At 35.7% G+C, this 144,179-nt stretch overlaps 1 protein-coding gene across 1 annotated transcript; it reads right to left on the reverse strand.

Moving 5' to 3' along the window:
- Positions 1–7,079: 7,079 nt before the first annotated feature.
- Positions 7,080–97,470, reverse strand: prkd1 (protein kinase D1). Its single transcript, XM_056477622.1, has 19 exons — positions 97,043–97,470; positions 55,650–55,788; positions 45,463–45,594; positions 45,229–45,389; positions 43,175–43,198; positions 37,503–37,710; positions 34,304–34,381; positions 31,559–31,757; positions 29,357–29,480; positions 27,589–27,666; positions 27,180–27,465; positions 21,566–21,618; positions 21,085–21,157; positions 20,017–20,123; positions 17,526–17,687; positions 17,278–17,376; positions 16,340–16,607; positions 11,594–11,679; positions 7,080–7,504 (listed from the first exon to the last, which is right to left on the reverse strand). The coding sequence occupies exons 1-19, from the start codon at positions 97,205–97,207 to the stop codon at positions 7,286–7,288; spliced, it is 2,661 nt and encodes an 886-aa protein (XP_056333597.1). The 5' UTR covers positions 97,208–97,470; the 3' UTR covers positions 7,080–7,285.
- Between the last annotated feature and the right edge of the window lie 46,709 nt (positions 97,471–144,179).

Here is a 144,179-nt window from a genome sequence, read left to right on the forward strand (position 1 = left end):
TTCAATAAAAAAACAGTTAAATCGCAAAAGGTTATTAAAATATTAAATAACGTCGGCACCAATAGCCGAATGGTATTGTGCGCCGACATATAGCACCGACGTGCTCACGGCGACCCGAGTTCGATTCCCGGCTCGAGGTCCTTTGCTGATCCTTCCTCTCTCTCTGCTCCCAATGCTTTTCTGTCTGAAATCTCTACTGTCCTATTATAATGAAAAACCCCAAATAATAATAAATTAAATAACTAAAAATAGTAAATATTATATTTAAATTTCTTTCTGAAGTGTATTCAATGAATCTGGAATCTGATCCTACAGTAGTATTGGACTTTTAGGAGCAGAGTACAGTTCTTGCATTAGAAACCAAACATAAGCAATTTTAAGCTGTCCCCACCTTAAAAATGTGGGCTTGAGAACTTGGAAATATGTTACATTTAAAAGAACTGAGATTCACATTAAATGACAGATTGTCCAGTTTTAACAAGATTTGGGAACCATTCATACTATTTTTGCAGATAGACTGTACTGATATAGACTTTTACAAGACTGTTGTATGTTAATTAATTAATTTATTTTACTTCATTTTTTATTTCAGAATTATCTTATAATTATTTTATAATGTCTTTTGGTCTCATTGTTCATGTACACCTTGCTTCAAGTTTAAATTTTAGTCCCAGCCAGTTCCAATTTATGTTTGTAAATGTTATTCATGTATAATATGCCTTCCAATGAACCTTCCGCAAACATTTTGATCAATGTTAGATGGGTGGGATGGGAGGTAGGGTTTTCAGTTCATTTTTGTAGTAAGCTAAATTCACTGTGATGGAGTACTCCCAATAGAACTTTGATGTATGGTCCATCTCTTTCTTGTACGGATTTAGGTGGTACTGAATGTGTGTAGGTTTTTTCAATGAAGATAAAGAGGTACAAATAATAAGTATGTAATATAATTCTTTAAATATTCTAGTATCACGATCTGCTCATGAAGAAACTGTATTTTTATTGTTGTTGGTTGTCAGTTTTGGGAATCTGATACCATTCAAGTACCGTTATAAATGTTCATTCATTAATTTTTTTGGGGGGGCATAGTCCCTTTATTAATCAGGAGTCGCCACAGCGGAATGAACCGATAACTTATCCAGCATCTGTTTTACACAGCCATGCCTTCCAGCTGCAACCCATCTCTGAGAAACTCCCATACACACTTATTCACACACATGCACTACAGACAATTTAGCTTGCTCAATTCACCTAGCGCATGTCTTTGGATTGTGAGGGAAACCGGAGCACCCAGAGGGAACCACACAAACATGGGGAGAACATGCAAACTCCACACAGAAATGCAAAAATTCTGGGGGGGGGGGGGGGGGGGGGGTTGAAATTAATTGTTTTATGTTAAATCTACTTAAATTTGTAAAAACCATTAAGTTAACTTAATTGATTTGTGTTGGACAACATGGAGGAATTGTGTGGAACCCAACATTTCTAATTTCTGAAGGATCATGTGACTGGAATAATGATTTGAATAATCAATTCAGCTTTAAATCACAGGAATAAATGACATTTGTAACTACATTGAATAATTCAAATCATCTTTATTTCTATAGCGCTTTTACAGTGTAGGTTGTGTCAAAGCAGCTTAACATAGACGTTTTAGTACATTGAAACTGTGTCAGTGTAGTTTTTACAGTTGAATAAGAACACAGTGATTGCAAATTATAATAATAATTGACAGTTTAACAGGTTTTACTGTATTTTTGCTCAAATAAATGCAGCCTTGATGAGCAGAATTTACTTCTTTTAAAATTTAGTTGACAGCTAGTGTATATAACATTTAAGGGACATTGAGTAGATCTAAAAAGTGGCGATGTAAGGAATTTGGAGTTAACATTGGGGTCTCTCCCACCTCCTCCCCCAAAAAACACAACGTTCCCCTTCACTAGCTCCCTGACATTTCTCTGAACCATGCACTTGAAATGTTGCACTGTAATTGATGTTGATCCTAGCATGTGTGCAGGCTTCACTACAAATTAGGATGGAAAAGGTTATCATAATATTTAGCTAGTCTAATTTGTCAGCTGAACAACTTCCCAATGGAGAAATTCAGAACAGGAGGATGTATTTTAAGTGAAAAGGGAAGTTTTGAAGGGTGCGCTGTGAGGTAATGTGGTTTCAACAAGCAGTCTGGTTCTCTGACAAAACTTTTGTGATTCGGAGTGCTCGGCTTAGTTCTGCTTTGAATATTTAAAATAACCAGTTCATATCTTGCTCGGTTTGATAACCAGATACAAAGTGGATTGTGTAATACGGCCGTACAGTATTAAAAAATAATTATTATGTTTAATTGCTACCTACATTTTAAGTAAAATTAAAGTGGTGTCAAAGTGACAGCCTGCAGTGATGAGTTCATTACACTTTTTAAACACTTTGAATTTAATTACTAAGGAAGAAAATCGTGCTAAATCCAGAGAGATGAAAACTTTGCATGGGTGGCTACAAAAATGTTTTTAGAAGCATACAACTATTGCAAAAATAATTAATGAACGATTATTATTAATATATATATATATATATATATATATATATATATATATATATATATATATATATATATATATATATATATATATATATATATATATATATATATATAAACACGAATATAAAGGTTCTGTAGATATTTACTTGTTTGTCAAATATCTGGTGTGTATCAGTTTCTGTTTTGGCGTCCCCTAGCGCCCTACCTAAACACTGCAATCCTTGTTAGAATGAGACAAAAATGCATTTAAAATGTTTTTAACTATACATTTAACTGTTTACTTTTTATTTTTTTAAATGTATGATTTTTTTTTTTACTTGATTATTAATTTTTATTTTTATTTTAAATTATAATAAAGCGCACAACCTACAATAAATTAATCAATTATTTTTCGTTTTCAAATCGACTCGCACTTGATTTCAGGTCTTTCAGGCCGAGTGTATTTTATACGTATTTTTGATTACGTAAATTATATTTTAGTATTTAACTTCTGATTTATTTCGATCCATTCTACGATAAGACCAATGTTTTTGATCTTTTGTTTATATTATCAGACCGAAATACATCTCAATAAAGCATTATTATGATTTTTTTCTCTACATTCGATATCAAATTGAATATAAAACAAAAAGCTGTTTTATTACACCCTTAATTTTAATGTCCTCTGCGTTGTTGGAGCAGATAGAAACTGGAGGCTGATGAAACTGTGGCGCGCGCATCACACAACTCTCTGCACGTGCACATTTTGCAGACCTGCGGTCACGCGCAATTCTGACCTGTTTCCTCACAATTAACTGACAGGTCATTTTTAGTTGAAGTCAGTGAAGTAACGAGACATCTATGATTCAGTGTGCATCACGCCAAATAAACTAACTGAAGCTGTTCTGACGAAATAATAAATATCTATTTTTAAATCACAGAATAATCAATAACACATGACGGTTTTTATATTTAGTCACGAATTAAATTGTATCGTTCGAAAACAATATCACAGAAATAGAGGAAGCGACCTAAGTGACTCGTGAACTGAAAAGTCATTTATTCGGCATTTTTTGCACCGTCTGGTTTCATGTTTGCTGCTCAACACAGAATCGGGGAAAATATTTGCGTGTTTTGTCTGACAGAACCAAATAATTCAGACGTGCGAAACTATTATATTTGTTTTCCTTTTGGTGAAATTGTCTGTGCCAACGCAGCCAGGATGAAGAAAAACGGAGTTACTACGGCAACAATCCTTTCAGGATATATCTCTGTCTCTCTCCCTCTCTTTTTTATTTGCAATTGCAGAACATATGGTTACTCACTGTCAAAGCTGTGATTCTTCATTTGCATACTAACTATTTTCCGAATACACATTCCCTAGAAAACATGTGCAATAGCAGATACATGGTATATGAGGAGAAAAAAAGACAAATGTGTTAATAAGAAATCTACTAGGCATAATTTAATACATTTATTGCTTTTATATTATGCTTGATTGTTGCTATGGATAGGCAGATAGGCTGTGTTAGAATATTTTAACGATCTGTTAATGTATTTGTTTCCTAATTGTTTTTAATATAACGATGCATGCTATGAGCGTGAATAGTTCTTCACTAGTTTATTTTAAAGATGGATATAAGCATTTTCCATAGTGAACACTGTTATTTTATTTATTGCCTAAATAATAATAATAATAATAATAATAATAATAATAATAATAATAATAAAAGTAATAATAATAATAATAATAATAATAATAATAATAATAATGTATTGTTCGTTTAATATAGCCTAAATCATGGCATGCTCGAGTTAATTAAGGCAAATTAAAGCATGCAGGCCTACATTTATTTTCATAATCGGGGAAAAATGTTTACCTTACAGAATGTCAGGCTTGAATTAATTAAAACAATTATTAATTAAAGTCATGTAGGCCTATTAGCCTACCCAGCAAACAATTTTGTGTTTAATAGACGTTTAAACCTATAGACAACTTCAGGACTAAACTTGTGCCGTCAGTAAATATCTAATAGACATCTAAGAATAGCCCAATACTAAATCAAATAGACACATTAGACATACTTTATATGTGCAGTCATTCGTTTCTGTTCATTTGATGACTAGTCTAGTTTTAGCCTATTCTAGACGTCTATTAGATTTTCACTGACAGCCCAAATTTAGCCTTGGTTTAGCCAAGCCGACTATGTTTAGACGTCCATTAGACATCTATAAGACAAAACATGCTTGCTGGGTACCCTGCCGCGAAAAACGCTAAATTTGTGAAACATTTTACACTGGAGTTTTATTTTAAGATTCACATGTAACTAATGCAAAAGCCTTAAGCAGATTTTTGATGTTCATACAGTTTTACCAAACATCAAATCCCAGCTTTCAATCGAATTTCTTGGTTTTCTATATTTATTTATTTGTTTTTAATGCGACATGACTCATATACAGTACATTTTTCCTTCGGTCGTGTAACACCTGCACTATTGGCTCTATTCTCCATCTATTGTGGGGAGGAGTTTGGATGAGAGAGAAAAAACAGACTCAAATCATGCGTAACTCGATAGACAGCCCATCTGTAAGATTCTTCCCTTTCTTTCAGTAGGAGCTCGTCATCTCATGTCCAGGAATAGACTGATGGCGTTGTGTAAATGATTCATAAAGACCGACTGCTGTTTCAGAATGGGAGATTTTCTAATTAAACTGGCAAAAAATTAGGAAGATTATGGGTGAGGTCAGGTTGGGGAGAAACGCGCTTTGCGTTTTCTTGATGAGATGGAAACGTGGAAGAGAAAAAGAAATGACAAATCAGAAATAAGAAATGGACAATCTTACGAAAACTATGATTGTTTTATAAAAGTGTAGTAGGTTATCTATTATATTTATTTATTTCATTGTTTTATTTTATTTTGCATCATGTATAACCACAAATTTACAACAAATATCATGTTATTGTAGCAAAACAAGGGTGAATAATCATACTTTTAAAAGTGCATTTATTGTAAAACCCTGGTTAATTATGTAAGGGCGCAAAAATATCCTAAAATAAGGCCAATATGGACTATTAATTTTCTTTATTTTTTATTTTGGGAACATGTAAATAGTGAAACTGCCAATATTTATTTTTCGTGCTTGAAAATGAGACGGTTCTAGATAATATTATATAAAATAATCTTGACAAAGCTGTCGTGGTAAACCCTGACATTAACATTTATGTAATATTATACTGTATGTCGTTTACATTCCTCTCAGTCTCGTTTCAAGCGCGAAAATAGCCTAAATATGTCGTCGTTTATGTCGAAAATGTAGCCGAGTGTAAATTAACCTACTTAGTCAGGTGTCTTTACTAAAATTACAGCTTTCTATATCAATACGACCGATGTAAAAATGATTGATCAATTTTATTACTTAATATTTAATGTTTTTTTAATCCTTATTGATACTTACAGTTTTCAAAATCTGTGTGTATTTCTGTAGCCGTCTGTAAAAGGTTGTCTCACACTCGTTTGCAGTCAAGCCTACTTGTCCCACCGATTCGCCTCACTAATGCTGTATAAGCACACAGCGCCATCTGTCGATTAGCCACCATTTTTCCAGAGGGCACAAGCAGAATAACACTTTCCAAAAAACAGCAGGCCACAGTATATATGACCCTTTCTAAGAAACAAGGCTTTATCACTCACCTTTCAAACTGCCATTCTGCGACTTACACCCATTCCAGCCCATAATTAATAAAATTAAAACCATATTTTCTTCACATTTATTTAACCTTTAGGGCTGCATCTGTACTACGCTTCACACAAAAAGAAGCACACTGAAAATTGGTTATGAGCACATAATACTTTATGCGTATACACACTTTATTATTCCAACATCTCTGAAGAAAGCAAAAGAAACACATCTTCAGTCCACAGGCAGTGTTTGTTGTCTTGCACTTGCACAGAACATTAACTTAACCAATCTCCACCACACACATACACACTCTCTCTCTCTCTCTCTCTCTCTCTCTCTCTCTCTCTCTCTCTCTCACTCTCACACACACACACACACACACACACACACACACACATACAGTACGCTACATTCATGAGCACACAAACACAAAACCACAAAAGCTATAAATGCTATACATCAGTCACGTTATCATTGATGCAACAGGTCACCACAAAATCTCTGTGGTGCTGATTTTCATAGAATAATTTATGTTCATAAAAGTGAATTCCCTAAACAGTTTTATATATATCACGACTTTCCTTAATGAGTTATACAAACAAATACTGCTGATACAGTGTTTTTTTCAACTGTGTAGCGCATGTTGATGGCACATTTAAAATAATAATAACAAGTAATACATTTTCTCAAGCTCCAAAGTCCTCAAGAACAAAACAACACGTTATTTTTGTTCATAGTATTTCTTATTCTGTAATGTGCTGTGTGTGTGTCTGTGTCTGTATATATATATATATATATATATATATATATATATATATATATATATATATATATATATATATATATATATATATATATATATATATATATATATATATATATATTTGGCCGTGATTATCTTTGTCATATATGGCTATGGTTGGCTTTTGTGGCATAGGCACTGTGTGTTTAATGTAATTTGTGCTTGATCTGAGGAGTGTACACTGTTAAACGTTAGGATTGTGCAGGAATTGTCAAGGCATTAGAGTGGACTTAAGTGTTGATTTTGGCAGTGTGCAGTTGGCTTGATTTCCACTGTTGGCATCACTTTTACAGGACACTGACTCTGTCGCTGAGTCTGCCCATCACCAGCTCGTCGGGCTCCTCCAGCTCACGGACGTCCGCGTGAGGGTTTATTAAGTGGGCTGGGTACTGAAGGCCATTTTGTTCAGCGAAATGCTCCCAGCGCAGATCGTCACTCTCGTGTGTGATATAGCGCTCCAGCATCTTACACTCCAGAGTCCGCAGGTCCAGCCACATCTGGTAGTCCTGGATTAAAGATATTAGGGTTTAAGAAATGCTTGATATCGTTCAAAATGTCAGTATTGATCATTCTGAAGTGATTTTTAAGCTGTTAATAATACTAAACTATTAAACTATTATATTAAAATGAAACAAAAATACACAAAATTATTTTTGTATAATTTTATTATAATAGTTTAATACCTGTCAGTATTAATTGACCGTTCTGAATTTATTTTAAAGCTGTTCAGGGGAGAAATATCATTTAAATTAGACCGCTTGATTGTTTTTCAAGAGTAAACTTTTTTTTTTTTTTTTTTTGTGCTACTGTGTTTATTAACACACTTTACTGCAATTACATTCATCCATTCTTGGGCTGCACAATACATCATTTCAGCATCGATATCGCAATGCGCAATAGTCACATCGCAGGATCTTAAGAGATTTCAAGTTAATTTAAACTATTTGGACACGAGATTATAGCATTTTCTGCTTTAACAATTAGATTAGATTGAATTTATTGGGTTTATAAATTTATAAAAAAATTAAAAAGTATATAATTATATAATATTGAAGATGAATATATAAATAATATATTTATATATTACACTGTTATTTTACATTTGATTATTAAATTTCTATATCTCATTAGACTCCACCAAAAAATTTTTTTTAATCTTTGTTCTATTGTTCATCAATATTATTTTGTGTATAATTTTGTATATTTTATGCAGATGCACTCCCCTACAAAATCATATCAATGTAAAATTGTGAGGTTTTTCAAAATAGTTATCTTGTGAAATTATATTCATATCACAATATATCTTTATTCATTCATTCACACTTTATTTACAGTGCTCAGCATATACAAGTACACCCCTCACAAATCTCTCTTTTAAATTCATATTTTTAATAGGAAGCTGTACAATATTATATTTGTGCATATATATTAGTTTAGTCAGTACTGAAGCCAAATCTGGAGCTTGTCTAACAAATAACTTACGATAACGGTCCAAAAACTAGTCCACCCAAATTTATATGTTATAGAAAAATATTAAATACAAATTAAAAAGAGGAAAAATCAAGAGCAAAAAATCTAGAAAATCAAGCAAAAAATGGGAAGATTAAGTTGAAATTTTGTAGGTTGTAATTTTTTTTTTTTTGCAGTATTTTGCCTGAATTTAATTGTATTATCTTTCTATTTCTAAATACGTTTGGTGACTAAAATATTATTTTAATAAATATATCTGTTCAATAAATCTGTTTTGTTTAAATGCACCAAAATATATTGTCTATATTCACTGAGAAATGGATACAAATATTAATTTTCATAATGAGGTGTGGGCTGCACGGTGGCGCAGTGGGTAGCACGATCGCCTCACAACAAGAAGGTCGCTAGTTCGAGCCTCGGCTGGGTCAGTTGGCATTTCTGTGTGGAGTTTGCATGTTCGCCCCGTGTTGGCGTGGGTTTCCTCCGGGTGCTCCGGTTTCCCCCACAGTCCAAAGATATGTGGTACAGGTGAATTGGGTAAGCTAAAGTGTCCTTAGTGTATGTGTGTGAATGAGTGTGTATAAATGTTTTGCAGTGGGGAGTTGCAGCTGGAAGGGCATCCACTGTGTAAAAACATATGCTGAATAAGTTGGTGGTTCATTCCGCTGTGGTGACCCAAGATTAATACAGGGACTAAGCCGAAAAGAAAATGAATGAATGAATGAATAATGGGGTGTACGCAATTATGCTGAGCACTGTATAAACAGACCAATATTATTGTATTGACATCACAAAACAACACTTGACTTATAAAACATACTTAAAACAAAGAAAACCAAACCACATACATAAACACTATTTAAACATATCAAATCAAGTGTCAGAGGCCAAGTATAATCTTTGTATAATCATTTTTGTATGTGCATATACAGTAGGGCTGCACAATATATGGTTTCAGCATCGATATTACAATGTGATCACTCAAATAGTCACATTGCAGTATATATGTAAGATAAGAAACTGTACTATTTGTAACCTTAACTATGATTAAACTAATTGAATTATTTTTATTTTTGTCATTCAGGTACTGTACTTAAATACTGTTAGACTCGAGAAATGATAAAACACCTAATTTCAATTGAATCTTGTTCTTGATTGTATTTACAGGTAGTTTTGCATAACAATGCTCACAACACATGCAAATACAGAAATACACTGCAAATAGCACAGACCACAACGAAAATGTGTTGGAGGACCCCCAAAAAAGTTTAGATTTTATGGAGATGCACTCCCACTGCAGAATCATCCCAATCGATCTAACATTATAAATTCTTTCCAAATAGAGATATTAAGTCATCTGGTGAAATTGTATTCATAAAGGCTTTTCATGATCATCATCATCATCATATTGCAATATATATAGCAAAATAAAAAATATCGCAATGTTAGATTTTTCCAATATTGTGCAGCCCTAATATATAGTATATCTGCCATCAGGCACATACAGAATTATACTATATTATAAGCTATAAAAATGAATTATGTATATAAAACATGATATACGTTATATTATATATAAAATGAAATAATGTAATTTTCGTTCAAGTGAGTTTCAGAAATGACATCATCTCATTATTTTTAAAGTTCATAATTTAGAACTTTCAATAATTACTAACAGGCAAATTTATTAAAATATTCAGTTTGTTATTATTTACTTTATTTATTTACAGTTGAAGTCAGAATTATTAGCCCCCCTTTGAATTTCTTTTTTAAATATTTGCCAGTATGTTTTCACAGTATGTCTGATAATATTTTTTCATCTGGAGGAAGTCTGATTTGTTTAATTTTGGCTAGAATAAAAGCAGTTTTTCATTTATTAAAAAACATTTTATGGTCAAAATTATTAGCCCCTTTAAGCTATATTTTTTTCGATAGTCTACAGAACAAACCTTCGTTATACAATAACTTTTCTAATTACCCTAACCTGTCTAGTTCACTTAATGAAGCTAGTTATGCCTTTACATGTCACTTTAAGCTGTATAGAAGTGTCTTGAAAAATATCTAGTAAAATATTGTTTACTGTCATCATGGCAAAGATAAAATAAATCAGTTATTAGAAATGAGTTATTAAAACTATTATATTTAGAGATGTGCTGAAAAAATCTCTCTGTTAAACAGAAAATGGGGGGAAAATAAAAAGGGGGCTAATAAATCTGACTTCAACTGTATCTGTTAATGCATTTGTGTATTTCAGGAGAGATTCATTAACTACATTAAAACAACAAACAAATGATTTTTAAAAAGTTGAAACTCTAAGTAGTTTTAATAGTAATTTTCCACATTGACAAAATACATGTTTTAGAATTAAATGATTTTTTTTGAATAATTATAAATAGACGTCATAGTTTCAAACCCTCATTTGCGGGTTTCTTGCTATCACATGCTCATTTACGCATGAAAAATGTAATAGTAATCGGCTTTGTATGTGTTAATAAGGCAAGACACTGCAGGTGAATAGGGTATAAAAATGAACTAATAGCTTTAACCACACTTCCTCAGTTGATTTGATGCATTAAGAATTGCAAATTGTTTTACTACAAGTGTTCTAAACTCGTGTTACGTTTAAACACGTGAATGAAACATTATGTCATTAAATATTTGCATGCATTCACATACACGGACACTCAAAAAAGTCATCGAATGAAGTCATGTTCAAAATTCTAGTTTCCTTCTGACATTTAACAAAACAAGAACTCACATTATTTTAGAATACAGTGTAATAATATACAATCTACGCAATATATCTCTGTTAAAAACCTTCAGGATATAGATATGAACAAAACTAAAGTTCTGTTGAAGTGGAGATTTAATAAAAATATTGATTGTAATTATTAAATGTGATGAAAAAAACATTAAAAAGTGTATTTGTGATGTTTCCTTTACATTAAACTGAAAACTGACACATTTTATTGGCAGCGTATGCCCATAAGACAGACATGGAGGAGTAACTGCACCTCTGTTTCAGCTGCCTAACACAACTCTAGGGGGAAACAGAAAGTTTTTGTGTGTGTGCATATCATAGCTTTTTTGTTTCACAGGGCATATAAGCATCATTATCTTCTAACCTGTAACCAGGGATGGCTGAGAGACTTGTCCACGCTGTAGCGCTTCCTCATTTTGACTTGCAGCAGGTTATTAATGAGGTCAATTGCTGTAACAACAAAACAGGTTGTCAGTGACCAGGCTGTGGTGGAAAACCTGAAGGATTTTGTGTCCAGAGGGATAATGAGCAAAACCAACATCATGTTAACATTATTTCAGGGGTCACAAATTTCAGAGACACTCCAAAGTTTCTTAACCTTGAGGCCTCGGCGCTTTAGTCTGAGGGATCGTCGGGCATTATTCACATGAATGGCTCGTAACAAAAATTGAGCACGCTCTCACCAATCTCTTTCTTTAACCCTTGCCCTCTCTTTTCTTCGTCTTTTCTTTTCCCTTTCCTTCGCTTTCACCCCTCTCTCTCCCACATTTACATTTCTTGGAAGCAGGATAGCCATGCTAACTTGGTATACTTTATCAGCTAATACAGTTAAAAATTAACATATAATTTTTAAAAAATCTTAATTTACTAGATTTATTGAGGATTTATTGGTATTAAATGTTTAGATTTGTTTTATGTTTTATAATATTTTCAAGGTAAAATATTGTCATTTAAAGATTTGTGTTCCACAGAAAATGACTATCATTCATAAAAATCAGTGATATTCCACCAAATATTGATTTATCTCTCTTTCTTTGTTATTTTATGCCAAAAATAATGATTTTAATATTAAATTTGGAAGAAATACCATCACAATATTTCACCAAATATTGATTGATCTCTATTTTGGTATTTTATGCCAAAAATAAGGATTTTTATGTTAAATTTGGAAGAAATGCCATCAGAATATTCTACCAACTATTGATTAATCTCTTCTTTTGTCATTTTATACACTAAAAAAAGGATTTTTATGTTAAATTAGGAAGAAATGCCATCAGATTTACAGATAATCCAAAGAAACTGTTTTTTTCCATGGCTATACAAATAAATTATATTAAATGCAATTATAGTGCGATTATTATCATTTTGTGAAAATAAAATCTCACAATATGGGTCAAATATTGCTCGATAAACATTCAGCAAAACAGATAGTATACATAACAGAGCATACTATTGTTTTTAATGATTTTTTAAAATTTCCAGTAAACATATTTTACAATTTGATAATGTATCATTTATAATAAAAGGTATTAATTATATATTTAATATTTATTATTATTTAATTATATATTAAATAATAATAATTTAAATTCTTTACCATAATAATGCAAAAGAGTTTACAGAATAAATTATACATGTATATGAATTCACTTTGATTAAAAAGAATCAAACCTGATTGGCTCTGTAATTCCTTCTTATGTTTTGCAACTTCTTTCACAAAGCACTTTCGAGATACTCTTTGTTATGCCACTTAATTATTTTCACTTCGCAGTAAACAGGAACAAATTCAATTAAAACAGTTTCTAAAACAGAAAGTAATTGTTAAAATTGCCATACTTGATACCAACCAAACTATATAAATAAATAAAGGTGAATAATTTGTTCCATTTGCCTGTGTTCTTAAGCAAGTGCAGTCTCTGGTTTTCTTGCTATTATAATGAGGAAGAAAGAAGGAATTAGTAAATAATCAGGGTCAAAGGTCATCCAAATCTAGTTAAGGTAATAAGATGAAGGTCAATTCTATATGCATACAGATTGCATATGACTTAAATGTAAATATTACCTATCTAAGACCTCTATTCAAGCCTTTACTTTGAATTAACGCCAACCATATGCTTCTGGATCATGAACCAGGAGCTAAAGAGAGATGATTTGGGTGAATCAGGGTCATCTAAGCGTACAGTAGGTCCAACAAATAGAGCTTTAATCTGAAATATGACTTCAGGTCTCATAGTTGGACAGAAGCAGGTTGGCTGTAAATAGCATTTAGTGTGCATTGAGGTCATGTTGGTACATTAGCTAATGGAAGTTAATTCAAAATAGGCAGTCTAATAAGGTGACTTGCATACAGTCAGCCATGTGAGGTGGGATTCGCAAAGTAGCTCTGGATTTGTGCTTACATTTTTGAGGATTAACACACGCATATTGGACTCTAAATCGTTTGCAGCTTAGAGAGGTTAATACAGCTAGCTTCTGACTTGGGTTTAAACGGTTATCTCAGTGTTTCACAACCTTTTTAAATGTATTTACTGCAAAATCTGATTTGGGGAAACAGTGTTTTCTTGTTAAAGTGCGAAACCAGTAAGACTTTTTCTTCTGTGGAACACAAAAGATTACTGGATTTCTTTTCTTGTTTTGTCTATACAATGAGAGTCAGTGGGGTTCAAAACAACATTAGATGCAGATGACCTGTTGTTTGGACAAAAATAAAAAATGAAGAAGAAAAAACGCTGAATGTGGTGCTAAAAATAGCACATTTTCATCAACTGCTATAAATTACGTTTTTAAATGCTAAATGTTTTGGAATTACAGTGCTCAGCATATATAAGTACACCCCTTACAAATATATCGTTCATATTGATATTTTTAATAGGAAGCTATACAATATTATATTTGTGCACATACTCTACATTAGTCAGTACTGAAGCCAAATCTGGAGCTTATCTAACAAAATAACTTACAATAACGGTCCAAAAACTAGTACACCCAAATTTATGCTATATAAAAATATTAAATACAAATTTTAAAAAGAGGAAAAATCAAGAGAAGCAAAAAATCATGAAAAATTTAGTTGAAATTTTGTAGGTTGTAATTGTTTTTTGCAATATTTTGCTTGAATTTATTTGTATTTTCTTTCAATTTCTAAATATGTTTGATGACTAAAATATTATTTTAATAAATATATCTGTTTAATAAATCTGTTTTGTTTAAATACACCAAAATACATCGCCTATATTCACTGAGAAATGGAGAAAAATTATGCTGAGCACTGTATGTTTATCTTGGCATTTGCGTCAATATCCTAAAATGCACCTAAAATCAATATATATTGCTCCAAAGTGATTTCCAATGTCTTTTTTCTTTTATTCAAAGACTTTTAATAAGAAATAACTGTTTTAAAAACATTTGCTATGTGCATGAGCTGCTGCAGTTCACTTAACAACCACTAGTGTCACTAATAACAAGGGTTTACTAATTCTTCAAAAAGCCCTCTTTATCTAGGGCTGGGCAATGGGGTATATTCACACAGACTTTTATTTACAGTCAGCCAGCCCCAGGGCTTCCGGTGAATTGTCATCCCATAGAAAATAGACGCATTTAAAAAACAGCGATCAGCACTGCCTGGATGTGATACGATATAAAGTGGGTCAGATCAAGAAGCACTGCATTAAATTATTTTTTTCTGCACCTTTAAAATATGGGAATTAATTGTACCCCAGTATTTACAACTGAGCTTTTGCGCTAATGATTTTGCGCTAATGATTTTGTATTTCGTTTTTTTTACGCTGTAACAACCAAATAGATGCTTAAGTCTGTTTAACTTATTATATTTGAATGACATTACAACAACGATGCTGTAAAAGGAACCGTATGAAATTGAAAATGGTCACATTAACCTTTCACCAGAAGTTCATTGTTGGCTAAAAACATTAGCTGTGCATATAGCCCATTAATCTAAGGTGATTTTTCTTGTGCATTTTGTCAGTTGGTCCTAGTAAACCTCCTGTGCATTCAGAAGCCAAGCAAAATTACAATTAAAATTGAAATCAAAATAATTGGACGATAATGAAATCGAGATAATCGTTCTGTGATAATGACAGCGGTTTGTGTCACTTCTTGGTAAACTACTGTTGTGTGTAGTAAACACTGCATGTGAAAATACTATAATTTTAAAACATCTTTTTATTCCCAACTCACTTCACTGTAAAAAAAAAATACTGGGTTCCACACAATTGATTTGTGTTGGGGCAACATTAAGGAATTAAGTTAACTTTTTAGTTTTTACAAATTTGTTTGGTGAATTGAACATAAAACAATTTAGTTGTCCCAAAAAACACTCAGGATTTGTGTTGTTTCAGCTCATTTCAAGTAACAGCAAACAGCATTTATTCAAGCTGTGTGATTATTAGTCGCACTGAATCAATGACAGCAGATATAACTTCTGTTTGTAATGCAAAGCTATGGGGATTTCTTTTCTTCATGTTTGGCGTTTCTGCACAAGAGCGCCCTCTGGCCTTTGGTGGAGATTTACTACTAAACACAATAGTGCTTTTCTGACAAGGTGTGCATGACGATCACATTTATGATCAATCGCGTTTTTGATTAATCACACCTTTAACACTGCAAGAGTGTTGCTAAAGAGGGTCGCACACCAGACAAGCACATTCGCATGTTATTTAAAATTAAACTCTTTAGATGGCACTTTGTGGCGCGGTAGAAATATGAACAGTGTTCTGAATCGTAGCTGGGCACCGCGGACAGCTGCCGACTTGTGACTATGTATAGAATTCTAAAATGCATGGTGCTGCGTGGTGCGACACGTCAGCGAGTGGCACATCCAGTGTACACCCCCCCCTAAGCCAGCTCTGAAGTAGGGTTTTATAACCCTAGGTAAACACAGTGCTAATCTTACTTTTAAAATACTTAGCAGAGATTAAAGGCAGGGTTTAAAATGACAATAGTTTGTGACTAAGAACAGTTTGAGATGTTTTTTCAGAATATTTTCTTGAGGTCTGGATTGACACGAGGGTGAATACATAATGAAAAAACTTAACTCCAAATTTATTAGTGGTTGTGCAACATGGAAGATCTTGTTCTCCCCAAAACTCACCCTCCGGGGTCACTGTTTTCCACGGGTTGGGTGGGTACATAAAGGCAGCGTTCTGGATCTGGTCGTGAATGTCTTCGTCCTCATTGAAGGGGAAGGTTCCACTGAGACTGACGTAGATGATGACACCCACCGACCACATGTCCAGCGAGCGGTTGTAACCCTTGTTTCTCAGCACCTCAGGGGCGAGATACGCCGGGGTGCCAACCACCGAACGCCTAAAAGACTTCTCCCCGATAATACGTGCAAAGCCGAAATCGCAGAGCTTAACCTGCAAGACAAACCAGCGAATAATGAGCTTTCCAATAAGCAGACGACAAGAAGAACTGGCTATTTCACTCGACTAAGACCGAGATGCACAAAAGACCCCCCCAAAAAATAACATCCCTTTGTTCTCGCGCTAGCTTTTTAACACCACAGACGCCGTAATGATCAGTTGTCACGGACTGAAGGAAAGTCAAGTGAAATTATCACCCAGTTGGATGTGGTTACAATGTATCTCCTGCTGATCTTCACTTTCCACCTTTAAAAGATTCTCTTAAGCACAGCAACAAGCACCTGAGGACCGAGCTCAGACGCTGACAGCTCGGGTTCTGCAAAATATTTGTAAATGACACGCGGTGATTTGTTTAGTATTCTTCCGAAATGTTTGCCTGCGCTCAAACAGTGAGTCATCCTTCTGCTTGAGAGCTTCCAGAGACGAGCTCGTGCGGCAGACAGAAGAAACAATGGGAGGATAATTTAGAAATCTTTCATTAGAATGTAGAGACACACACAACCCTGTGCCTCGAACACACCATGAGAACGCTATAATTACCATCTTTTATTCGCACGCATTTACAAAAACAGATCCATTTATGTTAATTTCGGTGTGGCCTCACTTCATTCAGATATTTCCTTTCTTTTGTTGTCGCTTCTCGCTCAGCTCGGGTTTTACTCACTTGTGGAAAGGAGTCAGCGGAGGCTAACAAAACATTCTCGGGTTTGAGGTCACAGTGAACAATGTTTTTGAAGTGAAGGTGCCGGAGAGCGACCAGAATCTGGGAGAGGAGCAGAACAGTGTTGTTATTACAATGCGGAATAAAACATAGGAGATGGTAAATAAAAGAATGCAAAAGCAAAAGGTCCAGCGTTACGCTTCATTCTGGCTTTAAATGTTTATATGAGTGATTCCTGCGCAGATATGTACCTGCGTTACCAGGAACTTGGTGATGCGCTCTGGAAGCCTCCCCTTCTCACTTGACAGGATCATCTCCAGCATGTCGCCATGGAGCTTTTCCATGACAACAAAGACACGCTCGGGTGTCTCAAACATGCACTCCAGGTTCACAATGCCGGGATGATAGAGGTTCTGCACAAAACAGAATATACAGTATACGTCACATATATACAGTATATTTCATTAAACCGTATAGTAATATTGCCATTTAATCTGATGTCATTTTTAATCTGTGGCTAATTAATACAAATAGATGAATCGATACATCAGTCAAATGAGTAACAATGTGATCTGATATATCAACATCAATTTTCTGATATAGCAACATCAACCTTTTTTCTACAATAATCATTTTTATTATTATTAAAATCATAAAAAATAAGTATTTTTTTATTGTTGCAAGATACACAATTCAAGGAGTTCAATTAAATGCTCACATTCTTTTTAGGCAGCATTTATTAGTAAAAAAAAGTGTAACTGGTAGTGTAAATGTTTATATATACTAAAATAGACACATAATATTGTATTGTTTATTACTTGACCCTGAATCTTAATGCAAATGTTTAATCACTGGTTAAGAGAATCACTATCAATGTGTCCGGTTTACAAATTAATAAAGTGTATAAGATTTAATATGCCTTAAATAATCATTTTATTTAAAAAAATGTATGTTTCAAAAAGTGAATATGTTTCTTTGGTTTTTAGTGTAACATTTATATTAATGTATAAAAAAAATCAATAATATAATAATAATGTAAAATAATAAAAATTAAACAACATACTTATTCTGACCTGTATTGATAATATAATAAGTACAGTTGAAGTCAGAATTATTAACCTCCCCCTGAGTTATTTTTTTCCGCAATTTCTGTTTAACAGAGAGAAGATTTTTTTCAACACATTCCTAAACATAATAGTTTTAATAATTCATTTCTAATAACTGATTTATTTTATCTTTGCCATGATGACAGTACATAATATTTTTACTAGATATTTTTCAAGACACTTCTATACAGCTTAAAGTGATATATATGGGCTTAACCAGGTTAAATAGGTTAACTAGGCAGGTTAGGGTAATTAGGCAAGTTATTGTATAATAATGTATTTTCTGTAGACTATCGAAAAAAAAAGAGCTTAAATGGGCTAATAATTTTGACCTTAAAATGTTGATAAAAAAATTCAAAACTCCTTTTATTCTAGCCAAAATAAAACAAACAAGACTTTCTCCAGAAGAAAAAATATGAATAGACATACTGTGAAAAGTACCTTCCTCTGTTAAATATCATTTTAAAAAGAAAAAAAATTCAAAGGGGGCTAATAACTTCAACTGTATATTATATACTAATAGAGAGTTGATTCTAATAGAGAGTCTGGTCACACTTTACAATAAGGTTCATTAGTTAATGTTAATTAATGCATTTACTAACATGAACAAACAATGAACAATACATTTACTACAGTATTTGTTCATTTTAGTTAACGTTAGTTAATGAAAATACAGTTGTTCATTGTTAGTTCATGTTAACTCACGGTGCATTAACTAGTGTTAACAAGCATGGACTTGGATGTTAATAATGCATTAGTAAATGTTCAGTTATGATTGATAAATGCTCTACAAGTGTTGTTCATGTTTAGTTCATGTTAGCAAAGGCATTAACTAAGGAACCTTATTGTAAAGTGTTGCCGAGAGTCTAATAGAGAATTCATTATCCCTACTGCGATAGTTTAATTCTTTTTTAAATAACTGATGTTTAACAGAGCAAAGGAATTTTCACAGTGTTTCCTATTTTATATTTTATTTTTTTCTGGAGAATTAATTATTTAGTTTGGCTGCAACAAAAGTAGTTTTTAATTTTTATTTGAATAAGTTTTAAGGTCAATATTATTAGCCCCTTTAAGAAATAACCCTTTTAATGGGCTACAGAGCAAACCACTGTGGCCCGATGACTTGTGCAATTAACCTACAGTAACTTGCCTATTTAACCAAATTAACCTAGTTAAGCTTTTTAACTGCACTTCAAGCTGAATGCTAGTATTATTCAAAATAACTTGGAAAATATTATGGACTGTCATCATGGCAAAGACAAGAAATTCGTTATTAGAAACTGGTCATTAAAACTATTACATTGTGTTAAAAATCTCTCTGTTAAACAGCAATTGGGAGAATGGCTCCCTCTGCATTCTTTATTAATTCGGCAGTGGCTATTTCAGTTTTATGATATAGTATTGTTAGAATTTTCAACAGCCAGAATGAATAAAGCTAGAGCCTCAATTCTTGATGCGTGGAAAGCGGCTGCAGACAAAGACTAGTTTTCTGGGTGGGCTGGGGGGCTTGAGGTGTGGATCTTGTTTTGTTTATTGGAAAGAAAATTTTAAAGATGCTGTGACCACTCACATGTAAAATCAATAAAAATGTCATCACAAACAAAAAACTGCAATTGGGAAATATTTGTGTATTTACCTGGAGAATGGCAACTTCATTGCGCAGTTGACTTTCCTGCTTTGTGGGAAATCGCAGTTTATCAATGATCTTGATGGCAACATCTCTGCCTGTTTTTCTGTGTTTACCTGCATTACACCAGAAAGTATGATCTACATTGTGTTTTTTTTTCTTTTGTGCGGCTATATGTATGTACAGCGCTCTTCATATATGAGTACACCCCTCATAAATCTATCTATTTATCTTTTAAATTCATATTTTGTATAGGCAGTTTTATAATATTATATTTGTGCATACACATTAGAGTAGTCAGTACTAAAGCCAAATCTGAAGCTAATCAGAGTCACAGATCACAGTCAAAAAATTTGTAATTTGTTAAAAATGTGTAACCAAATGTCACTAAAAAATATTAAATAAAGATTAAAAAAGAGAAAAAATCAAGATAAACATAAACACAAATATATACAGTTTAGTCGAAATTTTGCTATTTTCTGCTTAAATTTAATTGTATTATCTTCCTATTTCTAAAGAGAACTAGTGAATAAAATATGATGTTAATAATTTAAAAACATTAATACATTAATAATTAAATTTAATAAGCTGTTTAATAAATCTGTTTTGTTTAAATGCACCAAAATATGTTACTTATATTCACTGACAAATGGCTAAAAATATTCATTTTCGTAATGGGTTGTACTCATTTATGCTGAGCACTATATATGGATATTTACTGTAAATATGAAAATAAGTATAACCTCATTACACATTCATTGACCATTATACCACACTCCAAAACAAATGCTGGGTTATTTAAACTCAAATGTTGGTAAAAGATGAACAAACCCATCAGGTGGGTTTGATGAACTATTATTTCAATTGTACTCAAATTTGGTTAAAGAATGTGCTGGATTTTTTAAAGTGTGCATAGCATTTGTTTTGAACATTAGATAAAAATAAAATTTGATTTGTATCATACATGCAAAAATAATAAAATGTGCATCAAATGTTCTCCTAGCATATCCAGATTCCAAAGCATTTCCTCAGCGTCGGCTGTCTTCTCAACTCTCTGCAAATAGACTGGTACATTACCTCCATAGACAATGCCAAATTGCCCAGAGCCAAGTACTTCATCAGGGAAAATCTGATACACTGTGCTAATATCCTGTAAGAAGCACAGAAACAAAATGTAAACATATGTGCCAAAATGGGCTGTTCTCCACCGCTCAGAAGCAATGCTTGATACATCAGATGTCTGCAGATCTCATCTTTTTTTTTCATCTTGTACTGTAACAATGGCTGAATTCAGACCAGTAGCCTAAAGAGCTATTTCCACATCTCACTAGGACTGTGTCAGAAAGACTCGAGTAACCATGGCAACCCCATGGCCGAGCAGGTAATCAAAATAATCTCCAATAGAGGCATTGTGTGTTTATATCACACTGGAGCTCAAGGTTGCAGGTATAGGCAAGCTGACGGGAACACTGAGCTCTTGCACACAGAAACAAAGCTCGATACTGAAAATATGACATTTATGTACGTCTCCAGATATGAAAAAAGCATAAATGTTTACCACATTCTCCTGGATCTGGCAGTTGGATACAGAGATGCTGATGGAGACCTCTTCTGTGGGTTAAAAAAAGAGAAAAATATATGGCTCAATGTGTCGTCTCTTGTATTGGATGACATATATTCAGATTTACTACATTGCTAATTAAATCTAACTGAAGAGGAAATGTAAATACATGTCAAGAGTTTAAGGCTAAATGTATCACGATTACAAATAATGTTCATTGAAATGAAGCTGAAATAACATACTGTAAATAGTACATTTAAAAGGGGAATATTAGAAATGCTGCATTAGAAAAACAACTAAAACTGCATGAGCCCTATCATACACCCTACACAATAAGGCACAAGACGTGTTTGGTGCGATTTGTTACTATTTAACGACCAGCGTAACCCTAATTTTCACGTTTTGCACTACAATTCTTTAAATAGTAAATCTATTTGCGCTACTTTGTGGACTCATGGGTGTTCCGGTATAGAAAGGAGGTTACAAATCTAAACATGTTTTTATTAAAACAAATATAAATATGTATATAATAAATAAACTACTAATAATAACAATGTTATACAAAAGCAAATAGTCATGCATAAACTGAATAAAGCCCCCTGAGATGAAGAAGGCATGGAGGCAGTGGTTTTTATATTTATGTAGAAAATAATCATTTTTTCATTTGTAAAGATATTTGTGTATTGTTTGTTTGTTTGTTTGTTTGACTTTATTAATCCCCGAAGGGAAATTCACGTCACAGCAAAACTGTCCATACTAAAAATAGATCAAATAAGTTACATATGTATAAAAACAATAATAAAATAAATAATAATAATAAAATAATAATATTGTATTATTTTATATTATTTTTTATATAAAATTTATTATTATAATAAAAAATAATACAATTCATACTGCACACCTTAGTTCCAAAAACAACGGGTAAACACTTGTCCACTTGTCCATATCTAATAACTATTTCAGTTCATCTAGTATGACTTTGGTTATACAATCTGATCACTGTTGGTAAAAATGACTTCCTGTATCTTTCGCTGTAACACCGGGGTTGAATTAACCTTGCACTAAAAGAACTTGCACACGCTTGGACTGTATCAAAAAGGGGATGATTATCGTAGTTCATCATATTGACAAATTTGTCCAGCATTCGATCATCTGCAATCTCTTCTATAGTGGGTAATGCACACCCCACAGCAGAACCTGCCCTTTTTAAAAGCTTTTTTAATTTGTTTTTCTCCTCCTTAAACAGTCCCCATCCCCAGCAGGTTACAGCAAACAGGATCACAGAAGACACCACCGAATCATAAAAAGTTTTTAAAAGTGTCTGACACACACCGAAGGACCTCGGTCGTTTGATTAAATGAATGCAGCTCTGGCCCTTCTTATACACCTGAATTGTATTTTCAGATCAATCGAGCTTGTTGTTCAGACATACACCCAGGTACCTATATGATGAAACAATCTCAATTTCTGACTCCTGAATAATCACTGGCACCACTTGTGGTGGATGTCTACTGAAATCAACCATCATTTCTATACTCTTTATTGTGGCTTATTAGTGTTTATTGCTATACATCCTGTGTGTATTAAGCAATGTGTAAGCATTTAAGGTGAACAACTAACACACTCTGTGCTAGACTTTAGACCTGCTTTCAGCTGGTCAATTGCGCAATCTATTTTAGTTTCTCAAAATAGCAATGCGCCTAAAACAGACCTCCTTTCTAGACTGGAACACCCATGAGTCCACAAAGCAGCGCAAATGGATTTACTACTCAAACATCGTGGCGCAAAACGTAAAAATTAGTGTTGTGCTGGTCTGAAAATAGCAACAAATCACGCCAAACACGTCTTGCGCATTATTGCGCCAGGTGTATGATAGATTGTGTTTAAACTGAGCAACTAAAATTATTAAAATAAAAAAAATAAGTAGAAATCTGTATAAGAAAAAGATAAGCACAAAACTATATTAATAATAATAAATGTTAATACATATTTTATTATAATCAATAATATTACAATAAAACTAAAGGTGGCAAGTACTCATCAATATCATTGCAAGTACCCATTTCATTTTGTACAATTGATAATCAAAAACTTGATCAAATGTTTTTAGGATAAAATAAATAACCAAGAGTTTTTATTTATCAGTTCTGAATCAGAGACAAGAAATTTCTATATAACTGTATGTCGAAAGCACAAAAGTTATTTCCAATATGCATAAAAGAGCATGTGAAAAATTAAATGCACATGTACATTTTGCTGAAACTGTGGCGCTTAACGTCTGCATACCGGTCAAAGGTTTGGGGCTAGTTTTTTTTTTAACAAAATGAATCTGTTCATCATGGCATTTATTAAATGTGAAAAAAAAGTTTTATTATGTAACTTTTTTCTTTTTGTATGTAGTTTTAAATTAAATTATTACTCCAGTCATTATTGCTTTTATTACTATTACATTAAAAATAATAATTAATAATAATTATAATAATCATTAATATTTAAGTGATTATTTTATACACACACATTATATATATATATATATATATATATATATATATATATATATTATTGTATACAGTGGTAAATAGTATTAGAGGGACTGGAGTAATGAAGCTGAAAATTCATCTTTAAAATCACATAATAAATAACATAAATAAATTACGCAAATAACATTGTACAATTTCACAAAAGTTGTTCTGTGTTTTTTTCAAATAAATGTAGCCTTGGTGAGCAGGAGAAGCTTATTTTAAAACATTTAAAAATCCTACTGACCCCAACTTTTGACTGGTACTGTATTTATCAAATGCAATAAAAGGCAGGCTCAGATTATACAACACAACAAATTGTGTTTAGGGAAAAAGTGCATTATTCATGCTGCATTACAATTAAATTCCAAATTTTAAAAACAGTTTATGTCCCTGTAGAACTCGTAGTTCTAACGTGTAAATAGAAATTTCTGAGAGCCAAGACTTTTACCATGAGTCGGCTATACCACCTGACTGCTGCAGATTTCATCTTGAAATTACCGTAATTACAACGTGGAGCGGTTGCAGCAATATTCTGACAAAACACGTCTTTATTCTAACATGACCTATGCACTAAAACAAAAGCTCCTGTTATAATCACTGAAGATGTTAAATTAATCTCTTATGTCACATCTGCTCTTTGTTTATTATGATGATAAGATCGCCCAAAAATAAAAACCTCCTCACCATTTCCTCACACTTAAGTGGTTCTAAATGAATACAAATGAATACAAAACAAGATATTCTGAAGAATGTTGGAAAACAGACGTCACTGACATCTATAGAAGGAACAAAACATATTATGAAAAACATTTGTTTTTTGTTTTTCTTACAACATCCTTCAGTATATTTTCCTTGTGTTCAACAGAAGAAAGAAACTCAGGTTTGGAACAAGTGGAGGAAGAGTAAATGATGACAGAATTTAGATTTTTGGTAAACTACCCCTTTAAGTGCAGATTTTTTTGTTTTATCTTTTTAAAAATGTTTTGAGTAATTTGAGTCTCCATGGATCAACAACAAAAACAGACTACAAACATACTCTTGTGTGACTACAAAGATACAAATGTACTACATGTCATGGCAGTAGTTGGCGAGACCAAAAACACTACGCAGTTCTGTAGTCTGCCAGTGTTATTTTGGGTTGTTACTTCTAAACTATATACTTATCAGTGGTGTAAAGTAACAAATTGCAAACACTTAATTTACTGTAATTGAGTAGGTTTTTTTCCAAAAATTTTATTTACTAAGTCGTTTTAAAAATGTGTACTTTTACTTTCCCTTGAGTACATTTTTAGTGCTGTATTGGTACTTTTACTCCATTACTTTCCTTCAAACTGCAGTCACTACTTTATTTTTTCTTGTCTATGGGGACTGGCTGAGTAGTCTTTTGATTCCTGTCCAATCAAATCGCAGAAGGTAAATCGCATCATTACGAACAATCTCAAAACATGGGCGCTTTACAATTGTAGCAAACTGTTTGAAAGCATTAAATGTGTCCAAGAAGATGTCCAAAATCTTTACATGCATTAAAGTTTAGATACATGTTACTGATGAGAAGATGACGACTGTTTACTGTATGATGACCGAAATGGCCTTACACACCCAGGCTCAGGATTGATGTTGTACTCCAACGTCATGGGCGTTGCATTTTTTTTTTTTGGAAATGAAAATCGAGTTGACATCAGAACCCGACCTTAAGCCGACGTCAATGTCCAACGTCCAACCTAAAATCAACCAAGTATCAACACCTAATGAAGTGAGCTTGTCGTTATGTGGACATTATCACTATTACGTCTATCAGATGTTGAATTCTGGTTGCCATACCTGACGAATAAATGTCAGTATTTGGCATCAATATGACGCTGGTTTAAGATGTTGACTCGACATTGTATTTTGGTCACTTTCTAACACAACCTAAATCTTTAGACGCTGACTAGACATAAAATTTTGGTCACCTGACATCACAAACTAAATCTAACCTAATATTAACATCTTATGATGCTGTGTGCCTGCTGGGCAATAACTAAATGCACTACAGAATGTTACGTTTACATACATTGACAAATTACATGTAAATGCATCAGCTTTTTACAACGTAATACTCTTGAGTACTTTTGAAAAGTCTACTTTTTACTCATACTTGGAGTAATATTTACAACAGATACTTTAACACTACTTGCACTACATTTTTTTAAGGCAAGTAATGGTACTTTTACTTAAGGGATTTTTCAACACTCTTTCCACCACTGATACTTATACAGCCCTTGTGCATGCTTATAGACTGAATATGTGATGATGATGAGCACATATATTTTTGTAGTTAATAGATAATTAGCAAAAATTATTACTTTGAAACTCTTTTCAAGATATTTTGAGCATTGTGTAAATGAACATTGATAATGCAAAAAAACATATATTTATACTAAAGATATAAATGTATATATGTATAATATATAATATATAATGTATAATATATATTATTATATTATATTGTTATATATATATATATATATATATATTGTTTGAAAATGTAGCAAGTAAACCCGTCTTTGTGTAGGGTTTTTTTGTTTTTTTTGCTCTCATAATGAATTTGTAGGCCTTTTTTTATTTAGTTTTTACCACAATCCCTCATTAATTTTAAAGGGATAGTTCACCCAAAAATGAAAAAGTACTCATTATTTACACTCCCTCAAGTGGTTATAAACCTTTATGCATTTCTTTATTCTGTTAAACACAAAAGATGATATTTTGGAAAAAGTTGAAAAGCTGAAACCACTGACTTCCACAGTAGGACAAATGCCAATTACTACAGATTTCTAACTTAAAAATATCTTATTTAGTCTTCAATAGGAGAAAGAGACTCAAAGAGGTTTAAAGCAAATGAAAAATGAGTAAATGAAGACAGAATTAAAATTTCTGGCTTAACTATGGCTTTAATTCAGGCACAGCTATATTCCCTCAGCAAAGTGAACCATTTTAAAAGCCTAGAAAAATTTTAAATCTATATTAGAATTACTATTTTTTTTGTATTTGTTACATCTTTTTCCCCCCAGAATCATCCCATCAATGTTTCACCATGAGGTTCATACTGTGGTAGTTATGATGGCCGCCCTGTGATATGCCCTTGGCGATGACAGGCATCAGAGCATGCTGGATGGCCATCTCCCACATGTGGGCCACATCCTGCCCCACACCACTAACAAGCATGCTGCTTCCATAGCCTGAGGATCCCCCGTCGGCTCGGCTCAGGTTCTCTCCCACATAGTACACCAGAGATGTGGTGGCGATCTCAAAGCAATGTGGGTTTGCACCCTCAGGCAGAAGGTTGAATGTTTTCGCTGGTTCCAGAGACAACACCTCAGATAGAGGAATTTCCTGTTGGAGAGGGTTAAAAGGTCTTGTCTGAAAGCCGAAACCTCAGTGATGCTGCTGAGACATGCATGTGGATCTGACATTATTGAAGAAAGTGTAAAAGTGAGATATTTCTTTGTGCTTTACCTTATAGTATTTGCTGCCGGTGTCGTTCTGGAACAGGGTAATACACTTGCTGTCAAGTCGCCAGTAATGTCTTTTACGCTAGTGTGAAAAAAAAGGAAAAAAATAACAACGATTGTGTATCTTTTATAAGGTTTTCAGAATTCAAGATTCTTTTTTTATAAAATTTTTCAATAACGTGGTACTGGTAGCCCTTAACAACATGAACTGCAGTTGTTATACAGTATGTTCAAATCCATAAATATTCTTTAAACAAAAAAAAAACTGAAATAAAAAAGATTATAAACCAAAATTAGAAAGACAAAGGCTAGAGTATCCTTAAAGTTCACATGAAATTAAAACTAACATTGATTTTGTTAGCTCACATGGCTAGTTTTGTGGGGAACAATTTATCTGTGGATGTCATTAAGAAAAATAATTGTTTTGCCATGTTTCCTATTTGTTTTAGTTAAATTCTCAGATTAAGTCTGTCTGAGGGATTGGGCGTGGTTAACATACTTAACCACGCCCCTCCAACTGTCAGTTTTTTCAGCGTTATGAGAAAAAACAGAAATGGTGAAGAGGAAATGTGTGTTAGGTTGTAATAACTCATCCGAAACCATTATCCCAATCTTGATGAATGAAATGCCTACTTTACTACATCCAATCAGCTCGCAGTATAAAAAACAAGCCACGCCCACTGTTTTCTCATTTAGTCAACCCAGGCTCATTCTAAAACTGCTATATACATTTTTGGAGAGCGACAAATACGTCTCTGGAGGTACGTTTTTTTGCAGTTTTTGTTTTCACGAATCCATCAGAGGCCGCTGTGTACGCTTTTTCAGATCTTAAATTTGTGCCACTGCTCTTCTCATGTAAATCCAGCAAAAGCTGCTGTCAACTGACTGACTGATCAACTGACCCACCCTCCTCCTTCACTAAACACAACCAATAGTGTTTTCAAAAGACCAATTGACCAGCCCACCCACTTCCCTAAACCCAACCGACAGTTTTAAAAAGCAATTCAGAAAAAGAAAAGCCCTCGCCTGACTTTTACCACGTTTTCAGATTTTACCACATCCTCACCCTGTTATTTACTTGTTTGTTTTAGTTTTTGGTTTCTGTTTTTGTTTTACCCGCTTTCTGGAACCGTTCTTCGCCAGACTTAGACCCTGTCGTCGTGGTCAACTCCACTCTGAGTCTCATGTCCGCCAACGTACATGGCGAGCTACCGGACAAACTGATAACAGCTGGTAAGCCGTCCACATGGAGGTAAGCGGTCAGCTGGTAAGCGCGAAAATGAACTGCATCATACAGCCATGTAGCATTCATTTTCAAGATGAAATGCAGCCATACGTACTTCTGGCTACATAATTCGCGATCTCCAGAAATGTATATAGGGCTACGTTTTCAGAATGAGCCTGTGTTGAATTTAATATTCTCTTTTCTCCAGGAACTGCATCACAATACGTTAAAAAAAATGGTCGTAACTTCCAGTTCATGCGGACTTTAAGAAAGTTCTAGAAAGTGGACCAAATGTGCCAAAGCAACTAAGACTATCTCAACTATTTTTTTTTTCAATGGTAAAAGTGTTGTCATCTGGCTCAACCACATATTCACTGAAGCTACCTGACTAACTTAATAATTGTATACATTTTTTTGACCAAGTAATATAAACACAAATCCAACACACATTCGTTATCACAATGAAAACACAATTACACTGAATATACCCCAAACAATAGCATTGGAGACATTCATAAGGTTTATATTGGAAACGTAGAGCACTTACCAGTGTGTCTTTGCTGGTGAAATGCACAAGCCAGCCTTCTTTCATAACATTGCTGCTTTTCCTCTTGGTGTGTTTGACAGACTGAACCACCCGCATAAGTGGGATGTTGTTGCTGGTGGAAGGGCTTACAAACATGGTGACATGTCAGAACCTTCTAGCAAATGTCAGTTAGACTGTTTCATAGGCATTTCGGTGTTTAGCTGCTATTTAAATTCAGCTTTAACTCAAAAAGACAAACAACAGCAAAACAATATGCAACTTAAATTGTGGCAAATAAGAACGCACTAAGGCAACGTTTTAATGTTTGTTGTTATATTTTGTTCCTGTTTGGGAATATATTTGTTCTTGATGTGTGGCATGCATCATTATACTTTCATTTTTAGAGTCAGTGACAGTTTTAAAAAGAAACTAATGCTTTTATTCAGCAGGCATGCATGATATTGACCAATGACAGTGTAGACAATTTGATATACAATTATGTTATAAACATTTTTGTAACATCAACATGTAATAATATAAATAAATATAAATATAAATTTATATAAATAATATAAATAACATGGGGGTTTTTCTACTCGTCGGGCATCATGAAAAAATGTATTAATCAGCACTGAACTGTTTTCAATATTTTGATTATGATTTGCGAAGGACCATGAGACATGTGAAGTAATAATGCTAAAAAAAATTCTACGTTGTTATAATAATAATAATAATAATAATAATAAATATAAAATTATTATTTTATTTATTTAAAATTGTAATGATATTTCACAATATTCCCGTTTTGTTTATGTTGATTAAATCAGCCATAAAATGTTTTATTGTTTTCAAATGTTTTTAAAAACTGTACTGACCTTTTTGGAAATTTTTTTGTTTACAGTTAAAGGCAATGTTATTGGAAATGTTTTTCTTTTTAAACATTCCTTCACAGAACAAAAAGTTTTAGTTTGACTGGAATAAAATCATTTTTACAACATTTTAAAACAATATTAAGGTTAATATATTAAAAGCTTCCTAACAAGGATTTGTCTAAGTCAGTGTTTCTCAACCACATTCATGGAGGACCACCAACACTGCATGTTTTGGATGTCTCCTTTGTCTTTTACACCTATCACAGATATTTCAGTCTCTACTAATGAGCTGATGATCTGAATCAGGTGTGTTTGGTTAAGAAGACATGGGCTGCATCCGAAATCGCCTATTACTCAGTAAGTACTGCGTTTGAATTTGAAGTTACTAATCAATCATTAGAAAAGTATGTTCTATACCAGGGGTGTCTAAACTCGGTCCTAAAGGGCAGGTGTCCTGCAGATTTTAGCTCCAACTTGCCACAACACATCTGCAAGGATGTTTCTAGAAAGCCTGGTAAGAGCTTGTTTAGCTAGCCCAGGTGTGTTTAATTGGGGTTGAAACTAAACTTTGCAGGACATTGGCCCTCCAGGACCGAGTTTGGACATCTCTGTTCTATACAGTCTGAATGTGAGTAGTATGATGAACTCGGAAGTACTGCAGCCACCATTTTGGCATGGTCACGTGACCTACCCATGTCAGTTGTGTCACTTCACTCCCATTTATGAATTCTCTCGCTGTGTATCATGGGATAGCGTAGCGAGCATCGGATGCGCACTTTAGAATTTCGCCGGAAGTAGTAGATCATCCGGGTACTTCTCGCATACTGTTTTTTGAATTCTATTAATTCGCACATACAACTCTGCTCACATACTGTTTTTAGCATACTATGTAGTATGGAAGTATGCGATTTCAGACACAGCCCTGAAAAATGTGCAGAGATGGTGGTCCTCCAAGAACGTGGTTGAGAAACACTGGTCTAATCAACTTGGCAAGCCTAATAACCTATGTTAGGCCTTTAAATAGACATTTAAGCAGAATATTAATATCTTGTCATCATAGTAAAAACTAAAGAAATGAGTTATTAAAACTATTATGCTTAAAATGTGTTACTGAAAAGAGTCTTGAGCACTTGATCATTGTTTTAAAGAATATAATTTGCACCAGAGGGCTAATAGTTTTGACTTTGATTATATTTGCAGTCATTTCAAGTCAGTGTTTCTTTATTTTGCGTCCAGTACTTTAATCTACAACACACAGTCATTGACTTAAGACAAGTGAGTGATATTGTCAAATAACTGAAACTGTTTGTGATGTTGGTTTTGTTTGCTTGTAGAAGTGCAGAGGATCTACCTGATGATCCTGTTGGACTCATCCGGGTCTAGGTCTTGGAAATCTCCAAGCTCACCATGTCCAGCTTCCAAAAGAGCAGCAGAATCCCCCACCAGTGACTCTTCCATGTCATCGATAAGCGGACTGTGTCTGTCTCCATCATGGTCATCACAGCCCTCCTCCATGACCACATCTGATTCAGCACCTGGACTCAACAGGTCTGTGAGCCACCGTGAGAAGAGAACAGGAAGATAAAGTGAGTCATGTGATGTGATATATTTAATGAAAAAAAAAGCTGTCAGTTTAACACCATTAACCCTAGAACTTGAAAATGGGCAGTTTCAAATTTCCATACAGAAAAGTACAGTAATAATGTTTTATTCTAATATATTATAATAGAAACAGGCAATCGTATAATAGAGAACTCATTACAGTTATATCATTTTGTTCTTTAGCTTTTGCAAGAGATTTTATGCTTACTGTAAATGTACAAAAATACTTTTGTGTCGCTCTGATATTATAACTAATAACACAAATGACTTATAATTAAGGCCAGACAGAATCTGCGGACATTTTTTGCTATTTCTGCTGAGAATTTTGTAAAAAATCTGCGGATTTATGCGGAATGATTTTAGAAGTATCATAACTAAAAACTTTATATTCATTCATTTTCTTTTAAGCTTATTCCCTTTATTAATCTGGGGTTGCCACAGCAGAATGAAACTCCAACTTATCAAGCATATGTTTTATGCAGCAGATGCCCTTCCAGCTGCAACCCATCACCGGGAAACATCCATACACACTCATTCACACATACACTAAGGACATTTTAGCTTACCCAATTTACCTATACCACATGTTTTTGGACTTGTGGGGGAAACTGGAGCACCCGGAGGAAACCCACGCGAACGCGAAGAGAACAAGCAAACTCCACACAGAAATGCCAAATGACCCAGCTGGGGCTCAAACCAGCGACCTTCTTTCTGTGAGGCGATTGTGCTACCCACTGCCCCACCCTGCTGCCCAAAAACTTAATATATGAAATAAAAAATTATACATTTTCAACAAAATTTTTACTATGCAAATACAATTAGATCCACTTATTTGGTAAGTCTCTCATATAATATATCTACTTAAAGACAGAAAATATTACTTTACTAACTGTATTGTAAATAAATCATATCAACATTTTAATATTACTGGTATTATATCACAATAATATTAATAAAATAAATTTGAAAACTGAATAAATATAAATTTACACACATTTACACAAGTAAATACATAGACTAAATGATGGGCTAAATCTGCAGATTTCTGCGCATGCAGATTCCGTGTGGGCCTAGTCATAATGTCAATTTTAGCTTGAAAGGTTAATTTACTCCAAAATGAAGAAAGTCATGTCTTTCCAAACTATTTTTTAATGAAATCAATATTCTATTCACCAAAGAACCAAAGCTTTCTTATGAAGGTTTTACCAAATCTAATACGTATATTCAGGAAAACATGTAGAAAAGGTAGCATACAATTATATATACAAAAGCAAACTACAAATCATAAGGTCAGTGCCATTTTAACACACTCTATCAGATGTATTTAAGTTTTGAAACACATTTATGTGCATCTAATTATTATTTTTATTTTTGGCAACTTGGTGTTTTTTATCCTGAAAATAAGCAATATACAGTAAAATATACAGTATTAACTGGTATGCATGCATTGTAATGCATTAATAATACTTGTGCAACTGATTATTTATCAGAATATACAACATATAAGGTTGTTTATAAGGCATTATGCATGCATTAAGAATACTTTTTTACAGTATACAGTACATTCAAGTGTCAAAAAGTGCGCAGTGAAAGCTATTTGTTACTTTTTAAGAACATGTGTAAACCCATTGTAACTTAGAACAGTTAAGTTAATTTTAATTTAACAACTTAATTTTTTTATTATTATTTAAAAACTAGGAATGCTCCGATTGATCGGCTGGAGATCGATATTGACCGATAATCACATTTTATAATATGATCGGTACTTGCCAATCTTATGAACCGATCTCAGTTGTTTTGATTTAGATAAAACACCCCGGAAATCATAGAGATGAGTGTGAATTAGCAAGAGAACAGATTGCGAGAGGCACTGTGATGCTCTAAGCTTTACATTTGTTAGCTTAGATGAATAGCAGAGTACAGATATCTCGAGTGCACATCCTTGTCTCTCTCACCGAGCGATCGAGTTGCTGTGAGGCAGTCCGGAGTAAGGAGAGATCTCCATCTAAATGTCATACATAGAGGGAAAATGTGCTTTATGCATTATAAAGCTTGAAGCATTAGAATTACTCAGCCGATTACCGTGACAAGGAAACGGTACTCGGTACCAGCTGCAAAAATCCTGATCGGAGCATCCCTACAAAAATGTATTTATAGTTTTAAGGAAACAGATTTACTCGCATTTTAAAGTAAACTAATCACTTGCAGTGTGTTACTATCACAACTTATTATGTGGTTTGGAATCACATGAGAGTGATTTAAATGATGACATAATACATTTTTTAACCCTTAAACTGATATTAATGAAATAAACAGACAAGCTCAATTCTTACAAGCATAAAGCAGTTGTTTCTTAATCTGAGCACAATGTTTTCCACATAAAGTATGATGTTCACATGGCGGTTACAGTTCAGTGAGATAAATATTGTTGTTTTTGTGGTGAAAGTGCAGTGTTGATCATTGAATCGCATGGAGATGCTAAAGTTAGACTTGCCTCCGTTTCTTGACACCTCTCCGAGGCAGTTGTTTGGCACTTTGGGTGCACATCGTTTATGGCAGTTGAATTTGCAATCTGAGACGGTGTGAGGGAAAAGAGAGTGCAGAAGAATGACAGAGAGACAGAGAGAAAGAGTTAAAGGGGAAGCGAGAGAGGGAGAGAGTTTACTACCAATCTGGCACATAAACATATGAGTTCCTGTTGTGCTGGTGGCTGACAGGCTGAGACCTCGCACATTGAACACACGAACATTAAAGCTGTTTGTAACAGCCCAGCCAACTGCACTCTTTACTGCTTGGCACATGGCGTATATTCCTCTTACACAAACACACATCATATATACTGTAAAGGCAGCTGTTGTGTCACTGTGTATTTGTGTGCTCTGTTTGAGATGACAAAAATGGATCAACAAATTCGACGATTTGTTAAACTGATAGCTGCGGCGTTATCGGGATGTCGGATCTGTAAAGCAAGCAGCAATACATTAAATACCAGCACCTATGCGTACTCTGTTTGTAGCATCTTTTGTGTATTAGTGTGCAGAAGGCTAATTCCATTTATGGGTGGAAAACTGTATTCGAATTCATGTACCATACCAAAACTATCATACCAAATAATAAGAAATAATCTACAGTGGGCTAAAGGGTCACAGTATAGCAACTAAATAAAATAAGATGTTTACAAACATTTATTTTGGGGTGTGTTCACACACTTCCCAAATTTGATTAGATTAAAACAAAGTCTGCTGTAAAATGTGGACTTGTATACACATTTGATCATTTTTATAACATCACTCGTATGCATGCACAATGCAGTAAGTGTGTTTTAGATGTTCGGAAAGTTCTTTCGCAAAATTAAATCATTAAAACCATTTTTCTTTGTTAAGTTCACACATTAAAAATCACAGTGTGAATGCAAAATGGATCAGGACAAAAAAAATAACCAAGAGAACCAAATTATGGTGTAACAAAGCAAAGAGATGGGAAACCCCACATAAAAATAATATAGTACTTTTTTTGTAAATATTAGTGTTTTTGAACCATAAGTTTGCTATACATTCACTCATTGGACACTTTATTAGGTACACCTGTCCAACTGCTTGTTAGCGCAAATTTCTAATCAGCCAATCACATGACAGCAACTCTTGGTCAAGATGATCTGCTGCAGTTCAAACCGAGCATCAGAATGGGAAAGAAAGGTGATTTAAGTGACTTTGAATGTGGCATAGTTGTTGGTGCCAGACGTGCTGGTCTGAGAATTTCAGAAACTGCTGATCTACTGGGATTTTCATGCACAACCATCTCTAGAGTTTACAGAGAATGGTCCAAAAAAGAGAAAATATCCAGTGAGCAGCAGTTCTGTTGGCACAAATGCCTTGTTGATGCCAGAGGTCAGAGAAGAATGGCTAGACTGGTTCCAGCTGATAGAAAGGCAACAGTAACACAAATAACCACTCGTTACAACTGAGGTATGCAGAAGGGCTCTGAACACACAACACGTTCAACCTTGAGGCAGATGGGCTACAGCAGCAGAAGACCACACCGAATGCCACTCCTGTCAGCTAAGAACAGGAAACTGAGGCTACAATTCCCACAGGCTCACCAAAATTGGACAATAGAAGATTGGAAAAACGTTGCCTGGTCTGATGAGTCCCGATTTCTGCTGCAACATTCGGATGGTAGGGTCAGAATTTGGCATCAACAACATGAAAGCATGGATCCATCCTGCCTTGTATCAACGGTTCAGGCTGTTGGTGGTGTAATGGTGTGGGGGATATTTTCTTGACACACTTTGGGCCCATTAATACCAATTGAGCATTGTGTAAACGCCACAGCCTACCTGAGTATTGTTGCTGACCATGTTCAACCCCTTATGACCACAGTGTACCCATCTTCTGATGGGTACTTTCAGCAGGATAATGAGCCATGTCATAAAGCATGAATCATCTCAGACTGGTTTCTTGAACATTTACTGTAGAGTTCACTGTACTCAAATGGCCTCAACAGTAACCAGATCTCAATCCAATAGAGCACCTTTGGGATGTGATGGAACGGGAAATTCGCATTATGGATGTGCTGCCAACAACTCTGCAGCAACTCTGTGATGCTATCATGTCAATATGGACCAAAATCTCTGAGGAATATTTCCAGAACCTTGTTGATTCTATGCCACGAAGGATTAAGTCAGTTCTGAAAGCAAAAGGGGGTCCAACTCGTTACTAGTAAGGTGTACCCAATAAAGTGGCCAGTGAGTATATATGTTATAGTATTTCCAACACTTTGTTAATGAATGCTACAGCATACTGTAATATTATCTATAGTGAACTGAGAAACCGCAATAAATACTGTAGTGTATTTTACTACAGTAAACTGTGATCAATTAAGTTGTCCCCTAAAAAAACTCAAGAATTGTGTTGATGCAGCTCATTTTAATTAAGTCTGAAAAAGCAGCAACAACCTTTTAGTGTAGAAAACTACAGTTGGGTAAATTATGTATATTACTAAAGTTCTTGTATTACCATAGCAACTACAAATTTACCACGACATATTAATTAAAGTAATTTACTATAGTATGCTTCAAAAACAAATTTAAAACAAAATAAAACAAACAGACATTAAAGTGGCTTTCACCATAAAAAAAAGTCTATATTTTATCAAATTTTTTTTTTAAAAAGTATTTTTAGAGAATCTGTTCCAAATTCACCCAATATTTGTATAGTCTGTTTCATATTATAGTTTGATCATCTGTTCATTAATGGTAGGCTGTATTCAGTCATATTCTGCACATTCAGTGTTTAGCATATTAGTTTTGTATTTGGAAAACAGCCCTACTGAGCTTTATTCTAAAACAACACACCGATCACATAATGGGAAAATAATCTTCTGGAGATATTGCAGTGAATATTACCTAAAACACATTTGTGTACTTTGTATAATTAGTTTCATGGATATTTCATATAAACAGGAAAGTAATGAGTCACGAAAATGTATGATTATTCTCCAATGGAGGCTTAGATGAGTTCATATCATTTTTATTACAGAGAATTAGAATTACACAGGAACATCGAATCAGAAGGGATTTAGACGAGGCACATTATTATGCGAAGCAATAATCAAAAGAATTACTGTGACAATGAGACATAAAAGTTTCAACATGATTGTTTTCTAACTAAAGCTTGAGATATTGCGGATCCTACCTTTGCACTGCAGTCCCTGGCGGAACAGGCCCTTGAGGAGCTTCTTGCAGTGCTGGCAAACAGTGGGTCGCGTGTAGGAATGGATGACAAATGTGTGTGGCACCTTTACTTTAGACAGCAGGATCTTGTCCAGCTCTATCGGTCGACCTATATAGGACTGAGAATTGGAGCGGCCTCTTCCTGGAAAGATGTCTGATGGTGTTTTTTGCTGTGGATGAATAATGTAGAACATTGTTATGTACATCATCTGATATAGACTTTTTTTAATTATCCCCACAAAACGAAGACCTTTGTGTATACGTCACATGTTTAACTTTGTTTAACCTGGTTAACTGTCACATTTACATTGGTGAATTTATGCACAACCTCCTACATTTTGTTTTGTTTTATGATTGTTATTGTTTTGTTTAAGGTTTCATATATGACGCTGGACAGCAAAACAAGTCATAAAAGTGTCATATTTTTAAAATATAGATTAATTAATGAATTATCTCATCTGAAAGCTGAATAAATAAGATTTTCATTGATTTATACTTTAAGATCGAACAACATTTGCCACAACTATTCAAATATCTGGAATATGAGGGTTAAATAATAATAATCAAAAAATCACCTATAACGTTGTTGCCTGTAAAAGTGCTTAGCAATGCACATTACTATAGAAAATATGGACTCAGCCATATCACCCTGCAGCCCTAGACCGGTTACTTACTGAAGCTAAGCAGGGCTGAGCCTGGTCAGTACCTGGATGGGATACCACATGTGAAAACTAAGTTGCTGTTGGAAGTGGTGTTAAGCAGGTTGCACACCATAAGAATCACTCGGCGGCGTGCCACGTAGCGATACGCAGCGGCATACATTTCAGAATTCTAAACATAGGTTTCTATCAGGGTACACACACCAGCGCCGCAAGTCGGTGGCTGTCTGCAACGCCCAGCCACAACTCGGGACACTGTTCATTTCTCGGCCGCGCCACAAAGCGCCATCTGATTACTTTCATGTTAAATATCATGCTAATGTCCGCGTCTGGTGTGTGATACTTTTAACTGTCATGTGCGTGCCGTGTCGCAGCGCCGAGCGGCGCTTCCGGTGTGCGACCTGCTTTAGTGAGGCCAGCAGGGGACGCTCAACCTTTGGTCTGTGTGAGTCCTAATGCTCCAGTAAAGTGATGGGGACACTATACTGTCAGTGAGCACCATCGGATGAGATGTTAAACCGAGGTCTTGACTATGTGTGAGCAAAGCAGCGGCCGTTTAGTGTGTAAAGTGTCCCAACATTCAACATTCCTTTTAACGTTGAATAAGTGCATTATACGGGCATTTAAAGTGCACTTATTATTTTTTTAATTTTCAGTGTAAATCTAGCAGCAACCTCCCGGAAGCGGAAATACGGAAGTAACTGAAACTGCAATTCATCCAAATTCCGCTAGTCCTGGCTCCATAATAGAGCAAATTTCTATAGACCCCACTGTTAAAATGGCCAACTTTATAGCAGAAAAAAGGTGTTCACAGCCAGGTACAAGGAACGATTTTGGTTTGTATAGCTAATATTACCCTTCATGACAACTGTGAGGGGGGTTGAATTTTATTTATTACTCATCCGTTTCGTTTATATTAAGTTATATTAAGTCTCGCTGATCGCCGTCACTTCACCTCAGCTGATTCCGGCTCGGCATATACATCCTTTTTTTTTGGTTTTTGTCAATCAATCAGTCAATCAATCAATCAATTTTTTTGAATTATCTCTTACAATTATCAGATGAAAGCATACTGTGTGCACTTAACTGTGCTTACAAACCATTCACATGGCCTCCATTTCCCAGGTGAGTGAAATTATATTCTTATATACCATCTCTATATATGTATTTGTTTTATTTAGGATAATTTATCATTTTTTATATTATTCTTTAGAACTATAATGTACTCCAGAATCTGACAGATTGATTAGCTGTAGGCTACAGAACAGTCATCTGAAACGTTGTGGTACAGTGTTATGCCTGGATTTCATAAATAGCCAACACAATCTCACGGCAATTCGTAACTTTTTGATTTAGTGGCTAATTCGTACGATCTAATTTGTACAATTTAGTACAATTTGCTTATCCGCCAATGACGGTTGGGTTTAGGGGTGGGGTTAGGTGCCACGCCTCCTTTTTAAAATCGCACAATTTCGTACGACTGAACTTGTACGAATTCGTACGAATTAGCCACTAAACTGTCAAAACGTAAAATACTTAGGTTTTCTCATGAGATCAGGCTGAAATAGCCTTGCATTTACTAACACAGACTATATTTAAAGTATTTGGAAGTAATTTGCACTTTCCACCTGCAGAAAAAAACATCATAAGTACAATGCTTAGTGGCTCAATGTGTTACATCAGTGTTTTTAAAAGTCTAAATACTTTATTGATATAGTGTACAACCAAGCAAATGTGGTCAGAACACAAACGAGTCGCAGGTAATAAAGTATTAAGCATTTCTCCAAAAGAAAAGCCTGTCTAAGCAAAATACTAGCAGGCGTCTGTAGCTCACGCTCCGCCTCTTTGCCCTTGTTTGGTATTTCCCCGGTCGCTGCGATGACGCACGAACAAAATGGCGACGGTTAGCCACACCTACTGATACTTCTTTTGCGTTCTTCAGAAACCCATGGGTGACGTCACGGATACTACGAATGTACACTATTTATACTACAAAATAGTGCATAAGAATAGAATAGTGCATAAGTATGTGATTTGGGACACACCTTTTACCTGTGCAACATAAGGCAGGTTTTGTGATCCAGGGTCACACATTTGTTTTTGCTAAAAAGCTCATTATTAAAACAGATTATTTAATTGCAGAACTTACACTTACAAAATAATAAAAAATGACAAAATTAAACGCAATAAAATAACTTTAACTAAACTTAAAATGAAAATGCAAAATATAAATACATAAAAAACAAACTATTAATAAAACCTAAAGTATCCAGATCACACTAAAAAAACACCAACTAGTTTGGCGTAATTTAACAAACACTTTCAGATCAAATCAGCGAGCTGTGCCTTTTTAGCTGGTAAATGCAAAAGGAGCATTTTTCAAAAGCAAATCAGAAGGATTCATTTGTGACACGAGTTCACAGGTATTAACCCAAGTCGAGTCAGCGGCACACTGCTCTCGATTAAGTGAACAAAAACACGAGGGCTCTACGAGGGTCATGCTGAGGGAGATTGTTGTATACGCTGAGCTTTGATGAATTTGCATCAACTCAGAACAACAACTTTCTCATCAAGCTGATCTTTAATGTGCTGCTGATTGGCAAAGATGCAGATGTCTTACCACCTGTTGTGAATAGATCTGACATCACGCAGGTGCGCATAATCAACTATTCAATGTGCTCTAAAGAAAGAAAATGATCAATAGCTTCCTGTTGCCGTGTTGTACACTTCACCAAAGGGCCCTAAGTAGATCGGAGGTACGGTAAACTTCCAGCTCAATTCAGCTAAAGTACAGATGCGCTTCATTTGCTGTAACCTGTCTTAGGTGTAGAGAACAGATTAGAGAGCGGTTAACAGATGTTTGATTCTGCCGTCAACAGCCGATTAACAGTTTTCTTCAAACAAACTCTACATGTGTACCACAACATTTCTGGTGTCAGGTTAAAATGCTTTACCCTCTCGGAGAAAAGAAATGTACATCTGGCTTAAAGAAACGGGGGAAAGGGCAAACTGTTCCTCTGCAGAATGTTTCAGCTAAAGTTAAATCCTTTGTGTATATGTGTGACTCTCTCTGTAAAAAAAGCCAGATAAAGTCTTTTTTGTGATGTGCTGGTTTTGGCATAAAATCATTCTACACAATGTAAAGAATATCACGTGAGAAAATGACCTTGATATTGTTATTGTTGACTGAGTTAAGCCATGTCAAAGATTTGCTTCATCTCAGACTCTAAAAATCATCTATTTTTTTTTAGAAATCCAATTTTAAAAAGTTTATATTTAAAACTGCAATACATCTGAAGCATAATGGTCCTGATTATGTGCCATTTTAACAAATTAAATCTGTTATTCTCCCATTTTCAGTGATATACTGTATGACATTTTATTTGATTTACGTAAAATTTGCTGTTTAAAAATCTGCTTCCTGCTACTCGCGCTTCATAACAGCTGACCCGTCTGATGAAAAAAATTCAAACCATAGCATCAGTATGCTCTCTAACCTAATTATTTAGCAGTTTATCAGCTATAAAATGACCTAAAAATAAGAAAGTTGCCTTGACACAAGTTAACCATTCTTGAAATTTCAACAATGAATCTGAAAAATCTCCATATACATTCTACACTGTCAAAATTGCTGTAAATTTTACAGTATTGCTGGCAATTTTGGTTGCACTACAAATTAATAATTGCGATTGTGCTGTAAAACTAGTTTTTCAATGTATAAAATCTAAAATAAAATCCAAATTCCATCATGAACTGTATCATTTTTCCAGTTCTCCCCAAAATGAAAATGACCTCATCATTTACTCTCAGCGTGTGGTATTAAATCTTTATTCTTTCTTTATTCTGTTCTTAAAGACAAAAAAAAAAAAAAAATATATATATATATATATATATATATATATATATATATATATATATATATATATATATATATATATATATATATATATATATATAGAAGAATGCTGGTTTCTGGTACCCATCGACTTCCATAATAAGACAAAAATACTGTGCAGTCAATGAGTTCCAGCAACCAGCATTTTATATGTTTTTTTGTGTTCAACAGAAGAAAGAAACTCAATAGGTTTTAAACAAGTGAAGGGTGTGTGAACTATGACAGAATTTTCTTTTTTCAGGCGCACTATGCCTTTAGTTTAGTGTTTTCCTCTTGTATCATGTTCCTCATATTTTGATGGTGGATTTTAACTTGTAGGGTAATTAATTGTAAATATACAGTGGGGGAAATAAGTTTGCAAAGTAAAAGAAAACAGTATTAATTAGTTTACAAATTAAGTTATTAAACACATGAAAAAAGTATTGAACACATGAAGAAAGGGGGATGTAAAAAGGCAGTGAAAGCCCAGACAGAGGCTGAAATCTCTCAGTAGGTCTTCAGAAACCCTCTGCCTTTCATCATTGTATATTAATATTAGCTGCTTCAGTCCAACATCTACATTACCAGGAGGATCAAGATGAAACAAGAGTGGACATTTCAGCAAGACAGTGATTCAGAAGAGCCAATCAGAGCCAAGACTTGAATCCAAATCAAATCTTACCATTCATGACTTCATTCTCTATATGAGACGCGTCTTTAAGCTGCATCTTTTATATAAAGTATTAAATACATTTCAGTGGTTCAGTACTTTCTCCTTGTCTCGTTCCTTTGTTATTACACATAACAAAATTTTCGGATTTTTTTGTTTTGTTATATTTTTATGTTTGTATTGTTTGGGTTTTTACCAAAATCTGGTTCAATCCCATGTCAACAGCTTCTTTAGAAATATTATGCCCCCCCCTACAAAACATGACGTGTTCAATACTTTTTGAATGAACCCTGTTTGAATGAACCCTTTCTAGTAGAAATGTTTCTTTGTAAACTTTTTATCAAACATTTTCATATTGCATACAACCGGGGGTGTATGGCACACAAAATATCACAAAGTGGTTAGTTAAAGCTGAATTAGTTAGTGCCTACCTCCATGCTAGGACTGACAGGAGACTGTGCAGGAATGAAAGGATGAGTGAGGAGAGGTAGAGAAAGACAAACAGAGAATCAGTAGTGTTAATAATAAACACAACATGCATGCAGCAGTAAACAAAGGGTGAACAAACATTGGAGAGTCTGTAACATTGGACATTATTAGGGTCATGTTCCTGCTGTGTTTATAAAATTCATCTGGGGCTGAAATCACTAAATCCTTCTTAAGAAACAAGAATAAGAGAATGGGATCAATTCTGAAAAGTTTGTCAGAATTTTATTAAAGATAAAAAATCACATTTTTCTTGTCATATACTCACACCCAAGTGGTTCCTAACTTTTATGCATTTCTGTCTATTCGTAAACATAAAACAAGATATTCTGAAGAATGAGCCATTGACATCCAGAGAAACAAAAATACTAAATTAGTCAATGGATGATTTTTCCATCATTCTTGAGAATATCCTAATTTGTATTGCTTCTGCTTGTTAAATGGCTGAATGCCTCCTCAGTTTTGCACAAAAGCGTCTTCTAAATGACTAAATGTAAAAGTAAAAGAATCTCAAACAGCTCTTGAACAAGTGGAAGAGTAAAAGATGACAGAATTGATCATTTTGTTGTAAACTATACCATTAAGTGGGATTCCTAAAAAATATTAACATCTCAGATTTGTTCTTTAAGATCATCTTTAGGAACGTTTTTTCTTACAAATAAAATGAAACAAATTCATGACCAGTATATTTTAATTGTGTCACAGTTTTTTATGTAAAGTGTGTGAGAAGTGCTCCTTTAAAAACATCAATCCTCAAAAGAATTTACCTGCAAGGAAGCAATATAGAGTTTTAGTTTTAACATTATTTGTTGATAAAACATTTCTCTTTAAAAGTTAAAAGTATAAGCTAAATATAAAGTGTGATTCATTTGATTTTTGAACAAATTTTTGTGAACAATTTAACAGTTCGCTCCTGAAGCCACAAGAAAATCTTTGAAAATGACGTTCTTTTTTTACAGCCTGTAGTATTTCCATCTAGAACTCAATAATAAAAGAATCCTAGTATGCTAGTATGTTTAAATAAGTCAAATATTTTCGTAGTTACACGTTTTTTGTAAAATTTGTAAAGATGAATAATTGAAAAAAAAACACACTAATTTAATTAGAAATCTTCCCTTTTGGGCAAGTTATCTTAACTTTTGAAGGTCAAATTTTTAAGATCATTATTTTCAAAAATTTAGTTTTTTCTCATTTCTTTTGTCTTAAAGGGATCGTTTGTCAAAAAATGAAAATTCTGTTTTCATTTACTCACTCTCCACTTGTTCCCAACCTGTTTGAGTTTCTTTCTTCTGTGAAATACAAAAGAAGATATTTTGAGGAATGTTGGAAAGCAACAGCCATTGACTTCCATAGCAGTTTTTGTTCCCTCTATGGAGGTCGCTGGCTGCTGATCTCTGCCATTCTTTAGAACAGTGTTTCCCAACCCTGTTCCTGGAGGCACACCAACAGTTCGTGTTTTGGATGTCTCCCTCATCTGACCCATTAACTTCAGGTTTTGGAGTCTCTTCTAATGTTCTGATGAGTTGTTTCAGGTGTGTTTGATTAGGGAGAGGATGAAAATGTGTACTGTTGGCATGCCTTCAGGAACAGGGTTGGGAAACTCTGCATTAGAAGAGACTCCAAAACCTGAAGTTAATGGGTCAGATGAGGGAGACATCCAAAACATGAACTGTTGGTGTGCCTCCAGGAACAGGGTTGGGAAACACTGCTTTAGAATATCTTGTTTTGTGTTTAAAAGAAGAAAAACACTCAAACAAGTCTGAGGATGAGTAAATGATAACAGAATTTTTAGGTTTGGGTGAACTATCCCTTTAAGAACAATCTCAGGGGGGGAAATAAAGATGAGAAAATTCCTAAAAAGATTTTTGAGGAATATAAAAGATTTATATTTATTTCCTCCGCAAGTTAGAAAATAATTTTGAGAATCTGCCCCTGATCACTCATATTTCAATACTGTGTAGTGACAGTGAAGGGGAGGATGTGATTTTGTCAAACTCACTAGCAGTGCTTCATCAGAGGTGCTGGGGGATGGTTCAGCAGACACAGAGCGAGTGTTGGTCAGGCCCGTGAGGGACACGTTGGAGAGTCGTCGTTTTCGGATGCCACTGCAGTTGTTGGGGATTTTAAAGGCACAGCGTTTGTGGTAGTTCAGCCCGCAGCCTGACACAAAGACAGTCAGTTATTGAATCTCGCATAAAGCTAATGGAAGTTTAACAGAGAGTACAGTATTTACCTTCACACTTGAGCCCCTGCCTCACTAAACCCCACAGCATCTCTCCACAGTGATCGCAGAATGCTGGAGCTCGATATGAGTGGACGAACAGAGCGTGAGGTCGGATCTGAAAATCCTCCACTGTAGCTGAGGCTGAGGGGGTCAAACAACAAGCGAATCTGAACTTCATTCTGTATTTTGATCCAAAGTAACTTCCAGTAGACAAACATAATCCTGTTGCACTACTACACTTGATTTTGGTATTATTGTAAATAAAAAAGACAAGAAAACATGTTAAATGAGAATCTGAAATATTTTATGGCATACTTCAAAAAATAAAGATGATTTAGTATTCAAAAATAGATTATTTTGAATATATTTTAAGTCTTACACTTCATATTTTCTGATTTTCATAGTATTTGTAATAATTTAAGTACTTTTACCATAAACCAACATATCAACATTTGGTAGAGGCTGATATTTTAGAAATTATGGGATGTGTTGAAAAAAAATGCAATGATTGTGTTAACTAGCGCATTAGGAGTTAAGAAATGCGATCCAAAGCTTTTGTTTCATGATGGGGCAGTTAAAGGTTTAAAACGACAAATAGGCAACACTTTATTTTAAGTAGTAATTCTCATTAACATGTGGCTCTTTACCTGCCTATTATTAAGGTATTGGCTGTTGATTAGTGCTTATAAGGTACATTTCCTGCATGACAACATTCTACATCCCAAATACCCCCAAATACCCAATACCTAAAACTTAACTACGGCCTTATATACACTTAATAAGCAGCAAATTAGTAGTTTATTGAGCTAAAAGTTTAATGGTTGATTAATAGCGAGAATTGTACCTTAAAATAAAGTGGGCAAATTTTTATTTCAGCTTAAAAATACGTTACATTTGAAAGAGTCAAACAATGGTTGGAATGTTTTGTAAAACATAAAAATAAATAATAAAAAAATCTTCAGATTAAATTAGGTGACACCCTCATTTAAGGATACTCCAATTTTAGCTTTTTATTTCCACCCTTTAAAGCACCCAGCTAATAAGCAAATCGTCCAGCTATAATTAATAAAGTGTCTGAGCTTGACCACAGTGTGTTTCTGTGCTGTACACTTTCACAGAAATCTGCCCTTAAATTATAACACAAGCATTATCATTTTTAAAACATACCATTTAAACTGTACTGAATAATAGGAATGACCCTGTGTCTTGCCCAGAAGCACAATATCACTATAATATTATATTAAAAAATACAATTATGAAGAAAAACCATTTGTGTAAATAGAACTGCAGAAAAAAGGACTTGAGAGGGAAATTTTAAGACAAATTTAAGCAATGAGTCACTTAAACCCTAACTGCATCTCATATACCCCAAAATTCAATCATTTGAAATATTTTATTTAGCTGTTTGACATTCAACCAAACGAAATTCAGAAGTCTTTTGTCTCTAAATACATGGTAGTTTCAGGCATTCTCATTAACTGCATAAATCTGCTGATCTATGACTCACTTCACTGTAACAACCACAATTACGCATAACAATTACAAAATTAAAACTGATCAAATTACCTCAGCTTTGATCTCTTTTTATTATTCTCCTCTAACCGTCCTGATACTTGCAATTAACATGATTTGTGCACTTTATTTGAAGTTGTTTGGTAAATCTGCATCTGCTAAAAAAATAACATCAACGTAAATCCTGGCAAATTCATTAAAGCACACGCAATACCTGATGAGAGACGTCAAGTTTTGACAACCTTAAACTCTCAGACATCTGTTATTTGTGCATAATTGTGGCTGTTCAAGTGAAGTGAGTCATAGATCATCCCGAGTGCTTAATTTCCAATTCACAACTTAAAATCATAATTAAACCTGTTTTCCCATAACAACTCACATAAATAAGCACGGTTTTGTTTGCATTATATGGACTTTCGACTTCATGAGGGAATTTGCTTCGCTCTTAATCCCAGCAGCACTGAGTAAACATGTCATGATTAAAAAGGCAAACAAATGTTGCAGAGGGAGTTCTATCTTTATTTTACGATCCGTCCTCTTTCGAGCTCCCACAAGGCATGTGTATCTTTGGGGTGCAGATGGATGAGAGGGTGGGCCAAATCCAATCTATCAATGGCCAGTCTGGCACGCTTTGCCCGTCTCCACAGAAGTGCCACAAGGCCTGGGCAGCAGGCTCTCTGGCCTTGCCTAATTCTAATCAGATGGGCAGACCGTGTGTCTGTCAGGGTTAATGGGCTAGAGATGCTGGTCCCTTTAGAGGGGCCTGTGGTCAAGTACTAATTAATTGAAGATTCATTTTTGAGTGCTTTATAAAAAAGACAGAAATCTGCATGGCAGCAGGATATTTTGCTTTAACCCTTGTGTGCCAATTTCAAAAAGTTACACATGGGTCCAACATGGGACATAAAAGACTACGTTTACATGGACATCAGTAATCGAATTATTCACCTCAATCTGAATAAGACAATAACATGATTAAGGTGTTTGCAAATTTTTTAGTAAGGGATGACAAATGAAGTCATTTATTAAGGATGAATTTACATGGGTTGCTTTTTGAATGTTTCTTTCATGATCCTGTTTTACATGTCATAGCACATAATTTGATTAACGTCACTGCGTTTAACACATTTCCTTTGGAGTTTCGAGTAATTTCGGGTGTTTCGTTTTTTATTTGTAGATTTTAACCGCAGTTTGGCACTTTTACTTTCATTCAGGAACATTTCATGTATGCCCCCGTGACAAATGAGTTAAATGGAATTTGATACTGCACGCCTTATGGGGGAAAAAAAATCCGCCTTTGGCAATGTAGGTGTCTGTGGTCCTTCATTGACTCAGTAGGTGCAGAGCATAGTGTGTAGACTATCCTGTCACAAAATGCTGCAAAATTCCTACACAACGGTAATAGTTTGATTGTGGTGTTTACATGTCTGTACTGCACTTCAATAATGCGACTAAAATCGGCATACTCCTCGTCTTATATCGATTTCTGTTCAGTTAATTTATCAAAAATCGCTGTTTGCATACAGTAGTATATTCTTAATCAGAGTGTTGTCTTAATCATATTATAATCTGATTATTGGTGTCCATATAAACGTACTCACAGTATATCAAAAAGACATCATAAAGTGTTTTTATACACTTTGACTGACATAGATTTCTTCAGCAACCATCCTGAAGAACTCATTTTAACCCTTTAAAGGTCCCATTAAAAGTTAGTATCAGTATTCTTAATTTTTAAGATATCTATAAGCTAGTGTGCTCCAAAACAGTGACAAAATTCGCGTTTAGAAGATATAACAGTGAAATAAACATGTAAAGCTTGCAGTTTGTCACTTCCACCTAAATGGATCAATGATTTTTTTCACGTCACCTCATACTTCTTAACCAATCAAATGTTCTCTAATATCTGACGTGCCCCACCCCCTTCAAGGCGCTTCTCATTTGCTTTTCATTTGATGAGCTCTGCCAGTAAGAGTGATAAAATGCTATTGGCTGTTTTTTAAAGGGGAGGAGCTACATTATGTCCCACCCTCTTTTCATGTTTCGGTTGAGATTACGTCAAACATTGAATAAAAATGGGTTGTTGCTAGATCAGATGTGGTTGTGGCCGGAAGCTAACGGAATAATTATATTATTTATTAAATTTATTGTATTTTGTTAATGTCTACCCCCGATCCCAACTCTAAACCCAACTGTCACAGTAATGTCAAAACAGTAGTTCTACTGAGTATTATTTATGTTGTTTATTAAATTACCCAATGAATTGTATTTTATTAACACCTACCCCCACAGCAACCCTAAACCCAACCAGCACAGCCGCAGTGGTGCAGTGGGTAGCACATTCACCAAACAGCAAGAAGGTTGCTGGTTTGAGCCTCGGCTGAGACTGATGAGTTGGCATTTCTGTGTGGAGTTTGCATGTTTGCGTGGGTTTCCCCCGGGTGCTCCGGTTTACCCCACAAGTTCAAAGACATTTGGGAATGCTAAAATTGACCGTAGTGTGTGTGAATGAGTGTGTACGGATGTTGATTCTGCTGTGGTGACCCCAGATTAATAAAGGGACTAAGCCGAAAAAAAGAATGAATGAATAATTTTGTACTGAGTATTATTTATATTATTTTTTAAATTACCCAATAAATTGTATTTTATTAAAACCTACACAGTAATGTAAAAGCAGTAGTTGTACTGAGTATTATTTATGTTATTTATTAAATAACCCAATGAATTAGATTTTATTACCACTTACCCGCCTACCCTTACCCTAATCCCAACCGTCACAGTACAGTAAAAATGTTAATTATTGTTATACAGTGTTACAAAAATGATGCTATATTGATGTGTGTATCTGCAGCTTCATCCTATCTACACTAAAAAATATTATATATAAATATTATATATTATATAAGAACTTCACGGGACCATTGTAGTACATAATGGTATAGTACAAAGTATCATTGTAGCACATAATGTTACATAATGCCACCGCTGTTTTATAAAGATTAAAATCTATTATGTTCTATATAATAAATACATTGCAGAATTTTCTTCATTCATTCATTTATTCATCTTATTTTCAGCTTAGTCCCTTTATTAATCTGGGGTTGCCACAGCGGAATGAACCGCCAAATTATTGAGCATATGTTTTTACGCAGCAGATGCCCTTCCAGCTGCAACCCATCACTGGGAAACATCCATACACACTCATTCACACACATACACTACTGACAATTTAGCCAACCCAATTCACCTATACTGCATATTTTTGCACTGTGGGGGAAACCGGAGCACCCGGAGGAAACCCACACGAACACAGGGAGAATATGCAAACTCTACACAGAAACGCCAACTGACCCAGCAGAGGCTCGAACCAGCGACCTTCTTGCTGTGAGGCGAACGAGCTACCCACTGCACCACCGTGCAGCCCGCAAAATTTTCTTCTTTATGGATTATTTGTCTTGGACGAGTGTGTGAGTTAAACATACATCTTGATCAAGTTATTTTTTGTGCAGTGTCACAAAAGCTCACATATAAACATTTCTAGATATATACATACAAAATATATCAGTAACACCCCCAGACTATTATCATTGCAGAATTTTAATTCATTTGTCCTGGAGTCCCTTAAAAGCAGAAAACAGGAAATATATGATCTAAATGATTTATTTATTTATTTATTTAAAAGCTTTAACAAAAAAAAATAGACGCCTGTTGGGAAAAGATGTGTGACTTTTTGCTAAAATGCCGCTGGGATGAAATATTGTGCCAATATGGACATTTTTGTCTTGTATTGGTCTTGAGAGGAACTATTTTTAGTACCCTAGCATAATATATTTATAAAAGTAAATGAGGCAAAAATATCACAATTTCATTTATAATACACATTATTCCTACCAACATACGTGCTGTTTGCATTACCAGCCTATCACAGTGATCACAGAAACTGAAATGAAAAGACCAAAATCTCCATAAGGATGCACAACGCACCTCCAAAAGCAGCGCTCCCTCAAAAAGCAGCATAATCTTAACAGAACCTTCCGAATCCACCAAGCGATATGACAAATTTTAATTGCCATCCAAACTCTTCCAAACAAACCCAGCTTTATTTATATTTGCAAATTGTAGTATGAAAGGGAAGCTTTTGGGGCGGTTGGAGTGTTTTGATTGGCTCTTGTTGGCTGCATGTTGACAGGACCAATAGCGTCTGAGTGGCGAGCTCAGCGGGGGAACTGCCTGCCTCAAGGCTCGCGTGTCGCCTCCTCTCCAACATGGCTTCCCCTTGCACGCTCAAGTAGAATACATTCTGATTAGCCATTCTGCAGCTAAATTACCTCAATTCATTCAAATTATTGTTTTGCCTTTTGTTTAAAGGCCAAGATATGTTTGCAAGTTGAACTACCTGTAAACTGTCATTAAATGCTTCAGGGAAATGAGTATGATGCTGAAAAGGCATCCTGAGTTGACTTAATGCAAATACTTGTTTCTCCAGTTGTATTTTTTTTCTCCCGTTGCTGCTGGTGGAAATCGGAAGTTTTGTGCCCTACGCACTCCGGCCAGCCATTCCTCTCTAAAGGAAAAACAACGGTACAGTCAGGGCCTAAAATGAACACACTAAGTGCCAGTGTGAGTAAAGAGCAGTGCTGGTGAATGTGTGGGACAGTGTTACTCGTCAGTTTTCATTCATTCTGAGAATGCATCATGGAAGTATTTCAGTGTGTATGTTATATGATGCATAGCACTGGAGTCTTCTGACATGAGCAGCTCATACTAACAGTGACTACGTTTACATAGACATTAGTAATGGATTTATTCGCCTTAATCTGAATATGACAATTACATGATTAAGGAGTTTATATGAGTTGCTTTTTGAATGATCCTTTCATGATCCTATTTTCATCTTATAGCACATAGTGTAGTTTTAATGGAATTTGATACCACACACTGGGAAATAAAACCTCTGCGTTTCGCGGTGCAGGTGTCTGTGGTCCTTTAGCCTGCATTTAGACTGCAGATCTTGCTGGTCAATTCCGATTTTGTGACCGTATCTGATTTTTTTTGATGACCATCTTACATCATCTTTTAAAAGTGACTCGTATTCGATTGTCTGCATTTACACAGCACACGGCAAAGGCACAATGCGCAGGAAAAAAAGAGCGGGCGCTGACTGAAGCTGATCATAAAAGAGTGCTCTTTTCTCCATTCCTGGATTTAATCTGTTTGCAGGGTTTAAGTTTTTATTCTTTTTGACAAGTTGTTTCACTATAGTTTATGTCAGAAACGCTCTCATTTGGCCATCTTTTAATCTAGGCCTTGTTAAACAAGTAGGCATTTTAATGTCATGGCAAGATTTATGCACGTGATGCACGTATGCAACCGTTTTATATTAATTTATAGACCATTTCAATGTGGTTATGTCATTGGCCCATGAACATTTCCTGCTTGTTGTCGAACTATTTCATAACCGTAACAAGAGGCAGTTCAATCATAACTTAATGTTAAAACAGCTATCATAACATTATTTATCAGTATGTATTTTGGATTCTCTGAAGCTATAGAAATTAAAAATGTAAAACAGGAAATAGGTAAGGAACATTGTTATTGTTTGCTTCCCTTAAAATGGTCAATATTGGTTACGTGGGAAATATATTGCGCTCTCTTGCTCTCTCTCTCTCTCTTGTTAGCATCCTTAAATACTGGTGCTACATGACAAGATAAAAGCTTTTTAGTCCTCATGTGTGATTTTAAAGTTTGGGACTCTACTGAAGTCTGTTCTGAAATGAAACCATCAAACTTGACGTCATTTGCTATGCTTTATGATGATACACGACTCGCATTGACAGGTGAAAATTCGATCTACCTGCTTACACTGCAGACACGAGGGCACAGATCCGATTAATATCGTATAAATTTCCACATATGAACAAGGCCTGAATCTGATTTGAGTAAATTGGAATCCATGTATTTTTTTTCCTTACATGTTTCCTCCTTACACATACATGGGTCATCCGATCTGTGCCATAAGGAAGAAGAAAATCAGAATTGAGTCACTTAAACCATGCAGTGTAAATGCAGCCTTACTGACTCGGTAGGTGCAGAGAATAGTGTCAAACAGCCGTGTGTGTATAGACTATCCTGTCACAAAATGCGTCAAAAAACCTACATGACGGTAATCGTTTGATTACGGTGTTTACATATACTGCACTTCAATAATGCCACTAATATCGGCCAACTCCACATGTCCTAATCCGATTTCTGTTTAGTTCGATTATGACTTTAGTCAGATTAAATTAATCAAAAATAGCTGTTTACATTATAGACTCTTAATCAGAGTATAGTCTTAATCATATTAAAATCAGATTATTGGTGTCCATGTAAACTTACTCAGTGTTTCAGTGTCTTGGTTCGCAGTAAACTATTTTTGCAAGGGCTCTAATTTTGCGACAATTATAATGTGTATTATTATTATTAATAATTTAAATTCTTATTTGGGGCGACGCGGTGGCGCAGTGAGTAGCACGTTTGCCTCAAAGCATGAAGGTCGCTGGTTGGAGCCTGGGTCAGTTGGCATTTCTGTGTGGAGTTTGCATGCTCTCCCCATATTCGCGTGGGTTTCCTCCGGGTGCTCCGGCTTCCCCCACAGTCCGAAGACATGCGGTATAGGTGAAGTGGGTAAGCTAAATTGGCCGTAGTGTATGTGTGTCAATGAGTGTGTATGGGTGTTTCCCAGTGATGGGTTGCAGCTGGAAGGGCATTCGCTGCGTAAAACATGCTGGATAAGTGGGTGGTTCATTCTGCTGTGGCGACCCCAGATTAATAAATGGACTAAGCTGAAAAGAAAATGAATGAACAAATTCTTATTTAAAAATACTTGACAGTTCAATCATATTATAGTGTTATTCACTGATTTAATAATAATAATAATAATAATAATATTCATTTTCCTTCCGCTTAGTCCCTTATTTCTCAGGAGTCACCACAGCGGAATGAACCACCAACTATTCCAGCATATGTTTTATACAGCGGATGCCATTCCAGGTGCAACCCAGTACTAAGAAACACCCAGTCTTGCATTCACACACTCACACACACACACACACACACACACACGCACACACACGCACACACACGCACACACACACACACACACACACTACAGTTAATTTAGAATATTCAATTCACCTATAGTGCATGTGCATGTATTTGGGCTATGGGGGAAACTGGAGCACCCAGAGAGAAAACACATGAACACTGGGAGAACATGCAAACTCCACACACAAATGACAACTGGCCCAGTCGGGACTTGAATCAGCGACCGTCTTGCTGTGAAGCAACAGTGCTAACCACTGAGCCACTGTGCCGCTAATAATAATAATAATAATCATTTGTCTCATTCCAGAAAAAAATAAATATACAGCAGTACAATTTCTAATCCCCTTTGGCAGTCAAGACTACGGGAGAATCCATTTCACTTTGGCACGTTTAAGTTGATGCATACGTCTTAATCAATACGCATGGTTCATAATCCTGCATGTTCTGCATGGCGCTTGTATTTTCATGCACTTGCTCAATTATGTTGATCCAGGCACAGCCAAACATCCTGTCAGTGCGCTTCACTGGAGCCAACCCATAGTTACTCTAAATTTATCCAGCAGAAAATAGACTTGAAGCAGACTTTAAGGACCGCAACAGACTGGGTAGAGAGAGAGACCCAACAGAAAGCGTAGGTCATATTTTCGTGAAGTGCTGCTCTTTTTAATTACTGTAGGAGATATTGTCAAAGTGATAATCCGAGAGATCAACATTTATTGGCCCGCTCGTTGTGCCTTTTTTCTCAGATTCAGGCCAATTACAAAGCCCACAACTTGTGTTTAGAAAACCATATGGTTAGCAACATCAAGTTTTCTTCCGATGCTATCGAAGAATTCATTTAAGTGCTGTAAAATATTGCGTTTACCGAATTAGTGAATGAATACTCAAAGCTGGACCAATTTGCATCAGTACAGTGACGTGACAATCGCACAGGTCCCTCAGGGGGGTGTCATAATTAATAACCGTTGACCTGACTTTTGTGACAGTTGTAAAACTCCTCTGTGTTACTTTACAGTGAAAGCAGCTGTCAAGTGTTTCGTCGAGAAGTGTTACTCCGGGCTCCCAAAGGCTCGTCTATGAGAATGTGTGCATCTGGGTGTGTTAATCACCTGATTCGTCTTGTCACAGACGTGCACATGTACAGAGAGACACACCAGAGCCGGCAGAGAGGCTGGGGGGTAGAGGAGGTGTCAGTCCTCGCTTTATCTCGTCAGAACAGACTTCACTCAATTACCTGACATTGCACACGGAGACAGAGGAAGGGAGGGGAAGGCCTGCCAAGTGTTTGGAGAAACACTTTAGCAGTGTCAAATGCGATACCTCCATCGCTTCCTCAGCAAAGCAACTCCGGTTTTCACACCGGGTGCGGCATCAAAACTTGGATGCGCATCAACTATTCCGGAGTGGGAAATGAAAGGACTAAGAGACAAGAAGGGAAAAAAACGGTCATAAATGGCACAGGAATCACACTCGGATGTGTGGCAGATTGCGAAAAACTTTGTCGGGCGTCACAACAAAGTCACTGTGTCTTGTTTTGCTGATCTATAAAACCCTGTGTGAGGATACTGCGGATGTGGAATATGGATTATGAGACTTACCTGACAGGACGACTTCAACCAGGTCCCCCTCCATAATTTCAGCCGCAGACCTCACCAACTGCAGGATGTTCTCAGAGTTTGGATCGTGACGGAAAAGAAGGATCTTGTCATACATCCCATAGAAGCCGCATTCTGGGAACTGTGACGGAATAAAAATGATGTTATGAGACAGTATTGAGTGAGTGGGTGGTGTGTGCTTGATGATGCTTAGCTTACATGAATCTCTTGTCTGCCGATGCCAGACATATAATGCATCTAAAAGCCCTGCCCACATATTCAAATTACAGACAACATTCCTCATACCTGAAGCTTTTCATTCAGCTATTAGAAAGCACTTTAAAAAGAGCGTTTTCATTGCACATGGGACAAACCTTGCTGGCTAAAAACCAGCATTAAATGCTTTTCGGTTTTTCTTTTTTCCTCCCTCTCTTTTTTGACTGCTCCTAAACAGTTTTTACGAACAGCAGCCTCGCAATCAATTCAATGTCAAAAGAAGAGAGCAACATATTGACTGACCCGTGTAGACCGCTGGGGAAATGGCTCACTAGCCTCATTCCCTATTGATCCCTGCTGGGCTGAGTTGCAGCAACACTGCAGAGAAGGCCTGCATGTAATGGCAATTCAAACCTACACAATTCACAAAGGGTACTCACAACTAAGCTATTTAGGCTTTATTACACCACAAACAAAGAGATCACAAATAAAAAACACTCTGTCGGTTGCAACAAACTTTTACAAAGATTTATAGGTGCAGAAATATTAGTTATTTTCTTTGGTGTTTTAATTTATTTTTATTTTAGTTTAGTTTCATATTCAGAATTGTGTTATTAGCACACCGTCTACAGTAGTTACATTTACTAATGTGTATTTATAATATAAATAATTGTAATGATACAGTGCTCAGCATAATTGAGAACACCCCATTTTGAAAATGAATATTTGTATCCATTTCTCAGTGAATATAGGCGATGTATTTTGGTGCATTTAAACAAAACAGATTTATTAAACAAACGTATTTATTGAAAGAATATTTTCGTCACCAAACATATTTACAAATAGAAAGAAAATACAAAGAAATTCAAGCAAAATATTGCTAAATTACAACCTACAAAATTTCAACAAATTTTTTTACTTTTTTGCTTCTCTTGATTTTTCCTGTTTTTTAAATTTGTATTTAATATGTTTCTATAACATATAAATTTGGCTGTACTAGTTTTTGGACAATTGTGGTAAGTTATTTTGTTAGATTAGCTCCAGATTTGGCTTCTGTACTGACTAATCTAATACTAATACTAATCTAGTACAGTGCATCTGGAAAGTATTCATTTATTCATTTATTTATTATTTATAATCATAATGACAATGTGAAAAAAGATTTTTTTGAAATAGTTGCAAATTTATTAAAAATAAAAAACCAGAAAAATCACATGTACAGTTAAAGTCAGAATTTAACCACTCCCCCCCTCTGCCCCGATTTAATAGCCCCTGTTACAGTCCCCAATTACTGTTTAACGGAGAGAAGAATTTTTTCAACACATTTCTAAACTTAATAGTTTTAATAACTCATTTCTAATAACTGATTTATTTTATCTTTGCCATGATGACAGTAAATAATATTAAACTAGATATTTTTCAAGACACTTCTATACAGCTTAAAGTGACATTTAAATGCTTAACTAGGTTAATTAGGTTAACTAGGCAGGTTAGGGTAATTAGGCAAGTTATTGTATAATGATGGTTTGTTCTGTAGACTATCGAAAATTTATATATAGATTAAAGGGGCTAATGATTTTGTCCCTAAAATGTTTTTAAAAAAATTAAAAACTGCTTTTATTCTAGCCGAAATAAAACAAATAAGACTTTCTCCAGAAGAAAAAATATTATCAGACATACTGTGAAAATTTCCTTGCTCTGTTAAACATCATTTGGGAAATACTTAAAAAATGTAAAAAATAAACAAAAAGGGGGCTTATAATTCTGACTTTAACTGTACATCAGTATCCACAGCCTTTGCTCAATACTTTGTTGATGCACCTTTGGCAGCAATTACAGCCTCAAGTCTTTTTGAATATGATGCCACAAGCTTGGCACACCTGTCTTTGGGAATTTTTGCCCATTCCTCTTTGCAGTACCTCTCAAGCTCTATCAGGCTGGAAGGGATGTGATGGTGTACAGCCATTTTCAGATCTCTCCAGAGATGATCAATAGAATTTAGGTCTGGGCTCTGGCTGAGCCACTCATGGACATTCACCGAGTTGTTGTGAAGCCACTCCATTGATATTTTGGCAGTGTGCAGTTTTCGGATGCACTGTATATGCACAAATATAATATTGTATAGCTTCCTATTAAAAACATGAATTTAAAAGATAGATTTGTGAGGGGTGTACTTATATATGCTGAGCACTGTAAATGATTACTCTATTTAAGAGAAGAACAAACATTAACTTAATAGCAATAAACAACTTTTGAGAGATTCATTTAACAGAAAAACAGAGCAAATATGGTAAAACATTGAAGCTCAATGAACTGAAGTGCTTAAATAGACCTCAAGAGTAATCATGAGCAACATGCATTTGAACTTCTTCATATTTCTATTTATTGGTATTTAAAAATGCAAGCTTAATACATAAATATGTAATTATTTGCAGGGAAACACACAGCTAAACTTAATTCACAGACAGACAGATGGCAACAGATACTTTGTCTGCTTTTGTCAGTGTGTTACCCATGTCGGTGTCTGTGGAGCTTGTTTTCTCTGATTGAACATGCTGAATTGGTTGTACCATGTCTAAAAAGTGACATGCTGTAATCTGTTGATTGTCTGTGTTTGTTGCCATCTGTCGTTGTGGTGTGAATTGGCCTTTAAAGTACTTCAAAATAAGCAACAGAAGCTTGAGATTAGATGAGTAAGAAACTGTCTTGCACAAAAGCGCTTTTTATGTACAGAACCTGACAAATGTCTGGAAATAAAAACACAAACAATGTCTTTACATTTCGTAGTATTAGTGACAGGATGACAGGCCATTGAATTATTAGAAAAGAAAGCAAATTGAAGGAATAACCACTCAATAGTGCATTATTTTCAAATAATTAATGATGTGTGTTTGATATATGGGCTGCAGGATTGTTATGGACATCAGTATTGGCTAAAATTTAAATGAACTATTGGCTGATAAGTCATAGATTATTTCCACACTTCAGATGTGTGTTGCTGGCCATGACGAGTTGATTGGTGTCTTCCACATGACATGACACGTCGCATACAGCAGATGCACACTTTAGCAGAGTTTGTACTAGAGGAAGACAACATGTCAGCAGTGTGACACTTATTCATCTGTGGAAAAAAGATGAAGTATTGGAATTTATACATCATTTGGAGGAAATAATGATCTGGGAGTTGCCTTGTTTACTGCAGTTAAGGATTTAAAGTCCTCAAAATTTACAATCAATGTTTATTTTGCTAGTGCACATTCATATTCTTTAGGTGAACAATTAATCCATGCAAGTTATTACACTCAAAAATAGGTTTGATTTGGTAATCTTCAATAAATGTCTGACCATTTGCTTCTGCGTTTGGAGGTTGTCAGTTTGATGGCTTTAGACACAATATTCTTAACCACGCCCCTTTTACATTTAGTTTGCTACGAGGGAATGATGCACAAAAAGTAAGCCCCGCCCCATCCTCAATATTCAGTTTCAGTTGGAAGTACTTCAACATACTGAAATAAATGTCTGAGCAACTTCAGAACCAAGCTGACTTTAAAATAAAATCAGCGCTGTATTTCTGTGTGTTTTGTAATCAGGTTCAGAAAAATTGAAATCAATTTGTGTATTTATTGATAGGTACACCTTACTAGTACCGGGTTGGACCCCCTTTTGCAATTCAGAACTGCCTTAATCCTTAATGACATAGATTCAACAAGGTACTGTAAATGTTCCTCAGAGATTTTGGTCCATATTGACATGATAGCATCACACAGTTGCTGCAGATTTGTCATCTGCACATCCATGACGTGAATCTCCCATTTCACCAAATCCCGAAGGTGCTCTATTGGATTGAGATCTGGTGACTGTTGAGGCCATTTGAGTACAGTGAACTCATTGTCATGTTCGAGAAACTAGTCTGAGATGATTCACGATTTATGACATGCCTCGTTATCCTGCTGGAAGTAGCCATCAGAAGATGAGTACACTTTGGTCATATAGGGATGGACATGGTCAGCAACAATACTCAGGTAGGCTGTGGTGTTGAAACGATGCTCAATTGGTACTAATGGGCTCAAAGTGTGCCAAGAAAATATTCTCTCACACCATTACACCACCACCACCAGCCTTAGCCGTTGATACAAGGCAGGATAGATCCATGCTTTCATGTTGTTGATGCCAAATTCTGACCCTAACATCTGAATGTCGCAGCAAAAATCAAGACTCATCAGACCAGGCAATGTTTTTCCAATCTTCTATTGTCCAATTTTGGTGAACCTGTGGGAGTTGTAGCCTCAGTTTCCTGTTCTTAGCTGACAGGAGTGGCACCCGGTGTGGTCTTCTGCTGCTGTAGCCCATCTGCCTCAAGGTTTGACATGTTGTGCATTCAGAGATGCTCTTCTGCATACCTCTGGCATCAACAAGGCATTTGCGCCCACAGAACTGCCGCTCACTGGATATTTTTTTCTTTTTCAGACCATTCTCTCTAAACCCTAGAGATCGTTGTGCGTGAAAATCCCAGTAGATCAGCAGTTTCTGAAATACTCAGACCAGCCCGTCCGGCACCAACAACCATGCCACATTCAAAGTCACTTAAATCACCTTTCTTTCCCATTCTGATGCTCGGTTTGAACTGCAGCAGATTGTCTTGACCATGTCTACATGCTTAAATGCATTGAGTTTCTGCCATGTGATTGACTAATTAGAATATGCGATAACGAGTAGTTAGACAGTTGTTCCTAATAAAGTGGCCGGTGAGTGTATATCTGTAATCATTAAAAATATATAGCTTTCAAATATAAAGAGTTATTGGTATCGGCCAATTTTTTCTAATAATAATTTAGCAATCTAATGTCAGTTATTCCTGTTACATATTTTATAATATATAAAAGATATTTGCATTTTGTTGAATTAGTCTTTCCAATTTAGCCTGTTGTGTATTGTGGCCAATTCACATTCAAAGTCATGAATTTCAAGTCAGTCAGCTTTCAAATGCTCAGTTTTGCTCAACCTTAACCTTGAATTCCCTTCACACTTCATAAAACCTTTTCTGGTTGTGCAAGCATGCAGCTGAGAGCATATATGTGCCTGATATTCCTGTGTGCATTTAAATGCACAAAGATCCAGGAAGCTGCTTCAAATGAGATTTCTGAAGAGGCATCTACAGCAAAGCATGGCACATAGCTGAAAAGGAAGTGAACAAACGATGGAAAAAATCCAACGTCTAAATAGAGACAAGGAACAGCAGTGACTAACATTGAGAAAGCAACTGCGGCATTATAAAACGTATCCATCCAAGATATCAGGATACTAACAGACCGTGAAAACATATGATGATTATAAGGCTACAGGTTAACAGATTGAACACTAATCATTCGCCTTGTTCCCAATCAAGTCGACTACCCATGTCCCATTTATTCACAACTCCAAATGTGCCTTTTTACAGGCAGAAGCTTTAAAGAGCATTTGATTGGAGCGAATGTTTCAAGCTCGCTTCTCTGGTTTGGAGAAAATAGAGATGACTCTATCATTGTTTAGAGCTCACCTCCGAACGCCCACACTAGATGTACACTGCACCAAAACACACTGTTAGCAAATCATCTCGCCTTTTAAAAGCATACCACCGCATACACGCATTCCAGACCGATGCATGAAAATTAGATTCAATGCCATGCTTGCTGTGAATCACGGACACATACACAAACATGCTCAGATGCGAGTAACTCCACATTTCTCGATTTTTACTTTAAATAAGTTATACATTTATTATTATTTTCATTATGCACTGTTGTTAGCCCTGGTGTCTGTGGGTTTTATAAATATTTAATTAATAAGGACAAATTTGTATTCTCTATTAGATCCTCAAACTGTCAGTTCTTATTTTGATAGGAAGAATGTTTATCTGTATATTGCAAGCAATAAGATATTGGCCATCAAACCACATAATTATGTTCCTCTGTCCTCTGAAGTGCAGTGTGGAGGATTTTTGCTTGATTTGAATTGCCAAAGGTGAATAAACAATTGTTTTAGTTTAATGTTGTATGTATTTGAGGAGTGGAGTAGAGTGTCTTTGTCTTGCATTTGCTGTCTAGCCAGTATACTATAGCTTTTATGGCCCGTTTCCACTGAGTGGTACGGTACGGTTCGGTTTGGTTTGGTACGCTTTTATAGCCGTTTCCACTGTCAAAAAGCGTACCGAACCGAACCGTACCGTACCACTTTTTCGGCACCCTTTCGAAAGGGTACTAAACACTAGAAAGGGTAACAAAAGGCGGAGCTAGACGCGCAGCTGAACGCTATTGGTTTACAGAGATACGTCATTCGCTTACGCAACAAGCCAGAATGAAAACAAAAAACCCGCCATGTTTGAAATACACAGCCGACGAGCTGAGACATTACAGCGGAATGATTTATACATATAATAACGAGCCATGGTCGACCTGGGCTCAAACAAACCTTGTCGTCGTCTTGATAAACAGCCACAAAGCCAAGAAGAAGAGCAGATTTACCCTGTGCCCCGTAGTTTTTTACGAGGCTGTCTGAGGCGCGAGCGGTTTCGCGTCTAACATTATATCTCAAATAACAAACTTCTTGAGCTGATAATTACCTGCGCTTGATTATTGATGTGCTTTTAAAACCCGATCCTGTCAGACACGCGAGGGTGAAGCGTGAAGAAACAAAGGAGAAGCCGGAAAAAAGGAGCACATTATTTTTCAGCAAACATGAACAAAATGCCATGATTAACTAACTTATTATCTTCACATTTTGGACTATTATGAACTCAGATTGACGGAATTACTGTCTAACAGAGGCTACGTGTGCTGCGGAAGATTACAGACACAGATAAGAGGTTTTCACTGACTAGGCTATAATTTGTATTGTTTTGAACCTAAATACGGGCGAAATGTCTGCTGTGTGTATTTCTTCTGTAGTTGGTAACATTTCGGAGACTGTAAGGGGCTGTATGCGTCTATATATGTTCATTTATTTAGTTATTTAATATAATTACAGACGTTACAGTAGGCTGTTTCACACTATCATTGATCTGCAGTTATAATCAACTCATGTTCATTGAAAAATTACTAATAAACATTTCTACACAAGCATTTATGTGTATAAAGCATCTGTTTTGTGAGAAGTGCTTCTCATATGATATGTAAGTGACCCGTACAGCTTTATTGTAGACATTTCCTCGAGCGAGAATGACGTCGACTGAAACTGTCTGTCATACACCACGCCCACCAAATGGGTACCCTTGTTAGTGGAAACGCAAGCCTGATAAAGGTGACCCGAACCAAACCGTACCGTACCGGTCAGTGGAAACGAGCCATTAGTAACCTGATGATATGTTGGATCAAAGTCCCTTTCAGGCAAGTCATTTTACTTGGCGGCCATCTTTAAAACGCCTCTTGGGCAGTGCGTTTGGGCATTTTGTTTGAATGGGAAAACATTACATTTTTCAAAATTGCTTGCCAAGCTTACAATTAAAATTCATATTCGGAATCACCTGCTCAAGTAAAAAACAAATGACTCTTTAGTTTCATTTCTAAACATCTGAATCACATTAAATCTGCAGAAACTCCCGTCAGGTTTGAGCCCCTCCCCCTGGAGAATCGTCAGTCTATGGTAATCAATGATTGGCTCATGTACTCGAAGACTATAGAATACCCAGGACATGTTACTAGTATAGTTTTGAATGGGGAAAAGTGTAACGGTCAATATGGCGAAGGAAGCCCTGCCTACTAGTACGGGAGCTAATCATCAATCGCTATAGACTGATGTTTCACCGGTGGCATCACTTGAACAAGACGTGCGCTTTTTCGACAGTTTGGTGGTCAACAAACACCAGAATACTAGCTTACCAGACATAATACATATATCCAAATAAAGCTTGAAATCTGTACTTTTAAATGAACCAAGTGCACTTGAAAAAATTTTTTTTTGATTTTGTAATCTGCATAAAATTAATGCAAGGTACAGTCCGTCCTGTCAAACACACGTCACATGACAGCAATTACTCTAAGGCCCACAAACTTGTAAACAAATGGTCGCTGTCATTTCTGGAGGAGACTCGCCATCAAGACCAAGTTGTGGATTACTTCACAAGACCAGTGCGATCAGGTGATCATTACGCAGAGGATAATCATGTATAGGATGGCCATAAATGAGGTTGGTGTCGAGATCTTGTTCCTTTCGAATGCGCATGCGCATTAGTTCGGGCAACCTGAAAAAATTACGATTTTGTTTGATTCAAACGTATATAAATGAAACTAAAGACTCAGTTGTTTTATTGGTGATTCCAAATATATAATGTAATCGTAAGCTTGGCAGTATTGGGGAATTTGATGTTTCCCTATTCAGACAGAATGTCCAAACATACTGCCTGAGAGGTATTTCAAAGATGACCACCAAGTGAAACGACTTGCCTTAAAGGGACTTTGATGTACTAGAAGGCGGGGCTTCATTCACCATATTGACCATTTTCCCCATTCAAAACTATACGAGTGACATGTCTTGTGTGTTCTATAGTCTTTGATTGCACTTACTGCCTCAGATAAATATATTTTGATGGATAAAATGTATATCTCCAGTCAAAAGCCTTGTAACTACTTCTTTTTTTATTCTGATTTGGGTACATTTGTAAATTATGTTTAATTGATTAAAATTACAGGAACTTTCCTGAAAAGTAACTCAGACATTGTCACTCAAGAGCAACAAATTGTTGTACTGAATAATTCATTTTTTGTAAGAGAAATATTGTGACAGCAGCATTGTGATACACACAAGTCTCATTGTAATAGTAAGGGGGCTCCGATCAAGATTTTGGGGGCTTATTAAGAGTGATCATAGATATTTACATTAGATGTCATTTAGGCTGCTGTTGTCTATTGGAAGGAATGCGTCAATAGAGCCGCCATTTTAGTACAGAGTAGCACTCCTTTGAAATGAATGTGGTCCAAGGTGCAGTGGAGGACTTGCCATCCGGAGCTTTCTGGAGTTTTCCCAGTGGTCAGTATGAAAATATTTCTTTAAATGGCAAAAAATTATAATTTGACATCACTTATCTATATCGATGGATAAGTGACCGCATGGGCATTGCTGACAAAGAACGTGTGTTTGTGTGCATGGAAATGTATTATCCTCCCTCCCTGTTAAACTGGATCTAATCCGTGTCCTGCTTTCACTTCTAATTCTAAATGAGTGAGCGATTCGCTTGTGAATGAATCTCTGTTATGAACGACTTGTGTGAACCATCGATAGCCTGCGTCTCATTGTGCATATCCACCTTTCTGATCTAAATGGTGTATAACATTTGTAATATTCAATAATTTAGTATGGACACAGGCACTGTTATGTTATCAGGCACCCTTATAAGTTACTTCACTTAGCCAACAGTAATACACGTTTGTGGCACCACAGCATTTTGTGTCATATTTCATTTACATTGTTGGCTAATTTTATTCAACAAAACTAGCATAAACCTAGAATTTAGTGCAAGTTGGTGCTACTTATGGTCAATGCAGTAAGTGACTGTATTATCATCAATAACGTTACTTGTTAGTTCGTAACATACAAAAACGTAAAAAACTAAATCCTATGAAATGTTCTGCCTTTCTGCTTTGTTTTCTTTGTTTGCTCGTTACTATACCCATACACAGCGCTAAAGTCCAGCATCTTCAGATTGGCTTTAGTTTTGGCTAGTGCGGTTGAATGACTTTTGTCCTGGGAGCACTGTACAAATATGGCGGCGCTAGTATTGACGCATGCTCGGTGTCCATACGCGATATTTAGTCTATATATCTATGAAGAGTGATTTGTCAAGCATTTTGGTCATTTCACCCACTCCTGGCCCATCACAATGTTCATTGTGGACATTGTCTGATACCAGTAGACATAGGCCAACCCTCCACCATATTATTAGCTTCAATTGAACACCACTTACGAAACAGGCTATCTGTTTTCACGTTTTCCTTTCCCCCTTTTCCCGCTTTAACTGTGCCGATTCCTTCCGCTCTTGTCTAACTGTAATGAGTGCTACACAATGAAGATACGCAGAGGCAAGTGTGCTGTTGAGGTCACCATGACAGCAGCCTCACTGTAACAGTGTGGGTTGGCATGGCAGCGGACACCCAAGGCTCTTTCCTGATTGAGCACTATTCATTTGTTTGGCACAAATGGATGCACATATATCTGCTGCATGTCTGAGCCATCAAAGCCAAAGACACACCGATCCTTGTCATTAACCCCTTGGGAGATGTCTGGCTCTGATCGGTGGAATCCTCTGACAATAACTCTATGTTATTGCCTCTTAGAGAGAAGCCCAGACCCCCTTGCTTGATGGTCTTTCATGACTGTCATTTTCTGCCATCTCTCTGTATGTGTTTTATAGATGACAGGCTAGTGCGGCGAGAAGAACATCAATTTGGATGTTGTCTTCCCTTTAAACAACTGGTTGCTGAAGCTGGTTGTCAGGGTGGAGCGAGCACTTGTGTGTGTCGAAAAAAGGCAGGTATGTTGGGGGGAAAAAATAGGAAGGAGAAAGATGGATGGGCAGAGAGAAAGAGCAAGTGAGTGCTTTGAAAGCTTGTAAGGAGTGAATCATCTGTTCTAACTGTCAACCCCCTCTCGCCTACGCCGCACCAGGCTCAATGCCCTGCTCTTAACGCTAAAGCGCTGTTCCTTCCTCCCAGTGCCGCTTTGACATCCTAAAGAACCTTAGCCCTTTAATTACTCAAGCTAATGATATCAACCTGTTGTCATATTGGGAGACATGCTTTATATTGCATAGAAAATACATACTGGATTACAGCTATTACAATTACGCTTTAGCATGTAGATCTGTGTTTTTATGTCTTGGTGAATGTGCACATGGATGTGCTGGATGACTTGCAATCTGTTAACCTAGCATATGCATAAAGGGAATGTTCAAGGGATAGTCCAACCCAAAAAATCTAAATTTGTTATTAATTACTGACCCTCATGTCGTTCTAAACCAACAACAGACATTTGTTTGTAGTCAGAACACAAATGAAGTTATTTTAGATTAAATTTGAGAGCTCCCTCATCCTTTGTTGACAGCAAGGTTCCAAGCTCATCCAAAGTAAGGTCGGGTCGATAGACGATGTCATCGTTTATCGCAGATGGCCGATAGACATCACGATGCTGACCCAGCATCGCGATCCTCTGCCCCTCCCCCTTCGCAGCAGTAACCCGCATGCGAAGAAATACACGCTTGGGTCCCGTTTACACTAATACATCTTAGTTTTAAAATTGAATTTTAGAACGGAAACGATCCACGTCCACACTGGTGTTTTACCTAGCATTTCTGAAAAGCCCTCCTTCCACACTATACCTCTGAAAACGCACATGACGTGACCACACAAACACACACACTCAGACGTGCGCTCCAGGCGGTCAACCGACTCATCGATTTTTTGAATCTATCAGGTAACGTGTCACAGCGTCAGTACACTGCTTCAATCATTGGCTTTCACGCTTGTACCCCAATGCTGTTGGCTTGTTGCTGTTGGTTGTGCACCCTTTTTTACCAAGTTTGTCGACGCCATTATAACGGTACAGTTCCCTTTGCCTATTCATGCCAGAGTCTCACAGAAAAATCGATTGACAGGTGGTAATTTGTGTGTAACTTATCCTTATTTATTTATGATTTGGTTATGGGTAAAACAAAGACCATGCGGGTCAGGTAGTTGAAACGGTAGGCTACAAATAATTAATTCGTTATGAATTAAATAATTATTTATAAATAATTAATTCATATGATGACGATGCCATCATCCATTGCGATGTTTCACATTAGACACTGTACTATGCCAAATTGGTCGACATCGCCCAACCCTAATTCAAAGTCCAGAAAAATACCAAAAAACATCCTTAAAACAGACCACTCACCTTCTGTGGACCAATCTGAAAATTATCAAGCTACAAGAATACATTTCTGCACAAGACATAAGTAATTTGACTGAACAGTTTTTTTCTCCTCAATGTCAGTATAGGGCAGGTTGTATACCATAAAACCCTTTGTGAATCAAAGCACAGGCAAATCCAAGGTAATAAATCAGCAGAGGACTGAGAGTGATACACATAAAGCAAGCGAATGCACAGCCAAACTGACTCTTGCTATCTATGGAGGATGAGGGAGCTCTCTGATTTCATCTAAAATATCTTCATTTGTATTCTGAAGATGAACAAAGGTCTCAGGGGTATGAAATGATATGTGGGGGAGTAATTCATTACATAAATTAAATTTGTTTGGGAGGGAGGGGAGGGCGCAGTGGCAGGGTGGGTAGCACATTCGCCTCACAGCAAGAAGGTCGCTGGTTCAAGCCTCGGCTGGGTCAGTTGACATTTCTGTGTGGAGTTTGCATGTTCTCCCCATGTTCATGTTGGTTTCCTCCGAGTGCTCCAGTTTCCCCCACAGTCCAAAGACATGCGGGTATAGGTAAATTGAATAAACTAAATTAGCTGTAGTCCATGTGTGTGAATGAGAGTGTATGGATGTTTCCCATCACTGGGTTGCAGCTGGAAGAGCATCCGCTGTGTAAAACATATGCTGGATGAATTGGCGGTTCATGCTGTGGCGACCCCTGATGAATAAAGAAATTCAGCCGAAGGAGAATGAATGAATGAACTATTAATTAGTGGTTTGCAATAGGGCTAGAATGATTGTTCAACATGATCAACAATAAATTCTTGTATAACCCAATGTGTAGGCCTGATTAGACACTGGTTTGAAGCACAAGCAGTTAAATTGTTTTGTGCTTTGTTTTTCTTCCCATTTTTTCGCTATACCAGTCTCACACAATTAGAAATCAGCTAGCACGCACATTTAAAACTGTATAACATTTCTAATTGTATAATAGAAACACATTTGTAATAGTTGTACAACTGTTTGACATTTTCAAAAGTGGTTACCTTACTGTTTAGTCGTTGTAACTTATTGCAAAAGCTGAATAATTCATTAATTCATTCATTTTCTTTTCGGCTTAGTCCCTTTATTAATCCGGGGCCGCCACAGCAGAATGAACTGCCAACTTATCCAGCACATGTTTTACGCAGCAGATGCCCTTCCAGTTGCAACCCATCTCTGGGAAAATAATTATTTCAATTATTTGTTTTAATAATTGTTACAATGATCAGTTATTAAGAGGATCATTTGATTGCAAGTCTCCGCCGCTGAGACTGCAGCTCTGCACAAGACGTTTGGCCAGCGGAGAAATTAAAATGGTCGTGCCCAACTGAGCCTGGTTTCTCTCAAGGTTTTTTTTCTTCACTTTCGCCAATTAGTGAAGTTTTCTTTCCCTCTCCGCTGTCGCCACTGGCTTGCATGGTTTGGGATCTGTAGAGCTGCGCATCGTTGGATTTGCTCTTCAATATTTGGACTCTCAGTAGTTATTTTTAAACCACACTGAACTGAGCTCAACTGAACTGAACTTAAACCCTACAAACTGAACTACACTGTTCCAATTTACTATGACCTTTTATGTGAAGCTGCTTGGACACAATCTACATTGTAAAAGCGCTATACAAATAAAGGTGAGTTGAATTGAATTGAACTCACCGGCCACTTTATATAGTTTGACACCTGTCCAACTGCTCGTTAACGCGAGTTTCTAATCAGACAATCACATGGATTAAAGCAGTTCTGAGGGCAAAAAGGGGTCAACTAGTAAGGTGTACCTAATAAAGTGGCCAGTAAAGTAAATTTGTTTTAAAAAAGTAGATGACACTCAAAACTTCATAATATTCACAAGCACATGCGCTTAAAAAATGGGTATCATATGTGAACATTTGGGCTAACACAAGCAAATAGTGTGATGTACGAGATGCATCCTACATTTCATCAGCAACATAAAATATCAACTTGATGTGAAATCAGGGCGGTTTATGTGACACTTCACTTCAAAACAAGCACAAATTGCAGCGAGGACTGAGGGCTAAAGATGTGGGGATCGTCAACAACACAGATGACAATGACAACAGCGGCGCATATACGGTGATGTCTAACTATATTAGGCTACGAAATCCATGCCAGTAGGAGAACAGACACCAGTGACGCACAGACCTTTGTCTTGTAATCAGTTTTGAGGATGATAAATAAGCAAGTGACGGTTTGCACTGTGCCAGAGTCAGTAGAGCAGTGTGGTTTGTTTCCTTCCTATTTTACAAGACATTCTGTGTAAAGCATGAGTCAAATGTTGGACCTTAATGAAAAGGCACTCAGCTATTTTGGCAGATATGCTTTAAATGTTATGTAGACGCGACGCTATGTAAGATCTTCACTGGAACCATTAATTCATCATTATTGTTTTCATCCATTTGACTAATTGACTGGCTAAAGATTCCTTTTTGGCACTTCTAAAGGAGTTTCAACTTGATTTTATTAGATTAGTTTCACCATAAGTAAATTCAGAGTGGTTGGGTGAAATGTAATGAACTTAACACTGTTGTAACTTTGGCAGTGCAGTTTGCTGTGAGAAACTGTATGAGCGTGCCAGGAGGGAGATCGCTTTGTACTCAGAAATATCATTTAGTAGAGCGTTTTGCTTTCCAAAACATGTCTTTAAGATGGTTGAAGTCTTTAAAAAGGCTATAAATCTGTTCTGTTGTGTTTTTTTACTCATGCTCATCACATCCTTGTGTAATACTGGAACACTAAAGAAAACAAATCTGAAATATGCTAGTAATAAACTGTCCAAGGTAAAGACAAAAACAAAAAATCACTTTTTAAAAAGTGTATTTTTTTCTACAAAAGAAAGATGGAGTCAAACTGTGTGAATGATTGACAGAATTTTCCTTTTTGGGGGGTGAAATGTCCCTTTTAGGCATACATGATGTGCACCGATGTGAGGAAGAATGACAGCAACTATAAAAGCATCATAACCTAAAGCATCTGTGGATTTTTTAAAGAGCAAGCACACACTACAAATTTACTTTTATTTTAAACCTATTTAGTGCAAACCAACAACACTGTGAAAAATGCTGGGTTCCACACAGTTAATTCATGTTGTCCCAACACAAATTGATTAAGTTAACTTAACACTTTTAACAAATTTATGTGGATTAAACATAAAAAAATTAAGTTGTCCCAATGAAATCTCAAGAATTGTGTTCTTTCAGCTCATTTTAAATTTAAGTTTGAACGAGCAAAAAAATGTGAAGAGTGTCCTTCAGTTTAATTGTCATAAATCCATGTAAAACTAAATGGTTGTACGTACAAAATAAGATTGTATGCTTTTAAAAGTCTGGGATTAATTAAAATAAATAAAACAAATAAACAAATAAATAAATAAATAAATAGTACCCTTATTCAGAAGTTAATTAAATTGTGCTCTAATAAATGTTGTTATAGCCATCAAAAATCCTGGAGAAAATGTGTTTTCACAAAAATGTGAAGTAGATAAACAACTAATTTTCAGTTAATGAACAAGTGACAACCCTTTTATTTTAAATTTGGATGAAATGCCATGAGTTTACAGAAGAAAACTAAAATGACATTTTTAGGCCCAATCCCCATTCTACCCCTTAGCCCTTCCCCTTACCCCTGACCCTCATTTTGCGCGTTCACGTGAAGGGGTAGGGGTGTCCCAATTCTCTTTAGCTTGAAGGCGTAGGGCTAAGGGGAAGGGCTAGATACCCCTCAGGACCACACTCCAAACCAAGGGGTAATTTCCCAGGATACGTCATCTAACCGCAGCATGGCTGCACATGGAAGTCAGGAGATGCACAAGCATATGTTTTAATACAATCATAACCACATTCATGTTTTACTGTCATGTTTAAAAATGCAGGGATCCACACAATTTATTCATGTTCTCTCAACACAAATCAAAGTTAACTTAACACTTTAAACAAATTTATGTGGATTGAACATAAAAAAATTAAGTTGTCCCAATGAAATCTCAAGAATTGTGTTGTTTCAGCTCATTTTAAACAGGTAGTTTGAACAAGCAAAAAAAAAACATTTTTTGAGTGTATAATCCATAATAATAACTCTTGTATAGCAGTCCCACAACATTCTGTCACTCGATGACACTCGAATACCCTATCAGAAACGTCTAGTGGCTGGGAATGTGCTTTTTACAGTGTCAGCTATAATGTTAATGTTGTGTTTGTGTGTTTACATAGATGAATATGGCCACGGTGTAAATGCACAGTAAAGTCATGATCTTATTGCCACATTATATTTTTATGATAACATGATATCGTTGCCTTCGGTGATTTCCTGAAGATAAATACCCACAAATAACGCAACTGGAATAACTTCAGCAGTCGTGATTGTCGATCTCATATGAAGCAAGAGCTTGTGATGACGTACAGTATGATGACGTGTACAGGTGCTGTAGTGGTGTCTCATTTCTTAGGGGTACATTTTGAAGCCCTTCCCCTTCACACTCTGTTTCAAGGGCCAAGAGGAAGGAGAAGGGGTAGGGGTTCAAAAATAGAATTGGGATTGGGCCTATATTAACATATAACTATAATCTAAAATCCAGAAAGTCTCTGATTTTTTCCATTGCTGTATATATTATTAGTAATGGCTATATATATTATCTATAAAATAAATGTTATTTATCATTACTAAAAAAAAGAAAATGATATTACACTGCTATAAGGTGCACGGGTTTGTCTAAGAACACCAAAAACTCATGATTTCAGAAAGAATCGGTCAAAGAGGCTAGACAGCATGAACCATATCCACCATCAGTCAATCAGTCTGCCTGAGCCATGTGTCGTCTGCAGGTTAGAAGCTGCTGGCTGTGCTGTAACAACCACTGATCAATACTACTGGAGCATTGCTCCTCTATTTATACCCCCCCCCCCCCCCCCCCCCCCACACACACACACACACACATACACACATGCGCCTTCTCGGGGATGTGTAGCAGAAGATGTGTATCTGTATCTGAAACGTCAAAACATCTGATTCGCAAAAGTGTAGACTCGGCCTCTATTGGATTTCTCATGTGAAACATGCAATGAAACCTACCCAGAGCAATGTATTTTACGTTTCGCAAAAATGTTTATTTCCATTGCGCCTGGGCTGTTTAACATGACTTACTTTTTAGATTAAAGATTACAGGAAATGTGGTCTTTGAAATGTAAAAATGTAAATGGCCAAAAGGAATGTCCAGCCTAGGATACGTTCATGTTATAATGATCTGGTTGTCAAAGCATATTGCATGGTTCTGTTTGGGAAGTGTAAAACTGAAGCTCAGTTTTTTAATTATTTCATTTTTGATTTCACAAGGAAATATGCTTATTGAGGAATATAAAATTTCCCAATTGCTGCTTACCAAAGGGAAGATTTCTTTAAAAATTTTTAAACATAATTATTCAATTAACCAATTTCTCATTTATTTGTGTACTTGCCATGATGACAGTAAATCATATTTTATTGTAATTTTGCAAGATACACTGTACAAACTGCAGGGTAGCACAAAATTCATTCATGATGTCCCAACACAAATCCATTAAGTTATCATCACTAATTTAAGTAGATTGAACATAAAACAATTACATTTCCCCCAAAAACCTCCAGAATTGTTTCATTTCAGATCATTTTAAATAAGTAGTTTGAACAAGCACCAAAAACATTATTTTGAGTGTACTACTCAGCTTATAGTGCAATTTAAAGAGCACCTATGGTGAAAAATGTACTTTTCAAGCTGTTTGGACAGACATATGTGCATGTATGGTGTATAGACCGTCATATTGGGGTGATATAAACACACCCAGTGCTTTTTTCAATTTAACAACATAAAAACGGTGGACCAATTGAAGCGGTTTTCAGATCGACCGCAACTTTATGTAGAAGTGTCTGACGCTGCCGAGGGAGATTAAGGCACGCAGAAAGGCACGTAGAAACGGTGGGCGGGGAGGACTAGCCTTCAAGAAGCAGTACATCAAAACCGCCACCCAGTGAAAAAATGTATTAATAGGAATTTAATAAAAGGTATAATAAAAAATCTGATGGGTGCTTTGAGCTGAAACTTTACAGACACATTCTGGAGACGCAAAACACTTATATTAAATCTGAAAAAAGGGCTAACCTAGGTGCCCTTTAAAGGCTTAACTAGGTCAGTTATGTTAACTAGGCAAGTTAAGTTAATTAGGCAAGTTATTATACAACAGTGCTTTGTTTTGTAGTAAATTAAAAGAAAAAATTTAGATGGGGAGCAGAAAGAGAGGGGAAGAATCGGCAAAAGACCTCAAGCCGGGAATCGAACTTGGGTCATCGTGAGCAAATCAGTGTAATATGTCGAAGCAATAACCACTAGGCTATTGGCGCTGACATTTACAGATATTTTTGCTTATTCCCTAATAAAATGTGCCAATTTCTTCCAAATAATTTAGTCAGTTAAGTACGTTATACTTTAGTGGTTACCTTTACCAAACAAACATGTTTCTTGTATTTTAATGATTTTTATATGGATATTAAAAGCAATTTGAACAAATTTCCTCACTACACATAACTTTTGGCCACTACTGCACATGCTGGTTAAGGGGTCAATCACACCGAATGAGATTTTTGGGTTGAGAGGTGCATCTTTTGAATGGTTTACAAACAGCAGCGAGCATTTTGCCCACTGCTTATGCACCCTGCGCACCTCCAGTTTTAATCCCCTGCTGCGCCTTCCGTTTTTGCCGTTGTGCAAGGCGAGGCGAGGCATCAACTCTGTGCTGAAAAAAGCATGTTACATCAGTCGGATTTTTTTTCATTGAAGAGACAGCAGTGTTTGTGTTGTCAAGACGACTACAGAGACTTTTAAAGATGGAGGACAGACTAGTTGTTGCTGTTTTTAAAAGTTATCCAGAGCTGTATGACTTTATAAATCTTGAATATCACGATGTTATTAAATATGACAATTATAACAATAATAACAGCAACATTCCCGCACAATAGGCCGCTGATTCAGTTGTTGCCTAGTGATGTAAAAAGCGCACCGCACTTCTTTTTTTCTTGTCAACAAAATAGCCTCACGTTTTTGGAACATAAAAGCGCGTTCGGTGTGATCGGGCCCAATGTGTTTTTCTGTCAATTCAACCGAAGCCTTTATGTTTTAGACCCCAGTATGAACAAAAACATCCTTCAAAAATCTTCTTTTGTGATCTTTGGATAGAGGATTTAACAACATGAGGGTGGGTCTGGGTAAATTATTTTTAGGTAAAATATCTCTTCTGGCTGCTTACAGAACACCAACACAGTCTGAAGGGAATACTTTTTATGAATTTTGGCTATTCATTGCGTTTTGGGGACTTGAAATAAACATTTGAAAGCATTTTTTTTTTCAAAATGCATAATTATACTGCAGAATTATAATGCAAAATTATACTGTTTTCTCAATGTATACAACAAAAATGTGCTTTTACTTCTTGTGCATGTATATGCACAGGGGTATAGTGTTACAAAGGGACTACACTGCACACAGTGGTGTAAAGTAACAAATTACAAATACTCAAATGACTTTAATTGAGTAGTTTTTCGCAGGAATTGTATTTTGTCGTTTTAATAATATGTACTTTTACTTTCCCTTGAGTACATTTTTAGTGCTGTATCAGTACTTTTTCTCCACTACTTGCCTTCAACCTGCAGTCACTATTTCTTCCTGTCTATGGGGGATAGAAAAATCAGTCCTGTGATTCCTGTCCAATTACATCACACATAGAAAGTAAATCGCATCATACTGAAGAACCTCAAGACATGGGTGATTTATAAATGCAATAAAATGTGTGGAAGCATTAAAAGTATCTAATAAGATGTCCAAAATCGTTACACGCAATGGCCGAGAGACTGTTTAGACTGCATGTCACTGACAGAACATGACGGATGTTGACTGTATGTTGGATGTTGACTGTATCATGACTGAAATAGCCTCAAACAATAACGAAATGCACTACAGAATGTTACGTTTACACACATGCACATATTACATGTAAAGACATCAGCTTTTTACAGCATAATACTCACTACTTACTATTCTTGAGAACTTTTGAAAGGTCTACTTTTTACTCATACTTTGAGTAATATTTACAACAGATACTTTTACTCTACTTGTACTACATTTTTGGGCAAGTTATGGTACTTTTACTTGAGTATGACTTTTCAGAACTCTTTCCACCACTGACTGTACAGCGTTTTAGCCACTTTCACAGATCCGTTATCAGCTGTAACAAGACTTTAAAACACAAAGGAAGAACTTGTCGGTTTTTAGTACACTATTGTTATGTAAACATATCATTGTTATACTGGAAATGGGCCAAAAAGGAGTAGCGCATTCATTAAAAAACAAAACCTTAATCACTGAGATGTGAAGGTCTCAATTTAAAGATCGGCATTAAGTTCTCACTCACATACTGTACATTTACATGTGCTTAATCCTGTGGAGAATCATCTGGGTGAGCGACACTATAAGATGAGACTGCACACTGTATCTAATTACAGCTCTCTTTTAGGACTGCTAAGATTCTCATTGTCACCTTAATAGCTGTATGTTCACACTTTATTAGTGAGTATTTTACAGCTCTCTTCCTCAGTGCCGACATGCCCACTAACTAACCCTTGGCAAAGTGCACTCGGCTGGAGACAGCGCAAGTTCTGTTGGGCTTTGAGGTGCTACAGCAGATCATTAAAATAACATGACAGGCTTAGCGGGCGGTACACCTCTAAATTGACTTTATAATTTCGATATTTTGCCCATGATAAGGTGAACTGGACTCCCTCACACAGCATGAGGTGAAACAATTGCCAAACAATATGCGAGCCAAGCTTTAGTGCGCATCTGAAATCACTGAACTGCTCCCAGTTGTTTCATGTGAGGATAAAGCACAATTAAAGTCACATCTGGTTAAAGAGTGATATTGCTTATTGGAAGATATGTTCATTTCAGTTGTATAAAAAACTCTGACAGAGATTATGAAAAGGGCTGCACGATATTGAAAAAATTACACATTGTGATATTTTTTATTCTGTGAGATATATGGCGATATGAATACAATTTCACAAGATGAGTTGAATAAATGTTTGTAAAAAATCTATTATTTTAGATTGGTTGGGAAGATTATGTAAGGGAGCGCATACAATATTATAAACAGCAGCAAAGAGAAATTCAATAAAGAAAAATATGCAAATTAAATAAACAGCGTTTTACTGTTTTCTAAAGAGTCGAAATGTATTCAGGTATACAGTAATTAAATAATCAAATGAAAAATAACACTGCATAGTCTTCATTTTATAAACAATTCCATAAAATTAATCGTTATTAATTTTTCGAAGTTACAAACAGTACATTTCCTTATGCCTGAATGCTTTTAAAACCCTCACACAGTTACAGGCCTCGAAAAACACTTGCAAATTGATCAATTAAAATCCAGACTTAACACTGCTTATACTCGCATTGTGATGTCGATGCTGAAACAATATATTGTGCAGACCTAATTATGAACATTAGTTACTGTCAAAACCTATATATTTATTCACTTATAATAACTTGATTTGTTATTATTTTATTTTAAAAATACAGTTAAAACACTATTATTGTGAAATATTGTTACATTTTAGGTATGTTTTGTTTTTTTGTAACAATTAATTTTTTTAATGTACAATTCTCATTTTTAACAAACCATTAACTATGATTTTACCTTAATAAACTCTTTATTTGCTGCTTATTAATCGATATTAAGGTAGTAGTTGGGTAGGATTGAGAGAAAAAAGTAACATACAGAATATGTACTAGTAAACACCCAATATCACATACATTTTGTGCAGATACAATGTTATATACTGTACATACAAAAACAAGTAATACACTGTTCTGCTTTTTCACAACCAAGAACTAATAACCATAAAAACAATATAGTTATTAAATAACACAGTATATGTAAAAAAAAAATTTAGTAAAATAAATAAATAAATAATAATAAATAATAAAAAAGTTTTATTCCTAAGATAAAATAAGATTAATAGTGTCAATATAATTCAACAAAGGTTTCCATGTTTTGTAAAAAGATTTTAAAGCCCCAATTTCTTTTCCAACTTTAAACACACAATAACATTTATCCATCTGTCATATTCCACTTATGGAAAATAAGCCTCCTAGCCAATAATGTAGTGAAAGAAACAACGGTCTGTGTTGTTGAAGGCAAATTTGGCCCAAATGGAATTCCGAACAGTGCTGTTAGAGAATTTGGAGTGGCTTATACTGTAAGTTAAAGTTTTTTTTCAAAAGTATCAAATATGTCAGACTAAATCTTCTTCAATATTGGACAAGACCAGAAAATGGGATTGTTGACACCTATTACATGTATACATCTGGATAACAGCAAATATCTTAATAATAGGTGGGTAATAAGCCCTAGTGAATTGGTCCCTATACAGTTGAAGTCAGAATTATTAGCCCAGAAGTATATTATTATATCTGCAATGAGTTATTAAAACTGTTTAGAAATGTGTTGAAAAAGTCTGCTCTCCATAAAACAGAAATTGGGGAAAAAATAAACAGGGGGGCTAATAATTCAGGGGGGCTAATAATTCCGACTTTAACTGTACTAAAGTGTTACCTTGTTTTCATATATTTTATGTAATTTATTGATGTGATGGCAAAATATTTTATGTCCTATAATCATTCAGAAATCATTTTATCAAGTTGATTTAGTCTTCAAGAACTACATTATTACAGCTGAAAACAGTCATGCTGCTTGATATTTTTCTAAAAACTATTCAATTTTCTGTTTCTTTGTTTATAGACGATAAGACAATCACACCAAACTGTTTTTATCAATGCATTTTCTTCATTATGGTATCAGGACAGGCTCATAAGTAGGGCCAGACAAAATGTGCGATCATTTTTTGCTATTTCTGTGCAGAATTTTGTAATAAGTCTGCAGATTTATGCTGAATGATTTTGGGATTATTGTAAGTAAAAAGTTAATATATGAAATAAAAATAACACCTTTTTAACTGTTAATGTTTATAATGCAAATCCAATTAGATCCACGTATTTGGTAAACAAAGCAAGTCTCTTTTATAATATATCTGTTAAAAGACAGAAAAAACACTTTACAAACTGTATTGTAAATAAATCAAATAAACATTTATATTAGCCAATAATATTACTGAAATTACATAAAAAACTAAATTTACACACATTTATACAAGTAAATACATAGACTCAATGATGGGCTAAAAATCAGCGGATTTCTATACGCGCAGATTCCCTGTGGGTCTACTCATTAGACGTGTATTAAATGCAATATATACATATACATATACAAAGCAAACATAACAAAACGAGCATCACATCGCTGACCAAAAAATGTCAAAGGGTATTTCACTTTTTACGATGATATCTGTTAACACAAACAAAATGTGCTAAATGCTTTAATAAATCAGATACTTAAGGGTTCAACATGACTGACTTGCATATACCTTGTTGTAAGGGCTTTTTCACCAACTGGATGTACAGAGTAATAAAACACACACACACTACATGACTGTGTTTGTGCTCTGTTCTCCTGAAGAGATAATTGTGTTTTCCAAACTCTGCTTGAACACCCATGAAAACGATGTAACCTCCCAGTAAACCACACTGACACTGAGACAAACACTACATATTTTTAGTCATTTCAATTACTGCAGTATGCACTGTTTACTTCATTACTGAAAGCAATTAACAAGTTTCTTTGTTAACTCCCCCTCTTATTTCCATATTGAAGAGCATGAGCATTATATCTCAATAATGCCATTAACGAAAGGGCAGAGCTCAGCCTTACCCTAGGAACGTTTCATGTCAAAGCTTTATCATTATATACCACTACAATCTGATTGGCTGAAACACCAAAGGGGAATTTGCGGCACTGTTGAAAAAATGGAGATGAATGAGATGCTATGAAGCTACAAAAACAGACATACGAACACACGTACACATGCACGCTGTCATGTATCTCATGTTAATGAAAGCTCTTTGAATAATCTCCAGAACAGCTGCTCAACAATAGGCTGTGTGCAGCTCTCATCCCAGTGTATGTGTGTGTGTGTGAGTGCGTGACCCCACCACACATGGCTCTCGTCATCATAATGGCACTCAGATAAGTACTTCACAGGCAATCATAATCAGTTGCCAAGCAACAAGAAAGACTCGCATAGAAGGACCAGTGCTGGGGAGATGACCATATAAGCTAATATCTATAATTCAGATATAACGTCTTAGCTAATGTAAATGTATAATTGTGTTGAAAAATACATATTTTTGAGCCCGTTTCAGTGCAACAATGTGAGCAAAAAAATACATTGGTGATTTATACACCTTTTCAGAGAGGCATATTAAACCTGGCTTCATTATCTTTTTACTAAAGTGGGTCTTAAGTCCAATACTAGGATATGGGTATGTATGTCTTCCCTGTTTAACCCTTGTGTGTCAATTCAAAAGTTGCATGTAGGTCCACATGTAGGGCATCATAGAAAATACATTCATTTATTTTCCTTCTACTTAGTGCCTTTATTCATCAGAGATCACCACAGCGGAATGAACCGCCAACTTATCCAGCTTATGTTTTAATACGAATGCCCTTCCAGCTGCAACCCAGTACTGGGAAACATCCATACACACTCATTCACACACATACAATATAGCCAATTTAGTTCAATTTAGTGGACTGTGGGGGAAACCAGAGCACCCGAACACGGGGAGAACATGCAAACTCCACACAGAAATGCCAAATGGTCCAGTCGGGACTCAAACCAGTGACTTTCTTGCTGTGAGGTGACAGTGCTAACCACTGAGCCACCATGCTGCCATAAAAGAACACATTATACTAATGTTACACTTTGACTGACGGATTTCTTTACCAGCACTACCCTAAATGGATTCATTTAAATGATTTTAACCCTTTAAATTGCAGTTTGGTTACGTAATGCCTCAGATATTTTTTTATATAAACAATAAAATCATAAAATCTTCCTCGTTTTTTAATGATGTCAGTCTTAGATCGTCAGAAACAACAGTCAGCAGTAATTGTCTCACATTGTTGTTGTTTTTTTTTTGTTGCACAATGACATAAAAAACTATTATCCACATGAAAATTTCTCAGTATATAAATACAAAACAAATTCTGATATCATAAATATATAAGTATTCATTTTTCCCTTTATCAACCAGGGGTCGTTGCAAAAAACATATGCTGAATAAGTTGGCGGTTCATTCCGCTGTGGCGACCCCTGATTAATAAAGGGACTAAGCTGAAAAGAAAATAAATGAATGAATGAATGAATGAATGAATGAATAAATAATATAAATATACATTTAACCCCCTATATCGGCTCCCATTGTGAATGCATAATCACGCCAATCAATATAGGAAAAATATCATTCAACAGTCTTAAATCTTATGTAATCACAAAACACATTTCTTGTAAAATAGGTGTTTATATTATTATGTAGCCTAAAGAAAAAAAAAATAGACACATAATTTGTATAGTTTGACCTACAGTAACCTCTAAAATAGTCACTAAATATCCCCCAAAACATTGAAAATATATACATTTTATTAATAAATTAGATGTAATTGAAATACTTTCATAAATTTGATTCACTAAACCATGTATTATTAAACAACTACTACCAAAAAAGTTGACTCCTTGATCGTCAATGTATAATTTGCACACTGCTCATACGCACAAAACTAGGCCAAGGCAAAAAAAAAGGTCTAGATATATCACGAAGTATTTTTAATAATTGCTATTTTGACCTGTTAACAGCGAATGTTTGACTTTCAGCTTAAATGGCACTGTGATGAAATATTGTTATTTAATGTTTTCCATCTGGACATTTTTGTCCCGAAACTCCTAAGTTTGGACTACTTTTGTACCTGGAATAAAAAAGATTTATAATAGCGAATGAAGGTGAATTATTAATGCTTCATTAAAATGTTGTTTGCATTAACACAGTCAAAATGATCACAAAATAAATTATGCAAAAGTATAAAACGTTTAAGAGTTAACACACCAGATCAAAAGATCAGAGATTTTTAGCAGAGAGCTCCATGAACTGAACTGTGCGTGTCAGATAATCAAGACATACAAAATGAGGTTGAGTCTCCAGGACCGGAGTTGAGAACTGCCGATTTACTTACTTTAGACTCATGATGGATGCATTAGGCTGACATGAAATCACTCATCAAACACAAGTAGCTGTTCCGCACAGCCATCATCAGCTATGCTCATCTGCCAGCCGCTATCTATGCTATGGACTGAGCAATGGATCGGTTAGCACTTAGCATGAAGAGTGCGGCAGCCCCGCTGATTAATAAGAACACTTTGAGGAGCGGTAATGCAAAAAGGTGCAAACTTCAAACAAAGGCGCTATCACTTTAATTAAGCCTGATAATCCAGAGCACTAATGGATTCACAGTCTATTAGGCAGCCCCTTGATAGCACTAAGGACTTTTGTCAATGTGAGAAAGAACAGGAGATGGTAAAGAGAGTTTTCATTTCTTCCACCGACTGAGATCAGGTCATAATGTTGCTGCTTTTTGTTGTTGCTAGTTTTGTGGTGGTGTGTTTTTTTATATGGTTAACATATGGTGTGATTATATTAAAAATACCAGTGTAACGCTTTTAAAAATATCATCAGTTTCTTGAATCAAAAAACAAAACTTGAAACACTGACTAAAGCCCACATTGTGCGATTTTTAATCATTTTAAACGTAGACCTGTCAGACAAGCAACAAAACTCCTGCGTTTCAAATCATCCATCCATCCATGAATATAACCATCCATTTACTATAACCCGCATTCTGAAATGAAACCTTATAGTAGGGATGTCCAGATCCGATCACGTGATCGGAAATCGGGCCCAATCATGTGGCTTCAGACTCGATTGGAATCAGACGTTGCCTCATATATATATATATATATATATATATATATATATATATATATATATATATATATATATATATATATATATATATATATATATATATATATATATATATATTCTTACTGTTTTTATCACACCACCTATAGTTATGTGGTGGCACAGAGTTAAACCTCTTTATTGACTTTACACAGAAACAGCAACACGTGTAGCATGACATCACTTTGTTGCACAGAGTCTTAAACCTTCATAAACTGTCAGAACTTCATCAGACACAACATTGGATTGCAATGATCAGCTGTCTGTGAATTTGTCAAACCAACAATCAAAAACCACTGATTTTAGACAAGGATTGTATAAATTTCCAAAATTTGTCTCAGATGAGTAAATTGTGGCTGAAATGGCAGTGTAAGCAAAGCTTAAAGGCTTGTTCATACTACCGATAACCATTTTCAAGAGTTCACACTTAGCTGATGATTGATAATAAAGCTTGTTTAGCATGCTGTCCCCAGAGAGAGCCCTAAGCTTATGAGATCCTCGAGCCCTGGGCTCCCTCCCAATTGCAGGGAGAGAGGGGAGTTTGAGCTCTGTAGATCTGAACTCCCCCGACTTGTTTCTGGCTAATGACAGATATAGGATAGCTAAGGAGAGATGTACGCTTGCAAAGAGCTTGGCTATGGTATCCATTTGGTATGTTCAATTCACTTGTGTGTTTTTGGTCTGTGGGAGGAAAGAACACAGGGAAAACCCACACTACACAGAAATGTCAACTGGTTTAGTAGGGACTTTAACCAGAGACATTCTTGCTGTGAGGCAACAGTGCTAATCACTGGGCCGCTGTGTCGCCCATCTGGAAAGGAGGGGGAGTAAAGGGGTAGGTAGGGAAGATACTGAGATAAGAAAACTGATTGGTGAATCAGTTGTGAGCTGATGCAGGACCAGCTGTGATCAATCATAAGCATGCGATCCTCTCTAAATTAGTTTTTAAATGAACTTCACATAATGATTTGAAGTTTTAAAAAGCATTCTGGATTAAAAAATAGCTGTCCATACAAAGATAACAATGACAACAAAAAGAAACAATATGATTGGAATAACTCTTCTTCTTGACGAACAATAAAAACAATGACAGCCAATCAGATTAAAAGAGACTGAGCTTTAAGGCGGACAACCAAACTGCAGCGAGCACTTACAGTAAATAGAATGATATTGCCTACTGTTGTGGATGCATCATTATTTATTCATTCATTCATTTTCTATTGGGCTTAGTCCCTTTATTCATCAGGGGTCGCCACATCAGAATGAACCAACACCTTATCCAGCACATGTTTTACGCAGTGGATGCCCTTCCAGCTGCAACCCACCACTGAGAAACACCCATACACTCCCATTCACACGCATACACTACGGACAAATTAGCTTATCCAATTCACCTATAGCACATGTCTTTAAACTATGGGGGAAACCGGAGCACCCTGAGGAAACCCACACGAACATGAGAACATGTGACCTTCTTGCTGTGAGGTGACAGCACTACTCACCGCTCCACCGCTTGTATGATGCATTTCGGATTTCCTTTATCCCAATAGTATTCGGGCGGTTCATTCCACTGTGGTAACCCTTGATGAATAAAGGGACTAAGCCGAAGGAAAATGAATGAATGAATAGTAATCAGTTGTTAAACCAGTCAACCAGTTTCATTCTGCCCTGTTTCTATTGGAAATCTTACAAAATTCTAAATGTGTTTAAGATATTTATTTATGAAAGACCTGCAGCATCTTATTTGCTTAAACAGTATAAACATTCATCCTGCTATCTGTTCATAAAATGACAATATCAAAGTCTTAAACTACCTATCTGTTTTGATGCATGTAAATCTCAGCACTACCAAACTTCTAACCACCACATTCCCTTGTTAGAGAGCTTTTCACACTGTTATGGCATTCTATTACAGTCTTTTAACTGGTTCATGGTCAAGCAGTTTTTTCCTCCACCTTTCATGACTTGCTGAGATCTGACTGAGGGTGGTCCTTGATCCTCACAGCTCAAGATACATTTGTTGTCCTCTGCTGTACTTAAAGTGCCCTCTGGCTAAGATCCTAATTTATGTCCTAACAAAGCAGCAAAGCAAAGATGTCAAATGAAGTTGTAACTAGCTAAAGTTGATTTCCAAAGTCAACTTAAGAGTAGAACATCTTGTCCTTAAAGAGACAGTTCACCTACTTGAAGTTTCAATTATTATTACTGTTCCTTGCGTTCCTTTAAAGATATTTTAACTTTTTATATGGAGCACTAAAGGTGAGTTCTGAAAAATATCCTGCTGCCCCATTCAAAGTGAGTGAGGACATAAAATTGCCAAAAAATATCTTAGAAATATTACAAAGTGGTCCATTTAGCTAATGTGGCATTTTCAGAGAGTGAAGTCGTATGAATAATTTAGCTTGAAGAACAGACCAGAATTTGTCAATACTTACTGACAATCTTGACAACTCTAGTGAATACTACGGGGTTTCAGAGAAATGCTACTAAAGAGCCATTTTGGGTTCCCTGAAACACTTTCATTGAACAGTTTCAAAATGACAATTTTTCAGAAATTTTTCATAATCTGCAGAAACATTTTTCATTCCATTTCATTTTATGAAAGCAGTGTAAAAAGAAATAGAATGATGATTTAGTGAATAAATTGATCATGTTCACAAAACCACATGAGTATGTTTACAGGTAAAGTCAGAATTATTAGTCCTCCTGAATTATTAGCCCCCCTTTATATATTTTTCCCCAATTTCTGTTTAACAGAGAAACTTTTTCAACACATTCCTAAACATAATAGTTTTAATAACTCATTTCTAATAACTGGTTTGTTATATCTTTGCCATTGTGACAGTACATAATATTTTACTAGATATTTTTCAAGATACTAGTATTCAGCTTAATGTGCAATTTAAAGGGTTAATTAGGCAAGTTAGGGTAATTAGGCAAATCATTGTATAGTGATGGTTTGTTCTGTAGAAAAAAATAATGACCTTAAAAAAATTTGTTTAAAAATAACATTTTATTCTAGCCAAAATAAAACAAATAAGACTTTCTCCAAAAGAACAGATATTATAGGAAATACTGTGAAAAAATTACAAAATAACAAATATTTCACAGGAGGACTAATAATTTTGACTTCAACTGTACTTGTGCTGAATATGGAATGGAATTTGTGGACCCTAACCTGAGTTTTACTGAAGAGCACAGGAAGTGTCTTTATGGTAGATTTAAATAAAAGGGAGGAGGAAATATATTCAAAACTCAAGAATGTTACTTGACACCAAAAATACTGGATAATATTAATGGACATCTTAGATGCAACTTCAAATACGAGGCAGTTGAAGTGTCCCACTGACATTTTGATACTTCACTTTACTTGCATTGCCAGGCTGTTGATTTGCATAATGTAAACTGATAAATTGTATTTCAGTTGATTAGTATTTCATTAGATTTTTGGTAGTTATTAAAATACAGGTTGGCATGTAAACATGCTCACAGATCCAATTCAGTTCTACACTGTTCAATGAATATCAGTAACTGAACAATTTGCCTTAATCAGAATGAGACAATATTATGATTTAGGTATTTACATGAGTTGCTTTTTAAATGTTTCTTTCATGATCCTGTTTCACATGTTATATCACATAGATCGATTAACGTCTCACCGTCCCTTTTCCTCCGGAGTTTCCTACAATTTTCGGTATTTCATTTTTAATTTCTCGACTTCAACTGCAGTCTGGCACTTTCAATTTCATTCAGGAACATTTCATACATGCCCCCATGACAAACTGAGGTATTGGATGCGTGTATGAAGTAAGGACTGGTGGAAGAGTGATGTTTTAATGAAATTTGATGCTGAAAAAAACTCTGGATTTCGTGATGCAGGTGTCTGTGGTCCTTTACTGACTCGGTAGGTGCAGAGAATACTGTCAAACACCTGTGTGTGTATGTAATACCCTGTCACAAAATGCAGTGAAAATCCTACACGACGGTAATAGTTTGATTAAGATGTTTACATGTCTGTACTACACTTCAATAATGCGACTAAAACAGTCATGCTTCACATGTCTTAATCCTGTTTCTTAATTTCTGATGATTATGACTTAAGCCAGAAAAATCGCTATTTACATGGGAGAATTTTAATCAGAGTATTGTCTTAATCGTAATAAAATCAGATTATTGGTGTCCATGTAAACGTATTCACTGACTCAATGATTCCAAGTCATCTAAAGCTATCATATCATATGGACTATAGCATGCATGCTATATGAACTACTTTAATATTTTCATGGCATTTTACAGAGCTTTTGCATCAGTTTTGAAGTTGGAAAGCACCAATCACCATTCATCGCAATTACACTGAATAGACCATTGAGAACATTATTAAAATGCTTCCTTTTGTGTTCCACAGAAAAGAAAAAATTGTGCAGGTTTGAAACAACATGATGTTTGTGTGAATGATGACAGAGTCGTCATTGTCATTATTCCTTTAAAGATGAATTCGTATTTGTTATACAACGGAGAATGTAACATATGAACCAACTGAACAGTTCTATTGTTGGGATTATATTCATCTGTTGTCACACATGTTGTCACACATCAGACTTGCCCTGTATGTAACAATAAGAGAAAGAAGTGAAGTGTGATTCACAAAGTGACATGTTGTCTGAATTGTGCTTGCGCTTGAACTACATGTTCTTCTTTATATAAACATCTGTAAAAGAGCACAGTACTACTCCTCATAGACAAAACTAAACAAAACCCCCCATCCCACTAGCACGTCCCAGTGCATGCAGCCAAACAATATATGCACGCCATTGTTTGAGACTGTCTGCACAACAATATCACCTTCACCTCGTACACACTTATTCGACATCTCACATCGAACTATTTAACGTGTTAAATGCTCAGAGTGCTTATGCTCAAGAGAGCCTCCCCATCCGTAAACGTGTATACAAGGCGTTGAAGGAGATCAGGTTGCAGGTCGCATTTTTTCAAGTCAAATATATTTAAACAAGAACTTCTGTTTTCCAAAACTCATACTGGCAATGTCAGGTCTAAAATAAAAGGTGTTTCTTGTTAAGCGTCGCATGATGCTTGTTGTTGTTATGCTTATCAAAATACTGCTCTGTATTTTAACACCTGCATGTCTTAAAACACAACAGACTGCAACCTCTGCACTTGTGTCACCGAATAAACTAGGAAGCCACAAGGGAGGGAAGGAAATTTGGGAAGAAAACAACGTTTGATAATGGTGGGAAATTATGTTGTTGTCAACACCTCGCGTCTTGTCACAAACTTTGCAAGATGCGCACAATAAGTAATATTTTTGGAACTAGTAACATTCTGAGAATGTGTCAGAAACAGGTGCTTACAAAACAGAAACACATTTTGCAAAAAAAGATATTAATAACTTTACAGATGCCATCTTATGTGCATTTAAAAGGGGTGGTGACAATTTGACTTGTGTGTTGTCACTGTTTTGCCATTTCTGAGAATGTGAATCTACACAGAAGGCTTGAACTTTATCATTACTGTAAGTGCTTGTGAGTTCACATGTTTTCAGCTTTGACTTTCACCTTCATGTCATTCCAAATGCTTTAAAGGAAAAAAACAACAACCATACGCCATATTCATTATTTATCAGAATGCTTATTCAACAAAAGTAGACCCAAGGCATTCAATGTTCATACTTGAATAGGTCTAAGGCAGAGGATAGGGCTGGGCGATTTTGCCTAAAATCTAAATCTTGATTAATTGAACATTTTAACTCAATTACGATTATTTTATTTATTTGTTTTATTTTTTGGCCTTCATAGTTTACTGAGGTTTTGTACAGTAAATATGCTCACATATTACAAGTGAGAGATTTTTAAATGAAGGGTGCATTACTTGATTTTAAAATAATTGAAAGAAACTGTATTATCTACTATCTATATCTACTATCTATGATTATTTATTGAACATCAACGACTGAAATTTAAACACGCATTGCCTAAAAAGAACAGTCAAAAAAGAACTAGGAAATGTAACAGAAAACATTGACCTGTAAAAATTAGATAGATTATAGTTTCTAAATATGGATTTAGATTACTTTTCGATTAATCGGCCAGCCCTGGCAGAGGACCAATTTTGAATATTAGTAAACCCATATTTAACTATGCTCCCTTCTCTTTGTTATATCTCGAATCTTCTACAGTTACTTTTGTGAGGAAAAATAAATATAAGCCAATATTTAATGAACAGGGGTGCGTTTCCCAAACAATGACATAACTCGCGACTGAACTATTGTAGTACGATGCATTGTTTGGGAAAAGAATGATGCAGTGATGAGTGTTTCTCAAAACCGTAGCTACTTTGTCACAGATCCATCATTTGAACCACATTAGTTATAACGTAAAATGTCCATGATGACAGTCTAAATGGGGTGGAGTAAAGACTTCTTTAGAGGAAAAACATTTTTGTGCAATTTATATAGTTTTACACGCACACACATTAAAAATTGATAAAAAAAAACATGCACTTATTTTCCATATTAATTGAAATATATGCACACGCACATATAGGGCCAAAGTTTCCTTTACAAATATTATAGAGAATATGCCATATTCTATTCTAAAACATAAAACCACTTAGTAACACATAATATAATGTCATATATAAGCCATATAAATCGTTAGGCTAATGGTTGTAATTTACAGTAGGCAATTTATTAAGAAAATAAAAAAAATCCTACTTCATAATAATAATTATTATTATGAAATAGGATATTGTTTATTTATTTATTTTTTTTAAGTCTGCTTTTACAATTTGACACATTCAAACCACTGCAGAAATGTTCTAACCAACAGGCCCATGTCATATTCAGTAAAGACACCTAATGAATAACCTATACAGTGTTTCCTCTAGGATATTTTCCAGCTGTGGTGGCAGACTCTGTTGGGCATTTTACACAGATCTACCAACTACATGTGGCGTTATTTAATTGACAAATGTTGTGAGTGCACTATTAAGTCGAGATCGCATTCATGTAATAGCCTACGAGCATGTCAATCTCTGTGCTCGAGGGCCGATTTCCTCCGCTTGTGCACAAAACTTCTTGCGCGCCCTCAAATATACGCTGTTCAAGTGCAGATTTTCTTGCGCGCCCTCAAATAAACGCTGCTGAAGTGTGATTTAGCGCATTCATGTAACGAGTATGTCTCTAGCATTTATTAGATTTTCTAGTAATATTTCTGTGAGCTCTTGGAAACAGTTGAAAGAGTGAAAATTCAGCCGTTCATCAGTGGACCACTGCCTGCAAGAGGGACAAACATGTTTTCACGGCTGCTTGGTCTAAATGTATGGCTGCAGAAAGCATGTAACAGGAAAGGACTGAATTTTATTGACAACTTCAATCTCTTCTGGAACCAAAGACAACTGTTGACATCAGACGGCCTTCACCCAAACAAACTTGGTGCAAAGGTGCTAAAGGACAATATCTTCTTCTCCCTCCATCATCCATCAGCTGTATGTGCCACTGACCTCAATCCAAATGGCACATACACACCTAGCATCTGTCCGGATGACCACAGGACCTCAAATCAGCTCCCGAGTGGACTTGGGGCTGACGCATCACCCAAGGACAGTGATAACGCCACGCAGCCAAAACACCCACTGTTGATAGAGACACTATCGCTGGCCCTCTGCTCAACACAGACAGACTGTGACGCATCAGAACAGCATCATGTCTCGTCACTAAAAAATGATCCTCAGGAAAACACCCAGGAAAACATATTTCAGCACCCAGAATCTCCAGAGCCACAGCCTCTGTCACCAGACACGTTCCCATTATCACCTTGCTCGCCTCTCTTGGGTTTCTCAAAAAAGATGGAGGAACTGGTGCATGCTGGAACTAAACTTTCACACTCCATCGCCGCAAGCCCCCAGTTACCAACCAAAAAGCGGCCTGCTCCACAACCACCTCTGAGCCCACCTGGAAGAGCCCTCCGACATTTGCCCCACCGCCAGGGCCCAAACAACAACGCACCATCTTCAGCTGGTGAACAAAACTGCTCTCCATGATGTGTCTCGGGTGCCTGCTTAGATAACAGTGTCTTTATCAGATGTTTACAGAACAAGCAGGAACCCAGTGTGCCTGTAGCTTTCTCTACACATATATGTGTTGTATTACGTGACAGAAAACCGAAGACTTTTTCAGGCCGTATAGCAAATCACTCAAATCTTGTGTCTATTAAATATAAATCTGAGACTACTGTAGCAAAAACAGCTAAAACTGTTAAGTTAGCACTTTTAAACATCCGATCACTCAACAATAAGTCACTTTTAGTCAATGATTTTATCAGCTCAAATTGCCTTGATTTTATGCTTTTAAATGAAACTTGGCTAGATGACAGCTGTAGTGCAGCAGTTCTGAATGAAACAGCTCCTTTAAACTTTGACTTTTTGAGTGTTTGCAGAGCCAATAGGAGAGGTGGAGGCATTGCTGCCCTGTTTAAAGATGTCTATGAGTGTAAACAAGTGTCATTTGGTGACTTTTTGTCTTTTGAATATCTGAGTATAGTACTAAAAGGTGCTCCACGTATCTTACTGATCATTATCTACAGACCTCCAAAATATTCTCCAGCTTTTATTGATGATTTTACAGAGCTGTTATCATTAGTAACCTCTGAATTTGACTATTTTACCATTGCTGGGGATTTTAATATTCACATTGATAATCCAGAAATCAATGCTGTAAAAGAACTGATGACTGTTTTGAACACTTTTGATCTGACTCAGCATGTTCAAGGACCCACACACAATCGTGGACACACTCTTGATCTACTTATAACTAAGGGTTTACACATTTCATCAACTGTTGTTAAGGATGTTGCACTATCTGATCATTTCTGTATTTTCTTTGATATATTGATCACTCCAGCTATTAAAGACAGATCTGTCTCTGTCAGAAAGAGATGCATAAATGAGAACACTAATGAGCAGTTTATGAAGGCCATATCGCTAGCACCAAGTATATCTGCAGACTCTGTTGATTCTCTCCTTGATTTGTTTATTTCTAAAGTTAAGAATGTCATAGATGACATTGCTCCTGTTAAAGCCAAGAATATAACTAGCAGGCAAAGGGGATCTTGGTCTAGGTCCCCAAAATTAAAAATGACGAAAAGACAGTGCAGAAAAGCTGAGCGTATGTGGAGAAAGACCAAACTAGTAGTCCATTATAATATCTATAAAGACAGTCTTCGTGCTTTCAATATGGAACTAAAAACTGCTAGGCAGACTTTCTTTTCAAGCCTTATAAACAGCAACGTAAACAATGCTCGTAAACTCTTTGCAACGATAGAGAAACTCACAACCCCCCCCAGTCGGATTCCCAGTGAGCTACTCTCTGAAAGCAAATGTAATGAGTTTGCTCATTTCTTTACTGACAAGATCAATAATATCAGAAAGGCAATCAGCTCATCCAATCAGCCAAATTGTGTCGACGTCAGACTAGCTCAACCACAACTTAAGAAATCAGACATTATGTCCGATTTCATGGCAATTAATGGCAAAATCTTAGAAGAGATCGTGCAAGTTATGAAAACATCAACCTGCAGTCTTGACACGCTCCCCACATCATTCTTTAAAACGGTGTTTACCTGTTTAGAAATGGATCTTCTAAAAGTGGTAAATGCTTCACTTCTCTCTGGGATTTTTCCTAACTCACTTAAAACTGCAGTTGTTAAACCCCTCTTGAAGAAGAGCAACTTGGATAACACCATATTGAGCAATTACAGGCCCATCTCAAATCTCCCTTTCATTGGCAAAATCATTGAAAAAGTTGTTTTTAACCAGGTTAACAAGTTCCTAAACTACAAGGGGTGTTTGGACAATTTTCAATCTGGTTTCAGACCAAATCACAGTACAGAGAGCGCCCTTATAAAGATAATCAATGACATCCGCCTAAATACAGATTCAGGCAAACTAACAGTGCTGGTACTGCTCGATCTCAGTGCTGCATTTGACACTGTCGATCACAGCATACTCCTGGATAGGCTGGAAAATTGGGTTGGGCTGTCTGGGACGGTCCTCAAATGGTTCAGATCTTACCTTGAAGGAAGAGGTTACTATGTCAGTATAGGTGACCATAGGTCAGGGTGGACACCCATGACATGTGGAGTCCCACAAGGCTCGATTCTGGCACCACTCCTGTTCAACCTTTATATGCTCCCTCTGAGCCAAATAATGAGAAAGAACCAAATCTCCTACCACAGCTATGCTGATGACACTCAGATCTACCTAGCCTTACTGCCTAATGACTACAGCCCCATTGACACCCTCTGCCAATGCATTGATGAAATTAACAATTGGATGTGCCAAAACTTTCTTCAGTTAAACAAAGAGAAAACTGAAGTCATTGCGTTTGGGAACAGAGATGAGGTTCTCAAGGTGAATGCGTACCTTGGCTCTAAGGGTCAAACAACAAAACATAAGGTCAAGAATCTTGGTGTGACTCTGGAGTCAGATCTGAGTTTCAATAGTCATATCAAAGCAGTTAGTAAATCAGCATACTATCATCTCAAAAACATTGCAAGAATTAGATGCTTTGTTTCCAGTGAAGACTTAGAGAAACTTGTTCATGCTTTTATCAGCAGCAGGGTGGATTACTGTAATGGCCTCCTCACTGGCCTTCCCAAAAAGACAGTCAGACAGTTGCAGCTCATCCAGAATGCTGCGGCCAGAATTCTGACCAGAACCAGGAAATCAGAGCACATCACACCTGTCCTCAGGTCTTTACACTGGCTCCCAGTCACATTCAGAAGAGATTTTAAAGTCTTATTACTGGTCTATAAATCACTAAATGGCCTAGGACCTCAATACATTACAGATATGCTCACTGAATACAAACCTAACAGATCACTCAGATCTTTAGGATCAAATAGATTAGAAATCCCAAGAGTTCAGTCAAAGCAGGGTGAATCGGCTTTCAGCTACTACGCCCCTCGCTGCTGGAATCAGCTTCCAGAAATGATCAGATGTGCTCCAACATTAGGCACATTCAAATCAAGACTGAAAACACATCTGTTTAGCTGTGCCTTTACTGAATGAGCACTGTGCTACGTCCGACTACTATGTTTTTCTCTTCTTTTTAATTCTTTTATAACACATTTTATCAGCTTTTATTTTATTTTTATTCTTACCATTTTTATGTTTGTTTTTATTTCTCTTATAATTGTTTCTTTTATTCCTGTTTATGTAAAGCACTTTGAATTGCCACTGTGTATGAAATGTGCTATATAAATAAACTTGCCTTGCCTTGCCTAATATTTATGAATGTCTCTAACAGACCTATAGAGCAGCATTAATGCGTCCTGAAGTAAAGTGAAACGGCTATAAACTCCAGCAAGATAAAGTCATTATATGCAGGACCACAGACCTTTATCTATAAATAAAATATAATTATGGATACTGTGTTCATCATAACTGAAAACTACGGCGTGTTTGCTGGCCTCACGCATCACGCACCTGTCTGTTGTCAGTCAGTCAGTCTGTCAGCACGTAACCTTAAAGGGTTAAACAAAGAACGCACAGCACTACTGTTACAGAAGTTTGCGCTGTTATAATTTACTTACCTTTTAATAGGTTTTTGGTGCGATTATAATCCGCTATTTTAACAAAAGCAACCGAATATTTTGAATGAGAAGCTGTAATGTTGCTGTGGCGGGATGAATTTTCGTGTGGCGCCCCGCCACAGACTAATGAATGTAGCGGAAACCATGTACTATAAATTAAAAGCATTAACGTATGCTATACATTTTTGTTTTCACAAGCTTTGGAGACGTAATGTAAGTTCCGCTTTTAAATAATAGGTCACCTATAGCTTTCGTCATGAGCCAAGGCTGCATTCAAGATGTCATACATGTTTTCAAAGTGCATTACTGAGAGAGCGCAATTGTCAATATAAAGATTGCTAAAACTGAACTGTAAAAATACTTTGACTTTAATGACTTTAATGCTTTTTTTCTTTAATCATTCTAAGTTTAAATGTTGGAACATTCGAAAGGAATAGGGCATAAGGGGGATAACTGGGTATAGAACACAACAAGAAACTATGTTTCTAATTACAGCTCTACAGGTAGTTGCAAGCATGCAAGTTTGCGATGTAGTTTGCGCATATTTGTTGGAACGATGGATTTAGGAAACGCCACATCATCTAACTATGTTTGTAACGATGCAACTTGCGACTTTAGTTGGCTAACTATGGTTTTCGGAAAAGCACAGCAGAATAGGTTGCTAAAGAACTTATTTTCAAATTCACAAAAATATTACATTTGGAGAAATATGAGTGTAGGTAAAAACTATATTTTCACTCCATTTATTCTATAAGCTCCATTTCAAGTTAACATTCTGTTTGCTTCAGTAGGTCACACCTATTATACCACTCTGCAGCAACCAATTGTTTTTTGGTGGATAGTTCCAGCAGAAATGAAAATCTGTTATTAATACTCACCCTTAGGCTATCCATGATGTGACTTTTTCAGTCTTTGGTGATTGATAAAATTCAAGCCAGTCAGCACTTTAAGAATGAAAAGATATTCAGCAAAACTACATAGATATCCATGACTTCTATGTTCAAAAAAACTGGATATAATTACTTTTAATCCACAGCCATTGTAAATGCTCCTGAGTGTTTAAGACAGATTGTGAACAGACAGTCAGTCTGGGTCTTAATTTTGTTTTGCCTATGTATGTTTCTCTGAATCTAAAAGTTGCTGTACCCATTGACTTGTGTGTTATGAATCAAGGAAGACGATTCCAGCTAAAACATCAATAATGTTACAGTGCTCAGCATATATAAGTACATCCCTCACAAATCTTTAAATTTAGATTTTTAATAGGAAGCTGTACAATATTATATTTGTGCATATACATAGATGCAATATGTATATACGTATACGTATATATGTATATACTATGTGTATACGTATTAAAGCCAAATCTGGAGCTTATCTAACAAAATAACGTACGATAACGGTCCAAAAACTATTACACCCAAATTTATGTTATAGAAAAATATTAAATACAAATTTAAAAAAGAGGAAAAAATCAAGAGAAGCAAAAAATGTGAAAAAATTAGTTGAAATTTTGTAGGTTGTAATTTATATTTTGCAATATTTTGAATGTAATTATATTATCTTTCAATTTCTAAATATGTTTGATGACTAAAATATTATTTTATAAATATATCCATTTCATAAATCTTTTTTTGTTTAAATGCACAAAATATATAGCCCATATTCCCTGAGAAATGGATAAAACTATTTATTTCAAAATGGGGTGTACTCAATTATCCAGAGCACTGTATATTGAGGCGGACAGTCACCTTTGACATAATTTTTGGATGAACTATCCTTTCAATGTCAATTTCGTAACTCATATTTATGAACTTATAGTGTAAATTTGACTTATTAGAAAAGCGACAAAGTACTTAGCAGCAGTTAGTATGCTTTAGCTTAATATATTCAATAAATTTAATCTGATTGATTAAACAGTTCTTACAGTATTCAACTTAATAACAAAAAAAGTATGTTCAATGCCACATTATACAGCTGGTCAGCCAAAATAATCCCTTACTCGCCCTGATGTTCACTGTAACATAACCTTGTACTTTAATGAGACTTTCCAAATAAGCAACAACTTGAGAACAGAATCCACTAAATAGTTTGCAAGATTTCAGCACAAATGACAGGCCTGCAGTGCAGTGATGCTGTGTTCTAGTAGGCTCAATAAGTAGGCTACAAAACGTCATCACTGTCAATGGAAAATACAATGCTGAACACTTAATGACGCTACACATTCAGTGTGTTTCAGCTGATTCAGGTTATGAAGTAAATTCATGTTCTAACAGAAAATAAAAACCATTTGAATGCTATTTTCTGTCTTTTGAAAGTTTACAGCTCAGTTGTAAACCTGTAACAGAATCCTATATTATACATTCAAGTAGCTACTAAATATATTATGCTCTCAAATGTATTGACATAAACATATGATAGCCTATGAAAGGCAGTTTTAATTAATTAACCATTCAAGTTTGTCGTAACTTAACGTTATGTTAGTTTGGAACGAAATTCCAAATTCCCACAAATGCTTAAGTAACAAGTGGGCTGAAAGTTGGGCTATTTCCAAAGTCTGGACCGCCACTTCTTGTTCAGGATGATGAAATCTGTGGAATTTTTACGTGAACGACAATGAATGAAACATGAGGATTATGGAAAGTGTTACCTTCTGGTCCACGATGGAGCATGCCATCTCTCGGACTTGCGCCAAGCTGAACTCGCCGGAGTCCAGCAGGACGGGTTCCCGGCTCAACCCGATCTGGATTTGGAAGGAGATGCCTTGCGACCCCGGGAGGGGGCTCGGCGGTCGGATTACCGGAGGTACGCTCATATGAATCCCCTGGTGTCAACACAATCACGCCTGGTGGACAGCGATCGGATCGGGCTGTTTAATCGAGTTCACACACCGGTTGCGCAAAACTGAGGCAAACTTCAGATCCCTAAAGACGTTCCGAGGGTAAACGAGCGAAAACCGCGAATTTGAAAGAAAAGCGATAGCACGGAAATGCAAAGAGTTATTTGGACATTGAGAGCCGATGATGATGATGATGATGATGGAGATATAGACGTCAGATATGTTTAATGTTGGGCTCTGATCAGACACCGCCTCCTGGCTCCTTCATCATCACAGAGGCTCAGATGATGCTGCAATGGCGATCGGGGATGTGAATGTGAAAGTTTCTCTGCTGTGGATTCATTATCTCTGAAATATTGATGATTTTTGTGTTTTTTCCCGTTTACCGGACTTATGGAGTGGAATCGGTACCCTGACAATAATTGCCATGGTAACCATAGCTTCCGCCAGAATACTTCCGCAAAACCATATGGGGCTTCATTCTTTACACAGCAGTGTAAGGAGATTTTAGAATAATCGTTTTTGTTTTATGTAACAGGTGTGGCTGATGCCATGTTACGAGTTGTGATTTAAACAGTCTCTTGTAAAATCTTTATATATATATATATATATATATATATATATATATATATATATATATATATATATATATATATATATATGCACACACAATAATAGGCGTTTTTCAATAGTGTTTGGGCAACTTCAAATGTTGAATACTGTATGTATAGTGGTTGTTTTTTGCAAGAGGGTTGCTAGGTCGGTTTCCAGGATTCATTTCTAAAAAAAAAGTTGCTTAATATAAAACACCCATACACATATGTACAATCATTTATTTATTTGTATGCTGTTACCCATTTCTATGTAATGTAATGTGTATTTATATAGTGCATTTATTGTCCATACACCCAAAGCGCTTTACAATCATGAGGGGGGTCTCTCCACACCACCACCAGTGTGCAGCATCCACTTGGATGATGCCATGGCAGCCACAGGACAACGGCGCCAAATGCGCTGACCACACACCAGCTATTGGTGGAGTGGAGAGACAGTGATAGAGCCAATTCAGTGGATGGGGATGATTGGGAGGCCATGGTGGTTAAGGGCCGATGGAAGGAATTTGGCCACGACACTGTGGTTACATCCCTACGTTTTACGAGAAATGCCATGAGATTTTTAATGACCACAGAGAGTCAGGACTCGGTTTAACGTCTCATCTGAAAGACGGCGCCCACAGACAGTCTGGTGTCCCCTTCACTATACTGGGGCATTAGGACTCACACAGGCCACAGGTTGAGCGCCCCCTGTTGGCCTCACTAACACCACTTCCAACAGCAACCTAGTTTTCCCATGTGGTCTCCCATCCAGGTACTGACTAGGCTCAGCCCTGCTTAACTTCAGTGTGTAACCGGTCTTGGGCTGCAGAGTGATATGACTGTGGCTTTGGGCTGCTGTAAGTGGTGGTTATATGTCATCCAGTATGTAAACATTTGATAGCAAGTTGACTGTGCATCTGCAACTGTAGTTTTAAAGCATTTGTAAATATCTACATCTGGAGTCGGCTTCAGTAGTAACACAAGACAAGCTAACAATGACATAAAAATGCATGTTTTTTTTATAAAAATGTATTTCAAATACCTGTAATGTTGAGTTAAAACATAGTAATTGTTTATTGGGATGCTAGAATGCAGTCAGTTTTGCAGTCAGAGGTTGCATAATGTCTTGCATACTGGAAAATGTTAAGCTTCTTTAATGTACTGTTAGTGACAACGCATGGATCATAGATGGTGGACGTGTCAACATGTGGCATCTGTGTATACATAGCCTATCTATGTCCAGAATGCTCTGTAATCCACAGAGCAACATGTTAAACTTCTCAGAACGCATTAGCAACACCACAGCAACCTCTAATCACTCATGAAATCATCTCCAGGCTTCTCAGAAACCAAAGTCAGAATAGTTGAGTTTGCGCAGTCATTTAAAAATATTTGGGTCAAATTTTGACAATTCCAACTGCTGTATGGGTTAAATATTTATATTATATTTTAAACTGGTTGAAGCAACTAAAAAACTGAACAAATATAGCTTTAGATTTTATTTACCCAAGTAGAAAAAAAAAATAATGATTCATCAAATTTGCTCTTTATCGGTTCACACAGCAGTTAACTTCTGTAATAAAAAAATACCTGTATATTAATGCCAAGTAATGAAATGTGCAGTGTTATGGATGTAGATTACATTTTAAACAACAGATTATGATGATTACTAGTTATGATGTTTGTAACTGTGAAAATGCATTATCACTGCTTGTTAAAGTGTCCATTCAATAAAATCTTGAATGCATTGGGTTCACCTTAATTTCCAATGGAAGTATGCTCTTTTCTGTGAACGTTTTGTTTTTTAATAACTTCTTTTTTTCTTAAGTTTTTTATTTTAAAATAACACAAATTAGGGCAACACTGTGGCTCAGTGTTTAGCACTGTCACCTCACAGCAAGAAGGTATCTCTGTTCAAGTCCCGGCTGGGCCAGTTGGTGTTTCTGTGCAGCGTTTGCATGTTCGTGTGGGTTTCCTCCGGGTGCTCCCCACAGTCCAAACACAAGCGCTATAGGTGAATTGAATAAACTAAATTGGCCATAGTGTATAAGTGTGGATGGATGTTTCCCAGTAGGCTACTGGGTTGCAGCTGGAATGGCATTCACTGTGTAAAACATATGCTGGATAAGTTGCCAGTTCATTCCGCTGTGGCGACCCCCGATGAAATAAGGCACTAAGAGGAAGGAAAATGGGTAAAAGATTGAATAACACAGATTAAGGAGAAAAATTGATTGGAGAAAAAAAATCAAAGTCTGACTATTTGCTTGTGCGTTTGGAGTGGCGGTCCTTTTCTGTTGACGTCAGTTTGAAGCTTTAGCAACAATATTCTTAACCAAGCCTCTCTTACTGTTAGTGTACTACAAGAGAATGATCAACAAAAAGAAAGCCCCGTCCCCTACTCAATATTCCATTTTCAGTAAGAAGTACATGGACATACTCAAATAAAATTCTCAGCAACTTCCAGTTTACACGGACTTTAAATCTGCCATGTGTAATGAGTAAAATAGTCTCCAATTAAGTGACAATGCAGGTAGACCATATACAATCTCTTCTACCTAATCTAATTAGGGAGGAGTCAGTGTTTGCCTCAGTACAGCCCAGCTTTCTCAATAATAAGGCCACACCAGTTGTATCCGTTTCTCCCGGACAGACTTGAGTGGCTCATTAAATGCCTGTTATTGCGATTGAAAGTTACACATTAGGTTGCAAATAACTGTGGCCAGGCTTGAGTGGGCCAACTGTGTTCATGCACCTCCGTGTGTGCCGGCATTTTGTAAACAGAAGGGCTCAAGGACTTGTAGTTGCTAGGAGAGAAGCCAGCTGATGCTCGCCTCCTACGCATGGAGCAACTGTGTTCATCACTGCTGCAAAACCATGCAGAAGGCCAGCAATATCACTCCATTCAATTAGAGCAATCGCTAATAGGATGGCTTGTTTTTAGGTCAAATTAGATCCACACAGGCTTACCACGTTTGTCAGAGAGCAGGCAAATTTCCCCAAACAAACGATGAGTTGATTGTGGCAACATTTGTCACAGTCAACTTCATTCGCAACAGGAAGTGTTATTTGAAGCTGTATTGCTGGATGCTTGTCAGTGGATAGAATTAATGATTACAGGAGTAGTTATTATAGATGTGTTTGAAGGGATAATGCATTGTGAAATTAAATTCAAATCCAGCACATTGACAGATTTATCACAATCACTTGGCAGTTAAAAAACAAGACAGTCTGAACACAGTCCTGTTTCCTTATATTTTATTATTAATATATATATACATTTTATTAACAACCATAATATAATTCGAAACGGGTATGCGATTTTTATTAGGACTCAAAGAGTTGTTATTTTACAAAAACTTATTTGTTGTCTTTTGTGTCTCCAGAATGTGTGTGTAAAGTTTCAGCTCAAAACACCCATCAGATTATTTATTATAGCTTTCAGAATATTTGAATTTCTGCTCTGAACACCATGTAGCTGTTTTCGTTACCTGTGCCTTTAATGCTAGTTCTCCCCGCCCACCGTTCCCACATGCCTGTCAGAGTGTGCCTCAATCTCCACCTTGGCTGCATCAGATAAACAGCATAGTGACAGACATGAAGGAAGCAGATCTCAAATAACGTTTGTGAGAAATACTACAGTAAGAACTTTCCCAATGATTATTTGATGTATTTGTTGTGGAGTTATTTCAAGCCTTTCTGCAATGAATGATCACACACAATGTCATTACAAAGTTCACGCACACACAGACACACACACACACACACACACAGCGTAAGCGTTTAGCTTTGCACTGTAAATGTGACAGGATACACATTAATATCCTCTTCTGTATGGATATGTGTTATGTTAATGTACAAAGTAAACTTGATTTAATGTCCACAATCTGGGATTGAAGCATCTTCTTTTATAATTGTACTGACATGCGGCTGTGGTGATAAAGTAAAGATAGTAAAATCGATGTAATTCATTACAAACCTGCACTGCTTTAAAAACATTTTAAACTTGTAAAACTCATTCTTGATCACATTTGATGATAATTGATGATCACAGAGAGCTGAACAGATCTTTTAATCCCGGCTGCTTTGCGCACGTCCTGTCTTGTAGATATGATTATATGCGTCACTATGGAGGCGTGTTAATACGCGGCTGTCAATCAATTCGATGGGCGTGGAAACTGCACTTCTATGTCACGGTGAGGTGGGCCTCATAATGGAAGGGATTTGGATCCTATTTTAACGTCAGGAAATTTAAAAAGAGACTTATTGTCTTTAAATTACCTTAATATTACAGTGGACACACTATACCTACACACAGTCCTGTCCAAACACCTTTCAAAAGATGATTTTTATCATAAGTGCCCATTAACTTAATATTTCTCAACCAATAAAAAATAAGAAATTAAAAGAAACACCGTATAATATATAAGAAAAATAGAACTGAATCAGTTATTTCATCAAATTATATTTTTAATAATATATAAAAACAACTGTATATTATAAATGATTTTTTTATATGTAATATATACACAAAAATATTTATTCAGCAGTTCTTAGGTAGTTGACATGCTAGACTATTTAGCAGCACTTTCTTTGGCTCAGTCACAGGGGAACCAACTTAGATGCTGTATAGCACCAGTAATGGTCCTTTAGTGGTTCTTTGAGGTGGTTAAGGTGCTACAGTACATAGCACCTAATGTATATCTGTAGCAATTAAATGGGTTATTTCCATTATTCCAGATTATGCCACTTATTCTAAGGTCATTTGCCAACTAGTTTTACTAAAATATTTTTGTCAGTTATGACATGTTAAATCTCCTGGTCCCGCAGGTGAATCAGCAGTCACAGATGGACAGAGAGGGAGCTTGCATGTGCATGTAAATGACATGGGCATATCTAAAAGCTCATATTATGTGTTAGGTACACTTTGGCCAATTTATTGAAGAAAATTTGCAAGTTGGTAAATCCCCATCGGCTCCCTGATGTCAACGTACATGTTGGTGTCCTTGAGATTACACAGAGGAATGAAGACTAATTATCACCAAGTTACTATGGTTACTACTAATGTTTGAAGAGAAACACATTTATTTCCAACTGTGATCAAAATGATAAACGTCTGGCTGCAGACCGGGTGGAGATGCAAGCTAAGCTGTATGTAAAGGTTTTAAAGTGCAAAGCCCTGTCCCTAACCCTACACCTCACATTGACATCACTATCTGTGCATTAAACCAGTGGTTCCCAAAGTGGGGGTCTTGGGACAATTAGAGGGGGTCACTTGGTGATTTCCAAAATAGTTTAATGTTAATAATGTAAATTTTACAAAAAATAACATGCAAATAAGAAGCCATCAACCTTTCGTTTTTTTTCTTTTGTTTGCGAGCCTTACGGTGATTACATTATATTAAAGACGCAGCAATAGCGTCAGATGAAGCAGATTGATTTTATGGCACCAGGTTAAACTTTCTGACACCTTACGGCACTCACGTACATTCAAAATAAATAAGGGCCACAACTGAACATGGAGGATGTTCTCCGAGTGGAATTCTCCAAAATTAAAGGATGAATAGACTTGGGCCTATTGGTTTGTGTGGGCCGTTGAGTGCAAGGTTTATATATTTATAACCACCTCAGAGAATATTGGGATCCCCGAGTCACTGGCATTGTTATTTTGGGGATCGCAGGCTGAAAAGTTTGGGAACACCTGCATTAAAGAATTTTGTTGCACATCCTCCAGCCAATCAGAATCAAGATTTTCAACAGACCATGGAATAACAGATTTTATAACTCATGTTTGCTCAAAAACAATTTCTAAAACCTACATATTTATTTACAAAAATTATTTTAATACCTAAACATGTTTCATTCTTATTTAGTTCAAACTGAATTAAATACTAAACTTTCCATTGTATTGAAATGTTTTTATAGATAGACAATTATAAAAACTTAAATCCTTAGTAAATACAAGAATTTCATTTCATACAAAAGAATCTCTTTTACGTCAAAATTAGTTAAATGGGTTCATCATCTTTTTCCTCACCTTTATGTCATCCAAAAGCTGTGTATCTCTGTTTTGACAATGCAAGTCAGTCACGTTCAAAACAGCACAAAACATTTTTCAGACGATCTCCTGTTGAAACAACATGACCAAACTTCAAAATTGTAGTGTAAACTGATAAAAAACAAGTTGACAGTTGTTCATAACCTCATATTTCTCTTACAGTTTGCATGCTTCTTGTGGCTGCTTCTCTAAAATCAACAGAATCACGGCATTTAGTTAAGGTGGTGCAAACATCTCGCATGCTGCTTCCATTCCAGGTGAATAACCTTTCCGTGCGCATCGATTCTTGTTTGACTCAGTAAACTCTTCGTGACACGCAATTTCTCATTTGACAAAGGGAACTAAAATTATTCCACTCATAAGCCTGTAAAATAATCTTCCTTAAATAAATCTAAATTACAGAAGACAGGAAGTCAAAAGATTATCGGAGCATGTCACACAGAAAGAGGGAGCAAACGCTGGCATATGCCAAAGCACCTCTTGACAGATAATAAGGTTTCTCTGTGTTAGGAGCCATTACAGGTCAGGACCCCCAGCAGCATGTCATGATGACTTCTAATTGCAATTTATGTAATAAGTGGGAAAGAGTTTTAGTAACATGGTCGAAAATGGAGAATAAATGATTAGGGGCTTGGCAGAAATGACAGTTTTCAGTTTAGTACCCGCTCTCTCTCTCTCTTTCTCGCTCAGCAATTAACTCAACGCCCATTACATCCTCAGTGCTGATCTGACTGACAGGCAAAATGTCTATATTTATAATTATGGAGAGTGGAGTGACTGCTCCATCAAGCCTTTTTGTGACATGGAGGTTTTGACTGATACAGTTTGGTGTCAGCTTTGGCATCTTTGGCCAGTGGAGGTTGTGCTTTGGTTTGGTTAAAGATGCATTTCACACAGTTCAGCTGTATATACAAGTTCATCAATGTATTGATATACCGCCGATACACTGTACAGTCTATGCATGTTCTTTGTAAGAAAAAAGGGAGATGAGGGAATAACTGTTTATATATGATATTGCTCATATGTATGAAGTAGCAGTGAGATGTGGCTGTGTATTGGCACTAGTGGGAGGCGTGCGTTGACATGAGGCCGTAGGCCGAGTGCCTTAGTGTCCCAGCAATGGAGATATACAGCCGCATCGCACTACTACAAGTGTGATATTGTATTTATACAACAGTTTGACAACATAATCGTGTATATAAAAAAGAAAATCGAACACATAGAATCTAAAATCCTTTTGTATGAGGAAACTACTTTCGTCCGGCACTCATTCACATCTGCAGCTGACGGTCAGACCAGCAGAAACTATTACTACTTCACCAACATCACTTTAGAGCTAGTATTTGAATAATTCTTTAGCGTAATATCTAAAGTGATGACATAACAGGTGATTTTGCTGACATTTTAAGACTATAAGGCTGAACGGCATGAAATGCATTCAGTCTAGAGACATTTCCCAGTATTTCTCTCTTGTAATCATAAGAAGCTAAAGCGAAGCTAACTTGAAAAACCTAAAGCAACGCAATCAGTACTAGATTACTGTTGTGCTTGCGATAAGGAAAAACGCTTAACACATGCAATCATTTCTTCTTTCTTTCTTTTTTCTGAACTAGTCTTCAGTAACGAAAACAGGAGACGCATTATAAACAAACAGAAGTAAACAAAAAGTAATTATACAAAGAGTGGCCAATTCACGAGTGCCATCTCACACTCAATACACTACAATTACTATGGTATAAATACAGCACTACAACATACAAAAGAGAAAGATTGTGTTAGAATGTCACTTACCAGATTTATAATGATTTGATCAGCTGTAGTTTGGAAATACGCCGATCTTTTCTCCTCTATGGGCTTAATATTTGGTCTTTGTCGCCATCTTGTGGATGGACAATGTCAACTGTCTTTGCTCTGCTCAGTAAGACAGGCTGATGGATCCTGACACGCTGTATCTCAGAAATTATAAATATTTAAAATAGGCACTATCCTTATAAATAAACTGCATAGTTGCAATCTAAACAACATTCTCGCCTATAAAAGTGTCAAAAGTACACTATGTTGTCCAACAGCTGTAATATTTGTCAAACTGTAGTGAGTTTATTGATCTGCTGTCACTCTATGTGGGCAAAGTAATACACAAGAGTGAAGAGGCTGTACGAGTTCTGATATTGCAGAATATCGCACAGTTATCAGCCAATCAGATTCAAGAACCAGATAGAACTAATGTATCTTACTTACTCCTAGGGCTGTTTATATATAAAGGGATCTTTAGCCGCATCATTTTGGTGTTTCATATTATCTAATTTTTATGAAGTGAGTCGCTCAACCCCCAACCTGGAGTACTAGGACATTTACACATACACTACAGATATTTAGCTTACCCAATTCACGTATAGCACATGTCTTTATACTTGTGGGGGAAACCGGAGGAAATCCACGTGAACATGGGGGGAACATGCAAACTCCACACAGAAATGCCAACTGACCCATTCGGGACTTGAACCAGCGATCTTCTTGCTGTGAGGCGATCATGCTACCTGCTGCCCCACCGTGACGCCTATTTTGTATTCATATTGCATATTAAAACTTGCTTCATTTATTCATTCATTCATTCATTCATTCATTTTGCTTCGGCTTAGTCCCTTTATTCATCAAGGGTTGCCACAGCAGAATGAACCGCCAACTTATCCAGCAAATGTTTTACACAACGGATGCCCTTCCAGCTGCAACCCAGTACTGGGAAACATCCATACACACTCATTCACACACATACACTACGGCCAATTTAGTTCATCCAATTCACCTATAGCGCATGTCTTTGGACTGTGGGGGAAACCAGAGCACCCGGTGGAAAACCCACGCCAACACGGGGAGACCATGTAAACTCCACACAGAAATGCCAACTGACACAGTCGGGACTCAAATCAGCAACCTTCTTGCTGTGAGGCGACAGTGCTAACCACTGAGCCACCGTGTCGGCCAAACTTGCTTCAAACAAGTATTATTACTATGTATAATTATGTAATAAAACATTAAAAACTGATTTGTTGTAAAACTGTTCTCTTGCCCACAATAAATTAGCTCATTATTGCATTATTAAACAACATGCTTAGCTTAAATGCTGCAAACAACAAGAAAATAATAATCTTTAAAAATGCTGGGTTGTTTTAAATACGTTTAAATATGTTTTAAATTGTTTATCCAAATATGGATAAATCCAACAGTTGGGTTAAAAATGTTCATACACACAAATGTGTAAAAATGTATATACACACACTATTTTCCCTATTTTGCATTTATATTTGTAATATTTTTAAAAATAGGAACCCTATACAGAGTCAACGCTATAAAGTAAAATTATTGTTGTCGACTAAAACTGAATTAAAATGTAAAGTTAAACCCAAAAAGTAACTTTATTTTATTTTTTAAACAATTTTAACAAAAAGTTATCAAAAATAATCAAAACTGCTGATATTAGCCAGTCATATTTGCTTATATATATATATTTCATATAATTGTTTTCAGTTATTTTGTTAAAAATGTGAAGTTATTCTGTGAAGTTAATGTGTATGTCAATGGCATTACTATTGTTTACTAAAAGTAAAATAAAAATGTTAAATGTAACAAAATTAAAAGTGTCAAATGCCACATCATATATGCATTTATCATTTGAAAAAAAATAAATCTGTTTGTGTCAGGAAATACTCATTTTCCAAATTCAGAATCATTTATCTCCATAACATGCAACGTAAAATCACCAGTCGTCAGCTATAAGGTGGCCACACATCTGAAATAAACTCGTTATGGCAATCAAAGGGTTAAAGTGGAAGCATCAAAGGAAAATAAGCATGTCTGATGTTTAGCCATTGTTTGACAAGAGCCACTCGTCAATCTTTTTTGGGCCTCTTCAGCCACCATGGCCTTTCTGCACGCTCAATCTCATTCAGCCCCTCATTCACTGACCTTTTGTTACCATTCATTATCTTTCCTGCAGACATCTTCAAAGCTAACAAAACTCACAATTCAAACGCTTCGCAATCCGGTGCCTGCTTTCTCATGAAACTCTAGCACTATTTCCTAACGTTCAGGTTCATGAGGTATAATTCAGCAGATTCATTTCACACGATAAACTATTAAGATTTTTTTTCTTCTTTTTTGGATATTGTGAAATTGGCTCGTCTTCCTGCACAAACTTTCTTGTTTATTTAGTATGTGGTCAGCGGGGACGCGTATTAAATATCTGGAGAGACTACTTGAGTGAAAAAGTCTTCTATTTGTTGGCTGATTTTTGTTTGTTTTATATTCATTGTGATTGTAACTTTGGCAGCAATCGAAATCCCCACAGCGAAGACGCCTTTTCTGTAATGACACTTCTGAGGACTCTGCAAAAAGGTCCTGTTTAGAATGTTGTAGTTTTGCTGGGTGAAATTCAAATAACAATAGGAAGCATATATAACAGGGTATGTAAATGCCAATACCCTGATAGAAGTGTGAAGTAAAGTGTTTTGGGCTGGGCCTGCACATATTCCGTCTATTGTGTTTGTGCTGCATTTAACTGCACCATATTGATTGGTGGAAAGGATGTCAGGGGTGAAAGAAAATTGGGGGACTTTAATGCTGTTATTTTCGGTTTGGTCATCCGATATGTGTTAGATGTAACCACCTGTTATCTTGTTTAGTTAAATAACTGTTAAAGAGTTCACCCAATTAAATGAAACGTCGCCTTCGTCTTGGGCCTGGTATTAACATGCATTTTTTGTGACGCAATCAAACTTTGTCAGCTAAAATGTGTGACATTTTCCACATTCTCTCAAGAATCATAAAATCAATGGGGTCTTTCTGAAATAAATTCTTTATGTTCATCTTGTTTGTTCTACATTATTATACAGATTTTTTGTGCTATTTTCAATTATGTTTAAAATATACATTATTGGAACAGCACAATTTAACATTCAATTCTATTGAATTCACCTTTATTTGTATAGCGCTTTTACAATGTAGATTGTGTCAAAGCAGCTTCACATAAAAGGTCATAGTAAATTGGAACAGTGTAGTTCAGTTTGTAGTGTTTAGTTCAGTTTAGCTCAGTTCAGTGTGGTTTAATAATCACTACTGAGAGTCCAAACACTGAAGAGCAAATCCAACGATGCGCAGCTCTACAGATCCCGAACCATGCAAGCCAGTGGCGACAGAGGAGAGGGAAAAAAAACTTCACTAAAGGCGGAAGTGAAGAAAAAAAACCCTGAGAGAAACCAGGCTCAGTTGGGCACGATCATTTTAATTTCTCCGCTGGCCAAACGTCTTGTGCAGAGCTGCAGTCTCAGTGGCGGAGGCTGGAAGCTGGCCTCAGCGAAGACTCGTCTGTCTCTGAAGCGTCACAGGAATCAGTCTCATGTTCTCCACTCTTCCATGACCACCACAGTAGCTGCTCAGGATACGGCCTGGTCCAGGATATGGAAACCTTGGGATCATCTCGTCGTTGGTCTTGGATCGAATCAGTGACTCTGCATAGTCTGAGGCCTTACTTTATTCTGATAACATGAAAACAAAGTCGTGCACAAGTACTGCACAGTGCAACAATACATCATTGCACTGGGATTGCGTGCAATATACTGACACTGAGAAGAAGAAACTGTCAAATGAAGTTGTTATTTTGTTTTATGTGAGCACAAAAGGATTCTTGTAGCTTGATAATAATCTAATTACATTTTCCAATAACAAAATGTTCATTTTTGGGTGAACTACCTCTTTACATTTGGTGTGAACCCAAGTTTGTATGTATTTTTGATGTATAGTAAAAATAGCAAACAGCTGTGCCCATTTATTTGTGCATTAAATCATGTACAAATGAAGCTATCACTGGGGTTCATGTGTTTTTTATAACGTAAGGGGAGTCATGTAAAATATTCATTCGTTTTGTTGTGTGTGATGGTAATTTACACACAACAATAATAGTTGACAGGACTTTTACAGTGTTCTAGGATTATTGGACTGTCTGTTAGATCTCTTTCATGCATATGTGATCAACAGACTTTCAGGTTAGCAAGCAAGACCACTCACATATTCTTCATTCAGCATTTGAGTTGCTCCCCTCTGGACCACTTTTGTTCCTAAAGCTATTTTGCTTTTAATTTCCAAAAGTAAAACACCTAAACTGTAACATTTTTCAGTACGCATTTTAGATATTTTTAATCAATATAATTGTTGTTATTTATTGTTGTTATTGTCATTTATTTATTTGTACATTGTGCTTTGCTTGTCAATAAGATTGTTTTGTGTTGGTGCCGCTATGCCTTGAAATGCCGCTAGGGGACAAATACAGTTTTTTGAATTGAATTGAATTGAATTTGCAGCATGTATTTGTGGGAAAATGTGAGCTTTTATCTTCCTCAAAGCAAAATAAACTGATCAGTTCGGGTTTATAAATACCTCTGAAAGTGCACTTAAAATAATATTTTTGCTGCTTGTTCAAACTACTTATTTAAAATGATCTAAATCAACACAATTCTTGAGTTTTTTTGGTGACAACTTAATTGTGTTATGTTCAATCTACTTACATTTGTAAAAACTATTAAGTTAACTTAATCGATTTGTGTTGGGACATGAAGGAATTGTGTGGAATCCAGATTTTTTTACAGTGTGGTTGAACGTGAGCAAACTGGTCAAAATGTTTCAGACCCGTTTAACATCTTCCAATTGTGATCAGACTAACAAAAATGCTACTTATTTCCAGGTAAACAGGGCTCTTTCAACCTGTATTTTATTTCCTGTAAAACACTTTTTTATTGTTTTGTCCATGTGGTAAAAATCTAACAAAATCTTCGATCCTCCTGGTTTTTCATTTACAGATAAAAAAAAACATTAGCATCTTATTTTCAGTGTAAATCAGGTTGGGAATGACAAAGGTGAGTAAATGTTTGAGTAAACTGTCCCTTTAAGTCAGTGCTAGTGCTAGTGGTAGCAGATGCTGAACTTCAATTAGCAATTAGTTGATTCTTGATTGTATGGTATTTGTTTTAGGGTGTAGATGAAATGATGTGGCAAGTTGTTTGTGATTTATGCATGTTTGTTTGCAGGTGTGTGCACATATTGTGTGTCTTCTCTTCGTTGCCTCTCTTGTCTACTTCTGGAACCTACGGGACATTTAATTTGAGTCCTTGGGAATCCTCTAGTGAAAATGAGCTCACAAACAAGCTTACTTTGGAAAAACAGATGTAGAGTCACAGAGCCCTCTGCAGAGCATTTATAAATCCATAGCATTGTAATTCTTGCACGATGGAAGCAAGGTGGTGTTCTGAGGACTTTGTCAGTGCCTTCAAGCAAAACATATATTTTATACAATATAAGTATATATAAAACATATATTTTATATATATATATATATATATATATATATATATATATATATATATATATATATATATATATATATATATATATATATATAGATATATATATAGATATAGATATATATATAGATATATATAGATATAGATATATATATTTATTATGCATTAAAAGTAATATAATTTAATATATAGACAATATATTAAAAATTAAAAAAAGACAGACAGACAGGCAGACAGGCAGATAGATAGATAGATAGATAGATAGATAGATAGATAGATAGATAGATAGATAGATAGATAGATAGATAGATAGATAGATAGATAGATAGATAGATAGATAGATAGATAGATAGATAGATAGATAGATAGATAGATAGATAGACAGATAGATTTGTCTGCAAATAAATACATATACAAATACAAATAAATACATTATATATATAATTATATATGCATATATATTTTTTTTTATTAAAAGTAATATATTTTCATAATTTATTCATATATTTAATCATACTAAATATATTATATTTAATATAAAAGTTATATATATATTAATATAAATATATATTTTTAAAATGTTTAAATACAAGTATTTGCTTCTTTACTAATGGTCATAATTTTTTTGCTTTTTAATGTTATACTATTAGACTAAAACTGAATTCTCGTATAAAACGTACCAGTATATATATATATATATATATATATATATATATATATATATATATATATATATATATATATATATATATATTTATATATATATATATATATATATATATATATATATATATATATATATATATATATATATATATATATATATATATTTATATATATATATATATATATATATATATATATATATATATATATATATATATATATATATATATATATATATATATATATATACCAGTATACCAGTTTTTGTCATTTTACAACTATGAAAAATCATTTATACTGTGTATTTTTATCCATAAAAAAATATAACAAAACCATAAAGCTGATTTTATTACTCTTGTGCATTTATATGCTCACAACTTTAAACAAAAAAACATTACACCTCATTTTTGCTTGACAGTTCATCAGCAATGACCATTTTTAGTTTTTATACCATCGCAATGAAACACGATCCCACCAGCATGTAAATAACTGACATGATTACAACACCCTCGCATGAGAAAATTGCTTCTTCGTTATGCTGGCCGGGGCTTATTTTTGATACTTAACTGGGAAATTGAAAAGCAAACATCAGAAAACATATTGCAACACTGCCAGGGGCGGTCCCTCAGCACCCCAAATAAAAAACAACAAAGTGCACCTTTAATTATTTTGTGTCTCCCAATAACAACTTTAATTGGCTTGTGGAGGCAGGCAGGGACTGTGGAAGCGTAGTCTGCGTTCAGCTGGGACTTGAAGAGGATGGATACTGTCCCCTAATGGCTCACATCACTAGTTCTACAGTCTCAGGCCGCTAATGACTCGCTTGTCACCCATCTCGTTAGCACAGGGCAGACCTCGACAGGCCCTCCCCTTGCCCAGTCGCCAGGGACAGGCATAATTGGGTACAGGGTGTGGCTGGATTTAGGGCGGATGGCGGTCACTGTTGCATGTATGAGTACATTTGATAATAGATTCCCTGGAGACGGCATTAATCTACAGTTTCAAACCTGTAAATTGAACACCCGTGCTTTGGCCTTTTTCTCGACGCCCCCCTAACAAGTCGTGCTTTTTAGTTCAAATGCATGGAGTTGTTTGTTCAAGTTGGTCATTCCTTGAGCTGGCAACTTAGCTTACTGAATGTTTATGATGAATATTTCACAATTCTGCTGTGGTTTTTCCGACTGCTAGCCGTAAACTTGCAGGTGCCCCTCATCAAAATGCATGAATATGAATGAAGCATAAGCGCGTTTCATTTGTAACCTGCTCTCCAGAGGACTTTCCGTCACAATATTGTGTCAAGGAATGTCTATAGGCCATTTCTCTGATTTTACACATTCAGTTTCTAGATTGGAGGAAAAATGTTAGGGGTCAGAGAATTTTATGAACACTTAAATAAATCAATTACTGCAACAGTGCATTAGTACATTAGTAATAGCACAAGAAAATACATATATAGTTGTAAGTGCTGAGCAAAAATGAATCACAATTAATCACATCCAAAATAAAAGTTTGTTTTAACATAATTTAAGTGTGTGTACTGTGTAACAGGCATAATATATTTGAGAACATGTTTATTTATATACAGATATAAAATACATTATATATGTATACAGGGCTCAACAATAAGGACTGCCCGATGGCAGAATTGTTACTGGCCTGATCAGGCTAGTACTGCCTTGTCACTAAATTTTAATTTGCCTGCAACTTTTTATCAACTGTATGTAAATACAGTCTTAGAATCCAGAAACAATTTGTGCTTTTAAGCCTTTGAATGCTACCTTCTCTGTAAAGTCGTAAGCACCATAATGCTTTTCGGTTCCTCTTATCTGATTGGAGGTTGTGAGCATGTTATTTTTTTCTGTAACCTGGTAAAAACCAGTACAGCGAAGAGACGACAACAAGATGGCAACATCAAATTATGAGGCTAAATAAAAACTTCTGTTTCAGAAATTAACGTGGGTACAACACGACAATAAAAATGAAGTGATGTTCTGAATAGTTTGCCCTAAGTTTTCAAGTCAGTCACCTTTTTTTGCAGTAAAATACCTGCACATTTTCCATACTGCTTTATTTTACTGTTAAATATTTTAACATTTTTTAAATATTTAACTTCTAGATTCACAGACGTAATTTTTGACACTTTATGTAAAATATGTGGCTAAGAAATAGCTAATAACTTTTTTTGTGGGGCAAGTGAACATTTTGGCAGGGCAAGTAAAAATTTGAACCACTGATCCAATCGGGCCAGTAGAAAAAATACTTAGCGTTGAACCCTGGTATATGATTCATTCCTTTAATTTTCCTTCGGCTTAGTCCCTTAATTATCCAGGGTTGCCACAGCGGAATGAACCACCATGTGTATATAAATTATAAATACATTTAAATATCTATAATAAAATTTTTTGTATATTTTTTGTTTCTTTGTATGTTTTGGTATCACATATACATAGTAAATATATTTAATGCATACACATATGTCATATATTATATATACATACTGTTTACATTCATTTTTAGACAACACGAAACATAAAATAAACCAAATATTGATGCTAAAACATTGGTTTTGTTGTATAAAATATATCTAAACATTTTTTTTTATTATTTTGACAATTTGTCAAAAAAGACTCTAAATACATAACAAATAACAATACAATAACAGAACAAATTAGATATGTCAATTATAAGTATATTTAATTATATAAGTCTTTGATATGATATTGAGTCTTTTGATGACATTTACCAGCCTTACTTTTTGGCACTTTCTTGCAACTGGATCTAACACATTTTTAAATAGATTCAAATTGACACATATTTGGCACAGGTTTGTGGCAACATCTTGCTCTCATCTTACCACACTCATTTCTTACAACACAATAATACTGGGTCAACATGCATTTGTATTTACACATTTTTAGAAATGTTCCCTACTTTATTGCTTTATTCCAAACAATTGCTGGGACATTTGAGTGAGCCTTTTGAAATCTATTCTCCTTAGAGTCTCTTGTTTCCTGATAATTAACCCAGCTGTATCCATTGGGAGACACAAACACATGTATACTTGCAAACTCTTTTGCTAATGTGTGCATTTGTTATTCTAAAAGTCTTCTTTGAAATTCCATATTGGTCTTTAATAGTCCCTTGCCAGATAAAAAAACATCATTTTATACATTGAACCTACAAACACAGAACTACACAGAAGTGCATAGACACAAAAATGCTAATTTCTGAATTTCAAAAGAGGTGTGACATGATAGTCTGTTTCTGTGATGTAAATGAACTGTTTATGTGTGAGTTCTGTGAAGCATCTTAGATTGCAACGGTGATATGACTTTACACTGTATATTGTATGCACGGGATAGGGGATATTAGTAAAGCATAGTAAAGTAACGCATGCTGGGTACCCGCAATAAAACCAAACTGGCATGCATTCAGACAAAAAAAAAAGAGTAACTCTAATAACTCTAATAAAAGAAATAGATATAATAAAATAGATATAAACTGAAATGTTAAACTGAGTTATTATTATCATTTTTCCAAAAAGTCAATTTGGGGAGCATTTGACAATATTTATTACACAGGGCAAATTAGCACAAGAGTATAACTCATAAATGTGCTCCTGATAATGCACCAATCAGCCTTTTTTCATAATGTCTAGTGCAGTGCATTAATCGGCACCAATTAAGCCACAAACAAGTTGACCCAATGGGTAATAAGGTTTGTGCAATCTGCTCATCATATAATCTACACCCTGAGTTAATACAGGTGAAAAATGAGTCAATACATGCTTATTTGGTCATCAATCTAGTGCTGAAACATGTAGTGATCAAAAGGGAAACTCCTACAAGTGCATATGCAATATGATCAGCTGCCAAAATAACCGTCCATGCCTTTTCAGTTTGCATACTGTGCACGCTGTTAGCAAATCTGAACCCGTCGTCTCAGTTTGTCAAACAGCAAACTCAAAGACGCTTATAATATGAGAACATGGCAACACTGCAAAAATACACAATAGGAAGCAGCTTTACAGACATAAACAAAACACAACACTTCTGGTGACAGTAACTTCATTACAAATGCTGACCAAAATTGCTGACCTTTGACAAAGACTATGGAATACACAAGACATGTCACTCGTATCTTTTTGAATGGGGAAAAGTGTAACTGTCAATATGGTGACTAAAGCCCCGCCTACTAGTACAGGAGCCAACCATCGATCGCTATATGGTAAAAAAAAAGCCTGCCTTCTAGTACAGGAGCCAATCGCCATAGAGGAGCCAAGTTGCTATAGACTTATGATACTCTGGGGGAGGATCTGCAGATTTTGTGTAATTTGGATGTATAGAAATGAAACTAAAGGGACAATTGTTGTTCAGTTTTATTGGTGATTCCAGTGTTGGGCAGTAGACGCTAATAGCTTAACTATATTTCTCAGTAGCGTGGCGGTAGCATCGCTACTTTATAAAACCAATAGCTTTTCAGTAGCGAAGCTATTTTTTTAGTCAAGTAGTACAGTAGCGTCCACACAAGCTACATTTACAGATCGCAGATCAATAAGTGACAGCACCAACATTCACGGAGGTGTGAGGCCGGTGTCTAGCCTATGAAGGTAAATCCATATGATGGCGAGAACGATGATTTCTTCTTCTACCTGTTTTACGATGGTTAACAACAAACTTTTTGGTGCGTTACTGCCACCTCTCGCTTTGGTCGGTGACGTCGCAAATCAATCACTGGGCTGACACGAGAAACTTGCTTGATGGAAACATGACTGAGGGAGAGGAGTTATATATAGTTTACTGTAGTAAAGGCTAAAGTATACTACGATAATTACTATTATTTCATTATAGTTATTAATGATACTACAATATGCAAGTTAGTGTAATTTAATGCTTATTCGTAAATATTTTCTTTTACTATACATTACTATAGTATTTTAAATGCGTAACACCTGGTTTTATTGGATTATTTTGTTTTTGCTGTTATATGCTATAATTTGTTTCTGTTTGGTACAATATTATTTACAGTAAATAACTGAACTGAACAATTCTGCCTCATATGATTCATTGACAGATTTAGTTATCACTAAGATATGAATAATAATTTAAGTTGCTTCGATTTAAAAATGAGCTTTTAGCTTAGCTTGCTACATTTTCCAGGGTGTAGCTTTTAGTGTAGTTAAGTTACATTTTAAGTAGTGTAGCTAATAGCTTAGCTCACTACATTTTTCAAGTAGCTTGCCCAACACTGGGTGATTCCTAATATGAAATTCAATTGTAAGCTTGGCAAGCAATTTCGGAGAATTTGATGTTTCCCCATTCAAACAGAATGCCCGAGTATACTGCCCGAGAGGCGTTTCAAAGATGGCCGCCGAGTGAAATGACTTGCCTTAAAGCGACTTTGCCCAAAGTTACACTTTTCCCCATTAAAAAAGAGACGAGTGACACGTCTTGTGTATTTTATAGTCTTTGCTTTGCCATTGGTCACTGTAATAGTACTTTGCTTAAAAACACTGAATACCAAACATGTCAGAGCATTGCTATGGTTACCAAAGTGTCAATCATCATGACTTCGGGAGTGAGTTGTGTATTCTGTATGTGCTCACACATTGAATTCACTCTCATAATTAATCACACTTGTCTCTTCGGAAACATTACAGTCTGGCCAATTGAAATAAAAATGCAGTGATGGCATGCCCCTATTGGGTCAACATGAAATAGACATAATTTTTTGGAACAGTAGTGAGGTATTTTTTGTCTCCCAGACTTGACAACTATGGAGAATCAAACACATTATTCATTGTACATTCGATTCACTGGAGTAGAGAGTGAAACTAGTCTCAGCTTGCTGTAAGTTACAGTTTTATAAAATACCATTTAAAAGATTTATTTATCTCCATCGTGGCTCTGCAGTACACGTCTTGCAGTGTCATATTTAGTGGTCTAATTATTCTCTACAAGGGAGAAATATGCCAAAGAGTCTGTCACCCGGTGGCCATTTTGACAGGTCCTGTCAGGGAGATACGAAGCCGTAGCACAATTCACCAGTTTCAGTTTCTTATCTCCTCTACCACAGCAGGCAAATAAACAGCGACATATTTTCTGTCAGAAACTAGTACAAATCATGAACCTTAAGAGTAACACAGTACATATGAAAACACTTTTTCACATAATAATAATAAACACAGGTATCTCTGTGAGGGAAAAAAAAGATTTCTGACCTTTATATTATTTTCCTCCCAGTCTCGCAGTCAGCTATATACAACATGAGAAAGAAATGCACAGTGCTCAGAACAGATTACGTTCAAGCTTATAAATAATAACACATCATGAGGTCAGATCACAGCACAACGTGGCATAAACATGGCATCAACAATTCACTCCATGTCTCAGTGAGAGCTAGCGACATTGAAAATGTATGTTACACGCTTGTAGCAATTCCCATCCGGTTGACCAAACCGGATTCAGAGAAAGCCCGTCACTGGATAATTGCAGATTATTTTTTGTCCCTGTATTTCTCCTAATACATTCATGTTTTAAGGTTTGAACTTTAGCAGCTAAAAGGTGTCAACGTTGCTGCTATCCTGGAGTGTAACAACAATGAAATAATCCGTGCGCACACACACACAGCCATCTGGCGTGTCTGTCAGAGGACCTGACAGTCTTACCAGATATCACAGAGGGTGCTGTATGATGTCACGCAAGAAACAGCCTCCAAAGTGATTTCCCGCCCCCTCCTATGCATGGCACTATTATAAACCGTGAACACGCTGGCTCTTTTGACATATACGCTCTTTCTATAGGAGACTGAATACATCTCCATGTTTTATCAAATACGCAGGATATAGATATAGTTATCATTTGCCACTTTTTGAAGGCTTTTTTCTAGGTTGCGATTATAGTGGCTGAGCTTTAAGTACAGCATTATTAACACATATATGTTTTCTTTCCTTTATAGGCCTGACATTGCAGCACAACTGCAGCTAATTTTTCATCTCTGAAACAGACCATTAAGCCAATTAACATAACCTAAAGTGGAATAAAGCAGGAGGCGGGGCTTAAATCCCCTCAAGCACAGGTCTCCCTTGAGGATTAGGTGTGAATATTCACTAGCATCTCGTCCTGTGTCCCCTTCATCCTTGCGTACAGCTTTCTCCCCTGCCAATCGACCCCCCTTTCCAATAAACACACACGGAAAGCGCCTACTGCACTCCTGGCATAGTGTATATAATATGTAGCTAGCTAATTGCAAATCATCTGTGATGTACACGACTGCTTCACTAATTGCCGCTGGAAGCTGTGCTCATTAACTGTTCTCATCTGGCTCGGTACACAAGCTAAACAACCTGCAAACGATCCAGCAATTACTGTTATTTTACATCGACGACGCCAGGCGTGCATGAAAATAGCTGCTGTAAATAACAAAAGACATTTGGCTGCAAATGTCTGAAAATGCGTTGCCGCCAAAAAAGAGGCTCATTAAAGAGTAGTTATTTACTGAAGAATATTTCTGAACAAAAGACGGAAAAAAAGCAGCAGGGCACTCTTAAGGGACCCGCCGAAGGCTTTCCCTGAGTTCAAAGGCACGCCCACGGATCATTTATTGACCAAACTGAGTTTTGTTGTTTACCAATAAAATGGTGGTACGCTGACAATGTTTGTGTAACATATGCCTCGCACATACTGCATGTCACCAGAAAGCAGCATCACAACTGGTTGATACAGTGTTTACGTGTGTGTGATGGAACGAGAAGGCTAAACAGAAGAAGAGAGGGTTTTTTTCAGATATACTGACTGTCTGTCTTAGATACTTATATCCAAGCATATTATTGTTGGTTCCCCCAGATGCCTTTACATATATTTTTTATGCAGATGCAGAGGCGCTCTGTTGGGGAGGAGTCTCGCTGTCAGGGTGGCCATAATGACGGTTCATTACTGGGACACTCCCACCAATGCATCACATTTAATGCACATTTGTCTGTTTGGTTGTAGCAGGCTTTAAGATATAGTAAATCTTTTTTATATATTGTTTTAGGGTTAGGGTTTCTTTTCTTTTAAGAAAAGATCGGCAAAGGGCAAAAGAGCCAGGAAATTGAACTCAGGTCGCCGTTCAATGAACTAAACACTTTAGTGCCACATGTCAATGCATTTAACCACTGGGCTAGTAATGTTAAACTTGTTGATTGGTTAACTCTTACCATTATGGTTTAACGTTTCATTACAAGGCTTTAAAATACTGTTAAAAGTATAGGTTCTTCCCAGGGTAGGGCTGGGCAATTAATTAAAAAAAGTAATCGAAATCGACATTCAGAACCTATAATCAATCTAATTTTTCCAGGTCAATTTTTTCAATTACCCACTCTGTTAAGGCTGATTTATATTTCTGAACGCACATATGTGGTCTGGCACAGACTTCGCGTGGTCGAATACCTGCTCACTTCTTAAACAATGTAGCTACATGTTACACGTTTGCACTACATTAACGATGATTAGAAGCTGCGCCAGAGATGCCTTGAGGCAGCATATTTTCTATTACCGTAAAATTATTATTTACATGAAAATATTTGTTTACAGAACATTTAAGAAATGCACTGTTTAAAATATTTTTTACATGATATACAAGAGTTATTTTATTTAGAAAATATACTGCTTATTTTCTGATTTAATATGAAAAACACTGACAATAAATTATTTTGTTTCTAAAAATGCAAGTTAAAAAAAAGCGTGACTGTTGGTTCAAGGCAATGTGTGTTTTAAATTTCAGTTGTTCAGCATTGATGTTCAAAAAGGTATCATAGATAGTGTGTTTCCTTCAATTATTGTAAAATCAAGTAATACACCCTTCATTGAGAAGTCTCTCACTTGTAATATGTGAGCACATTTACTGTACAAAATTTATCAGTGAACTATGAGGGCAAGAAATGTAAATAAATAAATAAAATAATTGTTCATTAATCGTAATCGAGTTAAAACGTTCAATTAATCGAGATTTGGATTTTAAACCAAATAGCCCAGCCCTATCCCAGGGCCTAAAATACAGCAAACGCAAGTAAAAATTTGGTGATGTTGGTGAAAATGTGAAAAAACGGTACTTGCCAGTTGGCTGGTAACTTGCAAATCAGTTTGCAAATGTATTATTATTATTTTATTTTTTTTTAATTGTTATTGTTAATAATAATAATAGTTTTTTTCTGCATGTACTTTAAAGAATTATTGTACATAATAATAATAATAATAATAATAATAATAATAATAATAATAATAATAATAATAATAATAATAATAATATACATTTTATAATAATATAATATAAAAACAAAAAGATGTAAAAACAAAAATTAATTTTTAAAGTTTTTTTTCTACCAAAACACTAAAAAAATTTAATTACAAAAATATGTATAGAAATCCCTGTGTATAAATATATATGTATATTTAGGTAAAAAAAATATTTTTAGTGTGTATAAATACATTTTATATACAGTGTACATTTTTACCTTTTTTAAATGTCCTTTTTTATGTGTCTACCAAAACAAAAAAAACTGTAATTTCAAGATTAATTATAGAAAATCCTGTGTGTAATTATTTTATATGTTTTAAGTTAATATTTGTTGCATTGTTTATGTCTCAGATTTATTACTCTGAAAGTTTTTAAAGATAATCGTTTTGTGTGTATGACTCTGTGTGCCATCTATATACAAATACTGCCTGTTTATGGATTAATTTTGTGATTTTTTTTGTTTGTTTGTTTGTTTTTGCTTTCTTTTGCATCACTTGTATTATTATGGTGGTATTTTATTAAGTCAGACACCAAATTTTTGTAGTTATGTCACTTATAAAGCTATTTATAGTATGTTGTAAAAAAGTGGTAACTTTTTTCCAGTATTATTTATATATATATATATATATATATATATATATATATATATATATATATATATATATATATATATATATATATATATATATATATATATATATATATATATATATAGTACTGCTGGAAACATTGTGGCTTATAAAAACACAGCCCCAAACTTAAAAGAGACAACAATAGAGATTCTGAAAGCTTCCCTGAATGAATCTGTAATAACAATTATTCTCTAATATTGTCAGAAAACACTTTTCTGGAGTCCATTAACAGATGTAATTGCCTGAGTTTCTGTGTTGTGCATGCTTTGAAAACAACCACAGTTTATTCAATTGCTATGCTGACTGATTTCATGCATTTCTACAACATTTAGAAGAATGTTTGTGGTGTCAAATTCTATATGGCATTACTCTTTCTGTTCTGCTCCTTTACTTTTTCCATGACAATGTATGTCAATTATGCAGATGAACTTATCTAAGTTAATAAAAAATATGTGAATATCTGTTTGAAAGCAAATTAAACAAGAAAATCATCTCAGATGTGAATATCAGCATTGCCTCAATCAGTATGTTGGAAATTTGACTGCATTCAGAAACATTCAACCGCCACTCTCCATCTGGACATTAGATCAATTACTATAAGTTTCTATGGTTTGATATGGGCAAATTAAAGCAAAACCTATTAGTGGTGTCTGTCACAGTGGCTGTCACAGTCAATTATCTCTCATTAGTTATAATATAACATTGACTTACTGTCTCCTATATACACTCAAAAAAATGACGTTTACTGTTTGTTCTAACTACTTATTTAAAATGAGCTAGAACAACACAATTCGTGAGGGGTTTTTGAGGAAAACTTAATTGGTTTATGTTCTATCAACTTAAATTTGTAAAAACTATTAAGCTAGCTTAAATCCTACATGTTGTTCCAACACAAATGGATTGTGTGGAACCCAGCTTTTTTACAGTGTAGTCTAAAAAATTGGGTTGTTTTCAACAAATATTGACAAATCTAATGTTGATTTCATTTTTTAAATGTAATTTTTTACCCATTTGACCATATTTGACCCAGTGTTTGGGTAAAAACAACCCAGCATTTTAAAAAATTATTATTTTCTTGTTGTTTGCAGCATTTAAGCTATGAAGCATGTTTAATAATGCAATAATGAGCTAATTGATTGTGGGTAGGAGAACAGTTTTACAACAAATCTGTTTTTAACATTTTATTACATAATTATACATAGTAATAATACTTGTTTGAAGCAAGTTTGGCCAAAACGGTGGCTCAGTGGTTAGCACTGTTGCCTCACAGCAAGAAGGTTGCTGGTTTGAGTCCCGACTGAGTTGGCATTTCTATGTGGAGTTTACATGTTCTCCCCGTGTTGGCATGGGTTTCCACTGGTTGCAGCTGGAAGGGCATCCGCTGTGTAAAACATTTGCTGGATAAGTTGGCGGTTCATTCTGCTGTGGCAACCCTTGATAAATAAAGGGACTAAGCCAAAAAGAAAACAAATGAATGAATGAAGCAAGTTTTAATATGCAATATAAATACAAAATAGGCGTCAAAGTGGCGCAGTGGTTAGCATAATCGCCTCACAGCAAGAGAGTCACTGGTTCAAGTCCCAACTGGTTCAGCTGGCATTTCTGTGTGGAGTTTGCATGTTCTCCCCATGTAGGTGTGGGTTTCCTATGGGTGCTCCGGTTACCCCCACAGTCAAAACACATGCGCTATAGGTGACTTGAATCAGCTAAATTGGCCGTAGCGTATGTTGTGTGAAATTGGTGGTTCGTTTCGCTGTGGCGACCCCTAAATAATAAAGGAACTCAGCCGAAAAGAAAATGATGATGATGATAAAAACAAAATGTGATACTACAGAAAATTAGCGCCGTGACAAACTTGTCCGAATAAAAGCCTGTTAGTTGCATTTCATTATATTTTGAGCTGAGAAAAACATCATTGGCAAAATGTTGGAAGTGACTGAGTTTTGCTTTTGAAAACACAAAGCTTAATAATACACTCAGACACAAAGTAGTTCTTCTCTCTTTCCCTCCCTCTCAACCTCTCTATTTTCTGTTTCACATACCCTTTTTGTCACATTTCCCTATACAGACACGCACACGCACACACACAAAGAGAACTCATTTTAATGTGTTTATGGAATGTAAAGCCATTCATTTTCGAAATCCTGTCTCTTAACCATTATCTCTCATTGTAACACATAAGGGCGGAGACAGGAGATTTTGTGTGTGGGCGTACAACAGGCTTCTCTGCGCAATCCTCTTAGAGAAAACGAGAAAGAACGACGAGCTGAAATTAATCCAAAATAGGTAGAGACTCCAGAGGAGCGAAAGAGAGGCCATTAATGCAGACATTGCTGGTAGACAGAAGGACACTCTCTAGCACAGATCGGGATAATTATTCTAGGTGTGCATGTGTGGAGAGAGAGAGTGGAGGAGGGATTGTAAAATTGCTTGATTAAGAAAGAGAGTGAGGAGGAGAAGAAGAAGGAAAAAGAAAAGGGGGGTGGGTAAATATTTCACTTACTGCTTTATTTTCCTGAACACTAAATGATTTGTCCAGATGTGGGCAGATGCAAGACTTCCTGTAATGGCAAAAGGACAAATTGATCAATTTCTTTGTTCACAATCTTTAGGTGTGATACAGGAAGGAATCTGATAATATTTTTTGCCCACCCGCTGGCGTCAGCCTTTAAAGAGAGGCACATTATAGTCGTATATTAAGATTAGCCTGCATTTTTGGCTTTTGTGGCAAAGGACAGAATTTAATTTGCTTCCCTAAGGCCTGGTTTAATACACCACTCTGCGTGACATTCATTATAGAATCTCACTGGATGGACACATATTGAAAAGACATGTTACATCACTCTTAGGTTAAACCTCTTAGGTTACACTTAGGGTTAGGGTGGTTAGGATACTGTGTGTATCTTTGTCCTGGAAAGCGAAAGCAACGACCCCTAATCCAAATCACTTGGCTTCTATTTTATCGGGACATTAGGTCGACGACATAATCCGGTCACGAAAGCGCCATTTACTCTATACTACCCAGCTCAAACATACATGTAAGCCACAGAGCTCAACGGGAGCAGTGGCAGGCCGAGTGGGTTTTGAGCTGAACTAATGAAGCTCAGGTTGGAGCCTCGTCGTCCTGTGCTTTCCCACCTTTCACAGACGCTACCAGGGGAATCAATTTGAACAAATACAGAACATATTGTGGCTGGGTTCATTGCAGCGTTAATTAATGTAGCAGACGCTAAAGAAACTCTGAGTACAGCGAGTCCCAATTATCCAGGGAACAGCCAGGAGCTGATTTGCCATTTGTTATATTAAGTATTTGGAATTAGTGGAGTCCAGGTATAATTAAAAATTGTGCCACTTTCACCTGCAACATGTGGAAACTTGTTAATTCCCAACTTTTCCCCCCTTTCCCCCATGATTTAACAGATGGTGAGAGAGGCAAAAAGGGTACGGAGTGAGAGAGAAAAAAAACATGTTGCTGTTTAATGTAGAAGTGGAGCGAAGCTTAATAAAGCTCAATTTGGCAACACTATGTGAATGAGGGAATGAATGATATTCTGATGTTGTGTATTTATCTAGGTTTGCAGTGTCAGTGGGAATTAACCGGTCGCATGTCTCGTTTCTCACTCGGAGGTTTGTTGACGCGAGCTTTTCTCCCCCCACTTTCGCAGTTTGTTTGTTTAGAGTCCGCCTTCACTTTCTGTATCAATAAAACAAAACACCAGAGGTGAAGCACAAAACAGTAATCATTTCGACCAACTCCTCGCAGGATTTCTTCCTCGAACGTCTTGGGCGGAAACTGAATTGTATGCATTGAAGAAACTGCCTGCGCGCTACATCATCAAATCACAATATTTCTGATGGGTGCTCAGCTTGCGCGCGCGCGTAGGTGTGTGCACGCGCTTCCATAGGCCCTGGTTTGGCGTCAGTAGGAAGCCGACTTCGTTTGAGCATGTGTGTGCACGGTGACGTGGGGGCTCAGTGTGAATCATAGGGTTGACATGGAAGACTTCAGTCACAGGTCATTTAGCACAGTGGGATTTCTGTTCCACCACATCACACACGCGCAGATACACAATCATACACACATAAATGGAGCTGTAAATACGCCGTGCCTCGCTTCACGTTTTCTGTAAAAATTCGCCTCCTCAGAAGTAGCTAGACTCTAAAACATCTTTACCAGAACTACATGCAGGCGAGGGAAAATGACGAGGGAGATCATGGAAAAAAGCGGTGTTGTTTTCTAATGTGGACAAACAAGTGTCCATCAAATCACACTTTGTTTCGGAGCGCTCAGACAACAGTTTAAAACCCGCAAATAAGGCGCGCTCGTGCTGATGCAGGCGCGCACACACTGCAGCTACTGTGAGCGCGACGAAGACAATGAGTGAGACAAACAATGCGGAAAAATGTGCCACAGCCAAACAACACAGGATAGGATCAACAACACATCTCGACAGAGACCAGCCGTATGGATGGTGGTGTGTGTAAATGTGTGCGAGCATCTTCGCAAGCTCGGTTACCTTGTAGTTCAGGAGGATGTTTTGTGATGTTGCTATGGTGATGGTTTGTAAATATTTAATTTATTTATAACATTTATTTAGTTTAACATATAAATATGTGTTTAGCCCGTAACAGTTAGATTATACTATATTGTCGTCATAATCATTATTATTATTAGGCCTATAAATGTTATTATTATTATTACTGTCTAACGTAAATCGTTTAACAGTATATCTTTCGTGGTGTGCTAGCCAACTCTTTTAATAAAAATAATTTAAAAAATAAGTTAAATTGAAATCAAATAATTTTATGACCAGACGTCGGTCGTTGGTCGCCTATAACTGCTGTCTAATTATTATTATTATTATTATTATTATTATTATTATTATTATTATTATTATTTTGGCTGTTTAATTGATTTTTTTTTTCAATTCAATTTTTTTATTTCTATTTTTATTCTAAGAATTAATGACATGTGATACAAAGTTGTTGTTTTTTCTATCTATAAATGTGTATAAATAAAATACTCTGACAGACTAATAGAGAGTGACGCTTCAGGTAACTTATCAAACTAGGCCTTAATGACTTAGGCTAATGCTCCATGCATCCATTGCAAGTTATAAATGTTATTTAAAATGTCAGCATTATGACAATATATCTTTAACCGCCATCTCACAAACCTTTTGCTCATTCCGGTCAAGCTTAAATGAACAATTCCCGACCCGTCTTTCTCCCCTCACGGTTCCCGCCCTTCGCACACTCCGCTCTTTTAAATGTCTATTTCGTTGGGTTTGTATTTTTTCGTTCACATGAAATATTCGCTGCCCTCCAGGCACTGGTCGGTATTGTGCTGGCATAACAACAGGTACGACAACAACAAAACATGCGTTAAGAAACAATGCTGAGTTGATATAAAAATGCTTTAAAAATTGACTTCAGACGAAGTTTGTTCTGAATTAGCCCCTCATGCCACAGCGGTGTGTTCGTTAAGTTGTTTATTTGTCGAAAAGCACCTATGCAGCCACACAGCCTAATTGACAAGTGAGTTTTGCCTTATGTAAAATCAGATTTAATCCAAATGCCTTTTTTAATAGGCATGTTAACAACACAAGATATTAGTAAGCAGTAGCACAAACAAGTCATATTAATGAGCGAAAAATATTTTGATGATACATTAATGTGTCAAGAGCTGTGGTTTCAAAAGAAATGTGTATAATTAGGTTTCTCCAGCAGAAACAGACTGAAGTCAAGACTGGCTCTCAGTGAGGGGCTTTCGCACGTTAAACTTTGTGGAGCACTGCCATCTACAGGCATGATGAGGCAAAGCATGAGCTGGTACAAGCAGTGATCATAGTGCCACAAGGTAGTCTTGGTGAAGGACATTAAATAAAAGCAATGATTAATGATTTAAATTTTATGCTGCGTTAAATTTCATATAAGAAATATTATGTGATGTCATATTTTAGTGATTTGCATAAATATAAAATATTTTTTTGATAATAATAGTAATAATAATAATAATAAAAAATAAACCGATAATGTAAATAAATGCATTCATGTAATTTATATTGCGTGCAGTTCTTTACTTTTAAATGGGTTAAAAGCGCTCACGTTTGCATATTTAACATTTGTAAAATTTTGCAATAGTAAAAATATAATTATATTTTGTACTCTTTAATGATTTTGTTATGTTTTATTAAAATTTTCTCAAACTTTATTTGAATTCATTTTAATGATGTGCATGAAAATAAAATATTTAATTTTTAATAATAATAAATTAAGTTTCCCATTTACTGGGTTGCAGCTGGTAGGGCATCCGCTGAGCAAAATATATGCTGGATATTTGGCGGTTCAGTCTGCTGTGGCGACCCCTGAAAATAAAGGGTCTAAGCAGAGGGAAAATTAATGAATGAATAATAAATTAAAATAAACTGATTATGAAGAGCATTAATGGGTTATATTATCAATGCACGTAGTTCTTTATATTCAACTGATTAAATATACTCACATTTACCTATTTAACATTTGTGACATTTTGCAGTAGTAAAAAATCTAAACGATTGAGTAAACATGTTTTGTACTTTTTAATTAATTTTGTTATATTTTATAACGTTTTTCTTAAATTATTATATATTTTTTAAATAAATAAAATTCTCTATTTTGTTATATGCTATCATTTGCTCATGGACAATGTGAATCTGTTAAGAGCGAAAACACGAACGTCTCTACACTTCCTCCCACAATGTCTGCTAGGGGGCGCTGCGTATCTAATCTTGCATTTTTAGGTTTCAAATCTTCATTTCAGAGAGGGGTGCTTTGATTTAACACCTGAACTTGACTCTTTTGGACACTGAAAATGTGTCATTTAGATCAATTTAAAGTAGTGTGAATGCAGAACAAAAGCGCCTAATATGTTTTATATGCAAGCAAAGTGCATCGTTGTTTAATCATTCACATTTACTAGCAAGAAACCTCCTTCTAAACCTCTTTTCATACTAATGATAGATCTTTTTCTTCTGCTCACTCTCTCCTTTAGGTCTGATCCCCGGTTCGCACTCATAGCTCACGGATGAAGAACAATCAATATCTGCAAATTCAAATGGGAACAGTAATTCGCAGGTGGGCATGTATACATTGAAAACAATTCACATGTGAAAATCTTTACATCACAACAATTTACGCGCAGATCTCTGAAAGAGATGTGGGCGCTCCAATATGTATGCCTAAAAGTGGAAAACTATTTGTACGTGTGAACCGCCCTTGGGATCCTTTCCAGACATCAAACGAAATTGCGTGACTGAGGTGTGTAGGACGGACGGATGGGGCTAAAGTGGTATCTCAGAAGCAAATGCCCAGCAGTGATAGGATTTGTCCTCTTGACTGGAGCTTGTGTGGAGAAATAAATTAGCTTAATGGTCACATATTACCATACACCACAGTGGCCTGTAGTTCGCTGTACTTCACAGTGCACGATCCAATTAGATGTTGATGACCTTTGACCTAAATTTAGTCTTTAATTCAGTGTTTTGATTGGTTAAACCTGTTTGTTTCTGTCTGACTCAAACAAATGATCAGGGATTACGGTAATGAGCGATGACCTGCTAACTCCGTGCGATCAGCTTACATATAAACCTGTTTCAAGATAATCCATAAATCTTTCAAGTACACTAATTTTTGATAAATGCTTAATTGAGTGCAGCGCTTTAAGCCTAGGTGATGGTGTTTGCAGGCATCACGTCGTAATCCACACTATATTTGTAAATATTTTGTACGCTGTCTGTGAAAGCCCGCTGACCTCAGAAGTATCGGCTCAAACACTGATGCTGTAAGGATTTGTATTGTCGCATGTCACTACAGCACCTAATACAGCACTTGTGAGTGATAGGACGTGTCAAAGGCCGGTCAGCCTTGGGACAGTGGTTTCCAGCTTTCCCCGGGTGCAGGAGCCAGACAGTGATTTTACACTTGAAATGGAAAAAAAACACACAGTGTCAGGTATTGGCAAGATATATCAGTTCCCCTCTAAAACATCTTTATCAGCCTTGAGCTTCTATAAATGCTGTAAATATATCAAATAAATAAATACAAAAATAAATAATAATTGGTGTGTTTTAGTATTTGTTTTCAAATAAATACATTTAAATAAAAATAATTTTAAATAATTTAAAATTTTAATAAATAAAATTAGATATTCAATTTTATTTCGACGCTAGATACTATTTATGAAAAAAAAATTTAAGTTTTAGTTTATTAATTTGTGATGCTTCTTTTTTGCATGAGAGAGAAATTCATTCAGTTTCATTCAGTATGTTGATATATGTGAATATTTCATGCAGTTTATGTTGAAATTTCAAAAGGAAAAGTGCACTACATACCATGATATATGTATTTAACTTAAAGAAAGTGTGAATGTGTTGGATGCTATGTGAACCGTGTCCTCACCAAAAATAAATAAAAATAAAATAAAAATATATGTTTAAAATTAAAAGGAAAATCAGCTATTCTGGAAAAGTATACACAGAAAAATATGCCATTTGCAGACATTTACATCACTGGTCCCTGTTAAAAATATAAGGACATTTTGACTTGTTTAGTAAGTAGGTAAGTAGGGCTGCATGATATTGTAAGAATTTAACATTGCAATAATGTTTTATTTTGCGATATACAGTTGAATATACAGAATTATGAGACTCCCTTTGAATTTTTTTCTAGGATGTTTAACAGAGCAAAGAAATGTTCACAGTATGTCCTACAACATTTTTTTCTTCTGGAGAAAGTCTTATTTGTTTAATTTTGGCATGAATAAAAGCAATTTAAAAAAATTTAAAAACTATTTTAAGGTCAAATTTATTAGCCCATTTAAGCTATAAATATTTTCGATAGTCTACAGAACAACCCATCATTATACAATAACTTGCCTAATTACCCTAACCTGCCTAGTTAACCTAATTAACCTAGTCAAGCCTTTAAATGTCACTTTAAGCTGTATAGAAGTGTCTTGAAAAATATCTAGTCAAATATTTTATGTACTGTCATCTTGGCAAAGATAAAATAAATCAGTTCTTAGAAATGGGTTATTAAAACTATTATGTTTAGAAATAAATTGAAAAAAAAAATCATCTCTCCGTTAAACAGAAATTGGGAAAATAACAAGGGCTAATAATTCTGACTTCATCTGTATATTGTGATATCAATACAATTTCACCAGATGACTTAATATCTCTATTTGGAAAGAATTTATAATGTTAGCTCGATTAGGATGATTCTGCAGTGGGAGTGCATCTCCATAAAATCTAATAAACTATCTTTAACAATTTTGGGGTCCCCCAACACATTTTCGTCGTGGTCTGTGCTATTTGTAGTGCGTTTCTGTATTTGCATGTGTTGTGAGTGTTTTCATGCATAACAATCTATGAATACAACCAAGAAAAAGATACAATTGTGTTATCGTTTAGTAAAACAATGAGAGTCTAACAGTATTCAAGTACAGGAACTGAACAATAAAAATAAAAATAATTCAGTAAAATTAATCGTAGTTAAATTTACAAATAGTACAGTTTCTTATACCTGAATGCTTTAAAATCATTATACGCATCACAGGCATCAAAAACACATGCAAATCATCAATTATAATACAAACTCAACATTGCATATATCCTGCGATTGCGAATGATTACATTACGATATCGATGCTGAAATAATATATTGTGCAGCCCTATAAGTAAGTAAATACATAAAATAATATATTTAAAATCAACAAAAACCCTTTAAAGGCATTTACTAAGCAAAACTATACATTGCTAAAGGTATTTCTTGTAGAATTGTATTTTTCCTTTTTGTGCTGACACATTTGTGTTACATTTATGTAAGCAGCAATGTGCAGCAGGACAAAATGCATTTCTATTACAATCTACAGTCTTGTAGATGAATATATCAGTAATGAACAAAGTTTCTGTGTATTTAGTCTTTTACTTTCGATAAAAAAATGCTTTTGTTACAGAATGAATTCAAATTATTTTCATTGGCTTGCGGCTGGAAGAGCATCCAATATGGTAAAACATGTGCTGGAATAGTTGACAGTTCATTCCGCTGTGGTGACTCCTGATATGTAAGGGACAAAGCTGAAGGAAAATTAATGAATGAAATCAAATTATTGCTCAGCAAAACACTTTAAAATAATCTTCAAAAGCAGTTTTCTCAATTTTTACCAGTATTTTTAGTGCGTTGAGTTGTGTTTTATTATTATTAAAATGTAGGTAAAATTAAGGGATTTTTGTTTTCATGTCTTCCAACTGCACAATCATTTCTTTTCTCTACCTGCTATAAGGATTCATATATGACATGAGGGACAGTGATTCAAGCCAGCAGTCTGAATTAAACATCAGGGTCTGGAGAATGGAATGGATGTCTCCTCTCATAGAATATAATACATTATGAATCAGGAAACAGATCTAATGTGTAATGTCCAATCACGCAGACAGTGCCAACATGCGAAGGAAACTTGACTTTTGATGTAATAGTGTTTGGATGGCTTACACCATTGAGCTCTGCCACATGAACTCGAGGCCTGACACGTTGATTTCTCACAACCTGCCGCATGAATATCGTCTGAACGGCGGCATGAAAAAAAAAACGGAGAGGCAAAGAGGGTGAGTGGAGTGGCAAACAAAAGTCCAGCTGTGAGCCTGTAGAACCAGCCTCTAAATGAAGACGGAAAAGATGGAAAACCAAATGAGTTAGAATACCATAATTTACATTTGAAATGCATCCACAGCATATTACATTCACAAAGCGTTTCATTGAGCCTTCAAATGAGTATTTCTATGGATTTATTTGTCTGGGTTATTTATTTATTGATGTTTTCCGTCGTCACGCTGAATGTCAAATTGTATGGGGCAGAAGCTTAAGCAGTCATGCAACAGCAGGTGGTGATGCTTCTAGGATAGACAAGCTGCGCAAAGACACACAAACTGCCAATCAACTGGTTTGTATGGTGCTGCGAGTGTTGAAACTTTGAGACAGAATCACTCGTTAGAGGAGCTCCAATGTCAGACAGGCCAGACCTTATCCTTTTCATTTTGTAGCCCTGTATGATTAGATAGGCCTATCGCAGTCATCTGTTACCGCTTTTTCACCCTACAACAACAAAAAATACATTAAAAATTGCTCCTAAATGAGTTTATACATTGAGAAATGCAAAATATAAGTATATTCACATGATGTATTGTGGTATTCAAATCCTACACTAAAAGATACGTCGCTTTTGTTCACAGCACATGACTCTCAGAGAGGAAGAGTGAAGGGTGCTGGTTCCTTATCACGCAATGAGGGTGACATTAGGGGCAATTAACAACTGGCTTTGTGTAAGTATTATTATTGCCTGACTGCATAAGTTCACAAATGGAAGGTAAACCGGGTGTTTTTTTGCCTAGTCTATTGGGATTAGGCAACTGAAATTCATATTTGAGACAGATAATCCCAAAGGAGGCTGACTTGAGTGGATGTTTTCAGCAGTGCTGGTTCTGGAAGTTTTTTTTTCCTCAGTTCACTTTTCTCATAAGGTGTTTAAAAAATGAGGTGAAACTCAACATTATGATATGAAAATGAGACAAAATGGCAAGATTTTGCACATAATGGCATTAATTAAGGAAAGAGCTACAATCTCTTGATTGCGATTGACACAATTGAGTAAAATGTTTTGTTTTTTGGGAGTGTACGGAACCCAAATCGATTACATCATTCACAGTGCTTCATTGAGGGGGTAGGAGCTCTATTTCTCTTTTGGCATGCTTTGCTCACTGGACTCTCTGATTGGTGGAACTTTCTGAACAGCATCATAAGCCTCCTTTACACATGCAGAAATTGAAGGGATCATGTGTGAACAGGCTCTTTTTGAAATTACTGGTAAATTTGTTGCGGCAATTTTCCAGAAAAAGAAGTTCTAACATTACCGGTAATTTGCCGGAATGCTGCGCTGTGTGAACGCAGAAGGAAAATTGCCAGAAAGAGCACGTTCACACTTAGAGCAACCTGACTTGAGACGTCTACTTCAGCCAATCAGAACATTCAGACGCATTGACATCCGCGCTGTTTATGAATATAAAGCCTTTGTATATTTTTCCAGACACATTTAGCTGCTTGATGTTAGTCAGATAACGTTTCTATCTTCCATCTTAATGCCAACTGTGGAAAAAAATATTGATAAAATGCTTATGATAAACCGCTGTTTGCTTCAGTTGCTTGACGCGTCTGCACGTGAAACAGGCGTTGAGTGCCAGCACACACACATATTATCTACCACCAACAAAAGCCCGATGAGAGACCATTTGTGCTTAATGATGACAGGGTTTACCAGGATTTTGGAAGCGATGTGTGAATGCCTGTGTAAACAGCACTTTTTTTAATTTACTGGTAAAGTCATTCCGGTGACGTAATTTTCTGGATATTTACCAGTATAACTGTGTGAAAGGGGCTATTGATAATGTTGTTTTTCTTCATGAATTCTGCTAAATTTCTAGACCCTTTCAAAGATATTCTATACTATTTTTTGACTTTAGTTTACTATTTAGACATTTTTGTCAAGTCTTCAAAAACTTTGCAAAAAAATGGAGTAAAAGTCCAATTTAAACATTCAACTTTATTGAATTTTACTCACAGAAACTGTAAAGCTGCTTCCTCAGCTGAAATTCAATTCAATTTGAGGACTCGAGTAAAAGCTTCAAAGTCATTCTCGATTCAATTCCAAAATGGCACACACCCTAAAATTTCAGTTGGTTAGAAATCAGGAATTTTGCATTGCATATTTAGCGTGCTCGTTCGTCAGCATCTTTATTAACCAAGTATGAATGGAAGTGTCAATTAGTTGGTAAAACCTCAAAAGCCAAATCCGCTCAACCCCTGAGGCCATCTATGAACACAGTGTACAAAAGACAATAGCGAAAGTGTGACAGCTTGGATCTCAGACCAGGTGCACCTATGCTGATCAGCATGGTTGAGACAACTCTATGTGAAAAATGTGGCCTGGGGGTGTTAAAAACTAAATGGAGACAGAACTGCTCTGTCAAATGAAATCACTAATTATGACTTCCACCAAATCCCTCAGTGCAGGGAACTGACGGCTCCTTTAATGGGACCATTGGCATAATGAGAAAGAGAGAGAGTGAGAGAAACTGTCTAAAAGGGGAGTCTATCGTTGACTGACATCTTTGATGTCGAAACCAATTAGATTGGGCAGAACGGAGTGGACTCGCCGCTCCCCCTTTCCCGAGTTTATTATATTCTGTCACAGACGCAAGGCTCGATTTGTCAATTCGGTATCAGGTTGTGTGTGTGGCTGACAGGAAGGGGGATGTGGAGATTGACAGGGTTTGGAGGGCCCGGAGAACAAATGAGTGTGTCTGATAATGGGCATTCCACGCACCGTGTGACATTTTCTACCCAGCTGTCCGTGGGCCTGTCTAGCGTTTAAAGAATCGGGCCCTTTGTGCGGCCACACTGAATGGAGGCCCTGAGCAGTTTCCCAGAGAGGAAACTGAGAGGCTAATAGAGCGAGTGAGATGTGTTGCCAGGTTCTTTCATTATGTCCATATTCCAAGGGTTGTGTTAACGAGGCGCCGCCTCAGGTTGAGGGTAACAAGCTGTCTATCACTCTACAATCACATACACACACACACATACAGAAAGGGGCCGAGGAGCAGAGAGTCCCAGTGCTAACAAGGGCCACAAAAACTACTGATGTTAGGTGTAGAGTTCGCTGCCAGATCAGTTAGTCCCTTTAGATGGGCTTCATATCTGTAATGTACATGTCAAGAGGAAGAAGCTGAAAGATAGACTGTAGCAGTGGCTCTGAATGGCAGAGGTGAATTCAAATCAAATTTCAATTCACAAGGTAGCCTGGAACCAATATCATTATGAAAAGAAACCAATGGGAAATGGCAGACAGCTGATATAGGTAAAATCCAATGAAATTGGAAGCAGTGGTTCACTATTGTAGGAATAGTAAACACATTCTGCTCTAAAGGGTTAGTTGACACAAAAAATTTAATTCCATTCCAATCTTCTCTATAAAACATTAAAAGTGTCTTGTGTTTGTGTATGTAATCAGATATTTGTTTGTTAATCTAAAATTGAAAAGCTTAAAAAAAGATCCCTGAGACGGTCTGTTACACACCTCACATTATAATATTACCTTATGGATTTTAATCCTGATTTAAAGTAATATGTAATGCCATATAGTTAATGGATAATGCATATCCAGCTGGTTGTTATCATAGAATAAACCATGATCGAGGTAATCAACTTAAAAAGGGTTTATTTTTCAACACCAGCAAATAATTTGATGCAAAATAATGATTTAAGTCAATTAAGCACATATCATTACCTCACTAAATGCAATGCTTATGTAAAAAAAATTGTTGGTAGCAAGCAGCAAGTACAAAGTAGACCAACATAATTTATAGGGTTGCAATATCATATATCCACATTAATAATTTCACCACATAAATAATTACAGGGAAAATTAGATTTGAGGTAAACTGTTTTAAAATCTTACCTGTTTGTTGTTTTATAATCCATTACAGTGTAGGAAGATGACAGAAGTTGAGTTTGTTGGAAAAAGAGCAAGCCAACATCAAGATGAAAGAATGAAGTAATTGTATACACAATATTGACTTGAGGTTTAATATTTTGTTAGTTCAGCAAACACAAAGAAAAACTGTTCCAGCAACTGTGCTGTTAGTATTTTCTGGTTGTTTCTGGCGGATAACAAACTTCTGGAACTGACTGATCAGAATAAAATATTTACACTTAAAATAATTATTTTGCAGCTTGTTCATACTATGGAAAATGAGCCTAAACAACACAATTTTTGAGATTTTTTGTAAATTATTTGTTTTATATTCAGTCCACTTAAATATGTTAAGTTAACTTAATCGATTTGTGTTGGGACACCTTGAATGAATTATGTGGAAACCTGTATTATTTTACAGTGCAGAGAGATTCAGATACTTTCAAAATAATCATTATTATTAGAAGGTGTACATATTTTACACACTTTTTAATTGAACCTAAACCAATATACTTTAATGGGTAGTTTTTAGCACTTTTACATTTAGCATGTGACTAGCTTGTATGCATTTGTAAAATTTTATATGTTCTGCTTACGCTAAAGTGTCAAGCTTTTGATCTATTTTTATTATTATTATGTTTCCTTACAAATTTATATGAGAAAATGAAAAAGTGAAAGTGAAATAATAAAAAAATGAAGCAGTTATTTTAACAAATTACAAAAAAAAAAAAACAAGACAAATTATCTTTTGTAGCATTTGCATTAAAAATAAACACAAACACATCATTTATTTATTAAACTATAGCCCACACTGCTAAATAAATGATCTAAATGGTTATGGTAATTGTTAGTCCCATAGCATATGAATATGATAATTCAGTAGCATGGAAGATTCGTCTGAGTACACTAAAAAGTTGTGGGAATAATCAGCTCGGCTACATTACTTAACTCTATTTTTCTGTTAGTGTTGCCAGACAGTATAACAGTGTACACATGTACATTGATTTTGAGGTCAGCTCATTCATGCATTCAGAAAAATCTGCTTCCTGTGTTGTAAAGATTAGCAACAGGAAAAGATGCTTTGGGAAATCCATTGAGAAATACGTCTAAAAATATAACACCGCATTCACATACAAAATCATTAAACACTGACAGTAAAACCAAGCGAGTACCTCTTTCTGATTCATATTTAGAAATTCAATGAATAAATCCATTTGACGTTAGCATTGGCAGTTCTGCAGGAGTTGATACATTTGTTTTCTTTGCCTTGTTCACCTCTGAGTGCCTCTAAAGCAACAGACATCCTCTTTTAGGGTGCATTAGGACCCATGAAACATCAATGTGAGTGCTAAATGCAGAGCTATGCTTATCGCATGGAAGAGCAAGAATCAAAATAAAGCAAAACAACAGTGTGGAAACACAAGAGTGTGTGCAAACATCAGGAGATCTTCAACTTCTGCAGGGTTAATGTGACTAAAAAGATACTCCACCTCTCTCATTCACTCAAAACAGATTTTTCATTCACTTGTCAATTTTGAGTTTTTTTTTTTACAGAAAACTAACTGAATTTCCATTTTTTTTGTCACAGTTAGTGTTTGTAAATTAAAATTTTTAAAAACATCTTTAAAGCCAGAAATCTCTACATTGGCAGTACTTACACAGGCTATAACTTTACAGATGTTTTTTAATATCTATATTCTGAAGGGCTTTTATTTAACAGAGAAATATGTTCAATTTCCTGATTATATACTTCCTTTATTCTTCAAGTAAATGTGATTTTTAATTTGAATTAATGTAGAGCGCTAAAAAGAAATTTCCCAAATCTCCTGTGTAAATATTAAAATAAAAATATTAATATAAAAATATCCATGCAAAAAAATGTTGCGTTATTTCAACCCAATTCTGGGTGTAATATGGACTAACCAAATTAATGTTTTTTATATTATTATTAAATTAATAGGACCCAATTTAATCCAATATTTGGGTTAGTCTATATTTTACCCAATTTGGGTTTAAATAACCAAATATTCCTTAGAGTGTTGAAATTAGTACAAAATACTTCATATTACTAAAAACAACAATGTCTCATTTGCATGTTTAACATCCCCGAAAACCTGTAATACATTTTTTATTTGCAGTTCTTTATACAATCAACCAACTAGGCATAGATGTTGATAACTATATTAGTTAATCTAGTTTCTAATCGCTATTTGAAATGTAGGTCATTGGTCCTGGAGTCAGTCAACCAGCCGACATGGTTCGTTTGCGGCCGGGTGTGAAATTAAGATCCATTTTCAAGCTCAAATTAGAATGGGAACTAATACACAAGTATCCCATTTTCTCATATCTTCTGACTCCGAACAATTATCCATCCGAGCCGCCCAATTAAAAAAGCATCCAAATTTCAGCCGAAAGCACAAGTTCAGAACAAAGCCTCTGTATTAAATAATGATGAGGTGAAGGGTTAATAAAGCAGTATGTGTTGATTTGGCAGTTTTTGGAGCTCGTTGAGGTGTGGGGGGCCGGTGGGGGGAGCAGCGGGTGGGGTGCGTTTCTTTCTCCTCTGACCTTTTAGAACTTGCGTCCTTGTCACAACAGATCTCCTCTTGCCGATGACCTATTAAACTCTCCTGGCCTCAGTCATTCAGCTGCGCTACAGTCAATGTGCGTGCCAAGCCTCTGCGGACACTAAATTACTCCGGCTAAAGTAGGACACGCATAATCCTCCCGTGCTGTAGCTCAACATGCCATCCCGCAGGATAAATAAATAAACGCAATCTCTGGCAATATTACACAAACAGTGAAATCTGCAGCCTAACAGCACTTAGAGTGGGGAGTCATGAAAAGACCTGTCACTCATAACTGAATAGTGGTAATAGTTTTGATTAAATCTGTAAGGGAAGCTTACAGCATGTGTAAAAATAAATAAATAAATAAATAGAGTGGAGTGGATGGACCATTTTACACTTGTATTATAATCTCATGTATTTGGATCAATTCATAAATTGGATCAATCATCCCATGATGCACTCCTTTAAAATGTATGTGCACATTATATTTTTATTAAACAGACTGTACACCGTAAAAAAAATCCTGGTTGCCTTAAATTTTTAAGCTGAATCAAATTAACCTTATGAGTCCATTGAACTTATATTATGTTAAACTGACTTAAAACAGTTTGCGTAATTTATAAAATTAAGTTAGAACAACACAATTAACTTAGTTTAATAAGCTGCAATGAGCTAAAAACATATGCTGTCATGACTAATTGTATTTTTTTAAGCGTAGCATTACAAATGTAATGATTTAAATGTATTTAAATTATTAATGTAATTAATAAATGCAATCAAACAATTAGAAATGTTAATATGTATTATTATGGCATGCTTTAGTGAAACATGAATTGCTTTTTATGAAAAATAATACATCATTCGATATTAATATACCGTTGAAGTATGCAACTGAATATGCCCCCCTGATTTATTAGACCCCCTGTTTATTTGTTTCCCCAATTACTGTTTTACAGCAGAGAAGATTTTTTCAACACATTTCTAAACATAAAAGTTTGAATAACTCATCTCTAATAACTGATTTATTTTATCTTTTCCATGATGACAGTAAATAATATTTGACTAGATATTTTTAAGACACTTCTACACAGCTTAAAGTGACATTTAAAGGCTTAACTAGGTTAATTAGGTTAACTAGGCAGGATAGGGTAATTAGGCATGTTATTGTATAATGATGGTTTGTTCAGTAGACTATCTAAAAATATATATAGCTTAAAGGGGCTAAAAATTTTGACCTTAAAAAATTAAAAACCTGTTTTTTTTTCTAGCCTGCACACTATTAAATGTAGAATAAAATATGAAAATGTCAATACAATATTAAAATATCTGATGTAATATAAATTATATTAGTATAATTTATTAATATATGTAGCTTATTATCAGTTTAGTAAGCCTATTTCATAAATAAGAATGAATATAATGTTCCATTAAATCCATTAAATACAAATGCCACAATCTACTGATGTTAATTCCTTATGCTCCACTCACCACTGTTTGTTTGCAATCATGGCAGACTCCATTCTAATTGCCCAACAAATATGAGCAGACACAGATCAATTTCCTAAGAATAAACACCCAGGGCAGTAACATTTCTCTGCTGTAGTATCCATTTCCACACTCTGTCTCCTCCCTCTCTGTGAATGGGGCGGCGACTGCACCGCCTCGGCCTCTGCTTGGCTCCTTCTCTTTTTTTTTTCCTCGTCAGAGTTTGCGTGCCGTTTTATAATGTTTTCATTGATGTCAAGACCTTGGTATAAAACATGACTAGCACTGCACTAATTCCCCCCGCGGTCCCCCGTGTCTTCCTCCTTCAGCGAGTGACACAGCTGCAGGACTATTTACCCTACGCCTTATTTCCCCTTTATCTTAGATGTCCCAGGATGTCAAAGGCTGTGAATTTAATATTGATTTTATAAAGTACTTTTACTGTAACATGTCAGCTTGGATTAAGCTCAAGCGCTCCACGGCTTGAGCAGTGAGCCGGGTTTGCACGCAATGTGGCTTTGCCGGGGCTCTGACTGAGCAGCCAACTGGAGCGAGTGCTTTATTTATTAAAGCGACAGTGTGCTGTGAAAGCTAGGACAGCACACACAGCTCCCAGCGATGGGCCTGCCTGCCTGTCGTGTGTACACAGCATCCATGCTTTGTGTATATACATTATGCTTGCCGATTGAAGAGGTTTCGTCTGCTGATACGTAAACAGACCAATGAGTTTATAGATTGTATTAAGCCCCAGTGGCTCAGTCCTGGAGCAGCGAGAGAGAGAGAGAGAGACGAGGCCTTTACACCTTGTCCTTCCCCCAGATTCGCTCTCTCGTTTTCTCTCCCCCCTCAAGGCTTGACGTGAGGGAGAGATAGCGAGGTATTTCCACACCCCTGATACTCAAAATGTCAGCTTGGTGATGTCTGCTTGTTACCACACTAACTGTATCAACACATTCCCATGATCCAACACAAACAGCAGATCCCGAGGGTGAGTGGATGAAAATATACTGGGGAAGGCTCTTACGTGCTCTTTATTAGTGTTATCAAGAGTGAAATTTCTGTTTTCAATATGATATGTTACAAATAAATGATACTCAATACTATTTTGATACCTCTTGGAAAAACCACCTTAATTAACATTAAGAATAGGGCTGAGAAAAACTGACATTGTGATATTTTGGCTTTCTGCGACATATATTGCAATATGAATACTATGATCAATTAAGTGAATTTTGCAATGATTTATTTTTTTTTATCATAATTGGGATCATTTATCATTTATTTATACACAGCAGATCCCGAGGGTGAGTGGATGATAATATACTCGGAAAGGCTCTTATGTGCTCTTTATTAGTATTATCAAGAGTGAAATTTCTTGTTTTGATACGATACATTATAAAAACGATACTCGATACTATTTTTGGTTCCTCTTGGAAGTATCGCCTTAATTAATATTAAGAATAGGGCTGTGAAAAACTAACATTGTGATATTTTGGCTTACTGCGACATATATTGCAATATGAATACTATGATCAATTGAGTGAATTTTGAAAGGATTTATCTTTTTTTTAATCATAATTGGGATCATTTATCGTTTATTTATACACAGCAGATCCTGAGGGTGAGTGGATGACAATATACTGGGGAAGGCTCTTATGTGCTCTTTATTAGTGTTATCAAGAGTGGAAGTTCTCGTTTTGATACGATACATTATAAAAACGATACTCGATACTATTTTTGATACCTCTTGGAAATACCGCCTTAATTAACATTAAGAATAGGGCTGAGAAAAACTGACATTGTGATATTTTGTGTTTCTGTGATATATATTGCAATATGAATACTATGATCAACTGAGTGCATTTGGAATTAATAGATCATTTTAGATTGATTGGGAGACCCATTTGTAGGAGAGTGTATCTTCTTAAAAATAATAATCACATCATAGATTAATTCAATAGATCAAAAATAAATAAATAGAGGGAGTAAATAAATTTAATAATTAAATAACGCTGTATAGTCTTTCATTTATAAATAAATATACAAAATTAAATGAATAAACTAGCACACATTGTTATTTTTTAGGTCAACAATAAAATTTTGGTGATCTTCAATCAAAATCAGACTTTGCTTCCACGTTTGGATTGCCAGTAGTATGACGGCTTCAGCTGCAACAATCTTAACCACACCCCTCTTAACTTTAGTTTGCTACAAAGAAATGATGCAAATAAAGAAAGCCCCCCACCCCCCTTATTCAATAATCGGTTTCAATTGGAAGCATTCAATTGGTACATTAATATACCATAAATAAATATATTATATATATATAATAATATATATTCAATAAAACTTTCAGCAACTTCTTCTCTACATGGACTTGTGACATTAGGAGTTAAGAACTCCTAGTCAAGTAACTTTACTTACACCATCACAAACTTAGACCATCACAGACCCTAAAAACACAGAAATGGTATTAATTAATCCATGAATGACATCTATGTGATGAACTTTGAAGCATGTTCAACCATAATCCTTACTCAACATTGCAGATCCTGCAATGTGCTTATTGGAGATGTGCACATTTCAATATCTGTAAAAAAAAATTACTGTAATTCCAATGGTAAAAAAAAAAATTGTAAAAAGGCTACAGTAAAATCCTGTAACCTGGTTAACAGTACATTTCCTTAATATATATATATATATATATATATATATATATATATATATATATATATATATATATATATATATATATATATATATATATATATATATATATATATATATAGTTAATAACTGTAAATTAAATCCAGAATTCCCTGCATTACACTTCACGTTTGATGCCTTTTTGTTGACATTACAGTGATTCTTTTTTTTTCTCGTCAGTGATGTACATCAGTTTTATTTATATGATAAATAATGTTGATTGCATAATTTTAGTTGTATTTGTGCTATATTGATGCTGTTTAGTAGTTGACTATCTTCTTTATATTATTATTGTTTCTCTGCTCCTGGGAAAGTTGCTTGTGATGAGCTTTGGTTCATCAAATCACTTTCTCATCACCACCTGCCATTGGTCAAGTATATGATTCTATAGATGTTTGGAATGAAAAAAAAACTTTATTTTACAGTATTTTTATCTGTAAAGTTCTGGCAACCACAGCTGCCATTTTTTCCCTGTAAATTTTCTAGAATTTTTTTACAGTGCTAAAACGATATATTGTGCAGTCCTAATTTACAATATTTATGCATGTCCAAATTAAAGTTAAACTAGAGTTAAAACTGTAGGCATGGCTAAAAGATTTTTACTGGTTCATTGTTTACAGTCCAGGGGCCTCATGTATCAACGCTGCGTACGCACAAAAACTTTGCGTACGCCAGATTTCATGCTCACATTTGGATTTACTAATGATGAAATTAGCGTGAGAATGTGCATTGGTCCACGACAACTTCATGTCTGGCATACGTGTATTTCTTGTGTGTGTTTGTTTTTTTCCATTGGCGACTCCTAGAGGCAATTATGTTAAACTGCATACTACAAAGTTTCTTTGAGCCGTGCAATGCCAGGTGTATGGGACGGGATCATCCGCATGTCTAGCAGGTATATAAGGTTTCCTTACCATGCAGTTGACCAGCCAAACATCAAAGCGTAATTTGCAGCGATCGCCAGCACGCACATTGCTATAAAGGCGCCATCTGAAGACGAATTGGCATAAGTGAATTGGAAACATTTTCATTCAATAAATGTGCAAATAA

The sequence above is a fragment of the Danio aesculapii genome, chromosome 17 (genome assembly GCF_903798145.1).
Source record: "Danio aesculapii chromosome 17, fDanAes4.1, whole genome shotgun sequence".
Classification (NCBI taxonomy): Eukaryota; Metazoa; Chordata; class Actinopteri; order Cypriniformes; family Danionidae; genus Danio; species Danio aesculapii.

Excerpts from the sequence above, each read along its gene's own strand:
- prkd1 (XM_056477622.1), bottom strand. The coding sequence starts at position 97,207 with ATGAGCGTACCTCCGGTAATCCGACCGCCGAGCCCCCTCCCGGGGTCG. Across the intron at positions 27,466-27,588 it reads CCGGCAGCAAATACTATAAG|GAAATTCCTCTATCTGAGGT; the intron begins GTAAAGCACAAA and ends CCTCTCCAACAG. Across the intron at positions 17,688-20,016 it reads ATGAAGTTGCCATTCTCCAG|AACCTCTATCATCCCGGCAT; the intron begins GTAAATACACAA and ends TGTTTTGTGCAG.